We start from the raw sequence: 144,179 nt of genomic DNA on the forward strand, positions 1-144,179 counted from the left end.
AGAGGCTCCTCGTATGCTGAAGAACGTCCTGGATGCCACCATCACTTGTTGACAAGCTCTGCTAATCCACCTCATTTGCTTTTGCCGTTCCTCTTTAAATTTTGATCTGGCTGTGCAAGTAAAAAGATAGGAAAGTGTGATCTGGAACGCGGTTCTGGAACCTAGAATTTTGTCTCAGGTAGATACCAGGAGGTTTCCTGCAGAAACAGAACGTTTTGACATTTTGTCCATTTTGCCGAGGCGAGGCCTGGAGTGCTCTATATGTTGCTCTGGGCTCCATTGTGTCCTTCTGGATGACTTTTTGATTCCCTCTTGGAGTAATTTTGGTATGTCAGTCATTCTGGGAAGGTTTTGCACCACTTCATGTTTTATCCATATTTTGAAATTGCTCTTTCTGAGGTTTTGTTGGAACCCAAAATCCTTAGAAAAGGCTTTCCAAACCGATAGACATCAGGGACTTTGCTTCTCATCGGTTCTTGAATTTTTTTATGATCAAGAAATGACAGAGTATGTTGTTTCTTGGTATATTTTTAGTCTTTTTCTTGTTGTCAGGCAGGTTTTTTGAGTCAACAGGATAAGGGGACACAGCATGAGGCCTGAGTGTTGAAATTAGAACAAAAATGTGGTTATTTATGATTTAACTGGTTAAATCATAAATTAACCAGTAAATTTATGATTTAACAAGGTTTAAATCATAAACCCTGTTAATGATTTAACAGGGTTTATTATCGAAAAGGTGAAATCAAATTCAAGTCACAGCCGCTGCCAATTGAGTGACCTCTGGATCTACTTCCTGCTGTCTAATCTCAATCACACAGTCTTATCTTTGACCTCAGGAAACCTTGGTTTCACTGGGCAGGAAGAAAGCAGAACATCCCTCTCTGCTCTCAAAAAGGTCTAAATTAAGAGACTTGAAGCTCTTTTTGGGAGCCTTAAATCATCCTAAAAAGATTTAAATCCTACAGTGAGAACACAACAAATATTAAAAGCTGTCTACAAACAGAGCTAGCGAATTTCATCACAGCGTTTAAGACGTGGTTCTCTCTTTCTTTCCGACTGAAAAGCGTGGAGCTGTGTCTTGGACTGCTGAGAGCTGGTCCTCCAATTTAGAAATGTTAAACTTTGGAAGAGAAAGGGCAGGAAGCAGCTGCCAGCCGTGGATCTGTAAGCTTCCATCTTTCATCACAGAGACTGACTCAGACTGAACCCTTTTTCTTTGATTCTGTGGAGAGAGAAAGAGAGAAAAAAAAATCCTTTACTGCTTTTATACCTTTGGGTTATTTTCTGCTCTTTGTGACGGAGTCACTTTCATCTACATACTTCCTTCTCAGCAGAAACCGTGCAGTTTCGCTCTTAAAAGGCTCTTGGAAGCTTTCAGTTCTGGAGCACCTTAAAAAGTCAAGTTAGGGGGGGCAGCGCTTTTACGTTTTCACAGGTTTAATGCTGTGTTTACATTTCATTTCCCTCTCTTTCTTTGAATGTAAAATTGCCACGAGAGTTTAATAATTTGTCAGATATGTGAAGCTTTTTTTTACCTGCTGGGAAGATTGAGATCTGGGAGATCCACAGGAAAAGTACATTTGTACTTAATTTATAGATTAACATGCAAATTTCTTTCCTGAAACAAAAATTACTTTCTCATATGTGTCAAGCTACTTTCCCAGAATCTATTGACTGCATTCTCAGTATTTACATGTTCTTTAATATTATTGGTTACTTTTTAAGAAGATGAGAAAGATTGCTTTATGGGAATTCATAGACGGCCCAACTGGATCTTAGAGGTTACTATCTTGGGTATTACATACTTCATGCTCTTGTAATTTATAAATCACATTTATAGAATTTTTGGGATTGTATTCCCAGGACACATAGTGTTACTTTTCTGGAATTTATAGACTTCCTTGCCAAAGGTTGTTGATTTCTATAATATATGTTCCAAGTTTTCTACGCTTTATTACATTCCCAAAAGCTGTAGGTTACTTGAAATGTGCATGTTATTTTCCCAGTCCTCAATGATCAACAAGAACTAATTTATTCCATTTGCAGAATAAATCAATGAATTTAATTTGTTTTACAAATGACTTTTCTATAACGTTTTACAGGATTTGGTGGAATTTAAGAATTGTATGAAGTGGACTCCACTTTTTGTAGATTTCTTCCGTAGGTAATCACTTAAAAAATGCTAAAATCTCTTGTGATACGTTTTTATTTCTTGAAAATAAAAAAAATATTGGCTGAGGCAGGATGATTTATGATAAAGTTAGAAATACAAAGTTGGAGGTTTTTCACAGACATTGTCCACAAATACCTAATTGAAGTAAATTTTGTGTGCACATTCGCCTCCCCAGAAACCTAAGACGTTTTTTAGCCCCCGTGACTTTATGCGACAGATATTCATCCCCTGGTTTTTCTCATGCAGGACCTCATCAATAATCCCCCCCAGAGGAATTGCATGAAGAGAACACTTTCTGTGCGTACTCCACTTCTCCATCCACTGGTAAACACCATTTGAGAAGCTGAAAAGATGTTTACTGGTTTTGAAAGGATCATTCATTCCAAGCTATACATCCAATCCTCAGGGGATTTTAGAAGCCTCTGCAGCTGCCTCTTTTTTTTTTTTTTGTTCATATCTTTATTTAAAAAATAAATAAATAAAAACCTGTATCTTCTGGCAGATTTAGCTTTCATCATTCTGAACACATGCCTTAATGTGAGTATTTCTTATGTAGGCCGTGGATTCTCAAACGCTAGTTTGAAGGCAGATTGTCAGTATTTCTGCGACAGCTGGCAACAAACACATGAATGACCACTTGATCCGTTTGGAGGTCTGCCACTACAATTTGGAAGAAATAACACAGACGTGAACTGCGATTCGTCTTGCATGATAATGTGACAGCTTCGTTTGCTCTGGGTTCATGAGAAATTTATGTAACCAGAAAAGGCCGAGAAGCTGTGACGTAATAAATCAACGTCTAGGTCGTCTTTCTTTAGGGCGCCGAAACCGCAAAGGGTCGATTTCATTCCCTTGTTTTCACATGCGCCATTTGATTTCCAGGCCAGATTTTCTCTCTTCAGACAGTCATCACTCTTAACAAAGAAAAAAAAAAAGGGAATACACAATTTGTTTTGGTCAAACTCAGATGCAATCACTGGAACGCCATAGAAGGAAAAGTATGTCCATGAAACGCTGGGCCTTTGGGACCTTTTTGTGATTTATGAGGTTATTATGCTGCTAATGCTGTTTGTCAAGGACTCTTAGGGTCACATCTCTAAATTGTGATTTGAAGCGTTTAGTTTTTCAGGATTTGTCTTTATTTTTTTAAACCATAGTTATCAAATCATTTCAAGTAAAAAAAGCAAATGATCAAATAATTTGTAGGAGCAGCTATTTTACATATTAAAATATTTTATGTCACTGCCTGCTATAGCAACTCCACACACACTCAAATCTGTCTGTCCATGTTTTAGTAACAAATATTGTATGAATGTGTTATAAGGCTGAATTATTGTGATTCTTTATTTACAGGAGACCTATAAAAATCCAATAAAAGGCCTGCAGCTTATCCAAAGTACTGTGTTAAGACTTCTGGTGAAATTAACTGAGTGTTTCTTTTACAATAATATGGGTTTTTTTTGTATGATAACATAAAATTTCAAATTGCCCTCCTCACATTAAGTCCTCAATAATTGAGCTCCACTATATAGCCTAGAACAGTTTTGCTCCCAAAACTTTACACTCTACTCTTAGACTGCAAGTTTACAGGTAGATCTTTTATCACAAGCTCCTCTCCCGTGGAAGTGAGTCCCAGTTATTGTCTATGAAAGGCTGGCTATAACACTCGGCTTTGCACTTTTGTTAAAAATTTAAAAAGCTTGTAGTTACAGTGGCATGTTATCCTGAACTACATGCTTATGCTGCTTTTGGCTCCTGGAGTAAATACTGACCACTTTTCCATTTCTCTCCAGTTATGCATGATTTCCAGTACTTTCTAACATTCACTTTGTCATTTCTTTCTGTCCTTTTCATAGAAGTTACACTTAACCTAGTGATTCCATGTTTGACAGTTTTATCTTATTATTTTTTAACAAGCTTTATGGCCCCAATTTAGCTCCATATTTGACTTCCGTCGGCCCCAGACATTGTCGTTATTGACTTTTCAAGCACTGGATAAAAATGCCAAGTTGTGCTGCATTGAATCCGCTCCATCAGCGACATAGCATCTCACGCGTTCGTCCTTGAAGCAAATCTCATGACAGTCTTTTATTTTGTCGGAGTTTTAGGCGGAGCACCTGAACGCACCACGGCTTCGACGGCTCCACCGTGGTCAGGTGACCCGCAGCAGTAAAGCTGATCTCTGGCTTCTTCCTCGATGTCGGAGGGGAGTGCGTCTGGAGGAAATGGGTTCTGGCAATGCTCGAGTTTGATCACTCAGAGATCCGACCAGCTGAGTCTGTGAATGGCGCCAAAACAGGACCCTAAGCCGAAATTTCAAGAAGGTTGGTGTGTGTGTGTGTGGAGGGGGGATAACAGGAATGGAGGCTGTGAATGTCTGGAGGAAGGGGGCGGGTTTGTTATTGTTGTTTTTATTCTGCTGGAGCAGCTCCCCAGGAAGGGACAGAAAAAGGCTTCGTTACAGCTTTTAGTTGAAATAATCCGATTAAAATCTTCCTAAGGATGAATTTTTGTTGTTGTGAATCGTTTAAAAATGGAGGCATTTAAACGTAAATTCCCCGAGGAAAGAGAGAGAGGGTGGGGTGTATCTATAAATTGTCACACAGTGGATGATGATGCATCAATCAGCTGGCACGAAACCGCTGCATAGCATAATACGCTAAATAGAAAATGCAGGTTTTAAGCACACATGTTCGTTTATTTGTGTGTGTGTGTGTGATGATTTTCTCTCCTTTCCAGGTGAAAGAGTCCTGTGCTTTCATGGGCCACTGCTCTATGAGGCAAAGGTTTGTCTCCCTGAAGGGGTTCTGGATGTTATTTTCTGTTTTCTTCATGTAAAAAAAAAAAAAAAAAAGCAAATATCTGGCACCAACTTAACGGGAATGTGTTTGCATTTCTTGCTTTCCAGTGTGTCAAAATCAACGTAAAGGACAAGCAGATAAAATACTTCATTCACTACAGCGGCTGGAACAAAAAGTGAGCAGCCTGACGTTATCTTTTCTTCTAACTTGAGTTATTTTGTCTGTCAGAGAGCGCTTGTGTTGCATGTCTCATATTTTTTACACATTTTTTGCAGCTGGGATGAATGGGTTCCTGAAAGCAGAGTTCTCAAATATGTGGACAGCAACCTTGCAAAACAAAGAGAGCTTCAAAAGGCCAATCAGTGAGTTGATGCTTTCGTACACAGAAATGTGGGTTTTACCAGACGTCTCTCTCTGTCTCTCTCTGTTTTTGTATGAACAGAATTTCAACAGTGTTATACAGCATATCCACAACTATTTGTACACTGCTGACTTTGTACAAGTGCCTTTTACCTCTACGGTGGCCATTAGTCTTCCCCTGGAACATTTCACAAGGTTGCAGCAAACAGCGAGAGAGGGGGGAATCTTTGACCTTTCCTTTTGCACAGTCTCTCAAAATCCTTAGTCCTGGTTTATGCTCTCTTCTCTTCCACTCACTCCCACAAGTTTTCTATTGGATTAATGCTCAAGAGCTGAAATAGCATTTTAAGATTAGTTTGAGCTCTGTGAACAGTTTTCCTGTTTGCTCGACTGTACTGTACTGTATGTTGTGGAATATTATCCTGCTGGGAAACCCGTAATGACCATGATGCTGCATATATGTATACATGTCTGCAGTGCGGTACATTCCTGATAACTACTTCTGTCTTCCTTCTTTTTCAGGGATCATTATGTTGAGGGAAAGATGAGGGGTTTAGCACCAAGCAAGAAGATTGCTGCTGTGCAGCAAAAACATGTCGATCTGTAAGTTTACTTACTTAAGTTTGCTTAGTTTTTTGTTTCATGCTTTCCTGTACGTATGTTTGAGGACAATTGCCGTCATCCTAGATATGGAAGTTCTAAGTATATGTACTATAAAAGTACTATTTTCCTGTTCATGCATGTACATGCACATCCTCTTCCTCCTGTCAGAGTAATGTCATCGTCATAGTATTTCAATGTACTGCACATTCTACACAATCTTGTGCGTTTCATAATTTAATTTGGACTGTTTATTAAAATTGTATCTTTCGTTTTACTGACTCTGATTAGTTAGCGGTTTGTACAGAAAACTCAACAGTCACTTGAAAGAAGAGGAAACTATTAAAAAAATGTAGATAGGGCCTAACCAGCTTTTTCTCCTATTGTTTGTTGCTGTTGATATCAGATCTATCAAAAACTAAATTGTTCAAAGATGACATTTTTTAAAAGCTTTAACTCGAAATGAGATAATAAACGTCGATGTTATGCAGCTTTTGTTGAATCCTAAAAGATCCGTTTGTTTGTCACACTGAGTGTCGTTCATATTTATGTTTCATCCATTTTAGGAAAATTAAAAAGGCAAAACAGAAAAGTGAGTAAAATATTTTGACATATTTGTGATTAGCTTTTAACTGAGTTTGGTAGATTGTTGTAATCCGTGGATGTTTTTGCCAAAAGTGTAAATATAAAGTGATCGAGATGCATAAATGTTTTACGTCGTTTAGACACGTGCCATTAAGATGGTTTTAGGTAAAACTTACCAAAACCTTTTTTACATTTTTAATTTAAGCAAAAGGAAACAATGTCATGGTTTATTCCTTTGGAAGTGTGTGTTTCTGAAGACACTGTAACTGTGTGAAAATAACAGTAAATGTGTGTAAGCGATAGAAAATTAATACAGTAAATAGCCAAATGAGATGCTGCACACTCGACAAGCTGTATTTTACGATCAAAAGTGATTTAATAGTGATTGTACCTACGTTTAAACACACTTCATGTGTTGTCCAGTCCCCGGATCGGGCGAAGGCACCAGCAGTGGCGAAACACCCCAGGCACCACGGAAGAAACGAGCGCGGGTCGACCCAACCGTCGAGTGTGTACGTATCCTCACCTACTGGGGAATCTTCTTGGGTTTACGACTTTTTACTGTGATTACACAGACAAGTCATTTTGTCAGTCAACACTTGTTCTAGCATTTTTCTTCTGGTTCTTTGTAATCAATGGCAAAAAGCAAGCACATCTCTTCTTTTCTAAACCACAGTAATAACCATCTGTTGAATCACATATTTGCAGTAATAATTCAGCAGAACCTTCTATCGTCTTTAACTCCGTGTGCCTCTTTAGACGTTGACGATATAGCGTCAAAGCATTTCGCCCAGCATATGGCTGGGTTTTTGTTGGAGCCATTTTAGCATCTTTAGTATTTTTTTATTTTTTATTTTTTGCTAAATTTCTATTGTAGCTTTTCAGCAATGTTTGAGGCTGTTGTTTTATTGCGTTAAATCTTTTTAGTTGAGCTTCACTTGTTGAAGCGATGACCTCACGCAGTAGGGTTGTTGTGGGATTTTAAATTGAAGCAGAGAAACAAGTAGGGAGAGATATATAGTATTAGCAAAAAATATTACTAAAATAAAATATTAGTGGCCATAATAGCAATATTAATACCAGATATCCATATTGACCCACAAGTTCATATCCGTGCATCCCCAGTCCTGTGGATCAAAATTAAACCCAAAGCATTACCCTCCCAACACCATGCTTTACAGTTGGTATGAGAGCTTTATTCTTCTGTGATTTTTAAAAATTTTTTTTTAGGTAGGTTTCACCATCAGATTAACTTTCTCACAATTATTGCTGATGTCTTTCCATCTCGGCCCGGTGAAAACCCACTGAATTCTCCAGAGTAGAGTAGAGTAGCAGAGTTATTGATCAGTTAGTCAAATAAATGCTTTCGCAAATTTAAATTCAAGAAACAATTTTAGGCTTTTCTTACCCCGCCCTTACAATTTAATTGTGGTTTTTGTAAAGTAAATAATGATGCAAAGTAATAAGTTATTTTGTTTGTGTGGCTTTTTTTTCTCTACCCAGTGTTATGGACGAGTTTAAAAAAAAATAGATGATTTATTTTAAAGGTATTTTCAGTATGTTTTACCTCATCTTGTCTTGGTGATGTGACTAACGACCCTGACAACTATGTATAATCTGACCTTTTATCAGATGTGAGAAAAAGGGAAACATCCTAGTTTAACAGCTCAGTTGACTTTTTCCCCTTCATTAATGTAATTCATTGCCATGTCTTACTCTCTGCAAACAGAATACACTGAACTGTTTGTGAAATTGTCCTTTTGTGTAACTGATGCTAATTGCGGGGATCAATGGGTTGAATTGTGTGGCCTTTTGTTGCCATTTGCAGTCGGATGCCAGTATTTGACTCAGGTCAGGTGGAATATGTTTTTTTTTTGTTTGGTTTTTTTGCTCATAAGAAATCATGTCATCCTTCCTGGATGAAAAGTTGGTGAAAAGGAAGGACCTCCTCTGTCTCTTGCTGTTTTCAGCGTAAATTTAGTTGAAATCTTTAAATGTATTGCAACAGTATTCAATTAGAAGAGGCGTGTGTTTACCCAGGAGGAAATGTTTGCGAACCGTGTGGAGGTGAAGGTGAAGATTCCCGAGGAGCTGAAACCTTGGCTGGTGGATGACTGGGACCTCATCACACGACAGAAACAGGTGTGAAGAAAAAACACACACACACACACACACAAAACACCCTGTAACAAGCTTCCTGTCTTACACTTCAGCTCAGGAATTGCCTGGCTTCACAATGAGAAAAATATCAGAGCTGCACAAAAAATAACAACAATAATAGGTGTGCTGTCTTGCTGCTATAATCTTCCTGAGAGAAATGAAATGACATATTTGCCAACCTTTATCAAGTGAAGCAGACAGTGGATTATAGCTGAGACCTGCACAACTCTGCCGTTTCTAATACTGCATTTGATTGCAGAAAGTCCACAGGGCTCTAAGCTCATCCCACCAGTCGACTCACAAATGATGTTATGACGATGCAAAACAACAATATGGCTTCAATGTGAAAAGTACGAGAAATATGCTTTCTTAATGACAGATGGTGTTGGGTGTCAAAAAATATCTCACCAGCTCCCATCAGGTCTGAAAAAAGTTGCTTTTCTCAACCTAAAATAAACAACACGTTACCAAACAGTCTCTCTCATTTTTTTCTTTCCTTTTTGACCAAACAGAACCAGTTGAAAGCATGAAAAACAAAACCTGACTTCCATGATTTCATAAAAATTAAGAGCTTAAATTGCACCCAAGTGTAAACATCTCTATAAAGCAACATCTTTTGTCTGTATGTTGGTTTGCTTAAGCATATAGTCAAGAGCAAAAACTTGGACGGTCTTAGAGAATGCTGCTCATCAGACCAGGAAGGGTTACATCCCAACCCGTTTGTGCTCCGTCGTTCTGCTCTGAGAGTTCATTCAAGCGGAAATCATTAGAAACGGTTTCCAATCTCCCCAGGAGTACATGTTCCACCGGGTTCAGCTGGAGGTCAGACTGTGCAGTTTTCAGGAAGCTTCGTAACAACCTAAGAGCTCCATCCCGGATTCGATTGGCTTTTAAATGTTAAGGTTCGTGACCATGTGGTGGAGAAAAAAAAAAAAAAAAAGAGCCTGGAAGGAGAAGGTCTTGTCACACTGGACACAATACAGCAGCATGTCTTTGGTTTGCAAGTCATCAAACTAAAAACTTGGAACAATTTTCCGACATAAATCAGTGTTTTGAGAGAAAAAAAAAACAGCAAAGAAGATATGCTAATTCATCTGTCTGACTCGTTAAGTCGGCAATCGGCTGCCACTCTCTTTTTATCCATACCCTCTTTTTCGTCTTCTTTCCTCATTCTTCTTTCTCCGTAACAACAAGGAGATTTTGTGTCCTAAGTTATAAAGAAAATGGAAAACTAAAGCAATTAAGGTCCAACCTGAACAAATGAGATTCTCAGGAAATGTTATAATTACGCACCAAAATGAACCGTGAACACAGCTATGCATCATGACCTTCAGTTTTGAACAGAAAGCATTTATTGTTTTCTTCCTTCCAGTTATTTCATTTGCCTGCTAAGAAGAGCGTGGAGGTGATCTTGGAGGACTATGCAAACTACAAGAAATCAAAAGGAAACTCCGACAACAAGTAAGACGCTCCCCCCCCTGCCCACCTGATGTTTTCTGACTGTCAAAAGACAAGAGACATCAACATCCTGTCAGCCTTGCTTCATGTGTCCACCTCATTACACCGCCTGTCACATAATGTGTTTTCCACATTAGCGTCCTTACTTTCCTCCTCCGAACCCACTTTACGAGCAGTTTTATTGCTCTTTGTTGCACTTTACGCCAGGAGGAGGTTTGCTTGTGCTCATCGTGTTCAGTTGCCTCAACTATAATTGCACTTCACGTGGATTGAATTTAAAATGCCATAACAAAAATATTTTCTTCTCTTTAGCTTGTTTACAGGCATTGGTGTATTTTATTTTACTTTTTTCACGTCTTCTAGTCTTTCTCCTGGTTTCTTTAAGTGCATTAAAATGGGATAAGCCTAAACATGTGGAGGAGGTTTGAGCTCAAAAGCGATAACTTATTCTCTTGAAGGCTGCGTTTCATCCCCGGACTTTGACTGGACGCTTTTGAGGTGCCGTTTGGTGCAACGGATTCCCTCTTCTTGTCCTGCAGGGAGTACGCCGTGAACGAGGTGGTTGCCGGGATCCGGGAGTACTTCAACGTCATGCTGGGCACTCAGCTGCTTTACAAGTTTGAGAGGCCGCAGTACGCCGACATCCTGTCTGAGCGTCCGGACGTGCCGATGTCTCAGATGTACGGAGCTCCACACCTGCTGCGTCTGTTTGGTGCGTCCGAACGAAAAGCACCGAAGTGAACACGGTTAATATTATCACAGCGTGAACATTTCACTGAGAGACACGCGCGGGCGCACGCTAATGTTTGATTTTAGGTCACCTGACAAGTTTATTTTCTTTGTTATAAGCTGAACCGCCTTTCTAGTAGTAGCCTGTTTGTCTTTGCACAAACTTAATCAGAGATAAACCAAAATCATCACTATAAATCAAAACTCATAGAAAGAGTCATCTTGCAGCCCTGTAGCGTTACATAATAAAACAGCCATGTCGTATAAATGCTATTTAACTTTTTTTGAAATCTTGAACCCACATGTAAGATTTGAAACATCTGATTGGTTTCCTTTTGCAGCCAGGTTATTTCAGACCAATAAGCTTTACTTGATCAGTTGATTATGTTCACTGGCTTTGATGGGAAACGCTTTCTGATTTTAAAAATAATTATCATAATTTGCTGAAGCAATTTACTTTTGTAAATTAGGCAGAAATATTGATTCATCACTTGTCCAACTACGTGTATGAAATTATTTATGCACTTGTATCCAAATATTTCAAGCTACGTTTCACATTTAGCCAGTATAATAACCATGACAGTAATTTAGATTTCACAAGCGGATAAGCAAATAAATTAGGCTACATCAAACCTTAGGAATGAATTATTTGGGTTTATTTTTTTTTGTTTGATCTGTTCCTATTCCTGATTTCACACATGTAACGTGGTAGCTTTAACTTGCTTTACTTCTTAATATTGTTTATAGTAAGAATTAAAAGCATAAATTAAGAACAAATTTTCTGCTCCTCCTCTTATTCATCAACAGTTCGTATCGGAGCCATGTTGGCATACACTTTACTGGACGAGAAGAGTCTGGCCCTGCTGCTCAATTACCTGCAAGATTTCCTCAAGTAAGCTCTGCCTCCCGGCCGTGCACAACAGACTCCATGTCATGTTTGTCTCATTCTCAGATGACTAGTTTCTTCCTTCCACTTTCATATTAGTGCAGCCACGCTTGGCGGAAATGCTTTGAAACGAAGGCTATGAAATCGATTTTTCTGCTCAGGAAGCGGCTCTTTTTTTAAATTTTGTGTTTTGTTTTTTTTTTTAAATCAGAATGGCTTTTACAGTAGCTGCAACTTACTGCACATGAACCGCTGCGTGGAGATTTAAGACAGAATATGTAGATTGTTCATTGCAGATTATTTGTTTTTGCTAAATTCAGTAACCTGCATGAGTTCTGAATAAAAACGTCAATATGTCCAACACAAAAACACAAGCACAGTTTAAAAATGACGTTTTGCATGATGTGGATTTCGTTGATGTTCGTGAGCCAGTGCCTTTCTGCAAGCTGTCTGCCGCAGCAGATTCCACCCTGCTCCACTGTTGTGATCACTGTTTCTCCAGGTATCTGGTGAAGAACTCGGCCAGCCTCTTCAGCGCCAGCGACTACGAGGTCGCCCCCCCTGAGTACCACCGGAAAGCTGTGTGAGAGCTCTCAGCAACGCAGCGCTCTGAGCGAGACACATCTCCACCCTGTCAGGCCACAAGTAAAAATAACCATTAGTTCAGTTTGGATTGAAGATTCGGATTAACTTTTTCACTTCGGCTGACATGTTTCGTCTGAAAAGACCTTAGGCGCTCGTGACAGTTTGCAGGGGACGAAAATATAACCTGCTTTTGATATCACTTTGTTTAAAAAGAGACAAAATAAACTGTTTCACAGTCATTTCAACAGCCAACTTTATCCTATTTTTGTTCTTTTTTTTCAGCAGAGGTGCCTGTTACTATTGCATGCTTATCATTATTTATGCTTCTTTGGCCACGTGAGCTGTGAATCGATGCTGAACTGCAAGGTTAGCAGCCAAACAATAAAAATGTTTGTATGTTGTGCATTTACATAAATTTGTTAAAATGAAAAAAAAAAGAAGAAAAAGTTGTTTAAAAACTTCCAAATTGTTTACGGTGTCGGCAAAGGTTACGTCTTTAAATGATTTGATGTTGTTATTGTTCTTTAAAGATGCAATAAGTTAAAAGTCATCTTCTGAAAACAACAGAAACTCCTCTCTGCTTTAGTATATATCAAACCTCTAAGATTTGTTTTGTAAAAAATTGCTTTTATATTTATCTGAATCAACAATATGCTGATGAGGTTTTTTTTCTGATGCAAATGTGAGTTTATTTAAAAAAGCTAATTAAATTCACAGTGTGTAAATGTCATCTTTTCATGCCTTTTTAATTATGTTGCAATCATAAAACCTGTTTAATTTACCCATGTTTAACACTGTCACTCAGCGCACAATGGGCTACATTTATTCTCTAAATACCCTGTGATAAATCTAAATAAATAATGATGGATGAATTATTAAATAATAATTACAGTATTCAACAGCAGTCTGGTTGTTATAACCCAGCACAGCTGGAGTCAGAAGACTTACAATAAGCAACCAGCTGAACCCCTGATTCATTTGATTAATGAAAGCACAATGATTTACCAGTTAAAAAATGTCCAGGATATTAAAAAATAAAGTTAAACATATGATGTTGATTTTAAATTGGATAGGTGGAGTGAATTTTGTCTTGAAAGAGTTAAAGGTGGCTCAATTATAGTAAAAAAAAAATGCTTCCCTTATAGCGCGATATGTAACACAACACCAGGGGGCAGCATTTCTCTCTAGTTTTATCTGAATCCCTTAAAAATCGTTTTTGGTTTTAACCCACTACTTTGGAGGTTTCTGTTTGCATATAATTGATAAAGTAATTAAATGTTCCCAGAGTTTAAACAAAGCAAACAAGGCACAAGTGCGCAGTTGTTGCTAAAAAGAAGGAAACCTGGAGGAATGTGTTTTAAAAGCAAATAGCAGCAACTGACCCATACATTTTTAGAGCTGCAAAACACTAAAATTGTGTGAAAATTGTTTTTCACTCTAAATATTTGCCTTTTTCTTTTTATTGTTGGTTTGTAACTCAATGCATACACACACAAAAAAAAAACACAAAAAAAAGTTTGGAAACACCTAGTCAGTCATTTCCCTCATTTTATATTAATTAGTGGTACATTTTTTATTACTGGAAAGCCTGATCAGACACCTTTACTACAAGGTATAACGTGTAAACATGGTGCATCTGTGAAATGAGCGACACAGCAAAAATGTTTGCTGCTGTGCCACCTCCTCTCACCACCCAACATTCAAAAAGTGCTAAAAACCCTTATTGAAATTCTCCTGCTGCTACTCTTTCTCATTTAGAGCTTCAAGGGCTGTCAGGTTTGTGCCAGTCACAGGTATAATAGGTGCCTGATTTAGCAGTTGTCTCCACGGATCCTGCAACTTTGATGAGTTTGTGTGTGCTTCAAGCATCAGCATGCCACAACGTTGTCCCTTCAAGGCGAGGCCAGTGCAACAGGAAGACTAGAAGCTAGTGTTCTCCTGCAGAGTGGCCGTATTATTTCGTGACAGCCCTTGTTCCATTTCTAAACTTCTGACCAAGTTTTGTGAGAGTGGTGAAGATAAAGGCAAACCACAAGACGGTCCATCTTTTCGGAGTTGTTTTCCAGGAAAGCCTGAGGACACTTTGAGATTTGGAAAACCCTACCACAGACAAATCTTTTATCACACTGCACAAGGCCGCGAGGAAGCCTGCACGAGTGTCCTTTAGCGTCCGACTTGTTTATGCAGGTTTGTACGGCACTGACGGTGGAACTTAAGAGATAAATAAACGTTCTGCCTGCAGAAGCTGGACGGCAGAACACAGAGAAGAGAACGCTGCATGTCCTTTGCTGCACAGATTGCACTTGTGTTTGTACTTTCAATGGAGGCAGTGAAGAAGACAAAACAGAATTTGATGCATTGACAACAATCGCCACACTGATATATCGGAATGACAATGTTTTAATCCGTTGTGCAGGTTCTGGACCCTTGCACTGTCCTACAGTGTGAAAATGGGCAATGTATGTGTCATTACCCGGGGATGTGCAATCATCAAGGTCAGCCTGCATCTGAAAAAGATTGAATACTATCAGAATTACGTTGAAGGATATTTTAGCACAATTTTATCTACATATTTACTGTGTTGCTTATTCCAAGAGTATGAGAGTTTTATAAGTTGTACCCGATTGTGAAGGTGACTAATCGCTCTTTCAAGCTAAATAAAACACATCTAAAGGTATAAATGATGACCTGTAATAACATTTCTAGACATTTTTATGTTCAGTAATGGAAACCCAGCTATAATAGACTGATAAAATGTAAACACATATTGATCAATATTTTAAAATTACCTCATACCCTTAGTCAAAATTGTACACTACTATGAAAATGTTTGGAAAGAATCCTGTATAAAATACAATTGCCCACCTTTGAAATTATGCAGAAAGATGTTTTATTGTTTGTTTGTTTTTTTAAACATAGCCTTCATTTCTTCTTCATCTGTTGCAAAAGTAAAACATGAGATTTTGAAGGGTTTTAACACAGAGTTACTGCAAAAAGAAGAAATAAAACAACTTACAAAGCATTGCAAAAAAAATCTAAGTCAGTGGTACAAATAAAAATGATACATTGATGCAGAAGAAAAACCTTGAAGAAAGAAAGAAAAAAAACAAAACAAGAATAAACAACCTGGTCAAACTTTATGCCATTTGCATTAACACAGTCACAGTTATCAAAAACTAAAGAAAGTAGGCTATAGGAAAAGTATGCCATTGTCTAAAAATTAGCAGAATTATATGGCTTAGTTCACAAATCAGACGTTTGGACTATTTTACGTTATAAAACTTCTATTATACATGGTCTGTAAAACATTTAGTGAAAATCTTTTTTATACAGCTATCTTCCTGTCCAAGAATTGAAAAATAGTTGTATGTATGTGTTACATTTCATTTATATGGTCTTAAGAAGCCATATTTCATTAGCAAATGATAACGTGTTACGATTCAATCAAATATTTTTATCTGTTTAAGCTCTGTTGATAGATTCTTGCTTAAGTGATCATAAAACATGATTGTATATGCTTTATTTGGATAAAAGCCCTGAGAACAGTCACCTAGTTTAATATAATCCCAAATAAGTTATTTTGTATAGGTGGTGAAACGAAACACTTAAGATTTTTTTTTTTTTTTTTTTTGAGGATTATTATGTGCGGGTGATGACAGTAGTCGGGGTGTTCCTGTTTTAGGTAAACCTGCTAACATTTTTCCTTGTTCTGTCCCAGGACGTCTTCAACGTTTCCCAACTGCACAACACAGGGAAGTCCCGCCCCCTGAGAGCTCCTATTGGATGAGCTGCCAACTGCTGTGCTCATTCCCGTTTTGATTGGATGAGCAGGTTGTCACGCGAACTGCAACCAGCGTTTGCAGTTAAAAGCGTCAGGTGAAACTCGGGTTGTGAAGACGAGGGAACAGATACAAAAAAAAGAAACTTTACTGGTTCGAAACTTTTAGGTCAGTTTGCGTTATATTTATGAACTTTAGCGGTGGAGAATACTTTTAATATCACAGACAAGCACGTTACAAGATGAAGAGCTTCATAAATCGACGGAAAAAACACGAAGTTACCATCACAGTAAGTTGGATACTTTGGTTTTGCTAATACCCCCGGTTTTATCGCTGAACTCAGGCTAGTTTTGAGCTGAACAACGCTACTCTTGTCAGACGTTGTGTTTCTACACCGGGGGTTATTATCTGTAACTCTGGCCTCCCCCTTCCTAGCGACCACATTATCCACGGTCACGTTCCCACGGTGGTTGTGGTCTGTTTGGGAAAACTCTTTAAGCACCTGCAGCTCCGCACGAGATGCGGATGTGGAAAGGTACATTTTGAAATACCCTGCACGGATTTGGGTCAGCGTATCTTTGACCCGTTGACTCTTTCTTCACCGCTGGACCATGCTGTTGTTAATCACGGAGTGCAGTTTAAAAACAAAGTCGAGGTTTATTACAGGTCAAATCAATGCGCCTGTTGTTATCGTAGAAACTTTCAGAACTCACACGGTCCAATAGTTCGGGCAGATCTCTTGGTTCTTTTGACATTTTGCCCTTTATTGAACTCAGCATCAACTATAAGAAGTGACCCTGTTTAGTATGTAATATTTATATTTCTTTCTTGCTATCCATTTTTGCTATCTACTCAGACATAACATTTGTGAAGAAAACATGATGACATTAAACCCAATTTAGTTTTAATTTCACACAGACTGTCTTTATCATACTCTGCTGCATTTTTGAAATTATTTAGAGATGGCATACTGATAACTAAACGTGAAAAGAAGACAGCTGAATATTCAGTTTAATTTAGATTTGAATCACTAACAACACAACAACATATCTTCGGTTTAAATATGTGAAGATCTGAGTTTTCCTGGCCTACACTTATTTCCGTTTTTCTTCTATCTCCGTTTTCCTGATTCGGATGAATGTTTTCGAAGGACTATGACCTTCGAAAACATGGATGTATCCATGGGCTCCAAGGCACCATGGATACATCCAAGTCCTTCCAGGAATGTTATTCTTCTTGCCTGTCTAAAATATGTCCTTGTACAAAATGCTGACACCTATAGGTGCGCTACCGAATGTATAGTTTACTTGCGACCCGTAAAAACTGAATTAATGGAAAAAAGGTGCTCCAGTTTCTCTGAAAGAACTAATAGTTTTCATGCCAACTGAAAATGAAGGAAACACAAGATTAAGCAAGACAAACATAGTATGTCCCCAACTATAAGCTATCTATGTAATTTATAATCAAGCTTAAAGTAGGCAACTGTTTGATTTATAGACCAATACTGGCTTAGTTTCATACTTTGGATGTATTTAATGAACAGCAAAATAATATTCTGGTGGGTTTTTTTGTTTTGTAATGTCTGTCAGAGGAAACCAGTGGATTTAATCAAATCTTTAGACATCAGATTTTATTCCCTGTAGGGAAAATCTTTTTCCCCAGACCATCCCCTGTATTCACACCACCAAATACACAGCAACATATAGTGTGGGGCAAAACATAACACTTCCACACAAGGTAACATAAAAAAAATGCTCTTCCTCGTTCTGAACAAATACAAGGCAACAGTGGAGAGGAACAACTCTCTTTTACCAGGAAGAAACCTGCATTTTACTATGAACTGGAGGAAAAAACAGGTTAATATCTGCAATAAATGCAAATAATTTACAAGTAGAGAGCAAATATGGAGTATTAAGCCAAGTTCTTAACAGCATTTCAAAAGTATTTACTGGCAAATATCATCTGTTGGTGAAATAACAATATGCCAAAAAAAACCCCCCACACACAATTGACTCCAAATTCCACTGAACTGAAAACTGCGTTTCCGCACCAGTGAGTTCAAGAGTGCCACAAAATCCAGACATTTCAGCATTTCTAGTAAACGACTCTCGGGGCTCCAAGGCACCTTGGATACATTCAAGTCCTTCCAGGAATGTTATTCTTCTTGCCTGTCTAAAATATGTCCTTGTACAAAATGCTGACACCTATAGGTGCGCTACCAAATGTATAGTTTACTTGCGAGCCGTAAAAACTGAATTAATTCTTGATTGTTTAGCTTGGTCTCTAAACTTTATTTAACAGAGAGTCATTATAATTCTGCACAGTCTGACTTGGCGTGGGAGTTTTGGCACTACACACTGCTTCCTCTGACCAGGATTACCATGAAAAAGACATGGAGCCCATAAGATCTTTGTTTGGCAAACTGTCAGGCCTCATTCTGTTTAAAAGGGAAAAGCAGCCATTCATAATATATTTTTTTATTTCTTTTTACCTGCAATGATAGCCGTCTCGCTACCTCTGAGAAATGCAGAAGATACCATTTTAAAAATCAAGAGGTAAAAAGAAAACCAACTTATTTCCCAGCAGTGTTTTATAGGGACCACCAGAAAAAAAAAGTTCATGGTAAGCTGTGTTGTGGAAACAGATGTGACATTTTGCTCAGGTTTGTGCAGAGATTTCATAATGGCCGTTTTATTCCCCCGTGAAGGCGAGATACCCCCCCAAAAAAACCCAAACAAACAAAAAAAAAAAACCTCAAGCACACGGACAGAACTGAAGGCACTTTTAAATGTGAAGAAAGAGGTGCTGCTGTACCTTATTGAAAACTGATATGCTGCCAATTGTAAAGAGCATAGTTGTCATACAATGCATTGTGACTCATCACTTTTGATCTATTTCTATCAGAAAACCTTGGCTATTCCTGTGCATCACAGCCATAAATCAACCTTGAAGCTGGGAGAAATTAAGTTTCAGTGGAAATATGTTGGATGACAGTTGGGCCATTGTGATTGTAAGGCACATAACCTATTGCTGCTGGGAAAATTATGAAAACATCAGCATTTTTGGACTGGGAGTGGTTTGAGCAAATGGAAAAGAAACTTGGAGGAATTGCAAAGTGTTGTGTGAAAACATTCAACTTCACCAACTGTAGTTTGTGTTGAGTTCAGCCTAAAGTATTTGGTGATTAATTTACCGGTGTACCTATCCGTACTTTCAAGTCACATCTCTATCCTTCATTTAACTTGGGTTTTATTGTGTTCTTTATTGTTTTTGAATCACTGTGTGCAAGTAATGCTTTGTTAAAACCCTATTTTAGCAAAGGAATGCCAACTATGCCCTCATACGCCCTTTTAAAGGAGCTAAAAAACAAAGCTGAATATCTAGCAGTCTGAATACAAAATACCAAGGTATTCTTTTAATACCGGCTGCGGATTTGATAGAATGAGAGCTTGTTGGTTTCTGTTCACTCAGGTTTCTGTTTTTCCTTTTGTGTTTGAGGCCTTTTATTCTAGAAAGCCTCTCATGTGTATCGCCATTTGGATCTGCTCTTTTTTGTAAAGGAAACATTTCTCGCTTGAAAAAGTTGAAGATGACTGCAAATGCTGTTTTCATATTTTGAGTTTGTTCATGTTTTTAGATAAGCATTGACTGTAATTATTTTTAAAAAAAACAACGTGTTCAATACCTTCAGATAATGCAACAGAACATCTTAAAGTGTCTTGTTTCTCTTAGATTTTAGTTTTCTTCAACTTAACACGTGGCTCAGTTAAATTGGAATTGAAATGAAAATTGATTTGTTCAAAGGACTTATCGGCATCAAAGCAATATTTAAAAGACATCCAGAGAAGATGTAAAGACGGGGATTTTTGTATGTACATTCCAATCAAATTTCTGGCAATTGTGCAGCTGACATTCCTCAAAAATTATATCCTTCTAGAAAAGCAGTAAGAATTCCCACACATAGAGCAATGTAGTTCAAAAGCCTGCCCAGGTGTGTTTAGCAATCATTTCAGTTTATGAGGCTGTTTTTAACTGTCCAAAATGACAAATGGTTGATTTAATATCTACCCAGGCATTTTTTTCCTACATTGATTTTACTGCCCTATTGTACTAGAGGTAAAGCTTTATTGTCAACATGACAGGACAATAGAATATTGTAAACTAATGTGATTTCCCGCAGGTTGGCATTACATTGACAAGTGCAGCTCTGCTGTAAATATGAATCTAGATAATATGGAATGTGTAATTAAGGTTAACTAGTCTTTAAGGGATGAGTGATTTCTGTTAAGTTCTCTTCAGAAAACAGCTGGGAAGACTGACCGATCACGTGGACGTATGCACGAGAGGGAAAATGCTGAGTTTAAATGAGCTGTTTTGCTTCGAGAGAAGTCTACACCAGTTCACATGCCGCTTGTTGTTTCAGTCAACGTCTGCATTGTCGCTTCAGGAAATCCTCTGTTTTATATGTGCAGTCGAGCCAGAGAGACCTAAACCTCTCCGTTGTGCAAACCGGTTTGTTCAATTTCTTTGTGACGGAAATAATATGCTCGTCAGTCATCGGTTGTTCAGCTTTGATGAAATGTCAGTCAATGGGTGAGGTGTGGCTGCTGGTGTTTTGATTTCTTCTAGCACTGTAACCATCAAGAACTTTTTATTTGAATATTTTTACTGAATTTTCAGCAAAATAAATCCCCAACCAAAACATTAAAATCCACATATCTATTACATAGATATAGAAACAAAGCAAAACAAAAAAAATAATAATAAACCAAAAAAACAAATCTTAGTTGACTTTATGCTGAATTGACTGGGAGTCTCTCAATATGGCACAAGAATGATTGCCATATTTTGTAAAATGTGTTGGCAGAACGATGCACAACATGCCTCTATTGTTCAACTTTGAGATTTGAGAGCAAGTCCTCAATCCGTCGTTTATGGGAAGGGAGTGTCTCTTTTTTCCATGATAGGAGTATGAGTCAACGGGCAATCAATGTGGAAAAGGCTGCAGCTGAAGCTTGTCAGGTGGATACACTGCATATTTGAGGAACAACCCCAAATATTGCTGAGAGAGAGTTTGAGGGAATATTAATATTCCATGACTTAGACAGGGTCTTGAAGACAGTTCTCCAGAAGGCCTGCAGTTTTTGGCTTTCCCAGAACATATGTCCTAGTGTGCCTTTCTCTCTTTTACATCTTGGGCAAGCCTCATCTGATCCTGGAAAACACTTTGCAAGTTTACTGTTTGACAAATGGAGCCTATGAACCACCTTAAATTGTATTAAGCCATGTCTGATACATATTGATGATGTGTGGATAAGCCTAGTTGCCTGCTGCCACTGTGATTCAGTTATTCTCAATCCCATCTCCAGCTGCCACTGTTCTTTAATTTTGTCTAATGACGGCACTGCTGCTGTATGGATTAATGTGTACACTGCTGATCTGACCCCTTTCTGTATGGGATCCACTTCCATTCATTCTTCAATCCAACTGAGTCTGAAGCGTTGATGAGTAATATTTTTTAACAAAGCTCCGCAGCTGCAGATATCACTATCAAGGACTTTTGCCTTATTCTTCCAGTTGGAGTTTAACATTGAAAGTTTATCTTGCAGACTTGTAGACTCCAGCTTCCAGTGGTTGTGATGGTGATCTGGTTCTAATCATGTCAACACATGGCTTTACAAGACCTGAGGAAAACTGTGAGCAAAATTTTTCGCACAATTTTAGTGATGTGCATTGATCTTAGCTACTCTTGGCAGCCATGTAATAACAGAAACCTGTGTATGGACATTGTACATATTGTGGTACATGCAGAAAAACATGTATTAACACCAAAGTGTGTTACTTCTGCCAGAATAGATGACCAGAACATCACCCCACACTCCATGATCACCCTGCAGGAGGCTGCATTACACTATGTTTTGGGAATGTGTTGGACTCGGTGATGCCTGAAATAATGTGATAGGGATAGAAAGTTGCAGAATTACAGTTCTTGTGAAATATTGTGTTTAGATAAGAGAGAGAGAGAAAGAAAGAGAGTGGGCTGAAAAGAAATTTTTAAAAACCACACCCCATGTGGCTTGCTGACATTTGGGTTAATAATCTAAGACATATTTCAGCTCTGTACTGGTCTGAATGTGTGGTGGTGGAGATGATGATGATTAAATATTTTATGTCAGTCATTCTCATACTTTTTTTTTTTTACAAGTGTAGATGAGTTTATTGATGTTTTAACATCTTTAGAACTTATTTTGAGCAGTGTACCTTTAGTTAGGTCTGGTAGAACTGTGGTTTTCTAAGAGTATGGTTTAGAATTGGATTCATGATGCTTTATCGACATCTCTTGTCAATGTAAACGCATTAAGTATTAAATTAACATTGTTCTCTCTCTGTCTCCCAGTGACTTTAGCTGTATAACACATCATGTTTGCTCTGAAAATTTTGTGCCAACATTATAATATTTGGACTGGGTTGCAAACCGGCCAGCTGTACGCACCCACATGTTTTTGTATTATATTTTGCCATCAGTGGAGTTTCTCATTCTGCCACTCTGATCAGCTGATTCCTACTCCATGGAAACAGAACTGTCTGCAGGGGAAGATGAAGCAGATACGAGTCGAGAGCTAAAACACAATACATCAAGCAGCTGAATGTGGTTGGGTTGTGTGCTTTCATAGCAGAAACATACATGCATATACTTGTACAGATAAGTACATCATGTACAGGGAGTATTTTTGTCACAAGGGTAACTGTGAAATCACAATTAGATAAGCTCAGTTCTGCTCTAAAAACTCTCCTGTTCTCATCTGATTCACCTTTATAGTTCAGATCCAGCTGCCTATTTAGAAGAGCTGCAGAAAGATGTTCAGAAAGATACACATTTAAAAGACCACAGGCACTAAGTAGAGGTAATGATACAAAATAACAGTATTTTATGAAAAAGAAGATGCAAAAGGTTATTGCATTAACCTAAAATTCGGTTTATTCTATTTTACACCGCACCTTTTATTTGTAAGAGATGTAAAAAGTACTTTTATCTACCATATCTCAGGGACAATATAATGGACAAAATGTAGAGGTTCTGAAACAATAACTTTATAAAAAAATATTTTGAGACTGTAACCAGCTTGACTAGTTGTGGAAGGCTTTTTTTAAAGGATTGCTACTCTGGTCATCACAAATGGTGTTTTTGTTTTAGCCCCCATCAGCCTTCAGATGGCTCGAACGCTGAGCTAATGAGAAGCTTCTCTGAGGCAAAGATGCAGCAACGTAGTGTAATGAAGGAAGTAAATCAAGGATTAAGCAATCAATCCAGTATGTGCTGTTCTACCAGAACAGCCAGGCGTATTCTTCAACTTATTAAATAACTTGCCTCAGATTTAACTAGCAGTGGAGTATGTCATTGCAATCCTTTTAGGGTTTCCAAATCTTTCTGTGACCTGTAATCTGAAAGTCTCACCCTGTGACTCTCCACATTATTAAAAATAAAAATTCACACTCAGTATATAATGTTCACGAGAGATTGTATTTCTGAAATGTTTCTGGTTCCCTGGCTCTTTCTTTGTGCATTTTCTTTCTCTCTTCTTCCTCATTGATGTGAAATGTAAGAGTGTCCTTCACCACCCGAAGCACGATTTTACAGAATAAGTTGCTGGGCTGATTGTATTGTTGATAGCATAGTGTTTAGGACAAAGGACATGCTGGATATGTTGTCTGAGAGCTGAAGCTGCTCCAGCTCCAGCTTTAAAGCAGTTTTCATTTTGTTTAAGGAGGGCAGGGTTTGGAGAAGAAAACATTCTTTCTGGATGCCACCAAACGTTTTGCGTAACGAATTTGTGCTGAATGAAAACTGATTTCATTTTGAACCACAGCTGGCAGTTTATCAGAAAACCATTTCTTTTCCCCTGATTAGATGGTTGCTTCAGAGGAAAACATCAACTCTTGCAACTTTACTTCACTAGGGACCTTTGTGGACATTTACTGTTTTAAAAATGTTCAAATTATGCATTTTAGAATGCAGTTTGGTACGTGAACTAGATTTCACTCGTGCTATTACAATTTCTTACTGATTCACAACTACTTCACTCTACATTTGGCAAATTGCTGAATCAGCGATATTGTTTATTTTGGCACTTTTGCTAGTGCTATAACCACAAATCGTAGCCTAAAGTTTCTGCTTAATCTTCCTTAAACAAGTTCAGATTTCAAATCAATCCACAAGCATTTAGAAGTTTTATTTCTTAACAGTAGTACAAACGTATGGACTTACTATGTTCGTTAAAGGTGTCCAAATACAGTCATGCCTCCTAAGGTTAACAGTGGCATGCAATGCGTTTTAGCTCTTTGACCTGATGTGTCTTTAGTTATTTGAGAAGACATAAAAATCCATCAAACATCTAACTCTGTCATTGCGTTTTTGGCTTTTTGTGCCACTTTGTTCTGTCACCTTCTTCTTGTTGCACGTCGAGGCTTTTAGAACTGGCTACTCTTTGGAGACTTCAGTAATGTGTTCCTGCTGCTGCTGCAATTTTTACCCCAGAAATGTACATGGGTTGACTAGGATTTTAGAAAGCCTTTGGAAGCAGAACAGCAGTACTCCGACGGACACAACGCATCATTTCATAAGTGGATGGGATTGTTTTGTCTGGCTGTACAAAATGACTTATCTTGCAAAAGTGAATAAACATTCATGTCGGGGCTTGTTTTTTAGTGTATCAGTACTTTCTGATAATTTCGTTGTGCAAGAAGTACCATTTTAAGACAATTGCTTAATTTTCAAAGCTGCAATTGTAAAAGAAGAAAAGTGTGCTGATTCATAGTAATATAGTTTTTACATCCTCCTGTGAAGGGTTGTTTGTGTTGCAGTTTCTTAAATCTATAAGGGATCTCCCAAATTGCTAACCCTTAAAGACTTAAAGGCTGCAGTTGTGCATCACTTAACTGGTCGCCTTTAATCTTTGCCAGAAGGGGTGAGGCTTGATGAAATCCTCTTTTTTTTGCCCTCCTGCTTTTTAAACATATGTCTACTCTTTAGGGCTTGGATTATACAGATTTACTCCTTATTTGTGTTAATCTGTTCTCTGATTAGAGATCTGTTCAAGGTGACAAACTGAAACACCGGTGTTAAAAATAAAAAGATGGCATTGTTTAGCCTTGCTAGATGATAGAGAACATCATCTCTATCATTCTGTTCACCAACTCTTTGAACAGAATGCACTGTCTCGGTTTCTTTTGTTTGTGGTCTGAACCCTAAACAGCCAGGTATAGAAGATGGCCTGTAGGCAAAACATACCCACTACACTGTCAGGTCGTCTGATTTCTAACCCCCCCTTTTGTTTTTTGATTATAAAAAAAATAAAAAATTTTCTTAATGCTTGAGCCTACTGGGTAAACACGAAGGTCAATTCTTTAATACATAAGAAATGCTAGTGCATACATTTTAGTTCATCCAGTTTTGATCACATTTAGCTGCATTAAAATGCATCAACATGGGTCACATTAGTGAACTTCCTGAGTTCATACCACATCATCTGCAAGTTTTTTTTTTGTTTTGTTTTTTGTTTTTGCAAAATTTGACAAATATATTGAGTACCACCTTCAGTATGTTAATCAGACTCCCTGATCCCTCATCTGTGTGCTGTGTACCTACTTTCTTCTAGCACAGAAGAAGGTGCTTGGCATAAACAGAAACCAAAAGAATTTGTTTGAATCTTCTTTCCATGCAAGTTGCACGTTTTTTTCTTTTGTGTTAATATTCTTTGTCCGGTTTAAAGTTGAGGCATTTTAATGCTACTAAATGTGATCAAAACTGGATGAACTAAAATTTATTTGGTTGGCTGCAAAAAGTCTACATATAAACTATTAATATATTAACTTTCAAAACCATTATGCCCAGACCATTATGTTTTGAAGCTATTGCTTTAAAACCAATAAAATTTAATGTACATGACATGTTGCTCGTACGATATAAAATTTAAGAAAATTCTAAGGAAAGTTAGGGACTCTGTGGAGTTTGGTGTGGGTTTGCTCCCCACTCAATCCTGCCTTCCCTGCTCCGTCCTACACTTATTTGTGGACAATTATGGGTTTAAAACTAAAAGATATCACACATTTAAAATAATTTTGTCATGCTAAAAGCGGCTGTTATGCAACGTTCAGACTGACTGAACCCAGCTTTGAATAACATTCAAAGCTAATATAAGCTTTGAATGTTATTCAAAGCTAATATAAGCTTTGAATGTTATTCCATAAGGAGCAGATTATCAAGAAGTGATAATATTCTATACAGTAATCACTTTTACTTAAATACTATTCCTAAATTAATCAAATATTTATTCAATTTTTCTCTGGTGTTCCAAACTCTCTTAGTATGTTCTTTTGTTTAAGCTGCCCCAGAATATTTGTTTTATTTATTTGGTTTTGTTAATTTGGCTGAAGCTGCATTTAATTGATTTTCTTTCCTAAATGTTTTTACTTCCAAAAAAATATTTGTAATGTGTTGACTATGACAGCCAGAGTCTGCACACTGTATTCTCAGTAACAACAAATGAAAGTCATAGACTTTTCTGCAACATAATGTTATTTTAGCAGGGGGCATTCAATAAACATGTTTATTTTAAAAGCAAATTAGATAATGTTATACGTTTTTGCTTAATGGGTGTGTTTTTAAAGCGATATATTTATTCAGTGTTATCATACCATGAAATTTAACTAAATTCAATCTCTAAGAACTTCGAAAAACATTTCTAACCCGCCATACGATTGGACAGATAAAGCAAACTGACTCATGCAGCCCACGTTCATGGGGAGCTTCTCAGCACACACAATAATTTCTAGAAAAATAACTTCTACTTTTGCTGAGAGTTTAAGAAAGTAAAATAAATTCCTAAAAATGTTTTTGTAGACTGAAAATATTTATGTTGACCAATTATTACAGCCAACCTCATTGATTATTACATTAACAATTCCTGGTAGCTCTATTTTGAGTGCCAGGACAGATATGGACAATAGGGAGCAAACTGTAAGCGAGGATCTGCACAAGTATATAATTGGCAGAATGTTGTTTTGGCTGAGCATTAAGTGGCAGTCGAGCGACGTATGATTTTTAGGATTAAGGTCTGGCTCCATGGGAGCTGCCGTGAGGTCATCTCAGCAGAGCTGCCTGTCTGTGTTCCCATGCTGTGCCTGTCCTGGGCTAAATGGAGCTCAGAGCTCAGTCATGCCAGGGTCACCGGGGAACACAAATGTGCATGTTGTGATAAAGTTGCTCCGTGCGTTTCCGATTGTTATATTTGATTTTTACGGCATCATCAACCGAGACAGGCTGTGTGAGTGAATCGAGCCATCAGTGTTTGTTGTATCATTTAGAGAGAGATAACCGGTGTTGGAGGAAGGGGACGTCAGATAGGGGACTGAATTTACTGACTGAGTTTGGGTGGGCTTGGGCTGACATCAGCTGTTCCTCTCTCACACAAACTTGCACATACAACCAGTCATGCTGAGCAACAGGAGCACAAAGATTTTGCTGATGTGGAACAAACTGGCTCAGATAAAGCCTCTTTAAACCATTCTCTCTCTGTTTGCATGCTTTCTTCTCCCTCCAGATTGTTTTTTTAAGAGTCTCTAAGCTATGAAAAAATGTGATGTAAAACAAAACTAAATTCTGGATTAAATTGTCCAGAAGCTTAGTTCAAGTGACAGTGTTGCTTTTTTTTTTTTTGTCAGTAGGCTACAGTCAAACTGAAACAGCATTTTACAATTCGATGTATTTACTTCATTTTACATGCAAGGTAGCATTTTGTTTTGCCACCTCTGGTTTTCATGTAGAAGCCAGATGATGTAGAAAAATTCAAAACTGAACCTGGCATGCTTTTTAGAATGCCGTTTAGAGGGCGCAACCTTAGAATAACCTCACCAAAAATTAAAAACAGTGCTACCGAAATAACTATTGTTTTACATGGTGTTTTAACTCATACTGAATTATACCTGTTTGCTGAAAATACATGCCACATAGCAAAAGTTGATGAAGTGCTGCAAACATAAATCAAGAGGAAAATATGTGGGAATGAACAATAAAATGTAAAACTGTAATTGTTACATAGCCGTTACAGTCTATGCTACAGATAAATCAGACTCATAACACTGTCGAAATGTTTTAACATTAACAGATTTGGAGTGCATTCTGCTGAAGGGCACTTCCTCAATCACATAAAGGACTCCACGAGCCTGCTGAGGAGGGGAAATTGCAGCCGCTGTCATAACAATGAAAGGAATTAGCTCCATCAAACATTAATCTATGAAGGTTTTTACAGCAGTTATGTTCTAGGCACAAAGAAACTTGACCCTCCAAACCAATGTAAAACTTAACCAGGCTGCGAATTTGGACTTCCAGGTTCTGCTGCTTCCCTGCGACAGACTGGCGACCTGTCCAGAGTGTACCCCGCCTCTCGCCCGGAACGTAGCTGGAGATAGGCACCAGCAACCCTCCCGACCCCATTAGGGACAAGGGTGAACAGAAAATGGATGGATGGATGGATGGGTTCTGCTGCTTCAATGCTCCCTCTAAATGTTTTGGTGCATAGTATATTGAATCGCACTTATTACAATACCACTGCCTGAAGTTGCAAATGACTGCGAAGATGTGGTATTTGGTTGGATTATAGATTTTAAGTTTGATGCATGCAAATTTGACATTCTAATAATATCGCTGGTCTTTGAAGTATATTTGTTGTGGCAGAGGTGCTAAAGATTATTGTGGACATTGTGAAGAAAGAGAAAAGCATCAGGAAATTGTGGAGAAATCGTAATAAATATTGTCATATGTTCAGTAGTATAAAGGTTTTCCTGCTGTATAATAGACCTACTCTGTGCCTTTAGAGCAGTGGTCCCCAACCTTTTTATTACCGCGGACCGGTCAAGACAGAGGTTTGGAAAATCATCCGACAATCCTTAAATCGTGCCGTGTGAACCAGATCTAAAACTCACAAACTCTATTCGTCTTGTCTCGACCACTGCCCTAACGCTCTCTGACTCTGGTCGCTATGGTAACGTTTACATATACCTTCAAAATAAGATACAGATGCTCCACAAAAACGAACATTTTACTTTTGTGAAAATTTTAACTCACGACGACGACTAATGGAAGCCCTGAGCTTGTTTCTCTGCAACGAGACGGTCCCATCTGGGAGTGATGAGAGACAATGACACCCAAAGTGTTGCTTCTGCACAGGGTGCTTGGTCTCTATGTGGTGAAGCAATTTGAAGGCTTCATTGCCTCATTAGCGAGCCGGCCACCATATCATGCAGAGTGGGCTTTGAATGTGGGAATCACCTACCGGGATAAATCCATTCTCCTGTCTCTTTTTGGGGCTTTTTTCCCTTCGCAAAGAAACTTTCCAAAGACATCTGATCTGTTTCTTACTTATTTTGCTGCTTGTGGGCTCAATGTTGGTGCGCAAGACGTAACTGAGAGAATCCGGTTAAAAGATTTTCAAAATGAAAGATCCTCCAGACTCAAATAATACATAAAACTGAAATATTTAATTAGTTCTTGTGCGGCCCGGAACCAATTGGTCCACGGACTGGTACCGGTCCGTGGCCTGGGGAATAGGGACCACTTCTTTAGAGCATAGAGTTAATGCAAAGTATTTTATCTCCCAAGTTTCTGATGGTAAAATGCAAACTGTTTAAGTCCTAGGAACAGGTCGTACTACCCTCAAGTTGATAAGTAACTATTCTGCGTCTTGTCAGCATTGATGCTTAACAGTAAGCATACATTTCACAGATGCATGTCCAACATGTTATACCATGTTTGTGCCTCTTGGGGTGAAGGCAGTTCTGTTTCAAAATTCAGTGAACCATTTTAGGGTGTTGGCTGCAATGCTGTGTTTTTAATCCATTAAAATGACATGTGCCAAAATGATTCAAGTTCACATCATCTCCATAAACAAAACAGGGTTTAGAAATATTTCTAAGTAACCTTTTTGAAACACCGTCACTAAATGAGATAAGTGAGATGACACTACTTTGTTCAAAGTTAGACATCTTTCTTTGATATTTGTTATAGAAAAAAAGTAAAATGAGAGGAAAGTTTTTTATAAATAGCAAGAAATGGTGTAGAGAAACAATGTTGCATTTAAAGTTAATCTTGTCTAAAGACATGTTGAGATTTGGAAAGAGATTTTCATTAGAAAATGGTCAGAAGTAAGAAAGCAAGTATTTTTCAGGCAAGTCCAGACCTGCTTTATAAATTCCAGGATATTCAAGAACCTCTGATTTCTAAGAATATTCACCCTGAACATTTTATTTTATTTTTTAAAAGAATGTCATTGTTCTTCTTTTCTCTCAAGAAGCTTTTTTCTATATATACTTTTTTAGCTGACTACATTAGTCTATGAATTTTGTGCTACATACTTGGAACAAGCAGTTTACCAAGGCAGAGAAAGAGGGAAAATATCCAATAGTAGAACACCACCTTTGAGCTAATCTCAATAAAAACAGTACCAGTTTAACCTACCCCCCCTCTCAGTCACATACCTCTATGTCCGTCTGCATCTGATGACTTGTGAATGCTGGCTGTAGAAGTGTCAAGCACCAGCATGCCCAAATATTTGCTTGTGTAACCAAACACGGGCAAAGTATTGTTTTTCTTTTACCCCTCTATAGTCTCATCATTTTCTTGAGATGAGCTCACAACAGCCCTCATTCTTCAGAATATTTATATTAGCCAAATAACACTTTCACATGTGTAAACATGAATGGTAGATATGCCCATATTTATTGTCCTCTTGCCTTACAAACCCGTCCTGAAAATAGAAATTCAAATCGTGTTTTGTATTTTACATCTTTAAGGTAATTGTTATATTATTAACTTCCTACAGGTTTTTTTTTCCTCCATTTGTGTCAGGATGTTTTTCTTGTCTGGTTTTTATTGCCTCCAGCTCTGTCTACTTCATCATTGTTTTATTATTATTATTATTATTATTATTTATTTTGTACATCACCAAACCCAGCTGGGACAAAATCAACAAAAGCAGCAGCCAAGCCAACCAAAACCCATTATGCTGCAAGTTTATTTCTTCTGGAGGGGAAAATTGTTGTTCAATTATAATAATAAGAAAGTGTGACCTAAAAATATTACCTAAACTGGTACTATAATCTCATTCATAAGTTTGCGAAGCAGTGTTCTCCTCATCATACAACATAACACATACCTTGGTTATTATTAAAGCGTCTTTTATTTCCAACTGTTAGAAATTAATTATGTAATTTTATATACTCTAATTTTGGATCTACATTGAAATGTGCCCATAAGGTGGCCACATAAACATTATCATTGCAATTCATACCAGTTGTATGTGTTGTAAAAACTAAAACATCGTATTGGAAGAAGATATTTTTTACACAGATGTCATAAAGCATAACAATTAATACAAGTTTTGAAAAACTGTGCAATGCCTCCAGGAAGTATGCACAGTGCTTCATTTATTCCACATTTTGTTATATTTCATCATATTCCAAAAGAATTTACCACCTCAACATTGTTTAATGACAATGTGAAACATTTATGTAGTTTGAAGCTGCAGCTTGAAGTTTAGGTGAGGTACCTTCTGTTTTCATTGATCATCCTGGAGATGTTTCTACAGCTTAATTGGAGTCCGCATGTGGCAAACTCAGGTGATTAGATCAGATTTGTAAAAGGCACACAAAAATTTTGCCTTTTTAATTTCTCAGTCTTTCTAGACTTACGGTTAGCATACAACAGCCTTCTTGTTTTTATGATTATGCTGAGGCTATCTCGACTGGCAAACTGGCAGGGCATAGTTCATGGTGTTTGGGCAACTGGAGAGCTGATCTCCTGCCTTGCTCTCGGAAGCAAAGAGAAAATAGCTCGGAAAAGCTTTGCCCTCTGGGTCACAAGTCATCCAAAAGTGTGTGACCTGGCAGATGGATTGATGAATAGTCTCCATTTATGGTCTGTGGGCAACCCAAGTTAGAATGTCTACAGGGATTCACCAGGAATCACCCAGTTGGGCAAATGAAATAGAACCTGGCAATCATAAGACTTCCATCTGTCCATCCATCCTCGTACAGTCGATTTGATGGACTAAACTTGTTGTTTTTCTGTCCACCACCAGAGGGTGTGGCAGTCTCTTCTTCTACTTTCAGTCCAGGTAAATGGGTCTGTCATAGCTGCCTATGGCCACTACTTGATGTGCATACCAAAAACCTGACACCTGGTCTGGGACATCAGTTTGCACCTGACCTAATCCAAAAAGAGACTTTCTCTCTGTAGCATCGACTTACCTGTCCCTTACTGACAGATCGAATGCAAGCCTGCTAGATCTAGTCACTTTCACACCTATCCTTTGCACTCCTCTCCACATTGTTTATCTCACACACACTCCCAGTCTTTCCCTCCTCCGCCCTTTTTGTTTTTACTCCAGGGGGTTTTCAGTTACACACAACATGCCCAGACAGTTGCGCACAGTTCACAGGTCTTCAGTCATAGATCAGAGGGATGTGCGTAAAGGGGCAGGGTCTAAAACTGCAAACGGCAGTCAGAGAAAATCCCAGTTGAATGAAAAAGGCTCGCAGTGTGGCACAAAAGGGGAAGTATGTCATATCGATTACGTATTTAAAGGCACACTTACCATTTTCCCCAATTCACACGCAATGTGTTGCAACATATTCAACAAAGTGTTTTCTGCGTGCCATCACCATAATCTTGGATGTTAAATGTCCTCCTGTTTCTCAGGATTGCTTTTAAAAAAAATTTTTTTTGTATTTTTAATTGTTTGCATGTTTTGTATGTTCACTCACCTTTCTTTGGCAACAGCTGCGATTCACATAATGTGTGGAGATTTCTGAGGCACAGTTTATGCTATTTGAGGATCTCTGTAACTCTGAACTCTGCTGGAGTATTAGCCATTAACTTCCATGGTGGTATATTGCACCAATAAATCAAATTGTCACTGAGGTATTCACACAGCATGCAGCTATGTGTAATGTCACAAGCAGGTATCTCTGTGGAGATAAATGATAAAATTAGAAAGCAGTGACTGGAGTCATTTCTGAGCATGTCTTTAAAGTCACAAAGACTCTGTCCTAGTAATACTAGTTTTAGTTTTTTTTACACAATATATGGTACCTGGAGTTTAAATTGTTTTCATTGAAATAATAATTATTTTTACTTAAATCAACAAAATCCACAGCTTTGGTCAAATAAACTACTTGGTCAAAACTTTAAGAATATTGTCTGTCGGAAAAGTAACATTTCAGTTTTCAAACAAAACTGAGATTAGCTTTGCAAGAAATATGGTGTTTTATGACCATAACACCATTTTCTGATACGTTATTAGTCATAAAAAATAAAGCATACATTCTCGTTCAAAAATAAGTCAAATGAACTCAAGGTAAATATTTTAAAGCAAAACTACTCCGGCATCTTTTAGAGATGACCAGTTAGATATAGAGGTTTTATGTAGTCCTATGTTAATGATAAGCATTTTCCAAGATACAGGTGGTTTATGTTTTATAATAGCATGTACAGTAGTTCTTCTGCTATGCCAGTTTCTTGACCTGTCTACATAAAACAGCACCCTCTAGTGTACTGGAAGGGAACATCAGATCACACTAACTAAATAGAACTTTTGTTTATGCATATTACTGATTTCCCTGTTTTCTTCAGCATACTTGTTTTTCGTCTTATGCACGTCCAACAGATGCATACAAAATTATTTTGAAGCGTTATTATATATATTTTTCACAATAATAATTCATCAAACTTCAGCTGTCCAAACAAAGTGCTGTTGTGCTCAAACAGCACTTTGTACAAGCAAAGTGCTTCTATGCTTCATCTTTTGCATAGAAATTTCAAACCGTGACTAGCACAATCCACAAGCTCAATGGTCACTTGGGGTTTTTCCACAGGTCAGAGTCCCTTGTAAAAAATAAAAAATAAGGAAATGAATTGATAAAGACCCAAACTGACCTGGAGCCACCCGAGCTTATCTCTAGTTTTGCAAATAGGATTTAGCTCATGTTGGTTAGAGAGTGACATAGCCTGTATTTTACCAGCGCACCATCATTTGGACGTATTGATCAATCTTTCCAACTAAATTTCCTATAAGAACTTTACAGGCATTTCAGTTGATGCCAGATTAGTAATTTAAATCTAAATAATTTCTGATTTGGTGATAATTTTGACTTTGTATTAGCTTGGGGCATGACTTGTTGCAAATCTTATTTTTAGTAATTTTTATGAAACCCAGTGACTTTTAGTTTCGTATTATTTTTCCTTAGTGGATTTTGTACCTTCTTAATAGCTTTGTGGTGAAATTGCACAAGTTCAAAAACTATTAAATCATCATAAATGAGTATTTATTTTAAAGTATTTTCATTTGATCCTGGCTGTGCATGACTTTCTTGTCATTGGACAGTGCTCAACAATAGGCACTAATTTCTGGAGGAAAAAATTACACCAGTGACAACCTTCATAACCTAAGTATCTTGGAAGACTTCAAAACAAAGCCTTCTGCTAGTTAGTTGTAGCTGAGTTAACACTAACCTGAGAAAGACAGGTTTGCCAGCTGAAGAGCTAGATAATTAACAACCCAAGTGTTCACAGGTTTGGTGTTACCAATGTTTGAAAGGGTTAATTGTGCAGAGTGGGATTTCAACTCGTAAATTTCATAGCAGCCAACGTTTCCACACTTTGCTTCTTTCTTTGTGTCTAATTGGTGTGGAGTAAATGTAGGCCCAACACCTTTATTTTTGGTGACACATATTGGTGTTAAATAATCATTGTAAACACTTAGGAATCCTACTGATCTCTGGTGTAAATTGGTTAATTCATTTTTTTTTTAAATAAAATATTTCTTAAAAATGTTGATTCATTCTTGATGGAATGTGGGTATTCCCTTTTTGCCATTGTTGTGAAGTATTAATATAATTTTTGTATTTTTCAACAAAAAAAAAACTTAGTGCCTAAGTACTTTGCTTATACATGTCAAAGGGTTTAGATTATATGACTTAATGTCTCTTTGCAGATGTCTCCCGTGATAACTATCATCCTCTCACTCATAATTTAAGACCGTATCAGTCATTTCATTTTGCTGAACACAACTATCATCTAACACATTTGCGTGTAGTTTTTATGTTTTGGATTTGGCTTCGGTCTGTTGTCATGACCAGTTAGATATTTTCTGCTGGTGATTTCATCTGTAAGGATATTAGACACCCATTAGGGCGTCTGGTAGCTGGGAGGGGGAGGAAAAAGAGGTGTTGGAAAAGATGTACAGCCTGTCAAGTGGGGGCAAATCTGAAGTGAGGTTGACAAGGAATTCTAAGTGAAGTATTAACAGACACCAGAATAATCAGTGAAGACAGGTAGGGACCTAAGCTACCTTATGCAGTGTCAGGTGATGTTATGTCTCAAAGGTCATTCTGTTTAAAATAGAAGCTTTAGGTAATGTTTTTGTGTCATTTGTATAGGATGAATACCATTACAGTATCTGTACTAAGCAGTTTTTTCCCCCAAGAGAAAAAATAAAATTCTCAAAATGAAACGAGTCTTATGCACATTTTTTGGCAAAATAAGTTGAAACTAAAATCCATTTGTTGGAATGAGGTGATAAGTAATTTGTGGGACACCCTTTTAAATGAAAACAAATCAAAAATGAGAATACATGTACAATAAAACAAGGGATTAAACGTGGACTTTGGTAAAACCAGTACAGGGCTCTATTCTATCTATAATGGGAACAAGCAGGTAATGTTTGTTTAAGAAGGGTTACAAACTACATCTGCTACACAAAGCACCAGGACTTTTAAGATTTAATTCCAGATTCACTGATCAAAGAAGAAGCTCACAGTTGGATAAATAATGTTAATAAATGCAGACGGCTATTAATTTAACAGGTTATAAAAAGAAACTTGATTCTGTGGGATTATTGTCACAAGTTGCTATCCTGCTATAGGGCAATTGGTAAAAATCTGTTTTTAGTTAGATATACAATTATGGAATATTTTAAATTAGTTTTTAAGAAAACATTAGCCAACCTCAAAATTGACCAATTGCTCTATTAGACAAACCACCCTCAAATCATCTCCCCTATAACCACAGAGAATAATAACTGGTGTATGGATCCTATGTTCAGATCCTGTTTTTGTGTTTTGTCATGCGTATTGCGGTGTCATTTCGCTGAAGTTCGTTTTGCCAAATTTAGTTCTTACCGTACTTACACATACTTTAAAAGACACCAAGATAAATATTTGCTAATCTTTCTTAATTATGCACTTACAGTATGTCAGAATACATATTTCTCAGGACTAATTCTAATCATTAGATTTGTGAAAAGTGCAATCTCTTCTGCTGTTATCTATTAGGTTAACTCTAGTAGCCTCATGAACTGTAGGATGATTCACTGAAGGATTAATGTAACAATCTTCACAAGATAGTAATTCAAAAACAAACTGGTCTTCAGTCAGAGGCTTACTGATATTGCTGCAACACAGACTCTACAGGAGATCATTCCTGCCCACACCTGTAGCCATTTCAAATGATTCTTGAAAGGCAATTAAAGAAAGAATCCCTACATCTTTTTCTCTTTGGAATTAAGAAATTGTTTTTGAATTGAACTGAATTGAATGTGCTGCTGAACTTTTTGTTGTTTCAGTAAAACTTCAGAAAACCTGTCATAATGCCTAGCTATATCACATTTTTTGCCTCTATTAGAACCTTTTAAGTTCTCCGTGTCCAAAAAAAAAGAATCCTGATCATAATCCAAAACCCTTTATTCAGAAGATGAGTTCATGACGGTTTATTTTTTCCACAGGACATTAAAAATGATACCTAAGCATTGAGGTATCTAGACTCCTCTTTTGTGCAACAAGTATTGTTCCAGCCCTTGTTGCTATCATCCCTATTATTAACTAGTACATAAACGGATTCCCAAGCAAATCCACACACAAGTGCACCCGTGTGAGATATTTACGTGACCGGCGTTTGCAATGGCGACGTGCCATTTTGGCGTCTTTGTCTCCATGCGAGGGTGAGCAGCTTTCGTAAGTTGACACCTACTTCTTCATATGACATGTCATGTGGAGGAGGTCTTTTTGCATGTTTGTGAATATCACTGTTGCTCTGTAAACGCCAGTCTGGCAGCAGGCGGTAACCAGAGCCCACAGGGAGCTGATGCCGTGCGTAAATTAAACGGGCCCTCCATGCATTCTCCTTTCCTTGGGGTTGCTGTGTCTGTGCATTTTTCCCACCGAGAAGTTTTGCCTCATAAAAGTGAAAGTTCTGCTTTTAATTTGTGTCGCAGTAAGTTGGTGGAAGTTGAGCTGTGGATGTGGGGTTGAAGTTTCGTGCGACTATGTGTAAAACGCCTGATTGAGCTTTGCTACTTTACAGAATGGATTGCGGTGCTTCTGTCTTCAACAGTGTGTCCCTGCATCCTTAAAATTCATATTAAAAAAAGTAATATGGCCTTTAACATGTTGTCACAGATCCTAAATTTTGTCTTGACATAACTATTTAATCTTGTAGATTCTGTGTACTTGTTTTTCTCGTGGGACTGTTCTGTCAGGCAAAATTTTTGTCACTCAGACCTCTTCATTGCATGTAACTTGTGACAGTTAAGGCTAAAATACCCTGGCTAAGTAGCTACCTCACATTTTTGTGTCCGTCATGTGTAAGTGCAAATTTGTCATCAGTGGGCTGGACAACATTTGTACATTTCTGAGGAGATACAGGTATTAAATTCCATTCTTTATGGTCTTTTAAAAGCCTTAAATTTGAGTTGGGGAGATCTACAGAGACCCCTGTTCAAGATGAGCGGGTTATCTAGAGGTTATTATGATTCTGTCGTGTCCTATGAGGGTCTTTGCCAAGACTACGTCAAATGATCTCCCCTGACATTAATATTTTCACTTGGAGGCAGTAGGGGAGCAAGGTGGGGGGGCAATGTAAGCAAGATTTTTTTGGCTGGCCTTGTTTTATGTTGGCAGTGATGAAAGACACCAAAGCCATTACTCATTGTTCTGGCATGCCCAGAATGTATTATTAGCTCCCGTCTTCCTATTAGTCTCTACAGAAAGGTTGGAGGGTCAAAAAATAAAGAGGTAACCAGTCTGCAGGGCTGTCTGCACTGCTGCTGTTTACCAGGGAGGGGGGGATATTTTAGACCTCCGAGAGCTTGCATATTTACCCCACTGAGCCTGACTGACCTTGCCATTTGGTGGTGTGAGGAAGCTGGAACCACGAACAGCGGAGAGACGAGGCAAAGGGAGAAACTGTCTGGTTTGATAAGCAAGTAGCGTTTGAAGATAAGACTCCAGAAAGCAGGATTATTTAAACAGAAGAAGACTGAGCTAAGCAGAAGGTTTCAGGAGAGAAGCAAGGAGGGGGTGGGGGACTTAGTAGGAGCAGCGGCCATCGGTGGTGAGAGGCAGCCAGGCTGAGCTGACTCTTCCCCAGAGGAGGAGTTGCAGTTGCCGGCCAGGGCAGGTCCCGGTGCTGGCAGGGCTGGCCCTACTGCTTCTCCACCTCCATTCCTTCCTCCCCTCTCACTCCTCCTCCATTTAACTATCACCCAAACTGCTGAGCAGTGATGGAATTGCGAGCTGAGCTCCTAAGCAACTAAGGAATGCTTAGAAAATCTTAACAATTAAACTTTTCTGCCTCTAGTAAGGGGGCGGGGGGAACTAGTGGGTCACCGCTGGAAAGACTTCTTATCCTTTTATCTTATCTGTGTTATTGCACTCACTGGTTGAGTGCACTGAGAAGACAAAGGAAGTTCTTTTTTTTTTGTGTAGATATTTTTTTCTTCATTTTTGTTTTTATTTTGTAAACCGGAACAGTGGCAACGTTTTCAGTAGCACGGTGCAAGGACCAGCTCCACTCACCCAAGATGAGCCGCTGGCTGAAATGCACCTCCATGCACTTTGTATGTATTCTTTTGTTGTTGCTTTTAAGTCATTTTCTTTTTACAGGCGATTCATCTGGGTTTGTGATTTTCTAGATATGGTTACGTAAAGTCAGACAGAGTTGAAATAAAATGAAGGAATACCTAATCATGCATATAGATTAGTGGTTATTGGTTAACTGGCTAAATTTAATCTATTTACTCTTAGAAGTTTGGTTTGTTTGTTCTGAGATTGGATGTTCAGTATAAAGGTCATGTTTTTTTTCCTTGAGAAGGACTCTGTTCCCATGTTTTGTATCTTTCACTCATGTGTTGATGGGATTCAGTGCTGATTGAGTGGTATTGCTGTACAGCGCATTCTTTGCATATTCCTGCTATAACTTGTGTTCCAAGCAGTTGCTGTGGAAAAGCATCAAAATGACTCAAACATCGTGTTGTTCTTTTCAAGTTTCCAAATGTCCTTTTTTTTTTTTTTAATCTTAAAAGAATTGGAAACCAAAATCCCATTCTTACTTTTACCCATTAAGCCATGAGGGACTTCTTCCTTATATGGCAGCAGTTTTCCTTACATGTTGAATCAAGTCTCTGCGGAGAGTACACATTCGGTTCTGCATGTCTGATGGTGTTTCTTGTTGTTTGTGACAGAACACAGACTGGAACAAGTACGATGATCGGTTGATGAAGGCGGTGGAACGTGGCGAGGTGGACAAGGTTGCCACTGTTCTTGGCAAGAAGGGCATCATTCCCACCAAACTCGACGTGGAGGGACGCTCTGCGTGAGTAAACAAACGCACACAAACACCGGTATGCTGATGTAATAAGCAAAATGGATGAAATTTGTGCTAAGCAACTTTATATGTTCCAATCAAACTCCTAAATTTAGTTAAGACTCCCCATTAAGAACCCCAAACATTACCATTCTCTCCACACCACGTGACATTCCAAATCCTGTCCCTCAGATAAGGAATCTAGCGTGGAATTTCCTTAATGATTACCTAACCACTTGATCTCTTTATTTATGTTCAAGGTTTGAATAATAAACTTTTCATCCAGCTGCCCTGCAAAGGACATATGTTCCAGTTTTATGTTTTTGTGCCTATTTTTTATATTTAGAATTTCCCCTTTTTCTGTCCAACTTACTTGAGGTCAATGTGGGAGTTGGCATAAGGAATGTTTGTGGACACAGAGAGCTTGACCACGCTGACCAGAGGCTGTTTATGTAGTCCTTGCAGGAAATGACTCCCTTCCAAGTCACATCAGATCCACTACGTTGTTCCCGACAATAGCTAATCCATTTAGGCCCAGCTGCAGAAAATGATCAGCTGATATGTTGAAGAACCAGGTTAGAGCTGTTTAGTGGGAACCAGAGTTTCTTTTTTTCCCATCCAGAATATCTTGATTATTGGTCCAGCATGTGGAATTAGAGTTAATTAATGGACCAATCAGCATCTGTTGTTTGGATAAACATCTTTATGCATCCAATAATTGCCTGCTGTTGTAATCAAGTTTGAATCTATTTCTGACCACTTTCATCAACTAACCGTATCTGGCGGTATCGCAGATCGTACTAGAACCGGCTGTACCCAAACAAAGTTATTCTCAATATCTGGTGTTTAGACTGATCTGAACTATTCTACTGTAAATCTACTCAAATGAACTCAGTATTTTTGGAAAAGAGGTCAAGCTTTTACCAAAGTCTGTCCAAAACGTAAAAAAAAAAAAAAAAAAAAGCTGAACCATAATCACAGCTCTTGACGGTCTGTATATAGTTTCAGTAGGGCCACACACAGACCGCACATGTCCGTGGCATCCCAGCCTTCGCAAAAACAGACATGGGAAGGTTGAACGGTGATTCCCTGTAATCACGAACCTCTGAGGAGGAACTAATTACAAACAGTTAGCCCCTGTACATGATCGACTGCGCCTTGGATTAGCCTCGCTGTGTCCAGCTAATGAATTCAGCCCAAGCCTTTCTGTCTCAGCCTCCAGCTGAGTAAACAGTTCACATCTTTCCTCTGGCATCAGCCACCCGGCAAGGCAGACCCACCCATAACCCGTACTTATTCTGTGCCACCGTGTCAACGAGGGGTCGAGCAGCAAAGCAGTCTACATAATAGCACACTGTCTGAGGCAGGTGCTGGCTGCGGCCTCTTGAGTAGAAGGAAATGATTTTTGACAGAATTTCTCCAAACATGCACAATTGATGTCCTTCATAATAATAATTTTTATGTCTACTATCACAGATTACAGAGCTTTTAACTTGCAGAGATTTGCTGGTGGGAATCGTGCAGTTTAGGTATTAAAAGTGCATTGCTGCAGTGTTGCAGCTGCTAATTTCACCAAATTTACGTGGGATCATCATATGGTTTAGCTACATGCATATACTTTATGGATCACTGTTCCAGCTCCTTTAAAAATAGCAGGCATCTTTACCCTGTGGAGGGTAAAGATGAAATGACACCTCCACTCTCTGAAAGGCCAATTTCAAAGCTTGCTCATAAGCTCCTATGTAGGGAAAATGTACATTTGTCTATGCCAGTAACGGTAACAAAGCTGTTACTGTTAATTTGCTTTGGAGTGACCTGCTGCTAAGATCTGATGGAGCAATGGTGGAAAAGTCTTTTACTCTGGGCATCCTCTAAATGACTTCCTGCTCTTTTCTGGATCTAAACTGATCTTGATTTAACATCAGATAATTCATTAATGACATTTATAGAAAAAGTAGCTCACAGTTGCACTCACTTCCTCTCTGACGTATCATAATTTTATCATAACTACAGAAAGTGCACCTCTTCACTTTGTCATTCTGTTAAATGTGTTCAGAATGATTTATTTAGTTGTTATATGGAAAATGCTCCGGCTCCTGAACTTGTCACTTTTGTCCACCAAACATGATTTGCTCTGGTCTGCTTCCTGTCTGCTTTGTTGCCCCTCCGAGGTCACGACCCTCCTCTGCTCCCGAGAGGACCAGCATCTCCTCGCCATCAACACGGCTTTTAATATCCACGCCAGTGTTGAGGTGACAGCCTAGCTGTCTCCTTGGCAGATACTTCGGGGCCTGGTGTATAAACGGTTCATGTAGTTTGAAGGCTGACAGACTGAGATTAGTTTACATACAGCGGCTTTGCAGCCCTTCATGGCTGGTGGCAGCAGAGCGACCGCGGATTACATCAATGAATTTCAGCTGGAATGTTTCAGGTTGGGATTGATTATGGAAGACATGGCGCGAAATTGATCAACGAAGGATGTTCTTATCAAGGCAAACTTGCTCTTGTTGAACTATTTAAAAAATTTATCAATTTGAAGCTTAAGACTGATGAAGTTCTAACATTTTTAGCCCACGTCCAGTATCCATATTTTATGCATATAAAAATGTATGATTCCAAATATAGAACAGTGTGTTTTCTATTTAATTTAAAAGTACTCACATAAAGTAGAAACGCCATATTATCTTCCTACTTGTTGTCATGGAGGGTTCTTGTTGTGTACCTCAAGAATGCTGATCTTGCTGTCAGTATGGAGCCAAGTCTCCATTTTCAGTTTGTCAGTTTGTCCTTAAGTTTCACCCTCCCCCTCCTCTCCATCAGGTCACTTCTTCATTTGCCTGTCCTAAATCTCTGCCGTCTCCTCGCTGGTCTATCCACCTCATATTTATTTTTCATGTCATATCTTTTTGCCATTTATTTAAACTCCCAGGTTTCATCTGGCAGCCACGCAAGGACAGCTTGAATGTCTCAATCTCATGCTGGGACACAATGTCGACATCACTGCAAAAGATGCCTCTGGTGAGTTTGGGTTCAGCACAAGATGTAACCTTTGAAGTGTAACATAATATTCAGCCCGTGTGTAGTTGAAGTCCAAATGTTTTTACGCTACCACAGATAATTAGTATTGAACTTGGGTTGAATATTGAGCCTAATTTAGCCTAAGTTATTTTTAGTTTTGCAAATATTCTTTTAAAAGAGAGACAAATGTATGCAGAAGAAACTTTGGTTTCACGAATAAAAAAAAAGATTCTATAACGCATGGCTAATGTGTCATTGAATTCAAAATATTAAAACTGCAACACGTAACTTTCATAAAAATGTTTTTTACATATTTGTTTAAACTGTTACTATGCCATGACATTGTGGTACGAGAGATAATCTGTGGAAAAATCCAGCTCCTTGTGGTTCCTACTGAATAGGAGGAAGGTCTTAGTGTTGTCAGTAATGATCGTGTGTGCGAGGCTCAATGTGCTGATGGAGAAACAACTCACTGTTATAGAATAACTTATCGCTGTCATTGGTGGCTACGCTAACTAGCCTGAGCATTGGTAGCAATCTTCCTAATTAGGGATGGAGCTGTAGCGTAAGCAAGGGGGAGAGTGCGAGTAGTGCACACATGAGAGTGATTGACAACGCTAAGACTTTTCTTGCTTTGATTGGTTGTTTCGTAGTGAATTGTGTATTTCTGACGGCAGTAAGACCACAAGGAGGAGCAAAACTTTTTGTCACAGTTTATCTGTCTCATCTTATACATAGTGACAGTACTAAAGTTATAAAAACTCAGAATAAATATCCTACCCTAAACTAAAATATTTCTTGTCAGTTACTACAAATGTTTTATACCTACTTGTTATCTTACAGTAAACTGGTTAAGATCAAAAACTTCTGCGAACTGGGTCACAGTGGTACATTTACTACTTGATATTTCAATAAAATCGATACAAAAAAGGGAGTTATTTCAAGAATACACATTTGCATCAGTATCGATGCAAAAACTGGCATTTTCCTCCCTCCCAAGTTTATGCATAGCTTTCCATAGCAGTGTTGCAGAAACAAACACTCATCCCTCCTCTTCCTGCATCCGCTCATCTAAACCAATGGAAATTGGCAAAAAAAAAAGGTTCAATCATAGATATTATTAAATGATTAATTGGAAAAATGACCAGTGCACCCCCCTGCATAGAGGAATTAGTAGTAGGTGATGTTACTGATAATAAAACTAGGTCAGCAAATGTTGGCCTTGTACCAAAGTTGACAATTTTAGCATTAACAGTACACAGTAAAAAAAAAAAAAAGAAAGACTGGCGACCTGTCCAGGGTGTACCCCGTCTCTCGCCCGGAACGTTAGCTGGAGATAGACACCAGCATCTCCTGTTTTGCTTTACAGAAAAGCAACATTTATGTTTTTAAATGGCTGCTGAATTGCCTGCTGCTAATTGATTCTGCCTTAATTAAGATCGTAAAGATACTGTCATACAATTATTGGTTATACTTCCCTGATCTTAGAGAGAAAACATTATGCCTTCAATGAAGCTTTTCATAGTATTGTATTAATCATTAAGTACTTAGTGTTGGAATAGAGTTTGCATTTTAATTAACCCAAAATTGTCCCATTTGTCTGCATTAGGAAAAAGCGCTCTTCATATGGCTTCAAAGTACGGAAATTCTCTGTGTGTGCAGAAACTCCTGCAGGTAAAGTGCATTTCATTATTTACCTATAAGAGAGAAGAAGAAAAAGCACAGTGCTATTTATTATTCATGTGTTTTCTTCTTCATTAGTGTTCACACACAGCATGTCTACACGCCATTGTATTTTGGTTCCAGTCGCCCCGTCGGTCAGAGCAGTTGTCCCTTCGGCCCCCTTAAATAATTATTGCCGACCAGCCCTCACCGCAGAGCCCTCTCCATATCAGGGCGCTGTTGAGTCACCAGGGCCCCTCTGGGGGCTTACGTGTTTACAATGAGAGGGATTTCTCTCCAGCATTGTGCTCTCATTGTTGGAGACCATTCCCCTGCCCCCATCTCTCGCATGGCGGTGATCTAATGGAGGTTGTGGTTGTTGGCAGGGGATTGTCAGCAGTGTTGACAAGCTCACCCTCCTACACTCCCCACACCTCCCATAGCAGCTTGATGCCAACAGCCACAGCCTTCCCTATCTCTCTCAGTCAGGCTGAACCCTCCAGGTATAGGATATCCCCCCTCTGCTCCTACCCTCGCTGCCAGGTCATTTGAGCATGTAGATAATTTTTGCCACTTGTTGCTAGAGAGAGCTGGGGTTTAGCTGGCAGGGCTTACCCAGCAACATCAGGCCCCTATTAGAGTCCTCAAGGTTTTCATCACGGCCCCTCGCCGGCACAGTAGTACGGTGTCCGACCAGCTGAGTGCGAGATATCACGAGCATTTCAGCACAGCGCCGTCCGGTGTGACGCAAGGCGCCTGCTGCTGTTGCTCAGATTGCACGGCCCAGCCAGCCACTTGGGGAGAAGTTATGTTGATGATGAAATTCTACCCTTATTCACAGTGGGAGCATTTTACTAAACCATTCCTGAAATACATCTTTGTAACATTTAGACCAAAGAGTTTATGTTTTACATATGGGCCAAATTCTAAGACACTAAGGCTATGTTCACACTTCAGGCGAATGCGACCATGTGCGACCCATATCATACTTTTTCACAACATTCAGATCTTTTTGCCCTAAAAAAAAAATCCGATTTGAGCCACTGCTATATGTGGTACTAAATCACAAATGTATCTGATTTTTTTCAAACAGTCATTTTGCATTTAATGCTAATTTTACGCAATATTTCTTTACCAGAAGAAACAATAACAGATGGAAAAACAATGGCTGAATTATGAAATTCCGATTGAAATTAGGATTTTAGCTTTCTGGATATATAACCTGGTTTTTCTGTGAAAGAAAGGAAAACATTGAAATGAAAATAATAAATTGTGTGTCAAGCTGAACTTCTGCTTCGTTCTAGCACAACTGTCCAGTCGGAAACATGGACCTACAAGGACGCACTGCTCTACATGATGCCGGTAAGACTCCACTTTACTCTGCTGGTGGCTGAACTCGGCTTTAATGTAGCGCTGCTGCTAACATGACTATTTCTACTCGGAGAAAGTCAGCAATGACTCAACTCTTCTAGACCAGACTTGACTTCACACTACTCTTGTGGTGGCTTGACTCTATGGCAGTTCTGTATTGTATAAAAATCACACCTGCTTCCTACATAAACATCACAAGAACTGATCACGTTCTAGCATCATAAATAGTCTTTTTTTCTAGAGCTGCTGTCTTACTGGGACAATTAAAATTCTTTAACAAGGGATTGATTTCAGGAAGGGGAAAGATATTTTCTCATAGTTTAATATCCTGAAGCTTTTACTGTTATTCTAACTATAGTTATCTCTCTCCTTTGTAGAGATAATAATACCCTCAAAGGCCAGGCTTTCTTTATGTATTCCTACATCACAAGCTATTTGCATTTAATATATGCCACATTAAATGAGTTGATTTTAGACGTCTGTGCTGACATTTAAATACTAGCCTCTTCGGGCTTTAAATCCACAGACTGCAGCTGGAGCGAAGTGGAACTGCATGTACCTCTTCCTGTTAAATGGAGTGAAATAATTGTAGGAGTGTCGCTTCTTGTTTTTTTTCTCTCCTCAGTGATGGCGGGCTGCACCTCCAGCGTGAAGCTTCTTTGTGACAACGGGGCTTCTGTGAACATCTCTGATTTTGTAAGAAACACAATGAACCTTTTATTTCATGCGTAATAGATCCGTTTTTTTTTTTAATTATAGAATGTGCTTTTTATTAGTTTTTTTGTTTTTCTGGAAAGACAAATTTTTCTGCTCTGCTGATAAATCCTTTTGCTTTGTAAATGCAAGTAAAGTTTAAAGCAGTTTGTCTTCGTCTCCGTTAATTAATTATCTGGATTAGTCTTTATATGCTTGTATAGATTTCTGTACGTCCTTTTCTGCAGGATGGCAGGACTCCTCTGATTCTGGCCACACAGATGTGTCACCCCCACATATGTCAGCTGCTGCTGGAGCGAGGAGCCGATTTCAATGTCCGAGACAAACAAAACAAGTAAGTTCCTGCACCCCTCGGGCTGTTTCTCTTCGATAAGCCTGTTGCATGTCAGCTTTGATTATTTTCAATCCAAGCTGCAGACAGAAAGCTGCTTTGGACAGATTATGCAGGGTTGATGAGTTGGATCTCACACGGAAGCGGTTTCCGTGACATTACAATATCTTGTTCCAGGTTTTTTGAGTTGCCACACAGTAGCTTGTGTCAGAAACGTAACACTACTAGTTGTCGATATTGTAAATTAGAAAGCAAAAAAATTGCTGCTTTTCATGTTTACGATTAGTTTTTTTTACCCGTAATTCAAATTTTCTACAAATGACTTGGCCCAACATAACTAAACGTTAATTCTTCATTGTTCAGCATTTGAAACAGGACACATTTCTTTGAAAGGCTTGGGGGGATGTTTGGACTTGTTCTCGCCCTGAACCTGTTTCTGTTGCCTCCCTAAGGACAGCTCTGATTTTGGGCTGCGAGTTCGGCTGCAAGGATGCCGTGGAGGTGTTATTGAAGACCGGCACTGATGTGAAAGCAGTCGACAACATGGGTCACGATGCATTTCACTACGCTCGCCTCAGCAACAAGCCAGAGCTCACTGCAATGATCAAAAGTCACCTTGAGAAGGCCAACAGAGGTCAGACTGGGAGAAACCTGCATGGCTTTATTTGTGATGAACACAAGAGAGAGTGCCATCATTCTCTATATTGGCTTAAGAAATGTTTAATTTAATCTCAATCTAATGTGTTGAATAACTGCATGATGCCGACATTTATCTCAGTGTGATTGCAAATGGAAGGAAACAGGAAATGAGAACATGTGTTTGATTTTTATTTATTTTTTCAGAAAAAGAAGCTGCAAAGATTGAACAGTGGAAGCGGCAGGTAACCCAGTGGGATTTGGTTTACTCTCGCATCATCGCTCACAGTGTGCTTGTAGAGAAAAAGACACATTAGTCTACATTACACTTATATACAGATATACAACTATGCTTTTATTTCTATAATTTTGAAAGTGTGTGTCTGTATGCGTACATTTCTGGATTGTCATTGTTGTAGTAGGATATACTCAGGAGTTGATCATGACTGCCCCCTAGTGATAAAATGTCAAAATGTTACAAATGAACTTTTTTATTTATTTATTTTTTTTAAAAAACACCATAACTCTGGAAAAATAATGTCCTTTTTCTCAGCTTTCAGTGGACAGATCGGATGCGGTGGAATCTAACAGAAAGGATCAGATCATATTTGTAAGTTAACTTCTTTGATGTAACTTCTTTATGCTTTTTGACGTAATGTATTTAAAACAACAGTAATCCAAGTTATTTGTTTCCCATAAAATACCAATGATAAATAGGTAAAATTTTGTGTTTTTATATTTGTTATGTATTTATTTCCCCGTTTAGGATCTGGAGAGGCAGAACGAGGCTCTTCAGGAAGGCCTCAGAAAGTACCACCTGGAGCAGAAACTTATGACAGATAAGGTCAACATGCTGCAACATCAACTCATGCAGGTATTTGGTCATCTTTCATGAGGTTTTGGTGAAAATTAGCATCGGCATGAGGGGGCCATAAGGTTTATCCAATATGATCTAGTCTAGTCACCAGGGACTTTAAAATGCTTCATTCACCAAACCCAGTTGTTGTATACAGAAAATTACTTGACACAGATTATGAATTTATTAATCTACTGCTACGTAATATATATATATATTTTTATCTGCAGGGGAAAAAAGCAGTGGAAGATTCTCAAAAAGAGGTAAGAGTTTGATTTTAATTTCTTTAACTATAAAAGATGTTTAAAGTGTGTTCGTCCACTAAGCTCCATTTTCCTAAAGTGATAGGTTAGGATCTCTGCAGTAAACTCTTGGATTACAAACCTCTATTCTAAAACTTAGATGAGAAACTTGAACTTTGTTTTCCCTGTGGTTCACCATGCCATCCAGTTTCTCAACTTAAAGCAGAAAATGTCATCCTTTGCTGAAATCTAGAGCTTTATCTTAAAACTACCACAAATTAGCTGTTGAGTAAAATACACAATAAAACCTTCAGTGATCAACTTTATGTTGCCTTTTGCCTCTGCTTGAAGAACCATCAATGGATCCATTTTTTCCACATGATTTAGAACCTTGGAAATGCATACTGCCCTGATTTCTAAGGTGTGCAATCTCCTCCTTCAGCAGGCTTTGTAGGATTGTCCAAACCTCCTTTAGACGGAAAAACCCATCCCTAATGTCAAATTGGATACAATTCTGCTGGAAGTAGGTTTTAGCTCTTTGAAGACATCTGTTTAGGTATTTTTTTACAGCCTTAGAAAGGTCCTTTACTTGGTATCATTTATGTTTCATAGTTAAATAAAAACATCTGATTACTGCCCCATCACCCACCTCTGCCTTTTCTTATTAATGCATCAGAAAGAGCAGTTGAAGGCGTTATTCAGTGGCAAAGACAAAGAGGAAGGAGGTCGCAGTCCGGAGACTGTCAGAGTTCAGCTCCGGAGTGCTTTGGTCAGTGATTTTATGCACCTCTGACTTTTGATCCATAACATAATTTATTTTTTTTTGTATTATCTTTATCATGGACGTTTGTTTGCCCCCGGTAAAAAATGTTAAATAATACTACAAAAAAAAAAAATAACTACAAAGCATGTAATGGGTTTGTTGTTGTTTTGTTTTTACACACATATATTTTTAAACATCTACAGTGCTTTCATTAATGTTCACTTTGTGTATTCACAGGGGGAGTATCCAGGCCAGTCTACTATCAAAGGTCAAACCCTTTTTTCCCTTATAAATGAAATAATATACTGCCAGATTATCAACTTTGCCAAACTCAGCTTGCGAAGTTCCAAGTGTTTTAGTTGTGTGCTGTCATCCTGCAGGAAAAGAAAGCATTTTAGTCAAGCAAAGTCTGGATTTCGACCAGGTAGGTTTTCATTTTCAACCTGGATATGAAGTGAACATCCTTTAAAATAATTTGTTTGCCAAAACATTTTTAACTAAGACTTATTAACAGACTTCAAACTTGATATACTTTGCAGGTTCTGATCCGCTTCATAATGTTCATTTACAGTATTGGTTGCCTACAATAATTCTACAGATTTGTGCAAAAGCCTTGAGCTCTTACATTTTGGTCAGTATAATTAACAACACACATATTAGTGTATTTTTGTACCAATATGTGAATTTATGAATCTGATCTTTTAAAGATTGGTGAGGCGTTCAGCCTTCACATATAAATAATTTAGGCATAAGTCAAGTTTATTTGTATCGCACATTTCAGCAACAAAGTTCTTTTCACCATACAAATATAGTCCAGTAATCAAGAAACAAGCAATAAACATTACATTTTGTCAAATGCCATCATCAAGCAAATGTTCATCAAATCTATTAATCAGCGTTTCACTTGCTACTAATCAAAGGCAACTCTAAACAGGTGAGTTTTAACCTGGGAAATCCGTGTTTCTGCAGTTTAGCAGTTCTCTGGAAGTTTGTATCAGATTAGTGGAGCATTAAAACTGAATGCTGCTTCTCCATGTTTGTGTCTGGATCTGGGGATGCCGAGTAGACTAGAACCAGAAGACAACATAGGACACCACATACTTAAAGTGTGACTTGTATCACTAAATTGCACATCGAGACTTAATTTTGTTATATTTTCAAATTTATTAATGATCTGATGGAATAAAACAGGAGAAAATAGTAAATTTAGTCAGATTCCTTTTAACATTGACTGAAATTTTATTGTGATGACGATAAATCAGAATTCTCATGAGAAGAAACAATACAATAAAAGCTCATCCCAGCTTAACAATATTTAATACTTAAAAGAAAGCACTTAAAAACTATACTTTTATACTATAAAAATGTGCTAATTGTGTGTGTTTTTTTCTTTTCTCTTCAGATGCCACAGAACCGTCCTGCTTCCAGACAACTCCAGAGGAGCCAAACTGCAGGAGGCTGGGACCTCCCCGAAGTGGAATCCCTTCGACTCGAACTCGACACGTTGCAGAGAAAACTGCAGACCGCAGAAGAAGAGAAGAGTCCGCTTCAGACAGCGCTGAACCAGAAGAGCCGCGAGTGCCAAGAGCTCGCTCAGAGCCGAGACGCCATCCAGAAGCGGGCCGACCAACAGGTCCAGGAGCTGGAGGACGCTTTGGGCGACGTCCAGAAGCGGATGCTAGACTCCGAGTGTAAAGTCAAGCAGCTGCAGGCTCACGTTGTCGCCGTGAAGGGACACTTAGGGGGCCAGGCGACAGAAGAACTGCGCGCACAGCTGCAGGACATGAAGGCCAAATACGAAGGCGCTTCGGCTGAAGTTGGTCGGGTTCGCAACCGCCTGAAGCAGAGTGAGAAAGCCTTGGAGGAATACAAGAGCAGCGAGAGCCAGCTGGCCGCTGAGATGGAGCAGCTCAACCAGGAGCTGGCAGCGCAGGCAGCGGAGAGAGACGAGCTGAGCAAAACCCTCTTAACGATGGAAAGCCTCCTGAACAACACCGTCGCGGCCGAGAAGTTTGACAACATGAAGAACCTGCTGACCAACGCGGTGGACGAGAAGGAGCGGCAGCTCGCCGAGCTGAGAGAGGACTACGACCGCGTGTTGGAGGAAATGGCTGAGCTCCACCGGAAACTGGATTCCCCGTCGTCCGCAGAGGAGCATCAGAGGATCGTTTCCGCCCTGGAAGAACAGAACGCAACTCTGAAACAGAAGCTGATGGATGTGACGGCAAAAAGCCAAATCCTTATCAAAGAGGTGGAGAAGAGCGGAGAGGAGCGAGATCTGCTGAGAAAGCAGCTGAACCAGCTCAACAGCAGGATGGAGAATGAATTCATAGCCATAAAGGATCACGAGGCAATTCGGAACGACATGGCTGCGGCTCTAGAGGAGCTGAAGGACAAACTTGTGGAGGCCGGCGAACGATACGGAAAAGCAGAGGGTCAGCTGCAACAGGTTCAGGCCGAGAAGGCCGCGTTGCAGGAGACCATGCAGGGCGGCAGCAAGATGAATCAGAGGGAGCTGAACGCGCTGAAGGCTCATAACGGCGAACTGATAAAGAAACTCCAACTTGTGCAGAAGAGATGCGAAGACGGGGAGAAAGAACGGGAAGAGCTGACGGAGCAGAAGCAGGCTCTGAAACGGAGCGTGGAGGAGCAGTTTGTTTCCAGGGAACAGCTTGAGAAGGTGAAGATGGAGTTGAACTCCACCTTGGAAAGTGTTAAAGCTGACAAGTTGAAGTTGGAGGCCAAGCTAAAAGAAAGTACGGAAGAGCTGAAGAATGTGAAAGAAGGAAATGAAAAGTTGAAAGAGCAGTTGGAAAAAGTGACGTCGGAGATGAAGAGAGAGTGCATAAGTATGAAAGAGCACAGAGGTGTCACAGACAAACTGAACGCTGCCGTCGTTGAGGCCGAAAACCGAGCAAACCAAGCTTCGGCGCAGCATGCTCTGGCTCAGGAGGAAGTGGCAAAGCTCAGTCAGGAGCTGGAGGCCCAGAAGACAGAACTAGATACCATACAGGAAGCTATTCAGTCCAAGTTTATCCCACTGACGGCAGCCGAGGAGAAGGAAACCACCTACAGCTCTCGGGTGAAGGAGCTGGAGCAGAAACTGGCAGAAACAGAGGAAAAGTATCACAGAGAGAGATCTGTCTGGGAAAGCATGAAACAGGAGAAACTTAAACTTGAAACGGAATTCGTCCAGCAGAGACTGGACTCTGCTATGGTTAGCACCAAAAAACACAAACAAGTTGAGGAAGAGTTCAAGGCTAAACTCGAGGCGCTGGCGCAGAAGTCGGCCAGCTTGGAGGAGCAACTCCAGGAGGCGACGCTGCAGAAAACTGAACTGCAAGACCAGAACGCCCTCTGCAACACTCAGATCCAGAACCTGCAGGAGCAGCTGAAGTCCAAGCTGACGCGGATAGCGACCTATGACACGGAGCAGACGGCGCTCCACGACGCCGCGCAGCAAGCTCAGGTCGACTGCAAGAAGGCGAGAGAGGCTCAGCAGGAGGAAGCGCAAAGAGTCGCCGTCCTCCAGAAGGAACTTCAGGAGCAGCGCAGGGAACAAACGTCACTGCTGCAACGGCACGAGGCCGAGGTCGCCAAACTCCAAGCGACACTCCGCGAAGAGGAGGAGAGCAACGCCCAGAGGGCTGAAGACGTGCGCACCCTGCAGTCGGAGCTGCTGCGAGCCACGCAGGCGCTGGAGGACGTCCGCCACAAGGATGAGCAGGTGAACGAGCTGAAGAAGGTGAAGCTGCAGCTGGAGGACGACGTTGTCGGCCTGGGCGACAAGCTGCTGAGTTTGACGCAGGAGTTTCAGAAGGCCCACCTGGAGGAGCGGCAAGCCAGAGAGGGCGAGAGCAGGGCCAGGGCCGAAATGGCGGCCGTCGAGATGGCGAGCCGGGGTGTCGAGAGGGAAATCGGGGAACTGAGGGAGCGGTACGATGATTCGCTCAGCACCATCTCCAATCTGCAGAAGAGGATTCAGGCATCGGCTCAACAAACTGAAGCCAAAGACAAGAAGGTACCAAACACGCCAGGGCTGTAACTAACGGATGTTTTAGTAATTAATTATTCTGACAATTAATCAGTCGATGATTGATCACCGTTTTTGATTTGATTTATCAATTATCCTGATGACTAATTGATTATTCTCAAAAATGTATCAGTTTAATGTGTAGAATGTCTCATTCTACATATTTTTCATTTATCCACTTAACCCTTTTTTTTTTTTTTACACAAAATGAGAAATACATTAAAACATGCAAATAAGCAAATAATTAAATTCACTTAAAATTACAAAATAAATATTTTATTGCCTAAACTGAAATTACAGCATTTCTTTAGTGAATATGAGCTGAGTGAATCTAAAAGGTTGCTGCTTGAGGAGGTGTTGGGAAAAACATTTTTACAAACTAAAGTGTTTTTATTTTAAATGCAAAATGTATGTACGTTTATATTTTGTGCATCTGTGACGTAGTTACTGCTCTGAGTATGTTGGGGGTTTTTTCAGCAAATGACCTTTTTGAATCTGTTTACTCTAGTTGATGATTAATCAATTACTAAATTGACAATTATTTCAATAACGGTCAACTATTATTTTTGTTATCAGTTATTCTATCGATTATTCTGATGTTTAATCGATTAATCAAATAACAAAATTATGCTAGTAATCAGATCAGTTGACGATTATTTGATAACCAAATTAGTATACGATTATGTCAATAATTGATTCATTGCGATTAACCCGATTAATCGTTTCAGCCCTAAAACATGCTTTACAATTCAACCAGTCAGCAAAACGTGCTTCATTTGAGGTAAATGAAGAGAAGCTTTATGACATGCATTGTGTTTGTAGATCACAGAGTTACTGACTGACGTGGAGCGACTGAAGCAGGCGCTCAACGGTTTATCTCAGCTGACGTACACAAGCAACACACCAAACAAGAGACAGACACAGCAAGTGGACGCCCTGCAGGCCCAGATCATGAGTCTACAGCAGCAGCTGGCTGTGAGTGGATCCTGCATGCAGTCGGTGTTTACTTTGAAGTACTGTGTAGTATCGTGTAAAAGTAGACATTTAATTTACTTATATTTGCAGTTGCACACAAAATTTCCGGTGGGATTATTCAAATGGCCTCTGCACAGGCATGACAATTACAGAGTTTCATTTTTAAGACTTTCCAGGTTCTGATAAGATCGGAAAGGAAAGGAATCAAGTATGGGGTTCCAAATTGCATATCCTATTCTGGTGTCAAAAAATAGAAAACATAATTTCTGGAAATCACAGGGTTTTTCACATTCATTTATAAATAGATGATGACCTTTATTTTACGTTGGACACAACATATCTGGCTTCTGTCTAAGTAATTGATCATTTGGCACATTTTTTTTATTTAAAAAAAAATCAAAGCATAACTGTTCACAAGCTGTGATTTTAAAGAGTTGATGTTATCTAGAATGGTCCAGTAGGGATTCTTCTGGTATATGAATATATATTAATTGATCCAGATGCCAAAAAGATCTAAAATGACTCGTTGGCCGACTGCTGAATCAGAAGCAAACTTCAGATTTTGTTTCATGATTTTTGGATGTAAAAATCAACAATTAAACCCACTAATAGGGATTTTTGTTTTAGTCAAATATAAATACTGTGGGGGGAAAAAAAAAAAAAAAAAAAAAAAGGATTCTGGATTAGTATGGAATATTAAATGGAAATATGTAAAACTTAAAAAATCTGATGTGCTCAGTGTTGTGCAGTTGGGTTTTGTCAGTGATTGGTATGTAGGGTCGTCTAGTATCCTGATATTCGCTGGACCCTTTGCAGTGATGTGATGCTGCGGTTCAGTACCGAGGATGTGTGCTGCCGCTAAAGGCATCAAAGCAACACCGTGTCTTTCATGTCTTGTGCTTTTCTCCCTGATAAGGATGCTGAGAGGAAGCACAGAGAGGTGGTTTCCATTTATCGGATTCATCTTCTCAGGGCAGCACAGGTGAGTTCCTCGCTCTCAAAACGCTGCAGACTTTACGCTACACCAGTTTTTCACATTTTAGAAATGTAAAATTCAATTCATAAGCGTGGTTATTGATACCATTTGGCTTTAAGGGAGTTGTGGAAGATCTTTTTCTGACTGTGTGTCTTTCAGGGTCACATGGATGAGGACGTCCAGGCCGTTTTACTACAGATCCTCCGTATGAGAGAGGAATTCGTCTGTTGAAGTTTCCAAAACAAAAACCGACAAAAAACTGCCTTCTCCAATTTACTAATCTATCTTTTTCTAATATATCTATTAAGAGAAACAAGCAATGATTTCCAATTGGTTTTCTTCTGAAATCTGTTTGTCTGTAGTATCTCTGCACCTTGATTCTTGGATATTTAAATCTGAAAACTGTCGCTGCAGATTAGGAGCAAACAACTTTTGCAGGTACAAACGTGTGTTGCTGTCGAACTCAAGATGTGTTTTCTTTGAATTACCTAAAGAAACATCTCAGTTCCAGCTTTAAATTCAGTTTTCTTTTTTGCCATGGTTCACTTTTGTAAAATCTTTTGGAATAGAACCAGTAGCTTTACCCCATTTAGTTCGGTAATGTGGAAGTTATTTGAAATGTGGGTTTGTTTAGTTGTTTTCTTCTCTCTTTTTTCTTCTTCATGACACACTCCTAAATGCTCAGCTGAAATGAAAACTGGACATGAACACAAGACCACTTTCACATTCCCACCTGACAGTCGACACTGCAGAAAGTTTTCATTGTTTATTGAAGTGTTGCTACAAAAACAATTTAAGGACAGGTTCATATTTTAATTATCTTCTAATGTTGCTGTAATTATTCCTTCTGATTGTAAGCCACTCAGAAAATATTAAGATATGCAAACTTTGTTCTACAGTGAAACCTTAAACTGTGTCTCACATGAACGAAGTCGGAAACTCTGGATTTAAAATAGGTATGAATTTCAGTTTTGGCTATTTGTGCAACGACAGAAAATGTTTAAAATGTTGGAGTTATTTTTAAAACCTTGAATGAAATGTTTTGATGTAATATTTCAATTTTAACCTCCTGATTGTTTCTTTTCAGAAAAGATGCATATATTTATTGCTCTCAGTGTAACTTCTGGGTTCATATGGTGAAATCCTCAAATTTTTGGATAAGTGTGGAATCTGCTTTAATTGTAAGGTGTGGATAAGTAAATCACGAGAAAGGAAATGAGTGTGGCAAAATTTCTTAATTTCAAGACTTCACTCCTGATTAAGCTGATACAAGATAAATGTGAATCAAAAAAGCCCCTGTGTGTTAGATTCATATTAAAAATTAAAGGCTTTTTAAATTTCCTTTATTACGTTCAACATTTTAGTTATCAGTAGTTTGGTATTCAACACGCTGAGCAATAAATACACACTCATACAAAATAAAAAATGATGTAATTTCAACACTTTAATACTCCCAAATAACCTTAAATAAGCTCTTTAAACTTGTTTAGTTGCTTAAAGCATTAACAGTACTTTTGTTAATCCAGGTCAAATTTAAAAGTGCTGGAGACTAGAACTGGAAGCACTAAACTGAACTAAAAGAACTACCTGGAAATATCAGAAATTGAAGTCTGCAACATTAGAGTTCTTATATGATCCTTGTAATGGTGGAAAATGTCTTAATTCGAAGCCACTTCTTAGTTATCACAGAGAATACAAAATTTTTTATCAGCATGAAATTCTGCATCTTCCATGGATCCAGAAGGAATAGCAACTTGTTTCAAATCAGAACTCACAGGCCTGTGACATTTTAAAAGTGTGAATCTGTCCTTTAACCTGTTTAACGTCTGTCGCTACATTTAATCGACTTCCTGTGAATCAGACTCAATTTTATGACGCCGCTTAACCAGTTCTGAAGGTCCAAACTCAAAAGACTACAGTCAGTCAGAGGTCGATTTGCAGCCGTTTGTGTCCATCAGTCGGATTACATGAGGCTGTGCGCCGATGATGCCGGGTTGGAGTCTGTGCAGATCTGCTGTTTCCGAAGGTTTGCAGTGAAAAGTTCACTTTTTTTGTTGAAACCAGAGCTCCCTCTAGTGGTACGACTTGGCAGGCCAAGTCGATAGACGACGTAACCATTGTATCTCAGGGGTATTCAGTTGTTTTTCAAAGCTCCCAAGTTCTGCATGCTTAAATTTAAGTAGAATGAGAATAATTTTAATATTTAAAATGAAAATGTAAAACTAATGCATAACCACATTAATCCTATTTCTTGGAAAAAAAAAGGAAAAAAACTAAATCTTGTCTTTTATCTAACTCCTGCTGCAGTGAACTCAGAAGCTGCCTTAAAGCAACAGGTACCCCTGAGCCAGCTTTGTGTGACTACTGATGCCGCTGTGTTGTGCTGTTTGATTTTGGAGCAAGTCTCTTTTTGCCTTTACACTGATATGTTTTTCATGGCTTTGTACTACTTTAATTACTTTACGACAGTCTGACGAATCGGATAATTCAGCAGGTCTGGAAGTAGAGCGGCACAAACATGTTCAGAGGAAAATCTGACCATTTAAGAAGCAAAATAGTGCATTTATTTATGTAGAGAAACCCTCCTATTAGCAGTAACTTGAAACACTCCTGTCTTCAGTTTGGAAAGTGATGGTAGGTGTGTGGTGTTCTGCAGGTTTGAAGGTCTAACGCTAATATTTTGGGATATGTTTCGACTACAAACTGAACCCATGTCTGCAGAACTCTACTGTCCAACCGTTGTGGTAAAACTGGATGATGTTTATCTTCAATAACACTTTCTGTTTGTTGAACATTCATACGTCAATAAAAGTGCCTAACATAGAAAACTACATGCTTGTCAGCGCCTGATGTTCCTGTGATTCTGTCACCAAACCTCACAGAATCACTGATGTTGGTACAGAGGTGGTAGTACAACGTGTACGAGTAGAAATCACGGTCATTTCAAACCTTTGCAAAGCTTTTCTTTGGCTTTATACTTTCAGTTTTGACCTTGACGTGTCGACGTTTTTCAGGTATGAAAAGAAGCCGTCTGCCTCAAAATGTTTTGTAGCTGCTTCCAGGACTTTTTCTAACCTTTTTGAACTCTGATTATTTAAAGTAATTTTCTGTTAACTGCCCAGACTACTGTAAAAAATAAACATTTAAACCTGCAGGAATGTAATCGTTATTTCGGGCCAAGCTGGAGTCATGATCTTGCTGAGGCTAATTTATTTAATTTAACTCACCTGAATGGTTCTCTGATGCACAAACTACTTTTGCCAGGAATAATCTGTAGAAAATATTTGTAGACACGATTAAAGCTACTCGAGTTTTTCTTTACAATCTCAACTACATTGTATAAAGTGTCTACAAAAGGTATCCCCCTCCTATATTTAATAATATATATTATTTTACACGTTTATTTATTGCTTTTACAAATCAATCATAAAAAAACAATACTATGCTTTTTTTTTTTTTTTTTTTTTTTTACAAAAACAATCTCACAAAAAAGTTGATTTCTACAAAAATTATAATAAAACTTTATAACAAAATGAACATGAATGTTCATCCCCTTTATGGTGACGGATGTAATTCAATAGAGATCCAGATGATTGATTTGGTCTGAGTGGAATGGAGATGACCTGAACATAGTGACTGGACTGATTGTGGCTTAAAGACAGTTTTCCTTTTGGGATCAATAAAGTATTTTTGAATTGAAGTAAGGAATAAAATCACAGAATCCAGATGCGAGACCTATCCACAGAGATACCGTGCTGCGATTGCGGCCAAGGGTACGTCTATAAACTACTGGCTTGAAAGTGGTGATTAATTAAGCAATCACTTATTTATGTTACATATTTGTATCTAATTCTTTATATGTTGTCAAAATCAGCTTTCACTTTGACAGTGGTTTATTTTTTTTGTCAAAAGAGCCTCATTTTATTGATTTTGTAAATGTAATAAAAGCTAAAACATCCAAGTATTATTGTTTTTTTTCCCCCTCACCGTTTAGTCAGATTTTTCAAACAAAATTGTCATTTTAACGTGTTAATTTAACAGAACACTGCAGAGATTTCAGGAAAGATGGGGACAATAAAAGATGGACAATACAATACCCAACATGGCCTCCAGTGTTCATACCTGATCAGCCTGACTGAACTTGAGACGGTCTACAGAGAAATTAGACCAGAAAAAGGTGAGTGAAGCTTCATTTTGGTTTGTTTTTGGTTTTTAAAGAGAAATGTACCTCTAAATGTGGATGACGTGACGCGGTTTGAAAATCGTGAATGTTAATGCAACCTGCAGTGGTTTGAGGGTTGGTGAGCGCTGACGCCGGTTTGCTTTGCGTTCCTCGCTCTCCTACGTTCCCTGGCGGCGGCTGTGGCGGCTCCGTTCATGTGGTTCCACTTTAAGTCCAATCAGCCCAGGAATGAGATTGAGGATCTCTCTGGCACACAGCGCCCACTTTTATCCTGGAGCTTGCCCCTATATTGATTTGTCTTTCTCTTTCTGACTTCAATAGATTTATTTTTCATCAAAGCCGTTTTTTTAAGGGGCAGCCTGAGGGCAGAGGTCAGGACTGAATGTCAGATAAAACTCGTGGTGCGCGCACTCACTCCGCAGGTGGGAGATTTTTCGTTTTCGGGAGCAAAATGTGGCTAAATAAACCCAAGTGACTGATTATTGAAAGTAGTTCAACTAAGAGCTAATCCATCTGTTGTTTCACCTTCTGTTCAGGCATACACACACCCTCTAATCTCTGCAAGGTTTGTCCTGAGTTTCTTTCAGCAAATCTCTCTGGTCCTCCTCCTTCCTCTGTTTTATGATGCTCTATTTTTGCGGTCTGGCCTGAATAAGCTGTTCTCAGCAATCATGGCAAATACATTTCAATCTGTTGCTAGAAATCTCTTTAATCTTATTTCCAGCGTCCTAATCAGTCCCATGCATCCACTTGCGGCAGTTTGGTTAACCATTATAACCCCCTTTTCCTCACCGCAGAAGGAAAGAAAGGGGAAAATGAAAAGAAAAAAAAAAAAAGAATCCCATCCTTATGAAATTTGTCGCCCCGAAAAGGATCAGACAGTATTTATGTTGGATTGGGCCCCGGCCGTCCGCTGCGCGCCTGCTGAGTGGTGAGCTGGCCGGGGAGCCAGGCGGGTGGTTATATACACATCAAACACACGCCCACGTGTTTCCTCGCAGCCCCCTGAGCTGTCATGAACATTTGTTATCTAACGCAGCAGTCTTCCACCTCAGTGGCTGCTCATTTCTCTCCCCCACGCTTGGTCTCTCCGGAGGAGCGGCTGCGGTTCACCAGTCATACACGGGGCCACGGGGGCCTTTCTGCATGTCTGGGATTGAGATAACTTTTTGATGTGACTGTGCCGCGTGTTAAATGCAGCACTTGCACTCTGATCAGCTTGGATAAAAGCGCTGTTGTTCCCCTGAGTGTTGCAAGGAAAGACCAACTGATTAGATTTTCAGTAGTTGACACTTTCAGGTCCCAGTTAAAGGAACTCTCTTTGTTTTGTTTTGTCTCACGTTGTTGGAGCCAAACAGTTTTACTGACCAAACCTGAAATGTTTACTCAGAATGAGAAGCGAACCCTGTACAAGGTAGCGTTGGTGTGTTTGAGCTGAAGGCTTCATTTGAAAATGAAAAGCAGACTTTGGACTCTGATAACCTTTGCTTCATCACCAGATGGTTTTTATTTTCAAACTTGGGAGTCTTCATCGGTCGAAGCAGATTAGCGTCTCTGCAGCTTTCTTCTTAACCAAAAAAAAACCCTCGTATAACTCCTCACAAGTGATTATTTGCTCCCTAAGACGAGGAAACACACTTTAATGTTCAAGATTGACTGGGTTTTTTTTAAACCAGATATTCTGTATGTCACAGAGGTATTATAGCCTTGTATGTCCGTCTTCTTCCTGTTGATTCCTTTAGGTTTTTGTAAATGTTCCCATGTTTGTCTTGGTAAATGCAACACATTTTAAAGGTGTCAGCGTCAGGATGATGAAGCTGATGGGTGATTCGCAGCTCTGATGGACAAAACGTTTCCTGGAACATCCTCCGTTGTAATCGGCGAAGAAGTTGCAAAACATCTCCGGGTGTCGCCAGTCAAGTTAAAAACACAGCTTTCCAAAAATGAGTTTAATTCATTATTTAACAAGTGGAGAAATCACTTTTACACATTTAGTCTGAAAACTACATGTTTCTTTTATTTTTCTGGTTGTTTTTGTCTCATATCAAAGTTTCCCTGATTCTAAAACTTCTTAGTTTGACTGAAAAAGCAGAAACAGAATAAATCTCTGTAGGGGTCAAGTACTTTTTCGCAGCACTTTGCTGACCTTTCTCCTTCCTCTCCGTTCCTGTCGCCTCTCATCCTTCCTTCCTGGTTACCCTCACGGGGTCAGGTGGTTCAGGGGGCCTGCGCCATATTTGTCTGCTCTGTGTAATTGCAAACTATTTCTCTGTCACTAATAGGCTATTACTCAGACATACCCCGCGGTCTGAGGGCAGCAAACATGAGGCCAGGGGCCCCGCTTTTCTTTTTTTTCATGCATCCCCTGAGGAACAGGACTCCTCTTGGCCCCAGGCCGAGACAGGCGGGGGCCCCTTTAATGTTTTCGCAGAGCTCCAAAGCACTTTGTTGCCTCAATAAAGTTCATTTATGGGATAATAAGACTCTGAAGGACACATGGTGCTGATTTGAGCCGAATGGTTTCATCATGGCTCACATTCCCAAACCGGGCTCTCCTGTCTCCTGCCTGTTCTCCATCACTTTATTTAATTTTCATCTCGTTTCTGTTTCTTCGCCCCCAAAGCCCCCCGCTTCTCACCTTTCCCTTGCCGTTCGCCTCACATCCCTCTGTACTTGTCATCTGCCGCCGTGCGTTACCCCTCTATGTAACACATTGGCGGTGTTGCAGCGTGATCCTGGGCTGACCCGGGATTTGCACACCTGGGAATGAGTTTCGGCGTGGGGGCAGGAGGCCCGCTCTTTTCCCAAGATTTATTCCAGGGCTTGGCGAGGTAGATGAGGGACGAGAGCGGGGATCAGAGAAATGAAAACCAGCAAACCCCAAACGCTGGCAGAAGGCTCTGCGTTTACACGCCAAGACCAGAACCCAGAGCCCGGGACGTTTTGCTGAATCCAACGTGTGGAAGTGTGTGTATAGGATACATGTGTGAAAACAGCTTTCTTTATTCCAAGGATGGGATAACACACACAGAGATTAGAAACAGAGCTGATCGTCTCTCATTGTTATCCCCTTGGTTATTACAGATGAGGCTTACGTGAGTGTTTGGCCATCCTTCCCTGAAACCCAGTAAGGACATCATACACTCCCGCATGCTAAACAGTTTCATCTGACTTCAATGTTTTTCTTTTCCCCTCATTAGTAGTTGGTTAACCGCTAATGCTTAGCGTATCTGTTGGGCTTTTCTTCCTCCCTCCAGTGACTTAGCGAGAAACAGATGGGTCCCAACCGCCGCATATCCCGCTCCAAAATGCCTTCCCATCACTCCTTCCACAACAGCCTCTCGCTTTGAAACGGAAAATTCAGCAGTTTGGTTCAGATAAGATTTTCGGATTTGGTCCGTGCTTGGGAACACGGCGGAGGTCGCCTGTGTCGTCTCGGAGATGTTACATTACGCCTGGGGGTGTTAGCTAGAAGTTGTTGGAGCGGCTGAGGAAGCCTGGGTTTGAGTCCTTGAAGAAATGCTGTAAGTTTGTAGGAATGACACCAATTTTGTGGGAGACAATCCAGTTTGATGGTTGCGGGATAGTTAGCAAGAACATTTAGGCAGTTTGGGTGAACCTCGTTGCTTCATGCAAGAAATTACCATGTGGATATTCAAGTTTTACCCTTTGTGGTATTTAAACTTTCACAAAGATTTTTACGCATCTCATTATTTCTTCCCTTTAATAGAACTGATGACTGAACTACTTTTATTATTCAATACTATATCAAACCTTTCTGACGCAGAAATTCAAAAGGTGCTTTCAATCTGACAAAAGAGTGTCATTGAAACACTTATTTAATTTATTCCAGTAACTTTTTGAGAAAACTCAATCACCACTATCAACCAGGATGAATGTGCTACTAATTAACAAAGGTTAACATGAATGCTGGAAATGCCTCATTCGACCATAACCATTGGTAGGACACTAAATAAACAAAGACTTTCTGGATAACAAAAGAAATCTTTCTCTAATTTCTTGGCAAAATACATCTAGACTTGAAAAGGTGACTTCCTGGGAGTCCATTTTAGAAAAGAACAAACAATAGAGCGTTAAAAAAAAAAAAAATCCCCAGCTCTTGATCTGGCTGAGTAACAGTCGGTGATTGTTTTCATTCGAGGGGACCGGCGCGCTGAGACTAATTCAGAGCATTCAGCTCTTTCCCTAATTTGCTGCCTCTTGCCCAACATGAATTACATTTGCTTTGTAGTGAACTGATGATGATGAAGTGGCTCGGAGGGTTCATTTCCTCCACCGAGCTGGGATTTCAGTAGCGTGTAGGCCAAAAGGTCAAACAGTCAAAACGGCCTTCCTGTTTGACTGGCGGTTTCGGTGGCTGAGTTATCGTCGGCTGATCTCGGAGCCGTTTTGCAGGACGGAGGTAGAGGTTAAGATCTGAGTTTTTATTAGGTCGTATTGTCACACCGTCCAACTGGACACACAGGAGGAGAGTGCAGGAGTTTAAGATGCAACCGGTTATAAATCTGACATCTGTTTCTGTTACTTTCTTTTCATCAGAGCTTTTCTTTCTTTTTTTTCTTTTTCAAATCTTCACAGCTAATTTTCATCCAGTTAACGACGTTTTTCCAATTTGCACGCGAAGACTGAAGGATTGTAAAAAAGGAAAATAAATAAATAAATTACGTGAGGCGAATTGTTTGTTGTGGCATTTCCAAACCGTGAATATCGCAACCTTTTTGAAGTTCTCTTCCCCACTGTGAAGACACCGGCTTAATTGCACTCATTTTTTCCTCACTGACAACAAGTTATTACCGTCATTAAACTGTGTTCAGCGCTTTTATTTCCATGGGAGCCTCTTGATCTCTCCTCTGCGAACCCGACCTGATGGTGACTGCTTTGAGTCAAATTCGGAGTGACTGGAGGTTTCCGGCCTGAGTGCCTTATAATCTACTCAAGTGTTCACATGATCATAGCTATTCTGCTGCTGAGGTGTGTGTGCGTGTGTGTGTGTCTGGCAGAGATGAGAGGGTATGGCGCTGCAGGTTGTGTGTGTTGAGGCACGCAGAATTTACTTTTATGGCTTCACTTCAGAGAGAGCTTTCGCCCTGGCGAGATGCTCTGCCCTTGGTGAGACCAAAGGGAAATATTTATAAATCATCCGTACAACAAATATTGAAGATGACCTGCAGGGCAAAGCTATTCCGCAGACACCCTTGCCAGAAATGTGCAAATACACCTCTGAGTCTGCCCGCTGACCCGCACCGGGTCCCTGAATCCGTGTCTCTGACCCACTTAGCTGACTTGTATTTTTTGCACACACACCATTCTGACCTATTAATACCAACATGCTCCCTCTGGAGTGTGAAACTGCCGCTTGTGCCGTTATGATCAACTTGCAAACATGTGGTGCTTGAGCGCTGGAACGACCCCCAGCATCCAGACTCTGCGGTGTCTGCTCTCCGCTTATCGTGCTGCTGTCGTCGAATCTGGTTGACTCGTTCTTGTAAAATTGATACGGGCGTCACAGCAAGCAACTTCATCATGCTGGCTGCGGTTTTATTTGACCCTGAATCTATTGTTTTGGGACTGAACAGACGTCCTGCAGTGTGAACCGACTCTTGGATTTTGAACCTTTACCTCTAAAGACTCTCTGCTCTCATGCCGATTTCATCTTATCAGCTGAATTTTATAGTTCAGAGATCGTAAACGCTCGATGTCGTCAAGGTAAAGCATATTTCATAGGGCAGAAGCTGTTTTTGTTGCTGCTGTGCCATTCTGCTGATATGAAAGCCAGCTGCAGTCAACGCTTTTACATGAGGCAATGAGGGTTGCTCATGTTATTTCATTTTAATAATAATTAAAGAAGCTCATTAGCCATTATTAAATTCGATTTTAAATATCCATGAAAAGTTTGGGATGTCAAAACTGCATGTGTTGACATTAATTTAATGCACAAACAACTTGTAGTTTTAAGTTAGTTTTTAAAATAGTTTTAAAACAAAAAGTACCAATCCAGAAAGCTGTCGGATGTCACAGGGAGGAAGAACTCTTGTGATTGGCTAATTTCACCTTCCTTTTAAATCCCCTATTTGTCCAAAAGTCGCATTTTTATTTTTGGTTGAAAGTCAGTCTTGCTTTGAAATTAGCTTTCAAAACAAAACCTTTTACTTGATAACTTTTAAGGTTTTTATCAGAAAAATGGCTTCGCTTTCTCAGTCAAGAAGTAGTGTGTCATTAGTTATTTGTTACTTAGCATGACTAGGTTTTACTATGCACAGAGAGCAGCTGCACTGTCCTGAGTTAATCATGGTTATCTTTGTGGATCAAGTCAAAATCTATTGATTCATCAGGCTGTAGTTTCAGCTGCAATATCATTCTTAATCAGACGAGGGCAGCATGTGACCATCTCATTATTCCAGACATGCCTAAAAACTGTTTGAAATACAACAAAAAATACTGAGCAGTTTGTTTCTCCTCCGTAAAACCTAAACTGTGACATGAAAGCCAAAATATCTATGTTGCATAAAAGCCTTTAAAGATTTCCCTCCGGGTTTGCTTTCATCTTTATTGTCCTCCATAAACTTCTTTTCTGGGATCGCTTATTTTGCAAAATCTAACACTGACCGTACAACCGAAAAATATTTCCAGACAAGCCTGTTTTCGAGCTTTATGCTCAGGGAACAGCTCATTGTACAATGATAAAACTTCCATGCTGCAGGGTTGTAAATACCGCGGCCCCACAGAAACAAATTGACTGCAAAAATGTGTCTTGCTGCAGGAAGGAAAGCAAGGAGGGTGGGAGTAGCGGGTGAGGGGGGGGGTCAGTAGCTGTGGAGAGAAAATGAAAGAGCGTTCTTGTTTCCAGCACTCTTGTTATTGCAGCCTGTTCTGGCTGTCAGAGGACCTGACTGAACCCTGACCTCGCTGCCTGCAGCATGAGGAAGTGGTTAGACAGACTCACAACAAGAAGTGGTGCAGCTGAGTACTGAGAAGCCCTGGCTGTTCCCTCTGAGTGTGCTGTTGGCACGGCACCTCGGGCCACCGCCGCGGCTCCCCGGCCTCCCAAGCCCCTCCCCGAGGCCGTCTGTCCGCCGTCAGGCCCTCGTGTTCGTGTGTCGAATTAAACCGCACCTCTCCTCCCCGAAAAGGGCCCGTGACCTCATTCTCAGCCGGAGAGCCGTGCTCTCATGGGAAAAAAATCGTCCCGAATGCCATTAATGCGACTCTTTGCTCTGACCGCGTGGGTGCTCCATGCTGCCAGCCTCCCTGCTCATAAACACAGTCAGGGCTCAGTTAAAGCCCAGTCCTTGTTGAACTCCCACTCTCCAAATCCCTCCATATTGTCGCAGCAAAACTCTCCCTCTCACTCTACCCCGCACATATATACGTGTGTGTTCGTAAACACTCTGCCAGCAGTCTGGAGGGGACATGCCAGATGTCAGCGCTCTGTCTTGGAGTAATTAAACCGGTTGTTATGATGGAAGAATTTACTTGCCATTTGTTTCTCCTACTCAGATCTAATTGAGTGATTGAAATCTTAATTAGATTAGCTCCTCTTCTCACCTCCATTGTTCCTCAGCCTCTTTAATCCCTCATTTATATTTTAATCTTCGCTGCTGTAGTCGGAACCCGGTGTTGAAATTCAGCTAAGCAGATAATTGCAGCAAAGCATTTTCTAATATAGTTAGCAGTTCTATTTTGAAACGGACTCAGACTTTTAAAGGGTTTTTTTTTTCACTATCCAGACTGCCTGTAAGTTTGCTTTCTGTCTTGTCAGCAGCAGTCATTGTTTATATGTTCATTTAAAACAAAAAAAAAAAAAATCCCATGATCAGGTTGTTTTGGGAACTCTCTTGTAAAGACAAACCCACAGAGAGCCGTCTCCGGAGTTTGACTTCCTGTCAAAACTGTGGATCAGTCTCTTTTTTTTTTTTTTTCTCCTGCATTGGTTTTGTTTCCACAGCTTCACTTTTCTGGGTTTAGTTTCACTTCTTTATCATTTTTTCCCAACAAACCAACAGCAGGAACTAAACTTTGACCTCTGAAGGTACTGATCAGTTCTGAACTGCTTTTAATTTGATCTTGAAATGAAATGGAAACACCTTCATCTACAGAACACTGTCACGCGATACCTCATGTATTCAAAAACCAGAAATATAGAAAAGTTTGTTTGTTTTGTCTTTTTTTTTTTCAGATTGCGGACTTGTCCAGATTAAGAGCTGGTTTGAGCAGGATAAGGCTTTTAGATCATGTTTTATTTTTGATTTTTACTGTAATTTGAAAATTTAGGTTACTATGAGTAACTGTTTCAAGCTAAAGATTGAAAGGGTTAAAGACCTTTAGAATGAAATCCTAAACAGCTAAATTAAACCTATTGGACGCCGTTGTTCTGACGCTTTTCTTTTGTGAGATCTTTTCGTCTGAAGGTGTTTCTGCTGAAGCCGTTCAGTCGGAGGTCTGATGGGTTTTTGTCTTTGGTCTGATGTGTGAGGATGTTTACCTGAGGATGTCCTAAAATGTACACCGTATATGAGGCTTTGTGAGGATTTAACTTGGCTTATGCCAACATCTGTTTATCACAATGGATCAATGGAGCCCAAAACTTTATCTCTGGACTCTATAAAACTAGTATCTACCTTGTAAACATCGCTATTTCAGAGCCTTTTAGACATTTGAGTATTTTTCTTTTTTGTATCCATGTTCAAAACAGGCCAGCTGTTTGGTGAAAGCTATAAATTATGTATCTGATGGTTGTTATCCAAGATGCTCTGGATACTAATAAACTCCCGAGATGTTTGATCTCTTCTGCACTTTGCTCTGAAAATAGCTGGTTGTGGCTGGGTTGTATTTCAAACGAACTCCCCCATTTGCTGTTGGCGGTTGGTTTATTTGTGGGTCAAGTCAATAAAAACTGTTCAGATCGTTGCAGTGACTGAGTGAAGCTTCACGACACTTTAATACTGTATGACAACTTGTGTGCATTTGTAAATCTCCCCTCTGATGTTATTGTGCTCAACAGTACTTTATTATGACTGAACTAGATCTTTGTGAATTACTGTCATGCCAAACTTGAACCCTTTTCACATTTTGTCCCAGAACAACAACATACTGCAATACATTTTACTGGGATTTTAATTGAAAGACCAACACAAAGTGGTGCATATACTAAGTGGAATTAAAAGAGTGGTTTTGGTTTTTAACATGGTTTTGTCTGAATGTTATTGTGTTTGATGACCAAATGAATTGTCGCCCTCCATATTTGATTGCTGTCAAATGTGGAGCTAAAACCGACAAGTCCCCCTCTTTTTGCTGCAGAACAATATCCCCACTGCAATGCATATAGTGGGGATGAAACCAAAGTAGAGAAAACCTCTGCTTTGGTTTCACTTTGGTGTCTTTCTTCTGCTGACGATCTCTAAGGTGTATTTTGGTCAAATTAAGGGTTAAACACCAAAAAGTTAAATGTTTGAAAAATACTCATTTTTAAAAATACCTTTACAAAAACGTCTACTTCCTTTGTGTCACTGTAGCTGCACCTGTTTGACTTGTGAAGAGTCACAAGAAGATATTAACTGGTTTATGGCTAAACTGAACTAGACTGAGCTGAATAAATAAATAAGGTTCGCACTTTACACACTTTAACAATTAAGATTAATGTGCAAGCGAAAAAGGAAAAAGGTGAGAAAAAGTTGAAAACACAGTTAAATGTAGTATATTCTCATTCGTATTTGAATGTGCACTTCATGTGTTCTGTATTAATTATTTTCAGTTTTTATTCGTCATTTTAATTACACGTCTTGATGGCGAAACAGCGCCCCCATTGAGGTTCAACAATTTCTATACTATCTGTGTGGTGGCATATGGTATTGCACTGACAACGAAGACGGGGAAAAATACTGAAACCCTCTTGTTGAGGTCTACCGACGTCATATCCGAGTGAGTTGTTTTACTTAAAGAAATGTTTGCATTAGTTTTTATGTTTAAAACCGTAGTTAATGCTGTTGGAAAAAAGAGCGTAAAGCTGCTAAGAGCTTAAGTTTGTTCTGCTCGTTTGGTTTCAGCCCACATTTGTTCAGCCTCCGTAAATCACGTCAGATGCGATAATTGGACCCCAATTCTCAGACGCACCAACACGGCGACGAAGAAAAATAGTTTCACCATGTGTGAAAAACAAGAAATCCTGAGGGAAACATTAAGACATCTATCCACCGTAAAGACCGGCCCTCCAGATACAGGTGCGATGTATTTTCTGAAGAAATACCAGTTTTTTTTTTTATTATTTCCCTCTGCTGCCCTCTAATTCAACATTTTTCTAAACAGTTTTAACTGTATTTCATATGTAAATACGAACTTTTGTAGTCATGACTTATCTGACTTCGGATTCGCAGCTCAGTTTCTATATTGGTAAACTCATAAGTTTAACATAAATAAGTGGGAAAAGTTGGTCTGCTCCTCAACTGAACGTGACAACAAGCGGAAGAGAGGAGATTTCCTCCTAAATGGAGTGCGACGTTTCTGTCAGAGCTACATAAATGCAGCTGAAGTCATGCATACCTTTGTATAAAAAAACGCACCAAACATTTTATCTCCATTTATAGAGTTATGGTTGCCTAGAGTCTAGCGTTATTATGATTACATATTTTCTGTTTGCTAAATATCAGAATAATGGGCGAGAGATGGATAAGTGTTTAGCTCTGAGATCAGGGCTTTGGTATGGCTACTCAATAACACTTGACTTTGTGTAAACTACCCTCTAACTAATTTGGCAATTTTTAATAAGGGCATTGTCCATTTGGAAGACCTTTTCGTAGCCAAACTTGAGTGTCCTGGCTTATGTCTTAATATGATCCAATATTTTTACATAATACTCTTTACTCAGGCTGCCAACTATTATGCGAAGTACTCTCCCTCCTGCAGCAAAACGCTAACAGGATGCTGCCAAACCTGCACCTTACAGTTGGGATAATGTACTCAGGCTTGGAAGCTGCTCTTTTTTTTGTTCCCCTCCAAATGTAATAATGTCATTAAGGTCAAACATTACGGTCTGAGTCTCTCCTGGATGACCAAACTTCTTAGGCCCAAACACCCTGCAGTGGAAACCCATTCTGAAAAAATACCAGAATGACCAAACGCGATCTCTTTTGGTCGGCCACTACCCAGAACTCCTGACCATTGACGGAGGTACGAACGTAGATCGTCCGGTAAATCAAGAGCTTTGCCTTTTGACTCAACTCTCTCCAATAGGACAGACCAGGTTTTACCCCCTACTTTCTCTAAATTTGCCTGTACTTATTAAATTGTGATTAGATTTGCATTTAATACCAGTTTGTGTATGTGTTATGGTGCTGGACCGTTTTATTTTCCTTTGATATAATCAATTGACTTGTTATTTTTGACCTGATGAAACGTATTTAAATCAATGTAGTGACGTGACAAACAACCGATGTTGTGTATAACATGATTTTTTTATTAACACAAAAAAAGGTAAATTACTTCCAGCTTCTGTGGCCAAATGTCTTGACTTAACTTCTCTTTGTCCGCTTGAGTTAGAGATGGATTGGTTGTGTGTTTTAGCAGATAGTACCTGCTACTTTAGAAAGACAGGCAGCAGGTCCGGAAACATGAGTGGCACAACAAGGTACCGACTGAGATAAGTGATAAGAGGATGTTAAAGAACACAATAGGTGTGTTCAATCATCCAGACTGCTGTAAAGCCAAAACCTGGAGGAAAGTATGTACGGAAGATTCAGAGAAGTTATTACTGCCTCTGGCTGATCTCTGCTGTGCCGGGCCTCATGTTATCTTACTATAGGTGAAGAGGTTAGACGGCGAACATCTGCCCTTCATAATCTGCATTCACGCACAACCTTTTTTTTTTTCCCCACTGGAGGTTTTTGGTTGGAATTTTCTGTCAACATTTAATTAAGATGTTTTTCTAAGCCTTGGAAAAACATTGTACCACTCCCTGTTAAAATGATTTCCTTCTGTGGTTGTCAGCTCTGTCACTCCGAGCCTGATGGATACCACCACAGGCGCTTGTAATGGACAATCAGACCTTTCACGCTCGGTGAACTTTGATGTTAGTGTTACAAGCTTAACGCCAAGGCGGGCCAGGATTCAAAAATAGCAGCTCTCTGCAGGCTGTGAATGGATTTGTCAGTGGAAACCACACGCTTAGTGAAGCAGGTCCTCATAATTGCCCACTGACACACAGCCTGTTGGTGAACTCTCCGCTCCTTACCACAGGGTTTGAAAACCGAGCTGGAAAAAGTAAAAAAGAAGAGGGAAAAAAAAAAATGCAGTTCTAGAGCCGTCACTCAACACTCTGTTGCATAAGAGAGGAAAAACAGCATTATATTGGGTGGGAATGTTAAGTATCATCAACGTATGATTGATTGGTATTGTAATCACGTCAACAAATTAACACTTGCACGTATGTGCTCTCTCCATCTGCTTCCACCAGCACCCTCTTAGACTCTAACAAACATTAATTTTCAGCAACGTCAGACTGGCTTATTAATCCTCCTGCTCCAGAGGGAAATTACCTGCAAGTTTTTTTTTCTTCTTCTAATGGGGACCGGCAGATCTCTATGAATAGTGTTCCTCCTAAATATGCATTACTTGACTTAAAGGGGGGCAAATTATGGTTATTAGATGGAGTGAGGGTTATTAGAAAATCTACGAGTGAAACATTATTGCTGTGAAAGGGAGCTAAGGGACTCATAAAACTTTTTTAAAATCTTTTTCACCAAACTCTGAGGTTTTTAACAGTATGCTGTGCCCCTTCTGTTCTGCTTTTTTATATTAACAAAGAGCTTCGTGAGGTGAGGCAAGGCTTCCTGCTGTGAAAATTATTAAAAGAACTACAGGACTTAGAGCGTTCTGCAAACATCGTCCTCCCCCTGCATTTGTGTTGAAAGTAGAAACTCTTGAATTGAAGCCATAGGATGTGATGGCTTATTCATAAAGCAATACTGACTGTCATATAAAAAGCTTTATAAACCAAGATTATGCGCACAAACAAGGAATCTGACTTTGGTTTTCAATCGTTCACAGTGTACAGGCAGAAGTATAACCATATAATCTTCAGGGGAAATAAAATAAGAACAAAGGGGCAATATGTCCATAAATTTATATTATTTTTTATCATGGCAAGCTTTTAACATATATAATGGTTCAAAAATCCAAGGCTCATTTAGAGGAGCCATGTTTATTATTTTGGGGTTTGATGGAAGAATAGGGCAAAGTGACTCATTCATTCATCCTTCCACAAAACTGATTATGGAAGGGTCATCAAATAACATATTTAAAAATATGGATACATTTCAGTGACAGATTTTCTATCTTTTACCCAAACCGCCAAGTATATTACCTCTTAGACTAAACATGTGAATGCAGAATACTGAATAATCAAATGCCATTGTCAGACATTGACCTTCTAATGGCCTGTTAGCTAGATTTATTGTTTGACTGAACTGGGAGTGTGAGGTATGCACTGAACTGGGACTGGGAGGGACAGGTGTCCCGCCACTGGACATCGGTCTTGTGCGCATTGGCCTTGTGTGTGCTTTCGCAACGCCTGGTCCTGCACTTCCAAATTTTGGTAAGCTGGTATGGATCGTTCGTGCGTCGCCTCTCAACCAAACAGGACGATTTGGAAGGTGTTCTTGCAGAGCAGATTTGCCTGTACCAGCATTTATATAATCCGTCAGAGGACTAATTTTCGGAGAACACTGCGCTAAACAAGTGTCACATCACTTGCTTACAGTTCTATTAACATTTTTGTCTTGTTGCATCAGAAGGCAAAGTTAAGCCCCTTTTAAGTTTGCCAGAAGTTTTCTATTACTATTACAATATATTTTTCTGCGATTGTGCATGTTAATAGTTTAAGACAAGCACAAAAGACTGACATTAGCAGGTTAAATGTGTGTCTGCTTGGTCAGCTGGCCAGATATGTTGCTCTTAGCCTTTCACTGTTTTTATAGCAATGCTGTCGATTATGGTTGGTGCTTCACTGATTTCCACCTCGTGGTTTTCAGATGGCTGAATTTGTCTTTCTTTTAAATAAGAGAAAAGAAAAGTGATCTTGCAGGTGGTGCTCAGCACCGACTGGTGGAGGAACAGCACTGATGTTTTTGTGAGCCACGCAGAGTATCTCTCTCCTCCCCGTTCCTGTCCAGCTAGTGTACAATAAAAGGCACTAGAGCAGGGGTGTCCAAACTTTTTGCAAAGCGGGCCAGATTTGATAAAGTGAAGATGCCCGGGGGCCAATAGTTTGTTCGGACATTTTTTAACTACAAAAGTTTCATGCAAATACACACTGTTATAAAACAATTTTCATTGTCACAATTATCTCAATTTTTCAAATGACAAAATAACAAAATAATAATAATAAGGCAGATGAGAACAACTCTAAAAACCCAAATTCTGCCTTTCATTCATATCTGGAGAGTCAGATAACATTGAACAAACTGTATGAAATACCTTAAATTTACATGAGTTTAAAAATATCTTTGCCTCAAGAACATTTTAAACAGGAGTTATAAGTAATGCAAAGTTGTCTGTTATTAAATCTTAAAACAAGTGAATTTTGCTCTTGTCATTTACAATATCTTTGAGAAAGTAATAGTTTGTGTCACATCTACAGGTTCATAACATCAACAGTAATAACCAAATCTCACTCAAGAGTTTAATAAAAATAAGTGCCATAAATCCAGGTGCATAAATGTTCTTTTGGCTCTTCACTGTTGATAGTGACAGATGTTACCGTTCAAAATACTCAATTTCATGTCTTCAACTCTCCGTGCCACACTGTTACGTGCCAGGCAAACATTCGCAAATTCTTGCTTCTTCTCAGGGCAAAATGTTCTCCACCATTTTCATAACACAGTCTTTGATAAATGTACCTTCAGTAAAAGGTTTGCCATGTTTAGCTATTAACATGGCCACTTCGTAGCTTGCTTTGGTGGTATTTTCTTTTGACTCACAGGCCCGCGTAAAGAATCGCTGTTGTGATGCCAGTGCAGCTTGGAGCTGCTTCACTTTTTCAGCACGGTCACTCCCTGTTAGCTTGTTGTATGTAGCATGTTAGGTAGTGTCTCTTTACGTTGAAATCCTTAAACAAGGCAACCGTCTCATTACAAATTAGACAAGCCTAAGATTGATTTTCAGTGAAAATCAAGGCAATTGAAAATCAATTGTCAAGAGAGCGGCGGCTCTCTTGAAAGCGGCGGCTCTCACTGTCAACTTGTTTTCTTTGCAGTGGCAGAAATGAGCGGAGAGGGGTTCGCTGCACGAAGGCAGACTGATAGTATTAAAGTGGTGCTGCCACCATTTGGTGAAAGGAGGAATTACAGTTTCAAGTTTTATGATTTATTTATTCTGTTTGACAGTGCAGGCGGGCTATAAATAATACATTATAAGACCGAAGCTGCGGGCCATATGAAATCTGACCGCGGGCCGTGATTGGCCCTCGGGCCGGACTTTGGACATGCCTGCACTAGACCCTAAAACTCAGACCTTTCAAACACATTGAACTTTAATTATAGAAATTCTACCAGTCTCTACCTCAGCTCTAAATGTTATGCTCAGGCGAAGTGTTGTCCTAAGGTCTTGATGCATGCCAAAACATTACCTATGTGAATGGTGTCATTTTGCGTCCTTAGAAATTCAGAAAGTTTTCTTTAAAAAAAAAAAAAAAATCTATGATAACTTTAAAAGTCTGTATTTTTATTCAGTAGAATGGCATGTTTGGAAGCCACGAGAAAAAGCACAAGATAGTTTTGTTTACAATCATAGTTGTTTACATTGTTCCATCTCTCTTGAGTTTAACAATGTGGCAGAAATATTGCACTCGAAGAGGAGCTGAGCGGTTTGCCGACTTCAAAAAAGAAGGCAGAGAAAAATACACAGAACTAACAAAACTCTTATTCCCAATCGATTTAGACCAAGCTTGATTTCTGTTGTTAAATGTTTTTTTATTTATTTTTTTAGATATGTGTTTTAGTTTTGTTTATTTTACATTTGAAGCCCCTGCCAAGTCTTCATGTGCCCACTCTTCTTCAGTGACTTTCCGTAAGAGTAGTTTTCTTTTGTATTCAGTTCGGTTTCAAAGGGCTTGAAAGTGAGTGGGACCCAACAAACAGAACCAGAATCTTAGTGTCTTTGCTTGCTAAAATGGTAGCTGCTATTATGAGATTCCTCTCTGGGCTCAGTGACGAGACTTTTATTAAGCATAGTTTGAACCTTTGTCCCCAGAAGGACTATGGTATGTTAGTTGAATAGACGTAAACATAACCTTTGTCTTTTAGACTGCTAATTTAAAACATTGTTTGTATTTCATGTTGTCACATGGGAAAGTTTTTCTTTATTAAGGTACAAATTCTATTTACATCTAGATTAAAAGTCAGTGGTCAGGAATTCACATTGTGAAAAATTAGCAGTTTTTATTGTGCTCTTGTTTCTTTTAAAAACATGTCACATAACATCTGGATGGGGTTTAGATCAGGGAAACGTGGTCTAAAAGAGGAATATTACTGTCTGCAAGAAGTCCTCAGACTAAGGACTAAGGCTTTTCTTATTGAAAGACTTAGTCCTTACCTCACCGTTGAGAGAGATGCCCCTTGCAACTTCTCCACATAGTTCACGGTTCATAGTTCCAGAACCTGAGCCTCTGTCGATCCATTGAAGAAAAATTCTCTCAGATCATTGGAGACTGCTGAGGCCACCTCCAATGTGTCATGCCAATAGTGTTGGAAGACATCAAGACCATAAATATATGGTTTTTCTCATCAGACTTTGAAACTGATTTAACTCCCCCCCCCCCCAGATATCTAAGCTCTCTCAACATATTTGATGCAGACTTTGCAGTGAATACGGTTTTGTTCTTTTGGCCTTTCTCTCAAAAATGGTTATGTTGTTATTGAACTGCGGTCAGCATCAGTAATAGGCCTTAGTTTATTTTGAGGATGTTCCTGTTTTCTAATGGCAGAAATGTCTCTTGCTCTTGTTTTGCGTTTTGAAGCCCTACTTACAGCCACCTGCACAAAAGGCAAATGCCTTCATTTTCCAGTCTTAAGATTTCCATCCGGACTCTACACCAGACCTTTTAGCCTTCTTGCTGTGAGGTTAAGTGCTGTGGTCAAGCTGACGTGCAAAAAGCTGGAACAGATTAAAGATAATTGACAGCTTTGACTGCCAGGTTTAACCACAAACCAGATACAATTCAGAATTTCACCATTTTAAGTCACTGCATTGCTATCTGTTTTGTTGCTTGACCAAGTTCAGAGAACTTGTAGCCTGAAGTCATTTTCACCGACTAATTAGCAGACGGATCAAATTCAGGAAGTTTTTAAATGGTCTGAGCGAACTCGGAGTTGCACACTTGCGTAAACTCTTGCTGTTTTAATTCTTTTGACCACAGAGGACCATGTTGTTTATAGCCCAAGCCGAACAGACCACCGCATTTGTATTTGGAAGTTCTGTTCGCCATGAGAGCTGTAACAACCCAGAGCGGCTCCACAGAAGTTTCTGTTCGACGAGGTGCTCCAGACAGGAAACGACACTCTGGGGAACCACAGGCATCTATAAATATTCAAGCCTGGAGAAGTTTATAGAGTTTGTCGTTAAGGATTTATGGCAAACTGCAGAAGTGGGTCTGAACATTGTTTCAGTCTTAACTACAGACTCTTCAGAGGGCAGGTGCTAATGTTGAAAAGCTGGACTGGTGCAAACATCATGGAGTTAAAATGAGCAGGGTCTGTGCTGCCTACAGGCTTTGAGCTTAATGAATCCTGTGGTTGGCTGCCTTCACAGAGCAGCATTAGTTTCTCTTCTGGGAGGATTTCCATCTGTCCTGTGGTTTGAAGAACTATGTCAGGGCAATACAGGTGAAGCTATACTGTTGCTTTATTGCATCATAATTTTAAGATAAGCTAATGTGTCAACTTCTCATTTAAAACCACGTATGAACTCAGTTTCAACATGATGCTGTCTGAGTATCTTCATGTTGAGGTTGTTGATTTTTTTTTTTGCAATGCATTAAAAGAGGAACATGACATGTCTCAGATAGTTGGCTTGCATTTTCACTGCTTGTTTTTGGCTGTTTTCTCTCTAAGCAAAAAAAGAAACCAATCTTTTGCAGAACATTGGGGTTTTGGGTCAGCATATTTTGTGTTTCACAACCTGTTTTCTCCTCGGCTGGACGATGCCCATGTGTGCTCACCACAACCGCATGATGCTTCAACCAACACCCAGAATAAGCACTACTATGTCTTGCATTTCACACCTACTTTTTTCTCATTTCTACAGTTCTGCTTGTTTATCTGTCATGTTGGTGCATCTCTAGACTACTTGACTTCATTGCAACTGTGCCATTTTCCTTCAAAACACAAGTCAGTGGTGCTTCTGCTTTGCACCAGGATATCATAATAGCAATTTGAAACTAAAGGTCACTGCGGCTGCATTCTTAATACTAGTTTTGAAGCCTATTAGTGGCCGACTGAGCAGTGCTACTTATTTATCTATTTCACTTATAATGCTGAGAAGGGTCCTTCGCATTGATTACCACAGCAACCAGCTGGTGATTAAATATGCATGCAGCAAAAGATGACTTAGCAGCATCCTATCAAGCCATTTCTAATGTGCCTAAGCTTCTGTAGATGGAACGTAACAGAGTGAGCGAAGTTACTGTGTGGGCAAATTGATAACTGCTTCAAGATGTCTACCATCCAGATGTTTACCATTCAGTGTGCTTTGTTGACGGCAGGTTTTGTGATTATTTTTATTGCTTGTTTTCCAGGGGGGAGAATTTAGTTAGCCAGACCTGAATATTGGATACAACAGAAGAGACTTTGTGGGTATTTTTAGCTGATTTAAAGACACTGATGTCGTCTGCATACGTCTTAATGTGCACATTGTGACAGGAGTCTGGTAGGGCAGGAATGAACTAAAGCCACCTAACAAACGACCCAGGAGGGAAACATTAAGGAAATCACACTCCACTTATGGTGACATTTTGTTTTATGCTGGATAAACAACTCAGTTTAGAGCATTTGTAGAAAAGTTTAGTCAGTTAGCCTGAATAGAAGGATTTGATGACTTTATGGCTTTATGATGATTTAAAGTCCCCTTCAAATCCAAATATACAGTGGCTACCAAACCATTCTTTCCATTTTTTTTAGATGTAGACTTATAGGGTTGTTTTAGTTGAGGGACGGGCGCATAAAATGAACTGCATAAAATTCAGATGGGAGGGGTCATAATGTAAAGACTCTACAAGGTGTTAGGTATTTTTGGCTTAAAAAAAAATTATATATATATATATATAACCAAAAGTTTGGACACACCTTCTAATTCAATGGGTTTTCTTTATTTTCAATGCTATTTATAAGGCAATAAATCCTACTTATTAACCTGACAGGGCACACCTATGAAGTGAAAACCATTTCAGGTGACTACCTCTTGAAGCTCATCAAGAAAATGCAGAGTGTGTGCAAAGCAGTAATCACAGCAAAAGGTTGCTACTTTGAAGAAACTAGAATATAAGGGGTATTTTCAGTTGTTTTACACTTTTTTGTTTAGTGCATATTTCCACGTGTGTTATTCATAGTTTTGATGCCTTCAGTGTGAATCTACAATGTCAATAGTCCTGAAAATAAAGGAAACTCATTGAATTAAAAGGTGTGTCCAAACTTTTGGTCTGTACTATATATATATACACTGCTCAAAAAAATAAAGGGAACACTCAAATAACACATCCTAGATCTGAATGAAAGAAATATTCTCATTGAATACTTTGTTCTGTACAAAGTTGAATGTGCTGACAACAAAATCACACAAAAATAATCAATGGAAATCAAATTTATTAACCAATGGAGGCCTGGATTTGGAGCCACACACAAAATTAAAGTGAAATAACACTACACGCTGATCCAACTTTAATGTAATGTCCTTAAAACAAGTCAAAATGAGGCTCAGTATTGTGTGTGGCCTCCACGTGCCTGTATGACCTCCCTACAACGCCTGGGCATGCTCCTGATGAGGTGGCGGATGGTCTCCTGAGGGATCTCCTCCCAGACCTGGACTAAAGCATCCGCCAACTCCTGGACAGTCTGTGGTGCAACGTGACGTTGGTGGATGGAGCGAGACATGATGTCCCAGATGTGCTCAATTGGATTCAGGTCTGGGGAACGGGCTGGCCAGTCCATAGCTTCAATGCCTTCATCTTGCAGGAACTGCTGACACACTCCAGCCACATGAGGTCTAGCATTGTCCTGCATTAGGAGGAACCCAGGGCCAACCGCACCAGCATATGGTCTCACAAGGGGTCTGAGGATCTCATCTCGGTACCTAATGGCAGTCAGGCTACCTCTGGTGAGCACATGGAGGGCTGTGCGGCCCTCCAAAGAAATGCCACCCCACACCATTACTGACCAACTGCCAAACCGGTCATGCTGAAGGATGTTGCAGGCAGCAGACCGCTCTCCACGGCATCTCCAGACTCTGTCACGTCTGTCACATGTGCTCAGTGTGAACCTGCTTTCATCTGTGAAGAGCACAAGGCGCCAGTGGCGAATTTGCAAATCCTGGTGTTCTCTGGCAAATGCCAAGCGTCCTGCACGGTGTTGGGCTGTGAGCACAACCCCCATCTGTGGACATCAGGCCCTCATACCATCCTCATGGAGTCGGTTTCTAACCGTTTGTGCAGACACATGCACATTTGTGGCCTGCTGGATGTCATTTTGCAGGGCTCTGGCAGTGCTCCTCCTGTTCCTTCTTGCACAAAGGCGGAGGTAGCGGTCCTGCTGCTGGGTTGTTGCCCTCCTACGGCCTCCTCCACGTCTCCTGGTGTACTGGCCTGTCTCCTGGTAGCGCCTCCAGCCTCTGGACACTACGCTGACAGACACAGCAAACCTTCTTGCCACAGCTCGCATTGATGTGCCATCCTGGATGAGCTGCACTACCTGAGCCACTTGTGTGGGTTGTGGAGTCCGTCTCATGCTACCACGAGTGTGAAAGCACCACCAACATTCAAAACTGACCAAAACATCAGCCAGACAGCATAGGTACTGAGAAGTGGTCTGTGGTCCCAACTGCAGAACCACTCCTTTATTGAGTGTGTCTTGCTAATTGCCAATAATTTCCACCTGTTGCCTATTCCATTTGCACAACAGCAGGTGAAATTGATTGTCAATCAGTGTTGCTTCCTAAGTGGACAGTTTGATTTCACAGAAGTTTGATTTACTTGGAGTTATATTGTGTTGTTTAAGTGTTCCCTTTATTTTTTTGAGCAGTGTATATATATATATATATATATATATATATATATATATATATATATAATGCGTAGCATACAAGTTGCTTTATAGTTAGACATGTAATGTTTATGTTTTCAGATTTAATGAGTGTTACCACTGCCACTTTCCAGGCATTAAAAACACTTAAGCGCTGCTTGCTTAAAAATAATTTTACCGGATGCATAATTGGTTTAACCAACTAGTCCTTATTGTCTGATTTTTGGTGCTGTAGTGAGCAGGAAGAGCGAGGTTTTTATCCAAGCATTTATGTATGACACACGCACACACACAGGTCACCAATTAATTGTTTTATGGACAGTGATGATAAAATTATTTACCACAATGTTGATATGGTTTGTTGATCTCTTAGATTATTTAGTTGTGCAGTAATATATGTTAAACTGTCAGGCTTCATGATTACATTTCTTAAGTAAACATGTTTGTAACAGAGCCATAGAAAGAAATCATTGTGGTTTACTTGTTCTTGCAATAAGCCACACATCTCCTGCAGAGTCATGTGTTCCCACTAGCAAGCCAATAAAAAGCAGGAAGCTTCATTTCCTATCCTGTCGACAACATTGCTTATCCATCCTCCCACAACTTCACAAGACCTCAGATTTAATGACAAAAAGGGAAAAAAAACTGAAAACACATGTTACAAAAGAGAAAACAAGGGTGGCATAAGGTATTTATTTACAATTTTGTACTGTAAGAAAAGTGAAATGTTTTCTACTATAACTGAGACATAATTTTGTAACTACCAGAGGTGACGAGGTGATTTGAAATCCAGAAATATATAAATAATTCAATACTCAATGTGGAGTGTGGATGCAGTGGTGTTTGGGTTAAACCAGTGGTTCCCAAAGTGTGGGGCGCGCCCCCCAGCGGGGTCGCAGTGCCAATGCAGGGGGAAGCAGTATGAATGAATGGGAAAAAAAACAAACAGTTACACAAAAGTGTTTCACTGTAAAGATGGTTTGTAGTGTGTTTTGTTGCAACCTGAAGTGTGAAATAAACTTTAGTGGAGTTTGAAAACAAAATATGTGTATAGGTTGAACGATGTGTGTGCCCAGTTGATTTTGTTTTTATTTTTGAGGGGGTTATTGTAATCTATGGGGGACCCAGAAAATCTTTGGGAACCACTGAGTTGAACACTCCCGTGGTCCAGAGTATCACATTCATTTGGGTCTATTTTAATTTGGTTGAACTGTTGTTTTTTTTAAAGGGGCATTGATGGTATGAACGTATCTTCCATGAATTTTAAAAAGAAGAATTGAACACAAAAAGTTTTAAATTTTTATGCGTGTATATAAATTAAATCTCTCCGTCATCAGTAGGTTTGTCTTCAGAGCCTGTTTTGACATTGATAATCGCTTCTGGTAGATGAAGCTTAATTTCTATCGGTTCAATTCTTTGTACTATTTTGTCAAACTCCTCTGTGTTGATCAGAAGCATCCTGGTCTGGTTCAGCTTGGAAGTAGAAAAATAGTTTAAAATGTAAAAATCCCACTGTCCTTAAATCAGAAATAATCTAGTTAAGAGGGTAGACTATTAAATAACTTTAACAGACAGAAACCATCAAGTGAGGATTTCCTGCTATTCCTGACAGCACTGATCTGGATCGTATTAGGAGTTCGTCATGCAATAGGAAGGTTGCCGGTTCAATTCCCACTCGCACTACTGCCTGAATGTGGTGTGAAGCTCTTTGGGGTCCTCTGGAAGTCAAGTTCTCAAATTAAATTTATGATTATATTGATTTGCTATTTGCCAGTTTAGGAGACAAGCGAATCAGCCTTGTATAATTCGGCGCATTAAAGAAGATTTAGCTAATTTAAGGAGAACTGTAGAACTATAATGGGTTAGTATGATGCACAGCAAATGGCCTCTAGCAACTGGAGCTAGAGACTATAGATCACTATATGAGAGGTTTCAAAGGTTGTCATTAGTAAAGCTAATGGGACTAACTGCAGGGCTATTTTCTCATCTGTTTCATTACTTCCTCTTCAAACTGACGTCTGCACATGAGTAGTGAAAACGGGCCTGCTAGTATTTTTAGTCTTTTGGTAGGAAAAACCCCAATGTTTTACTCTTTGCCTTTGTCTTAAACTGTACAGTTTCAGCTATGCACGTATACAAATTCATCCTATCTGTTGTAAACCTGTATACAGGAAGGAAAAATCAGGCAACCCTCTCCGGTCTCCTCGCCTCTTGATTATTATTTTCTTTTAAAGCAATGGCAGCCGCTCCCTTTTGGTGTCAATCACTGCACATTATGCCAGCGGCGATTAAAAACCGTTTATTTTCCCATCTGGCTCATGGTATAATCACAGTTTATGCCTCGTTGAAATTCAGGTTTTGGGACCAATCCGGTCAACAGCATGTTGTGCTGTCCATCAGGATTTGATTAGGACCCTCAGGAGTTTGACAGGCATTTCAGGTTGATAAGGCTGCTACATTTGGATCCCTTTTAGGCCTTGATGGATGAACTAATCTTTTAAACAGCAGCTTCAAATTTCTCCCTATACTTACATGCCCTGCAACATTTTCCAAATTAACTGGACTCCTCCATTTCTAATCTTCGTTTTAGGTCCTAATTAAGTCCTCATGTGTTTCAATGATCAATGTAACTTTATTTTAATATTTAGAGCATACATGCATGAACAAAAAAGAAATATGAACAGACACTTACATGTCCTAATAATAAAGACATTAATGAGTAGTTGGCCTAATTTGAGGAGATGATCAACTTTCTTTCTGTTTCTACATTTATCTTTATTGCTTTGCTATTCAATTTGAAATAAATTGTTGTTGCTCAAGTTGTAGACTAAATATTTACATTTAAAACCATTGGTTAATGTCATGTGTACCTAAAAAAATCGTCTAAATTAGTAAAAAGTAAAATTTTGGTCGGGTTCTGTCTAAACATCTATGTTGGTCAGTGCGTCTGTTGCCATATTTGTAGGCGTTTCCTGAGGCTCTCTCTGCATGTTAGATGTTTCCTGTTTCATGCAGAGCGCCATCAGGTGCTGCTAACTGCTCCTCTGTGACGTCTGACTGGGCCTAATACTATGTCTGAGTTATGTGTTGTGACTCTGCACTGTCTGATGACATTTGTCTGAATTTACTGTTGTAGGTGAACAAAAGTCTCTTTTTTTTTTTTCCCCCTCCCTTTTTCTTTCTCGGTGTGACTTGTTGTTGACAAGGTCACACAAAGTTCACCTTGTGTTTGTTGGGAGCACAACCAGCCAGACATGTACAGGCTGTGGCAGGTTGTCTTTGTTAGGGTTCGGCTGATGCAGACATTTCCCCGCGGATGTCAAAAGACGACTCCAGGTGAAAGCCGAATATTTCCGTCCTTCCTCTCTGTGTGGCTCATCCCTGTCCTCGTATTACATGATCATGTTTTTTTTTTTTCTTTCCTGCTTTTGCTTAATGTTCAGTGTGCAGTGGATCTGACTTCAGGAAGTTTGTCCTTTGATAGAAATCCAGAGACCAAACTCATCCCTGCACTGCAACGCCTTTCAAGGCTATTGCTAAGCATGGAGGTGTTTCAGAGTCTTGTATTACAGCCATAGTTTGCAATCTATTTTATTGGGATTTTATCTGAAAGACCAACACAAATTAGTGAATAATTGTGAAGTTTAAGAAAAAGGTGAAATGCTCTTCACATATCACATATACCAGTTTTAAATGCTTGATTTGCGTACGTCTACAGCTTCCTTATCCTGTGATGCCCATAAATACAATACAAACTGCCCTACGACTCAATCTTTAAAGTCCACATTGTAAACATAATCTCAATATATAAACAGCTGTTCTGTGACCACATTGTCAAGAGAACCTTATGACAAACGGCGTCATGGAGGCCAAGGAACATGGCCGACATGTCTGGATCAAAAGCTGTGAAGAAGTATAAGGGAGGGTCGGGATATAAAATGATATTCCAAGTTAGTACCACCTCGCAAGACTCAGTTTAAAATTTCATTTAAGGACAACTTGTTGCAAACCTACCAACACATCGCCGTCCACTGAAACTGGCAGGTCAAAAAACTAGAAAAATAATCAGAAAAAACATCTAGGAGGCCCATAGTAACTCGAATTGCCAAAATATGCAGCTGAAGTGGAAAAATCTGTTGACAGGATATTTGGTCTGCACTTCCCTTATTTGGCCTTTATGGAAGAATAACAATTCAAAGGAAACCATGTTTGTAGTCTGGTTCAAACAATGTAGACGACAGAAAAAATGTTGGTGTTGCAGTCGGATGAAGGCAAATTGAACTTTGTAAACACTGTCGGTGAAAAGACTTCTGCACATCACCCTGAAAACCCCCAGTTTATTGGTGATGAAGGGTGTAAAATTTACAGCATGTCACGGTTGTTACTTTAGTTGTGTAAGTGGTCAAATGATTATGAGCTGAATTACTCAGAAAGTAGGGTAGAAAATATCAGACATCACTAGAAAAATTCAGCATCCTGAGCCAGTTAAATCTTCATCAGCATAGACTGAACTTATGCATAGCATAGCATGAGCATAAATAAAATTAGTATCTGTCCTGTAAAAGTACCAGGTATGTACCTTTTTTTTTTTTTTAAAGGTGCATTTTTTGAGTTCCTTGATGCGTTATTCAGCCTAAATTTCATTGTCACCACATAGGTCAAAGGTCAAATTGTCCCATCAAGGTTTTGCCTAGTTATCCACACCCATCAGCGATGTTGAAAAGTCCCTCAGCTCTGGGATTTTTCTGACCACCCTAATGCACCATGTTCCCTGCAAGCTCTCATTATTCTTTCATTACAACATTTACCTGACAAGAGCAGACAGGCGGTATCCAGGCCATCTTTAAAGATTAATAAAATGTTGTAAAAAAAACAGGAAGGAAACACACAGAGAGAGCTCCAAACTAGCAATTGGGTTTAATGTGATGCTGCTGACAGAATTATTAATCAGAAACTAAAGGATATTCAGACTTTTACTCTCAGCAGCCTCGCTTAAAGTCTTTTAGTTACCACCATTACATAGCAACTGAAGGTCGGGAGGTCTGGCACTAATTGGTTCTACAGGGCTTTGAATAACAATGAGCACAGCCCAATTATAAAATCACTATGAGCCACCACAGAGGAGTAAGATGGAGCGAGTGTAAGAAACAGAGGGAGGGACCATGAAAGAGTAACGAGGGACCAGCGATAGAAAAGAGAAACAGGAAAAGGAGAGACAGAAGAACTGAAGCAGTTTCATCTCGTTTGCTTCACTTTCCCTAGCAGCTATTAATAAATTTTATAAATCAGCAGTGGCATAAATTTTAAAAAAGCGGGCTGTGGAAAAACTGTCAAGGCCTCTGAAGATGGCTCCACCTCATTGGCAATTCCATTTGCATAAAAGATTCACGTAACACCAGCGGATTTGAAGGGAATATTTTCTGTTTTATCGCCGGTTCATTTATTAGTTATAGAAGCCGCTTTACATGGCGGGATCTGACGAGAGTGGTTTGGAATATAAATCAGTGTCTCTCTAAAACAAGTCTCCCCTCTCTTTATTATTATTTAGTCACCAGTTTTTTTTTTTTTCCTGTTTGTACATACAACAGTTCAACATGTTGCCATAGTGTGTTTCAGCAGACTCTCCTGTCATGCTGTGTTGAGCGTTGTTTGATGAGACTTCAGCAGCCACCTGGTGGCTCTGTTCCTCTGGGAAATGTGGGGAAAAAAAACCCACTCACATATTAATGCCGTGTCATGTGGGTGGAGAAACTGTGTCAGGTGGAACAACATCCTCTCCCCTTAGCTGACTTCCACAGTCACTAGTTGGTACGAAGCGACAAACTGCCTGTTTATCTGGCAGGTCGCCCTTTATGACTGCAGTTTATGTAATCCTGTGTAGCGCAGGTTCACTCTGAACACAAAACTAGTTCCAAAGTTTGTCTGCACAGATAAAAACTGAATTGATTCATGTTTATTCATCATCTAAACCAGTAATCTGAAACCTATACAACCCCAAAAAGAAATGTTTCCCTTTTGTCCAGAAAAGCAAAATTAGTTTTGAGCCACAAATGCAACATGACTCTTTGAAACAAAATAGCTTGTTTTTTTTATAATGCTTACTCTAAGGTATTAGTTTAGATATTTAAATAATAATAATAAAGCAATATTTTATTTTAGTTTTTAGGCGTGAAACTGCAAACCCCTGATTTAAACGTTTTAGGATTTTTGTTAACTTTTTTTTTTTTTAAAGAATTGGAGAAAGTCTTTATATAGACCATGTTGACCATGTTGTAATGCTCCACAGTAAACGTATTTAATTGTGCCATTACAACTTGCTTGCTTCTGTTTATTTGTCTTTTCTCTTGTATTTTAGTTTCTGATTTTCTGACGAAGCTGTCTTCATAATTATGATTATTCTGAAACCTTTAGGAAAGGCTTTTATTTGGATCCCGTCAGTGGTCCACAGTAACGATGTCCAGAGGTAATCATAGGCAGCTGTGCTGCTATTTTAGCTGCTCTGACCTGCATGATTTTGAGAGAGCAAAGTTAAAAGCAACTCAATGCATTAAGCTAATAAGAGAACAATTCAGTTTATATTATGTTTAAGGTGAAGAGAAAGGCATATGTATAATCAATATCGGTTCCCCACAGATATCTAGAAATGCTCATAGCCTTAAAATAATTACATTTGAGTACATTTATTCCTTGGGGGGGAAAATGTATCTCCAAAAATAATTGTTTTTAGCAAACTCGCTGGTGGTTGTTGGTGCCTCTGACTATAATTTGGTACTAGTCCTTTTTACCAATTGGACATCATTTCCCTGTCCTTTTTACATAATCTCCTTGGTTCCTGTATTTAGGGAATTAGCTGTGGAAGGACGACGATTCTGTCTGGGAAACATCTATGTGTTGATTTGATCATCTGTTTTGGACCAAATAAAACTGTTTATAATGGGATTCCTATGGGAGTTTAGCCATTGATAATTTATTTGAAAACTTGTACTTGTGTGAAAAGGATGTAAAAATAGCCAAGAGGTGTCTTAACATTCTACAGCATGGGAAAACAAAAGTTTTTATTCCCATGCTAGAAATAATCTAAAATGTAAGACCTTTAAAATAAAACATTTAGTGAACAGGCACATTTTGTGCATTAACGGGTGAAGATAATCACTGGACATAAGTCGAGTCCTAGAGGCTTATTCTCTCTGATCATTGTTTGATTGATCACTGTAAAGTATTCACATAATAAAAGTGTTGATCATTAACCGGGGTCTGTCCTCTGAGACCCTCACAGTCTGCTTGGGATTATAATCGGCCTCTAATCAATCAGGAGTCGAAGCCGTGGCTCACCTCAGACTCCTCACCCATCACTGTATTGGCTCAAGTTTATCAAACAAGAGTTTTCACTGTCTTAAGACATTATTTATTTTTTGGTAGACCTCCTATAAATTTAATGATTCTGTTTAGCCTGGACCATTTGAGTAATATTCCAAAGAAATGGATGAAACTTGCTATGTCTTCATGATGCTGTGGACGTTTAGAAGCAAAATATCCTTGACTGAAATTATTTGCCAAGTAAAGGGTAAAGAAAACCTGAACCTGTTGGATGAACCTGACAATGTTTCTCCTCTCTCACCGCTCCTCTCCTATTTGTTGTGTGTCCTAATTAAGCAATTAATGTCTGGCATTTCTCCTGTTTTCTGTTTACCTTAGTGTGGCCATGATAGTGCAGTGTTTGTCTGTTTGCAGGCAGAAGGGATTGTGCTGAATAATGCATGGCACATCACAGCATCAGACAGTGTTGCCATTTGAATTATGAACACACTGGTGGAGAGACGCTAACTTGTTCTGACTAGCCTGAGGTAAAAAAGAGAGAAGAAAGGCAGAAAAATGAGTCTCATCCCGAGTTTCTGCTGCTTTACATTCATTGAATGTGATGGATGAGAGGAACACTGGACATTTTAGAAACTTTGATGTGTCTTGTTAAAACCCTGTGAAATCTGAGATGCGGGGACGTGCAGCTGTCACCACACTTCATTAGGCACATAAATATTTCTGATTTGTGGGTGAATTTAACATTTCTCCCCTGACATTCCAGGGGATGTGTTCACTTATACATGCATGCAAGTGGAAATGATATAAGAGGGGCCACGACAGGCTCCCTTTATCTTTTTATCTTCCTCCTTTTCTCAGTACCGTTTTACTTCTCTAATGCATTTAACATGGTGTTTTTAACAAACTTGCTTTAGCCACATTTGTACGTAACTTGGCAGTAAAATAAAAATATATACTAAATAATCCTTGGATAGCTGTCAAACAAGTATACCTCTTGATAGTTTTTAAAAATCCTCACGTTTAGTAAAAGAAGCTGATATTTTTCAAGACATCAGCTTCTCTGACTAAAAACTCCTATTTGCATGTAGACAGTGAGGTGCAAAGAGCCAGCCTGCACCTCCTGGCCAGAATACTACAATTTTTAAAAAATTCATAGACATTTACCTAAATGCTTAAATTAGTTGTTTTTCTAAGTAAAAGCTTAACTCCTTCATTTCAGGCTGAGTGGCAGTGCACAGCAAGAGGGGAGGCAGCACCAGAGAAAACTCTCACTCCGGTGCTTTCTCTGGCGCTCCGATTAAGTTACGCTAAAGTTGTAGAAATGACACAACATTTTAGCGGTTTCCAAACCATGACTTTCTAAAACTTTTCTAAGTCTGGATTCTGGTGACCGGTCCATGCTACGTACAAAAAGTGTCAGTAATACTAATAAAGATTTTTTTTTTTTCAAAAATCTGGAAGGCTGGAGTAAAAAAAAAGTCACAAATTGCTATTTACGTCTTTATTTTTCTAACTTTCTTAGATCAGTGATTGGCGGGAATACGATGCCTTCAGGTGTGTTGGATTTCTAACCTGCTCCAGATCAGCTTATTCTCCCAGCATCAGTTACCAGAGGCTGACAGACCCAGGTAAGAAGAACCAGAACCAGAACCAGTGATGAGAAACCAAATATCCTGAAGCTGTTTCAATAAGCCACTAATGCTGCTTCATATTACAAGACACAGAAGCCACAACATTGAACAGTCCCCATACATTCACACACACATTGGTCATTCTTCTTGCACAAATATTGTTGGCTTTGGTTTTAAAGTTTAATCTCTTTATATTTAATTATGAATCCACACTTTATTTTTTTCTTTGTAACCTTGAATTTAGTAGCCTTGTTGCCAGAGAAGGGAAGCTGATACTAGTTTGTTTTTTATTACAGTGTAGTGTTGCATGCTATTATTGATGGATGATTAAATCATAAATTAAATGCAAGATTTTCGTCTTAGGAAACCCATAATCTGAAAACTGTTGGCCTATTCCATGTTTCTACATCTGCCTGTAAAACACAGGGCAAAATAAATACTTGATTTCGTTGAATGTTGCTTTCAGATCATCAGTAAATAAACCACCAGGAGAGTTTCACTCAGCAATTTTTTTCAGTCAGCAATTCTTTCATTGGCTCATGTAAGAAAAGTGTTTTTTCCCCTGACATTTCTTTTTATATTTGACCAGCAAATACACATTTACATACTCACTTGCTAATTTATGCAGCGCTGTAATGCAGGGATGTACAGGCGTTTCTGTTGTAGCTTTGCTAAGCTTTTCTTTGGTGAAGCTTTTCAGGATGAAATGACGTCTGATCTGGAGGTAAAGGTGGGCTCTTTGTACCAGAGACAGAGAGTGTAAGACACTGGGGCGTGTTTTAGGGGCAAATTGGGTTCAAGCGCAGCCGACAATAGTCTGTCACCTCCAAGTGAGGCAGGATGTGTAAGCTCAGATCTGCAGGGAGCAGATCTGTCATGAAAACAACCTGGGCATCCTTCCCCTGGGAGGCAGAGAGGAGACAAGAGGAGCTGTGAGTGAGAGACAAGTCAGGATGGCACTGTGAAAAAGCTGTACTGATAAAGGAATAATGACAAAGTGTGTGTGTGTGTGTGGGTGTGCGCGTGTGTGTACCTGTGCCAAAATCCAGAGCCACCTCTGACAGCTTATTAGCACATTAAAGTAGAGAGACGGGAAAACTACAGCAAAACAAAAACTCACTAAAGCTGCTTTGTCTTTTCTCCCCACCCTATTTCTGCAGTGATAAACATTTTAAGCAATGCAGATTAGGCTCACTATTTGCATACTTAAAAAAACCCAGTTTTTTTTATATTAACAGCAAAAGAAAAGAAAAAAAATGCTGGCTGGGGGTTATTTTACCTCTCCCAGCGGGAAGTCTGCAAATTAACAAAAAGAAAATTAAATGCAACATTTGGCGCCTCTGTTATTTCTGCATTTTCCATCTCCCTCTCCCCACATGAGAGTGCAGCATGCTCTAAATTAATTAGCTGCGGATATGTTTTAATGATATTTATACTTTTTCTGTGTAATTGTCTAAATGTGCTTTCCTAGAGAAACACATACAGTGGGTTTTAGACGACAAGCGTAGTGCAGCAGGAAGGGAGAGAAAACTAGCTTATTAAGAATTGTTTTATGTTCAGCACATCATTAAGTCTGCTCCCAGTGTGATTGTGCCTAACCAGCCTCCTCTCTCCTCCTCTCTGCTGTTGCTCAGGGGGTACAATCTACACCAAGATGGTGGTCAATTAGCTGCTGTGTGCAACTCCAGGGCTGAGAAGAGAGCAAAGTGAGAGGAGATTATGTACGTGGTGCTCTGCTTGTTTCAAGGAGACTGTTGGTGTCCTAGTTCACAAAATGGGAAATTGATTTTTCGATGTTCTCCCCTAAGAACAAAACGAATAGATGCACAACAGAATGTACCCAGTAACCTCATGTGTTGCGTTACAGCTCGGTCAAATGTGCACCAAAGTCATAGTTTTGATGGCCAGAAGCCAGAGGCAGTTAACCTGCATTAAGGTATAATGTGATTTTCAAAAGTGTTTTCCTTCCACATGGTTTAAAGTTCATCTGATAAAATTAGGTGCTGCACAGAGGAGAACATTTGGGCCGATAATAGTCCCACAAGCTTTTATCCCTGGTTTCACCCACAAAAAAAATGTTTTAGGGTATTTAATTATTTTAATCATCTAAAGTGTTCTTTGAATTTAACGATGTATAATGTAATATGAAAGGGCTTACAATTTCTACCATTGTACCAAAATCATATATTATTCTGATTAATACTAATATTACTTATTTGCATTCCATTAAAGCCTGTTATCAATAAAAACACTGATCAACAGCCAAAACAGTGTCTGGGGTTTTTCAGCTGTTTTAGGGTAATTTTGATGTGCTGAATCCAGAAATCACAATGAGGTCAACTTTGTGCTCTATGGAGCAACGTGAGCATCAAAATGCATGACTTGTTCTCACATCTGGATCCGTTTCCTGATAATCTGGGATCAATGAGTGATGAGCATGAGGAGAGACTCCGTCAGGGCAGAAAAGACATGGAGACGTGTTCAATTTACATGAACTTACCTTTCAGTGTTTAGTCAATTTACAGAAATCCAAGTTTGTAACATTTCATTAATACACTCTTTAAGAAAACTTTTTTTTTTCTCCTAAAACCTTTAATGAGAAATATTAACAGAAACGAACTGACAATGTCACAAAAATGGAATAAATTTAATCAGAAGATCAGATTTCACCAAATCAAATTAGAATAAAAATCTGACCTGATTGAGAAAAATGGATGTCATTTTTGGATTCAGCGGTGCGCAACAATCCTGATTCAGTTGAAAAACCACAGACAACTTCCAAAAAATATTTTTTTGTAACCCAGTGAAATCTTCCAATTCCAAATTAGAAATAACTTTTGAAATTTCCATCACCAGCTGTAGAAAACATTAGTAAAACTGTACTGGACTACACAACAAATACACTACATATTTAATTTATCAACCAAAGTCCATGATGTCTGCCCAGTGCTCATGAACAAGTTGTATTTTGACTACTTTATGATCAAAGCACTTCTAATAGTATCCTTAACATGAGGCTTATGCATCAACCAACAATTTGGACTTCAAAAGCAACCCAGAACGGCTATGGTGCTGATTAGCGTCGCTCGTCCATAATAGATAGTAATTATACAGTACATATGTAAAGAGAGAGAGGACACAGTTCAACTGGAAAATATAAGGTTTCTATTTTATTAGATTAAAGGTAAAAATCCTTACAAAGTGGCCATTTTTAAAAACCGTTTTTACATGTTTTGTATGCATTTGCAGCAATTGGCACGGTTAATGTTCTTAGCAATACTAACTGTAAGGGCGAGCTCCGTTTGCGTCGCCTAGATTTTCAACAAACCTTGGCTCAAAATAGTTGCAGCCATTTTCTGATCCAGTGGGTTCCACGATAGAGGTTGAGAGCTCAATAAGATGAAACAGAACTATTTTTGAATTATGCAATTCTTTCAGACTTTCTCTGTTCCTCGCAAAGTATGCTGGACAGCTCACTCTGGAACAGAAACCCTCTGGCTATAGCCGTAGCAGACAGATCCCTGTTTAAAATAAAGTTTTCTTTCAAGTCAGATTTTCACCCTTTGTGCCCTTTCTGATTTGAAAACCTTTACTGATATTGAAATGAGCTAGCTTTGAGTCTTTCTCTCTCAGTAAAAATGCTCAAAATGTGGGAATTGGATGATGCACCATGGCTCGTTCACTGACTAGGAAGAAAAGGATATAGTGGCCAACATGGTCAAAACCGATCAATGTTTTGCTTTCGATTGATTTGATTCACTGATTTACTGGCTCGTGCCTGTTAGTTTTCAAGATGCCCACACTTCAGAAGAAAACTTCACGAATCCGAAAAATGATAAATGCAAAGCTAAGAAAAAGGGCAACAAGACAACCAGAGTATTTAGTTGCATTTCATCCACAATTAGAGCAGCTCAAGAAATTTTGTTCGAATAATCCGATTTACAAATTTTATGAACTCTGTTTGTAGTCAGTGGAAATACTTTACTGATCAATAAAGTAAGATTTTCTCCACTCTGTTTTCTGTGTTGGAGATCAGTGCAGCGTAAATGCAATCTGTCAGACAAACATTAGTTGCTCACAACCAAAGCAGAGTATTTTAATCCCCCACAGTCTGCTTGATTATGGGGGGGGAAAATAATCATCACAATTACTTTGGCCAATACTGAAATCCTGATTACTTAAAACAATTATTCACTGAGTTTGGAAACAGCACATTCATTGCACTTGGAGAATAGTGGAAAAAGAAATATAAAAACAACTGCATGACACAGCAAAAACAAAACAAAGAAAATAATAATTGTCACTACTAATTTATTTCAACAAAAGAAAAAAAACGTCATTTTAGTTCTGCTACTAAAAGATCCACTACATGTGTTTACATCTGGCCAGTCGTTCTACTGAGAGTATTTGGGATTTTCATATTGAACAGATGCAGCAGTTTGTCAGCTGGTGCTTTTCCTGATAGGGTAGACGGCTCTGTTTTTTGATGAATTATGTGTAATCTTGTCAGAATAATGCATTCAAAGAAAAATCAGATTCAGAACTTTTCACATGATTCTTTTTTTTTTTTTTTTCCTTTAGAGGGCCCAACATGTGATTACATCTCTGTGTTATAAGCTCTGCCTCTGGCCTGCTTGGGGATTTGCTGAAGGAGGCACATGAAAGTTATGAAAAGTTCTGTCTTGGTTCAAACATGGCAGCTCTGTCAGTAATGTACCCTACATTCACTCTCAACCAAAGGAAATCCTGCTTTCTCATGCAGTCTTCCACCTGTTCTTTTCATCTCTGCGCCACAGATTAATATTGCAGAGCGTGCAGCCCCTACCCTCATCTTCTCCCTTCTACCTCTTGTTGTTTCTGCATCCCACCGTTCTCGGGCACTTTCACTTCTTCACCTCCCCCACTGCCTCCTCTACCTCCATTCTCTTACTTGTGGATATTGCATTTTCTTCCCATCCATCCCCCCCATTGTCTTCTGCCTCTCCGTCTCAATCAAGAATACATATGAATACATCAAAAACGATCATGGACGATCCGGGGAGGCATGTAGGGAGGCAACAAGGCGAGACGATTGCAGCTGGAACACGCGGAAGAGAAAGAGAAAGAGAAAGGTGGAAGAAAGAAGAGCAAAGAGAGGGAGTGATGCAGCACTGTAGAATTTTAATGAGTACCAGGGGGAATATCTTTTTCACTTTTTTTGTCTTGCTCATTTTCCATATTTTTCCTTTTCGGGAGGCACCCTTACATGGCCTCATAAATTTGACTGATAAATGACCATAAGGAGAATGTTTTTTTATTTTTTATGGAGCTCTTAAAAGCACGCAGCGTCAGATAAATCTTAGAAAAATTTAAGTCAACATTCTTCTTCTTTTCTTCTTTTCCCAATTTTGTCAAACAAAGCATCGGTTACTATTAGTTATTGAGTGGATTTAGACTTTTTAAAATTATTGTCATATTTGACTTGCACGGTTTTTGTTTCTTTACTAAGAGTAAAAATAAAAGATTCAAACCATTAAATCGACCAGTGATCAAAATTGGCCGGTTTTCCTTTGATCAGTGATCTGTTTTATTTCCTGTTCAATATATGCGTCATAACTAAGCAGAGTATCATTTTATATTTACACACGCATCAACCAACAACTTTTTTTTTTTTAGGATTTTTAACATGAAGAAAATATTCTTAATAAGTAGAACTTAATTATAAAATAATCCTGCAATTCTGTAATTTTCTGAATTCAAAACTGCTTCTATCAAGGAACCTGATGCATATATCTTATGTTCAATGTAGCAAAGTTCTAAGAAACAAATATCCGAAACCAGGACGAATGGGTCACGTGTTGAGTGGGAAATTTTAGCCCAGTTGGTGCAACTCTCTTGAAATTGCCTTTTGTTAGGAATCAGGAGGATATGTTCAACTATTTTATGTAAAAGTTAGTCAAATTGTGAAGGGATAATTCCTCCATTCTGGACTCCAGCGTACTTTCTGCTGGTTGAACTCCACCATGACTCCCCAAAGTACGATTGCACTGACTGCTCATAAATACTCCATACTACACCACTTGAAGGAAAAATAAATGATATCTTCAGATAAAGTATTTTCTTGATCTGGACATGTTGGGGAACTGATATGTTGGGTTCACATCAAGGGACAACCCTCGTAAATCTTGTAATCGGTCAGATAGCATCAGAAGCTTTCAGCCCTCATTATTTTTTCTTGTATTTATGTTTTTCCCCCCTTCCTCACTGTTTTTCTGTTCTATCTTCCAAAGTTATGCCCTTACGGCCTACTTCTTCTTTACACTATCCATGTTTTCTCTTTTCTTCCTGTCTCCCTTTTTCCTCCTGGGAAGAGTTTATTATGCTTTGCTCCGACAGCAAAGTACACAGATAAAAGATAATTGCTTGGCTTGACTCCTCCATTGATATGAAAATAGGATTTAAATTATTCACAGTGGTTTAAAGGTTAGATGAAGGTTATTACTGGCAGATAGGAGTGGATGGGAGCAGGGTGAGGCAAATGGGAAGAAAAAAAAGAAAAAAAAAAGGTCTGTTGCAAGCTGTGGCCGGAAGGTGAGGTGCTTTTTTGAAAGGCTAATTTGCAGCGCAGGCAGCGGAGACATCTAGCGAACTAACCACAAAAGCCTCTCAGGGGGGATTTGAACATGGTGGTGGAAGTCAGTTATTAAGCAGCAAATTAAGGGTAGCTTCTCTGCAGAAGAAAAAAGAAAAAGAAACGTTGTCAGCTGTAAATAGAACCGCATGCGATCCTTGCCTGCTCTCTAATCCATTTACTTTGTCTCCTGTCTAGCCTTGCAAAGAATTTCCTTCTTCGTGCAAAGTTAGCAGTGCTTGGAAGGTAATAACCAGTGGCTTTTTCAGAAGGGATAAAAGGTGCAAGTGTAGGGTTTAAATAAGAGCCATCTCTGTTTGGAGATTGACTTGTTTTGAACTGGACATGATGGAGTCTGGAGGGGGTGAGGCAGGATTACCTGCTCTGCGGTTGCCAGAGTCCCTGAGGACACGTTCTGTGATCACAGCAGGGTTTTTGTGGGATGACTAGAATGTGGAGAGGTTATGAGAAGTCCTCTCTTTTTTCTACTGTATTACACTGGCCTGTGTGTCTAAAGAGCTTTGTTATCCTTGCAGACATGGCTCAGGTATTTCTTTACTCAGGAAGGATCTCTCAGGGGGTCTATAAACAATCCACTGACAATCATTCACTGGATCAGATGCAGCAGCTGTGTACCTGCAGTCATCAGGCCATCTCCATAGTTGATTGTAGTTTTAAATAAGGGTGTTTTCCCACCTGATAGTGCAGTAGATCTCTGTTTAACTGGGGGCCAAAAAGGCAACATTGGTTACATTTTCAGCTGGTGCGGTTGGTTTTCTCACTGCACTGTCAAATGATCCAAACTCCTTGAAAAACCTGTTCGCCTCCTCGCCTGTGGTGGCGCTGCACCAAGAACCACTGAAGGAAACAACACAAAAACCTCCAAAGACTTTCGCAGAAGACCACGAACCATTAGACTCTTACGATTGCTCACTTTTCTGCGGACCAAGCTTACTTGTTAAACAAAGTAGAGTTTGATTAAATCGGACCAAACAGGGCTGGTGTGGATGCACCCCAATACTTAATCAGGCGGCACAGAGACACAGTTGGTTGCAATGTTGCCTTTCAGCAAGAAGGTCCTGAGTTTGATGAGCTAGAGCTTCAAAACTGACATGGCAGAAAAATCCCCCCCTCACTGCCAAATGGAGCTGGCAGTGAATAAAAGTTTGTTCAAGATTCAAGAACTTAAAGGTCTAAACTGTGAAAAACTTCATGCTAGGTGACAACAGAGATGTAGACGTGTTGTGAGTTTAATGAAAAGCAGCAGCAGCGCCACCCATGACCAGCTGAAGAGACAGACCCCAGGGCCGCTGATTCACATTTAATCGCATTCAGTTGTGTTGATAACATGAATATTAACATGAATCTGTGTAAATCAGACAACAGATACAAATTAATTATTTAAAGTGTAATTTTAACACGATTCTCTTTTTTTTTTTTTGGTTTTAAACCAAAAGTTGTCATAGAAACTTCTCGACTGAACTGATCTTTATTTCACATTCTGAATACTTCTGCTTCTTTTTATTTCTAAAAACTTGAACAGTCGGGGCTTAATTTTTATTTGCTTGTTGTGTTAATAAATTCTACTCTTTGTTTACATTTTGTTCTGTGGCATGTATCCAATGAAAGTTTATTGTAAATCCATAAAATGGCTTTAGTGGGAGGAAAAAATCTAACTTTTAAAAGATTCATGGAAAGAAAAGAAAAAAAGTTGGCGGGAGCCCTAGCAGAGACTGACACAGAACAAAAGTTTATGTTCCAACTTCTCATATTTTCTAAGCACTGCTGCAGCTCAGTGTGTCCTTCATTTCTTTATGGATTATACATTTCTCTTCCCCTGCTTTGACCAAGTAAAACAAGTAACTCGGTTTATTCATCCTCTTGTTTTGATTCAAAATTCAGAAACAAAGGTTTGATTCCGCGCCGCCCCTGCAGCTGATTGATTACCTGGAGCCAATCACTTGACAGCGGCATGTCCTTCGAGAACAGCCAAGTGCCGTTTTTCCCTCTTATTCGTTAATTAGCGATACAACCCGTGGGCACTAATCTATGCGTTGCCTCTTTGATATTTCTCAGATGTGCACCGCTTTGATTTCTCTGACCCAACAACGAGGGCTGGGATTGGTGTGCGCCGCAGGAATGCTAATATGTTCCTGGAAAAGCCGACGCTGTCAGCCCGTTGGCAGACAAGAGATCAAGCAAGACTTTCTTCTCCTACGTCTTCACCCCTGTACACATCATTCCTTTAAAAAAAAAAAATAAAAAATTCAATATATTGCCACCCTCTACAAATTCTGGTTGTAATGCTCAAATCTGCCAGTTGAGGAGACTGCAAAGAGGCGGTAGGCAGAGGCTCATCCAAGCCCCATGTCCTTGAAAGTCCTTTTGGAATATTTTAACGGGGTGACGGATAGAAGCTTCAAAAAGCCGCATGAATTGGAACCGTGTAGCTCCTTTGTTTTGTGTTTTGTTGCGTCTTCCTGGGGATGCTCACCATATAAAAAATTTTCTCAAAGATTTGCTCCTGGAAGCTGCGCCAAAGCGATCAAAGATTTTTGCCTCTCTTTAAGCTGGCAGCTTTTGTTCATGAACTAGCAATTCTCCTTCCTCACCCAGATTTCTTCCCTGCAATCTTGCTGCCTGGTTGGGAAGCCTCAGTAATCAAGTGAAGAGCAGGATGTGAATGAATCAGTGGATGTATGACTAAAGCGTAAGGTTAGGCTGCCTGGGCATCCCTTTGATGAGCCTAGATTTGTGAATCAGTCATAAGCCAGAGCAGCTACGTAGCACTTCAAACAGGCTTAGTGCTAAGCCATTTAGCATGACTTTGCATGAAGTTGATTCGGCTGCAACATGGAGCAGATTGGGTTTAATTGCCAAACTGGTTGATGGTAATTTCTAGCAGGACATGGAGCTGAGCTGTGAGGTAAACAAGACAACAGGTTTGATGTGTTGGTGTAGCAGGATATGGACACTGCCTGAGCAAAATGCTTTTCGGCCAAATAAAAAGAGTAACTGAGCTTCAGGCTAAGCATGAATTTTTACTCTTCAGCTATATTGGCATTTAAATCCTAATCACCAGAAGTATGTTGGTGCTCTTTAGTGGATGCAGTGATGAAAATGGAAAGACAAATGAGGACGTGTTCTTGGTTTAGGAGGGATAAATTAGAATATTTTTATGCTAATGTCATTTAGCATGAAAAAAAATCTGAATTTTTCTCACATCTCAACTGAAAAAATATTCACAGCCGGGAATTGGCTTTCATTTCACGTATTAAAACTCTAATTAAATTGCATCACAAGGCTTTATTAGCCAGATTAAATTCTGTTCAAAGTTAATTTTAAGCAAGTGTAACATTGGGGTAACAAGGTTGTGTTTTTAACTAAAATATAAGGCGCAGACATATTTCTGGAGACAGATAAATTGTTGTAAAACCTTAGCTCACATGGACATCTAATACCTGTTGCCTAAAGACTGCGTTCAGAGGTTAGAAGTGGGTTAAATAAATAGAGCTGTCACTTAGTTCCTCTTCTGCTTGTTAGTTTGTTCCAGGATGTAAGACACAGATTTACAACCAAACTCTGAGTAAGGCTTTGGATGAGAAGCAAATACAAGAAGCTGTCATTTCCTAAAGCCCTGTCAGGTGGCTGGTTTGTGATTTTTCTCTACCAAGAAAAATTTAAACTATGTGGTCAGACTGTGATTGATCAAATGCGCTTCGTGGCTGTATTTGGTTGTGACAAATATGCAAGGAGCTTTGATGACTCAACATTTAAGTGCTTAAATTTGTCAGATTGTGTATGCTTCAAATTGGTTGAAGTGTTTTTTCCAGTGTTTCCTCCTTCCTGGTTGTTCTGAGGTTTTGGATCTGTCTTCTGGAACGTGATTTGTTCATGTTTACCTGGCAACCTGGGGATGAACTTAAAAATTTATCACAATATTGTCTGATATTTATAGCAACGATGATTTAAAGGGTAGTAAAATGATTCAACAGTCTTTCGACTATAAATCGCAAACACAAACATTGATCTAGAATGAAGTATGCCCTTTATCAAACAACACTGAGATTCCACTCAGTCGTATATTTAAACATAAACGCAGCGTTAATTTATTCCTCCATGGCACTAAGAGTGGAGAAATGGTTGCAACCACACCGGCACTTTTTGAGGTTTCAAAGTTTTGAGAGGATTATTACTTGGAGTACATTGTTATTATCGTTGGGTGACTTGTAATTGTAATTATTGGCATTTTTTCCAGCTTTATTTTAAGCAGTATATTTTCAATGCTTAATGTTGAGCAGTGTAGTTTTGAGTAGGCATTTAAACAGTCCTAATGTACATACATTTGTCCCATAATCTATCAAAACTCAGTCTGAATAAATAAATAAATATTTAGTTCTTGCTGAACCAACAGTGACAAACTTATAAGGACAAGAAAATTTCTGTATGTTTAAAATTAAAATTTGAATGGGAATTAAGATGACTCTTCGAATAAAATCAAAAGATAAGAAATTAACAGGAACTTGTAATAATGGAATTATAAATTAATGCTTTGTTTCTAAAGATTAATTAAATTTAAAGGAACAAAAAGGGAGGAAAAATATTCTACTCTACAAACTACTACAAGAACTAAACAGAGATCTACGAATAGGAAATTGAAAGTTTAAAATATTATGAGCTGGTGTAATATTTACCAAGTTTACCAGTCTCATTTGCTAATTCTGATTTGAAATACCCGACAGTAATCTGACGCTTCCAGCATCTGATTTTCCCACCAGAGAAGAAAAATGCTTTCTCCAGAAAGGAAATTGTTGCAGCCTTATTGTGAAATTTTTGTTATTGTCATAAGAATTGTGATTCGTTGACAATGATAAACTCTAAATGTTGATTTTTTTTTTTCCACAGCCTAAAACTTATTGTCAAGGTTGTTACTTTTGCTGTTTTTGGCTCTATGATAGCAGCAATAAATAAAATATTTAATCAAATTTGATACAGTGTGTTGTGCACCGCTGGAACTGCATTCTTTAATGAAACTGGGGTCCTGAAGTAACCTTTTTGATAATCTGTAAATTGTTTGTACTGATTTTCTTTTTTGTTTTGATTTTGTTTTATGAGCACACGCAGTCCTAGCCATTCATTCTGTTGCCAAAAAGAGTGCAATTTGTTTCTAAATACATTTTATCACCACAGAATATTGTCAAACCTTTTCAGTCCAGATTTCCAATCAATCCCTAGTGCCTACTCTGGTCTGATATGGTGCTGCTGAGAACTGATTGTGCACGTCCAGCAATCCTCTCCCTCTCATGGCTGAGATCCATTGTTTGACTGGAAAGTCACCAAGACTGGGAGGTTCTGGCTGGATGTTTTGGTGGTCGATCGCTTTGGACCTGGAGTTGGGCTGGATGCAAAGTAAAACTTGTATAAAACCCAAACTTAACTTATATATTTTTTAAAAAGTGATAAAAGGTAAAGTTGGGCCCGCATGGAGGTAAAACAAAACAAAAACTTGGGAGGAAACAAAATTTGCCAAACATAGCAAAGTGTGTGATGCAAATAAAAACATTTATTGCAACCGAATCTGAAGGAGTAGTCCCATCTTGCTCTGACCCGTTTGGGATTCTTGGTTTATTGCTGGGTTTTCTTAGTTCAGGGTTTCTGTGTCTCTCTGAGTACAGAGCAGTTCCTGCGCTGCCAGGACTTCTGGGGGGTGGAGAGGTAAAGACAGATGAAGTAAGCTGAATCGAAATCAGCCAGCAAGAAATGAACATTGTGAAACATGTAGGCTGTTTATAGAGCCAAGGAAAATGTATTATATTGTTTTTCTTTCTTTCTAAAAATCTCACTCTTTTGACTAGGAAGAGACCAAAACTATCAGAGTATCATTTTGCCACCTTACTAAAATAACAGGTAACTAATATTTTGCCAAAAGTTAGTTTGGGGGAAAGAAAAATCTTTTTGCAAAAAAATGACTTAAGCCATTATTTTAGGAAAGTGGCGGTTTCAACTGTCATCTAAAGGATTCGGCGCGCGTGTGTGCGTTTGTTTGTAATACCTTGTGGGGACCATTTTCCTGACACGTACTATTATGTAGGGACCGAAGCCTGGTCCCCACATGGGGAAACACTGTTTTTAGATGAGGAGTTAGATTTAGGACTAAGGTGTGAATTGAGTTTTGGTTAGGGATGAGGTTAGGTTGAAATGGTTAGGGATTAGGATAGGGGCAAGGGTAAGGTTTAGGCTGTAGAAATGAATGGAAGTCAGTGGAAAGTCCCCACAAAGATAGCCACGCAAACGTGTGTGTGTGTGTGTGTGTGTGTGTGTGTATAGTGGGTGCAGTGAGTGCAGCCCAGGCTCAGATCTGAGAAGGCCTGCAGGAATGTTCGCTGCCTTTGAAGAGTCTGCTGCCTGTGCTCAACAAATATCAGTTCCAGAATGAAGGGAATGCAGCTTCACAAGGTTTCATCCAGACCTGTTTTATTAAGGGATCCCACTCGTTTTTTCATCCTGTTGCCTCTGTTGTTGCAGGGGATGAAGAAGGTACATACATACTGATGAGGTGAGCTCGACTCCAGGCAGAGTCTCATAAAAAAAAAAAAAGATACACAGGCTGGTTAAGTGCAGGATGAGGGAGGCACAGTGCAATAGGTCAGAGGGTGGATTGTGTTTGGTTTGTTTGCCTGTATGATGAACTTGGTAGTCCAAGAGAAAAATTTGAAAAAAAAAAAAAAAATCAGCAGAAACAGGAAAAGAAGTTGTTTTATATACTGTAAGTTCATGTTTTCGACTTATTACCCCTATTCCTAAACCAACAAAATGCATCGGTGTCATTTGTTGACTTTTGGTCACATGAAAAATCCACTGGTTCAGTGGAGACATGGGGTTGTATGGAGGCCTTTCCAGTAGTCAGTACGTCACCCATTGTTTACGTTCGGTTCATGCTCACATCTTTGTATCTGTCTTCATCATAACTTACATAGTTAACTTTTTCCCTTTTTACTTCATTTAATTTCCATGACCCCGCTTATATTTTCATCGGAAGACATAAAAACAGAACATTTTCTGAACCTGGAGTCTTAATCTCCACTGCAACAAAACCCTTTGTGCCCAAATAACTAATTAAAAAACATCAAAAGGAAGCAGTTTGTCTGAAACATATGTCTGATTTTGAACTAATTGTTTTGCTCAGTTTGCACAGGGAGGAATAAATCAAACTAAAATCTCACCGTTTGCAAAAAAAAAAAAAATCATAGACATGATCATTGTTGCAAATGAGACTTGTGGCGTCTATATCCAAAAAATAAATGCAGAATAAGGAATGACCTCCTAAGCGGTACAACAGACCTAAACTGTGGACTTCACTTAACAAAGAAAACAGAAACATTTTTGTCTCAGAACATGTTTTTAAACACATACAATAGAATAGAGGGTTAGTGAAAATACATGTGATGCATAGACAATTTCAGAATGTATAGCAATATATACTGTGTATTTTGTATCTGTATGATTCTCTGGACTTTAAAGCTGGGATATTACTAGCTTTATTGGCTAATCTACTAAAATATTCCTATTGGAGTCATGACAGAAATTAAAGATGAACCTCTGTGCTGTTTGTAAGCAGATCAGTTTACTGACCTTCAAATAGATGGAGCTTGCCCATGTTGTTCATCCCTTCACACCTCCACCTCTCCTCCATCTTTCCCTCCAGCACTGCATTACTTACTCCTGACTCAGCGTCTCACCAGCCCAGACAACAATATTGAGTCCTTTTTATCATGGCCGCACTTTTTCCTCATTTGAAACAATATAGCCTGACCGTTGGTATTGATTCCAGTGGATTGTGCTCTGGTAAGCACTCCTTCCAGCCTCTGCTGCTATGTTAAGAAATCATTTCCCACAATAGATGACACTGTTTCTCTGTTTCTCTGACAGCGATTCAGTTGGCTCTAATGGGCCCAGCGTTACTCAAACCAGGCATTGATTGCACAGCGGAGGACTTTGACAGGAGTCGTCGAAGTCTCCGTCGATGCGGTTGCCGCAAATTGGCCTCCTTTTTAGAATTCAAGATTGGTGTACCATAAAATTTCATTCAGAGATGTGGGTGATGCAGGCGTAAGGCATGTGCTAAACGAAACTCAATAGCCAACTTTGAAGGGTCTTGCATTGGGAATGAAATCTCAAAACAGTGATGCGCTTGGTTTGATTCCATTGGCCCTCCGTTTATTTGCATTTCTTTGGTTTTAATGTAATGTGACCACATTTCTCTGCCAGGCGTCTTTAAATCACCGGGGGCCCCGGGAGTGCAACTGCAAATGGTTTTAGACGCCGGGCTGCTTTTCACATCAGTTGTGGTGCATTGGATTCCTGCTACGCTATCTCCTGTCTCCTCCCTATGTCATGAGCGTCAATAAATCAGTACACTCTACAGGCAGGCGAGGGAACTCGTGGGGGGATAACATGCCCTGTAGTCACGCATATTTAAATATACAAGGGCTGTGTGCTGCTGACGACTGGGCCAAACATCACAGACTGGCTGACTCAAGACAGTGGGGAAAAAAATGGCTGCCATTTGGGAACACTTAAGTGGTAAAGCCATCCAGCATGTGACTTGCCAGGGCACAATCAGGTTAATGTGAGAGTGTCTTTTATTCCTCATATGTGAAGCAGTAGGCGTTGGAGGCTTGAACGCACCGTGTCTTTGTGAACTAGTGCAGAAAATTTAGCTTAAATACTTTAGCTGGCTAGTAAAATGTTCCTCTGCAGCGTCTTCATTTTGTGACATTTTCTTAACTAAATAAGTATTGCAGATAATTCATCAATCATGAGTAGATTGTGAAAAGAGGTTATTTACATAAGACTACCTCAAACAGTAATATATGTTTTGATATATTTTCACAACTTTGATTAGTTTTGTCTCAACTTCATCTACAAAGTGTTGGATATTTGTATAATTGAAGAGAGATGAGACATGTTCTCTTTCATTTTCTGAATAATAATCTAAAAAACATGGTGTGCAGAAATATTCAGCCTTCCTCCACCCTGTAGGCCATTTCAATAAGCTGCTCTATGAAGACTTTGGAGGGTTTTTTAGAGAACAACTGAATAAGAAAGACTAAGAAACCCATCGGACAAGTCAGGGAGAAAGTTGTGGAGTTAAAAGCAGGTCATAAAACAATATCCCAAGAGTAAGTCTCCTGGTCACTCTAGAGGACCTGCAGAGATCCACAGCTCAGGTGGGAGGATCTGTTGACTGGACACTATTAGTCAAGTGAGACCAAAATGGACGATTTTTGCCTACTCACAAATTGAAAAGTAGCACTGCACATCACTGAGTATAAAACATGGTGGTGATGGCATTATGCTAGGGGATGGATATCTTTTGCAGGAAGAGGGAAGCTGGTTAATGGATGAAGGGAGCTAAGCAAATGTTAATGCAAGGAGAAAACTCAGGTTGCAAATGGCTTTAGCTTCAGCTAACCGGGTTTAGCTTTCTGCAGGATGACCGTAAACAGACAGGCAGAGTAAGAAAGGAAAGATTCATAACAAATATATTCACGTATCCAAGTCCAAGTCTCTGTCAAATTTAAAAAAAACATTGCTAAAGATTTAAAATTGATGTTCACATATTCTCTCCATCCTGTCTGAGGTTGAGCTACTTTGTAAAGATTAAGGGGAAAACATTTGATTTGAAACGTGTAAAGCTGAGTGAGACGTAACCCAAGAAACGTAAAGCCGTAATTGCAGGAAAATGTGGTATTAATTCATGTGGTTTTTATATAAATGCACTCTTCATTTTTAAGATTTTGATTAGGAAAAACATTTGAAAACAATATACTGTTTCTACTTCACAATTATGCCGTTTTTAATGGTCTGTACCATTAAAAAAAACCCAGTTGAAGTGGTTGTGACATGACAAAACGTGAAAAATGTATAAAATATGAATACTTCTTCAAGCCACTTTCTGCGAGGCTTGAAAAGGCTCAGGTTTATTTATTTTATGTCAAAGGAAACTTGCATGCTGAGCCCAGTGAGCCCCCTACTGATGCTGTCTTGCTGTGCAGACAGAAAACTTAACCAAAGGAAGCGGGTGGGTGGTGTGACTATTGCAGTCTGGACTATGTGGCATGCGTCCATGTGAAAGGCGGCGGTAACCCGCCCAGCTGTCTGTCAGCTTCTCTGAGGGGACAACTGTCAGATTAAGAGCCCTAGCCTAATGTCAGTAGATCACAATCTGCCTCCTGGCCTCAATTATATTGCCTCTCGTTCTGAAATGTCCCCCCGGTGTGGAGAGAAGTATTAGTTTTGAGGCTCATCTTGTATTCAGAGCTGTAATGGTTTCTCTGTGCCTGCACTGCATAGATTAGCGCCGAGGGCCGAAGGGAAGCTACATGTTGGCAAAGGCTTTATGAACATTGCCGTGATGGATGTCAGGCCCGAGTGTCATTAGTGTTGTTGTGCTGTGAATTCAGCAGTAGATTGCCAGAAAATCTTCTCAGCATGGCTTGATATCCTGTTAGTATCACCATGGCATTGGACATGTCCTGTGAGAACTCATTTATAATAGAGGATACAAAAAAGGGAGATATTTCCCTGGGTTGGCATGGTTTGTATTTTTTTTGCCAGTTTTTACTATTTATCCAGAGCTCTTCTGGGTGTTATGCTGCTGTTTTTTTTTTGTTTGTTTCTGTTGTATGTCTGTTTGGCACATATGGGGTCTAGAAATACATAGTTTTTTTTTTTTCTTCTTCTTCTTCCACTTATTGCTTTTACTCCCCCACTCTTTCACACATGGCCAGTCCCTCTGGGCTCACCTCTGCCAGCCAAGGTTTATTATCTATTTGACAGAAGGGCTGGCGAAAGGCATTTGAACAGCCCATAAATTGTCATGCAGGCTGCAGTGTGATGCCTACCAGTTTCATTTCCTCAGCAACCTGGCACATAACCCGAGTGCCAAGCCATCGCACCGCCACGTGCAGATCCAAGCTGAACCACTGCAGAGCAATTAACGGCATAGAGCATTTACATAGAGACGGAGCTCATATTCATAATGTTTCTTTTATTATCTGAGGAAGAAATTAACCCAAGAATATATTTGCATACCAGCCACCAATGATAACAGCTTGCTAATTGCCTGTTAGATGATTAATACGCTTATAACAGATGCTAATGAATTGAGCACTCATTGTTTCAAAGGTGCTCCTTGTGGCAGTTCTCATGTGTGCGCGTTTGTGTGTGTGTGTCCGTTTGCAGCTTAATTATAGCCATAATTATCTACTTGTTGCATTGGTTTTATAGCAAATACAATCAAATAGTGGAGATGATACATATATACAATATCAGAGTGTATAGGTGAGTGATTAGGGTTTACTGTTGTCTCTCGTCAACAGGACATAGTCTCTGGGATGAGCTCTGATTGATACACAATTGTTTTCTGAAGAGCAAGAGTCATGGAAATTATGATGGCCTCTTTAAAAATGTTAGTTTCACTTCCTGATTTTTTGGGGGTGTAATGTTTAGTTTGTGTCTTATGAGCCCATGTAAATGCAGGATAAAAAATTTTTATAATGTTAAACGCACACAGTGATTGATCCACAGATAATGTAAAGTATCTGTTTTTGATGTGTGTACATTTCACAACTTACTCCCATTTTCCAGGCATTTTGCCTAATACCGCTTAAAATACGTGTTGAAAACATCAACTTTTTATTTTTCTGCTTAAATAGGAACAATGAGACCATAAATAAGGATTTCACAACAGATTGCAGTAATACGTAAAGTAATCTACACAATGGAAAGAAATCCACAAACTTACAAATAACACAGGGAAACAGAATTAATCACTTAGAGAAATGTATTAAATAGTTTGTGGAAAAGCTGTTGATTACTTTAGGACATGTACAGTAGAGAGTGTGTTCAAATGTGTAAAGCTGAGGTGTGTTATGGTTTTGCTTCTTCGCCTAGATTTTTAATTGGATTGAAGTGAAATGATTGACTTGGCCATTCTGCCAGTTTTATTTTCTTTCTTTGAAACCAGTTGATGACTTTGGGACTATTGTCTTGCTTGGAAATCCAAATCCGTTCCATCTTCAGATTCTTATCCCAAATGTTCCGGTGCATTTCTCCAATCATCCCGCTTTTAGTAATAGTAAGTTTTGCCATTATAATATGCTATAAACCATCTCACACCATGACGTTTCCAACCTGTAAGCCTTTCACTTCTGGCTTGTTCTTTTTGGGCTGGGGTGTTCTGGTGCCCTGCACAGTGGATGTGCAGAAAGGCTGCTGTGGTTGAGTGCATTACCTCATGTTTTCATAGGATAAACTTCTATTTTCCACGTTGTTTTTTTTTTAAAGATCTATACAATCGCTCCTTGGTTCTTGCTTCTGATGACTCTTTTGACTCTCCTGTCAGAGATCTTTTAAAGAGGCGCCTGTCCATGGCTGGTTTAAGGTGAAGCCAGCCGTGAACAGGTTCTTCCCACCCCTGAATTATGGCTCCAGTGTCACTCACTGGAACATCTACAAGTTCAGCTGCAACCATTGCTGATTTTAGGTTTTTGCAATGTACGACTGTTTTTGTGAAGCTCTCTTTGCTTTTACCAGTGCCTTGGCAATGAGAAATCTTTTTATAATCTATCACGTTAGATTGAACCTTCTGAGGTTTTCTTTTTAAATCCTGACAGTTTGTTGTCTTTTTGAAACGTAACTAAATTGATGGACTGATTTATTTTGTTTTCTTTGTATGTGTAGATTATTTGGGTTGGTGCATTTCAAGTCAGTAGAAATATTTTAAATATTATATACTTGTTTTACTTTCCCTACTTCTATGCTTGTTCCTCATTGAGAATATGTAAACAAATACTCAGAATAAGCTCCAATCAAACACTTGATTCTTTGGCTTGCCTTCATTAGTTTATATCTTATAATTTTGCTGATATTGGGTAAATCTCGCTGGTTTTGGCCACTTCTTTGAAAGTCTTCCCCACATGGTTTTCATATTCAGAACCTTTTTTCTTCTGCAAAGATGCCTTTTATGCATCGTTTGCTGTTATTGCTGCTATTAACTTTGTGTTTTTGTCAGTTTTCTTTGTTTATGAGATCCTTTTGGCTCATTGATTCTGTTTTCAGCTGTCAATCTTTCGCAGACAATCATGTGGGGAGCGAGTGCTGCATTTACCCATGTGCAATGTCTGTTTTCCTTTCCCATAAAAAGTACTTTAGGCTAATTGCCTCCATGTTTAGCTGTGTCTTTTTCTTGGATAGACCGATTGATGACTTATTGCTGCCTTTAGCGATGTGTAATATCTGGGTTTTTCTATGCCAGTGAATGTATTTCTGATTCAGGGTTTTAGTGCTGCTATTTTTTACCCGAGTAGAGTAATTTACAGAGTCGCTGTGGCCAAAACTTTGAGTGCTTTTTGTTTTTATTTCCCATAGGAAGCTCACCGTGTCTCTTCCCTCATTGAAGTGTTTACAGATCTATTGCTGCCATTATCTTTAGGCATATTTTGTTTTTCTCATTGAAACTTTTCCTGGTAAAGTCATTCATTTTTTTATTGTTAGTATCATAGCGCATTTGTGGCCATTATGCTCTGTTTTCTATATATATATTAAAAGGTTCTGGTCCAGGGTAAGTGTTTGTTAGTGTTTCTTTCTTGGACAGAGTTAACTTTTATCATCTGGCTCTAAATGGTCAACTGACTTTGAGCTGGATTGGTGCAATTTAGATAAGAGAAAGCTCTGTTCACTCTAACCCAGACACTTTGCTAGCCAGACATCATTTTAGATTATGTTGTGCTCTGCACCTCCCCATCGCACAAAGAGTTTTAGATGAGGAAAAACCTAAAGGCTGTTTTCAAATAGATGTGTGAGGTGTACTGGTGGACTGGATACTCAGAACATCTAATAAATGTTTAAAAATCAGCAAAATTCAGTTTGTGAAATTACTCAGGCCAGCCCGTCTGGCACAAACAACCGCATCACATTCAGAGACACTTAAAATCCCACTTGACGGGTTATTCATAAGCTAACGGTTGTGACTTTTACCCATCTCGCCATGTGTCAGATACAGTTTTGAAGCTTAGTGCGAACCAGTCACCTGTTTGAAGCACTGCCATCACAAATAATACGGCATGTTTGTTTTGGAGGTGGTATGATATCTATGCGAGTGCAGGCAAACTCTTAAACGTGACATATTGACCCACACAGCCGTGATCTCAGCTACTCCTGGGTTTTGTCATCCAGATCTTAACAGACAAATTATTTCTAGTTTCTGGAATGAAATTTGACTGTCTGGTGGCGATCCAGGGCCAAATAAATCAAATCTTCTGTATTGCATCAGTTGCTATTTCAGATTTTTTAAATGCTTATTTTAAAAAAATTTTCTGCTGCACAGAAATTTTTTCTGTTTTACAGGGAAGCATGTTCAATGCCCATGTTGCACATCTGCATACACTGATTCCCCCCCCCCCCACTCCCATCTTCATGCTTCCATTTAAACAAATGGCTGTGATTTAATTGGACCGCAGAACAGCGCTCTCAGAGCAGGAAGTGATTAGCACGACAATGTCTCCTAAAACCCCGCGCTGCTGTTTATTTAATTGTGCCTGTGATCCTGCGGCTATGCTCTATTTATTTTGTCGCTTAGCTAAAACAAAAGGCAAGGTTCAACTTTAGTGGAGACTCATGCAATATTGAGCAGAGTGGAAGACTGCACTGCGCTCCAGAGATGAGCCTCCCAAACTCTGTGCAAAAAGCAAAGCAGCTGTGTACTAGCTTGCGTGTCTGTGAGTGTTCGGTTGTGTTCGTTCAGTGTTTTTGCCAGGACAGCGAATAACATAACATAACATAACATTCACTCTATGAATAATTTCCTGTGTTTATGCTTTCTTTGCCCCCCTGAGCTGCTATTTTTCCCTCCTGGCTTTCCTACATTCCTAATGCAGATTTTTTTTTTCCTCCTCCATGTCACACAGTTGCCTCTCTATTCCAGCACTATTACGTATAATCATTATATGAATACATTTTAGAAAATACTCTATTTTTCATTGTTTGCAACGTCCCTAAGTCAGCCGTGCAATACACAAACTTTGAAAGCAATTCTACCTTAAAAAAAAAAATAAAATCTGAATATTAATAATAAAGAGAAAAACACCTACATTTGGGTAAGTTAGCACTAAATGTCCCAGTATGAATCTACCAACACAGTTTAGACTGCAGGCAGAATATTGATGGAGCTCTTGCAGTGTGTAACTGGATTTTATGTTGCACTGGTATAAATGTGGTTTCTGCCTGTAGGGTAGAGCTGCAGTTGTGACTCAGATCCAGTTTCTGCAGGAGATTTGACTTCTTGTACATTTAAAGAATATCACTCACTGTTTAAAGACGACGTCTTAATGTTGTCTCTTTTCAGCTACATGCAGTTGTGACCACAGTTGAAGCGCAGCTTGAATTTAATTCAAGAAATGATAGCACATATTTTACTTTTGGAAAATAGTTACAGAAATTATTGGAAAACTATAGAGGTAGTTTCATACAAAATGGTGGCAAAACAAGGTGCTTTATATAGCATAAAAATAAGCAAAACTAATGAAGATATAATGAGCAAAATGAGGCTAAGCATAAAAATACCCAAAATATGCAACTAACAGAAGTAATGATGGCTGCAGGACTGATGAATCGCAGTTAATTTGAAGAAGAAACACTTGAGGTAAACGTGAAACATGGTAAGCGTAGTGTCCAAACTTTGATAAAAGTTTGAAAGCTGAGGCAAATGTAATAAAAGAGGAAAAAATTGAGCTTCCAGAGTGTTTTACGCCTTCACTGCTGATCAAGCGGTCCGCTTTTGATTACTCACAAGCTGATACAAATATTTAAAGTTTAGTTCAAGTTTGAGTAACTTAAGAGTGTGTTCATGTTTTGTTTTCGCAACAATCTGTTCACAGTTTGGACAGATGTTCTGTTAATTTATCCCGGACTCCCTCCGCATGTCTAAATCTCACCTTAAAACGTCGTACAAATATGATCAAATGTGATGTAACGCTTCATGAACTGATACGACGGAGGAAATTAGAATAAACCAAGAAGATGATGATTTACAACTAAATAGGAATAATTCTCATTTTGATTTTTTATATTTCCACATGAACTCAAAGCCAAAAAGAATGACCAGTAGTTCTCCTTCCAAACACTTGGAGGCACTACTGAAAAAAAAAAAGTATTTACTACCAGAATTGGGCCCTGGAGTGATTATTGCTGCTTTTGTCTTAGAAATGGACGCTCGGATATGTTTGTGACGTCACACTTGAGTAGAGCATTTTGTTGGAAGTTGTTGTAAATTGGAAAGCCAGAGGGATTTGCTCATTGTCTGCTAGTTGTGCTAATTGGTTCAGGCTGAGTGGCTACAAGCTGACAACATTTTTGTCTTTGCCTTTGAATAGGAACTTCTGTGTGAGCCTTTAGTTTAATGGGAAATAACCTGTCAGAGGTACAAATAAGTTTACTCCAGCTGTTGTACAGTGTTTTTATTTGTTTGTTTTTTATGGGCAGCAGCCATATTTAATCATTTCTATTGTATATTCCCAGAAAGAAAATTAATTAATTGTATCTCAAGTGTAAGTTTCCTTTTCCTTCTAAATTGATTACATTTTATTGATATGGCAATGTAAAAATATTGCCTGTAGATTTCCATTCAATAATTGTATGTAATCACCTCTGGTTATAAACTTGGGTTGACAACTCTGTTAATTTTCACGTATCGGGCAAACTGGAAAAATGTTCTTTATTTTGAAATGTTGATTACAAAAAAAAATAAAGCTGGGTTGTAAAAACAAAAACAACAACAAAAAAACAAAAAGAAACCAAATGTAATACACAAGAAAACCAAACATATTTTGTCTCCGATGTTTCCAGTAAATTCTTACTTTGATGTTTGAGCGCTCCTTCGTGGCGTTGATGCACAATAACAAGATATTATTCAAGACTAATAGCGGGGTCTGTTGCGGTTTTATTTTTGCATCATGACCTTGTTGCATATTCAACAGTCTGCTTGCTTTATTCATATATGCTATGATCCGTACATACTAAAGCAGATTTGATGTTGAATAACCTCTGTGAAGATAACCCCCAGTGAACGACTCTCCGAATATCATCATTTGGTTTCGTTTGACCTTCCTGGACAAATCACCTCAAACTCAAATCACCTTTTATTGTCAGCTGTTTGTCTTGATCTGCACGGACACAAATAAACAGCCTTTGTGTTTTTTTTTTTGGTCTTTTCTCTGAAGGTTTGCTTTGCATGTCAGGAAACTGATAATTGCCCCACGATGTCTGTAATTTTAGAAGTAGCCCTAAACCTCTTTTATTGTAACCAGAAGTGTTCTGAGTTGAGCTCACCACATTTCTGATGAGATCAGTATGTGCCAGCAGGCACAGCTTCACCTTTATAATCCATCATGCTGTTGATCAAAGAAGTGGTGATACAGAGGCTATAAGACCTGGAACAACGAGCAGCCTCGCTTTGTGACTGCGGAAATTCCTTCAGTAAGAATCAGTGACTTCAATTTAAAACTACTGATCACACTGAAGTCTGGAGAACCATAAATGTGACCCCGATTGAAGTTGTGAACATAATGAACTAAGACTTAGAAATAATTACAATAGGGAAAAGTTTTTGGCTTTGATTATTATAATTTTTTTGTGCACAAAATCAGTTTCTAAAGTCTCAGAAAAGCACCAGATGTACGTCTACAACATTTTGAATGTTTGGAGTGAATTTATATCATAAAGATATAAAAACTAGGGATGCATATACAGTACAGACCAAAAGTTTGGACACATTGAATTGAATGAGAAGGTGTGTCCAAACTTTTGGTCTATACTGTATATATCACAAATATATTATAATCACAATATCTTTTTACATGATGTACATCTTTCTAGGAATTGCTTCATCTACAATAAATAACTTTTTACGTTGCGTCTAGGCTCTTTATGGTGTAATATATTTCAGGACGAATCTGCAAAATAAGTTTAAGACAAAGAGAATACAAGGTGGAAAAGTCAAGAAAAACCTGCAGCTATGTTGTTTCAATACCAAAACAGGCACCAAACAGGTGCAACTTTTTCAATAAAACCTTATTGAGATTGAAATAAAGATAAATTTTCTTTCTCGTCGCTGGAAGAACTGCTCCTCCGGAGTCTGTAAACCAAAAGCAGAACGACATTAACGCTGCTTATTTATTAGATTTTTCAATGTAAGTCGTCCCATTATTGGAACATTCACAAACATTACTGCAAATTGCACAGTTTTTCCTAATATTGCACATTTCAAACTGAGTTGTTTTAATTTTAATAACACCAAAAAGTTGGACGTTGACCTTGCATGCAGTAGAAATTACAGTGAGATTCAGGAGAGGCTCCATCTTAAAAAACTTACAGTAGATTTACATTGGGGTGACAAAATTATCTCGATCAGGACAGACATCAGTCTGCGTGGATTTTTTTTAAAAACACATTTTGCTCCAGGAGTTTGAGAGAAAAAGCTCAGTGTATGTAATGTTAATCTCTAATCTCTGTCATTTGGGAGCATGAACTTGCTTTTTTTTATTCAAAACGTATCTCCTCTGCTTATGAAATGGGAATTCAGAGTGAGGAAAATATGTGGTTTTCTATTTACTTCCTGGGAGGACCATGAAGATGGATGCACATATGGAAGGCAGATTTAAAATAAAAAGATGCTGGCATGCGAGTCTGGACACCCCAATCTCAGCTAATTAATCTAGAAAAGATGTCCAGATTCTGCAAAACCCTCTTCATAAAATATTAACATGAACAAATCTTCAAGGGATGTGTAAGAAAATATCATATAGGGACTAATTAGGCAGAATGCCCAATTAAAGATTTCTACAGTTCTGCAGCGAGGTTTATTTATACTAACATGTTTAACACTCACAGAGGAAATGGGAAGCAGCAGTTTGTGAGGGTAGATGTATGCCCTCCATTTGAAATGTAAATTCCTTATTAAATTTAATGTCTCTTGTTAGTTATTAATATTAAAATGCACAATGCTTCACATTGGGCTTATGTGTGTATCCTTTAGAAGCACACTTGGTATCTATTTGTATCGGTGTGCCTTTTAACTTTTGCACAATTGTTTTTCAAGAAACCTCTTATTCCTTATTCGTTAAAGGAAAGGAATCGGATTACTATGCTAATGAGATTATCGTCATGCAATTTATTGAATTATTTTCAATAATAATAATAATAATAATTTATATTTGAATTGATTATAAGAAATCTTTGAGTGCAGTTGTCTTAACTCTGCTTTTTCTTTCAAATAAATGTTCTAATTTTATGACCTTTTTCTACAGAGGATATATTTAAAGTGCAGCTGTTGGTAGATAAATGGTTGAAGTCTGTGTTCAACACTGAACACAGCCAGCTCAGATTCAAGGCTCTGCCGTATTTATTAGCAGGCATTTGTTTCTCTGTGAAGCAGTCAGCAGACTCTCTGCATCGCACAGCGTCTCCAAATCTGAGAACCACCTGTTTGTTTCAGCTTCCATCTTTAACCATAAACAGCAGGAAGGAAGACCACCGGTGGAGACGCCCGTCAGCTGAATCTTTTTTCCAGACCTCCCAAACAAACCTCCAGCTTGGTTTATTTGTTGTCAAACAAAGTTGAGTTTAAAAGATGCACAGTGTTCTCAGTATAAAGTCAGACACTCTTCTTTTTTTTTTTTTGACACTGTACAGTGTTTTATTAATAGGCCTGTTGTTGCCTTGATCACAGAGAACAGTGAGTGTTTGCACTTTAGTGTGTTTTGCTCTGGTTTAAATCTGCACTCACGCCTCAAACTATAGCTGAGTTTCTGCACACGCCCACAGGTGTTTTCAGTAACTCCGACTGCAGTTGACATGTAGCAGGACTTGCTGTAAATGAGTCACTGAAGTCAGTGTAAACAGGCAGTCGACGTAGCACGGACCTTTTATTAATATGCAACATATTCTTCTTGCAGAAGTCTTTTATTTCACTTTTCTCTTGATTTTTACTCGTCACTGCACACAATAAAAGATAAAGCTCAGCTCTTATTAAAGGCTCGGCTTCATAAGGTGTCCCTGTGAGTCCTGATAGTGCTCCAGCATGCAGCATTAAGGCAGGAAGTGTAATGAAAGCTTTTTGATTTATGGCCTGTGGGATTGTGAAGCAAAACTTTGAGGAAGTTTGATGATTAAAATTCTACTGAAGGACTGCATGAACTACAGTGATCAAACGGAGATCTTCTTTTGTTGAATTTGACAAATGTCTAGAGTTGCAAGAGCTGAAAAATAAAATCTGTCTTCGTCTCCAGATTTCTAGCAGACACTTGATGGTTTTGGATCAGAAGGTACTATCATACATACCATTTATAAGGTGTGTACACCTATTCATTTGTTTGTCCTAGTTGAAACAAAATAACTGCAGATCATGATGCTGTCGCCACTGTATTTCACTGAGGGCATGGATTTCTTTTGGTGGTGTGTGTGTGTGGTGATGTTTTTGTGTTAAATATTTTTTTTGGAAGTTAAAGGTTGTCTTCGTCAGATCATAACAGTTTTTTGGATGTTTTCTTTGGAAGAATTAGTTTCTGTCTTTCTGCCTCTGTCTGTTAAAGGGGCAGTCATATTTAAAATTGGCTTTTTTTGAGCTTTACATCATGTTGTAATGTTATTCCCTCAGACATTTTTCACATGTATGACAAAACCAGTACTACCCAGAAATCCCTGCCGTTCCTTCAGTGATGCTGTTGGCCTTTTTCCAGCCCCTTTGACCAGCTTCTATCCTGTTTGTCCATCAGGTGTGGAACATCCACATTTTCTCAAAGTATTGATCAGTGTCTTTACTGTCATGGTGTATACATAGCGTTGTAAAGAGATGCTTCAACTTACTATTTAAAAAGGGTGTACACCAGGGGTCTCAAACTCAATTTACCCGGGGGCCGCTGGAGGTAGAGTCTGGGTGAGGCTGGGCTGCATTCACACACAAGGTCTCCTCAGCCGAACCTTTCTGATTGCCTATTACCATATTTGGCCGTAGTCAGGCGCTGTAACAGCCGTAATTGTGTAGTGTCTCTTTAAGATACTCTAGTATTGCTAATCATGTCAGAAGTATGCACCACGGCTTCTCTGTAGAGAGCCTGGGAGAAACGTGCTAGACGGACATGTTAGCTCCCTAACTTTTTAGTAATGTTACGGGTTGTTTGGACGCTGCTCAATTTTCATGTCTGATAATATAGCAGCCTTTCAACAGGGCTTTGTAAGGTTGGTGAAGAGCGTATTAAAGGACAACACTGTGGAATTCCCAGTACCAGTGTGGTTGTGAGTTTTTGACCGTCCTGACAAATCTGCCGCCTCCTCTCCTCCCTTAAACACAACCCAAGCGTTACAGCGCCCAACCTTAATTACGTTACACTGATCAGCAACTTCCGGGTCTAGACTGGATGCTGAAGCACGTGAAGCGGGAGCGGCCACGGAAATTGCGCATGTACCGCATGCAAATAATGACAAATAGAAAATGCAAAGAGGCCCGGCCGATGTCCCGCCCCCGAGAGCAATATACTCCACCGTGATTGGTAAGTTCGTTCAGCTCCGCACACAACACTGAAAAGTGCCAATTATATCAAACTCGCGGGCCGCACTAACATTAAACTTTCATATTAAGGCAGGGGCCACAAACTATCGTCCCGAGGGCCGCAGTTGGCCCGCGGGCCGCGAGTTTGAGACCCCTGGTGTACACTTATGCAACCTGATCACACAACCTGGCTTTATTTCTTATGATCCTTCCAACAGATTAGTTTGTTTTTAAGTGAAATTATACAGCATGGACATCACTTTAGGCATGGGTAAAACATTCTGAGAGGATCTACATTGGGCCCTGCCTATTTGCGGTTCAGTATTTGCAGGTTCACATATTTTCTGCAAAACGTGACCACAAGTTATTTATTCTTTTTTGCACGGATCTAAAATATTCAAAACAAAATGCATCTTTGGAAGCAGAAATATCAAGACATAATGCTACTATTGACTATTGGCTATTGGCATTTGCAAACCAGCCAATCCTGGAGCTGCACCTACTTTCCCTGTTGCTGATTGGCTGCACCCTTAAGAGCTAGGATAAGAAAAGGCGTAGGTGTTCATTTCTGCGATAGTGCCATTAATGCAAATTAAGGTATATTTAGAATTTGAATTGTTAAAATGGGCAACTCTAGGTGTTTTTATAAGAAGCCTCAAGCATTTATGGATTTTAGCTTTTCACAGAAAACCAAGGATCCACTGCAAAAACCTGGAATCACAGCAGGGTGCAAACAGGTTTAATATCCACTGCATGCACTAATGCTGCTGCAGGCTTTTACTGCCGCCTGCTTCCAGCTTTGTGGCGTAAACAATCGGTCATACACCACTGCACAGTACTGGCGTCTCAGTATGCACTTCTGCGAAATAGGTTGACTTTTTTTTTTTTTTTTTTCCACTTGCAGAGTCAACAGTAAAGGTTTAAGGAGCATGGCTTTACAAGATGCACAAAGCTATTTCAGCTGCAGCTCGTCTGTTAAGTTTATATGCCTGCCTGGGTCGGCCTTCAGGCCATAGGTTCTCTGCTAATGACGTTACAGTCTTTGCAAGTAGTTTGACCTGCTGATTTAAATTAAAACACACTTTTATTTTAAAGGGAATGATTTGATCTCGCACAATATAAGCTGGCTCACGTGCTCAGTTTATTTAGTTTTTCCAGCAAGCTGAGAGGAGAATGCACAGAGTGACCAGAGAGTCGGTTTGTTGAATGAACTAAACGCCTTTTCGACATCCATTTTCCACATCTAATTTCCTGGCTTATGGCTGCTAATGACTTCATTGCACATAAATTTGCCGCCTAATCACAAACATCTGCCATTGGAGCGTGTCAAGTGATACTAAGTGGCAAAATCTATAAAACAAACAAAAGTGGCTGATAAAACTATTTTGTCAGCGGAGTTAAAGGCGCTGAGCCTGAAAGCCACAATGTCAACAGCTGTGCTTTTGGCCCGCTCCTCAATCAAACCTCTGACACAGTGATTTGTCTGCCTCGGCTTTAATTGCTCCCAGATAGGAGACACGCTCGCAGAGCGTTCTCCACTGGTACCGTGCCCTAATTATAGATTTTGGTTTGGCAACATTGTTAATTCATTCATTCTTTTTTTTTTCTGTTTTTTTTCCCCCTCGCTCTCTTATTAGATGAGCGCTTGTTTGATAGCAATAAGTTGGATTCCTGTGGAATTTGCTTCACTTAGAGCGCATAGTTCAGTTTGTGTGCTCGCAGGCGTCAACTAGGCATGAACATAAACGAGGATTCAAATAGGCTGATATTTATGTGTTTAATTGAAATGTGCAATCACTTAAATATCAGGGAGTAGAGACTAGAAAGGCTGCAAGTTTTTAATAAGGGAGGATAGAAAAACAACAAGCAGTCCATTTTCGGACTCCCAGGTTACGATTAGACTCTCCACGGATGCTCCAGGTTTTTAAATTTTTTTTAATTTTTTTATTGTAATGACGTATTGCAACAATGGAACTACTATATTTCATGGGTGACGCAAAATACCCAGTGACAACAGACAGCAGGTCAGAAGAGGAAATAAATAAATGGAGGAGAAACCTGCTGTTTCCCAGTGAGGATCATTTATCCCTCAGGAATCACAGGTACACAGAACTGCATTGATCGTCTGATAATAAATCACTTTATGTTCTTCCTTCTTCTAAGTAAAGCTATGAATATGAACAGGTTTAGTTTGGCACGATCTGATCGACTCGTTCGTGGATGCATGCTTGCGTCGTTTTAAAAAGCATAAAATGATGTAAGCAGTTGCATCATATTCATTAATGGAAATGCTTTATTGTAACGGCGTTTATGATTTCCTTTTTAAAGTGTGTTGACGTATTAGCATTTCAGTTCTTAACAATGAAAATGAGAAAAAATGATTTAGTTGATGCGTTTGGTTTCACATTGTTTGTCCTCCGTCATCTTCTGTGCTCACATCTTCTGCAGCGTTGTTTGCAGCTGACATGTACAGACAAGAGAGTAAGTTTTTATTGCGTCTTTATCAACTCCCACACTGGGAGGATCCCATTTTATAGCAAATTAACTACGTTGGTGAAACAGGCATCGACTTTCAGTATGCTTAGGCAATATGGGAAACATTTCATACCTTTTTTTTTTCTACAGTAAAATCACAATCGTGATTTTATTTCAGTTTTGCTATGATTTTTTAAAGTCCCTGGTAGATTTGGTCTATTTATGCCGAATAATACTTTTGATTAGAATTTTTTTTATTTCATTAAATTGTTCCTATACAACCTGACATGCTGTACTTTAGGCCTGCTTTGGTCTTCAGCTGGTATTCCTGTTCAAGGATGTTTTCACACCTGCAGTTTGTTTACTGTGGTCTGAATCAGCTAAGGAGTTCACGTCTTCCTCAGATTCAGTTTCTTTTCAAAAAGAAACCAATTTATCCTGTCACTACTAACCACTCAAGAACGTTGAGTGTGTTTATTGGTCAACTGTGTCCACAGCAGGAGTATCAAACGTAAACAAAGTAAGTAGAGAATTTAATCTTCTTACTATTATTTCAACTGGTGCTTTTTCTGGCAGAGTTATCTGAGGACATCTTGGAAGTTGTGTGTGACTTTATGCTTTATGGAAACGATGATTGTCATTTGTTTTGTTGCGAGACGTTTACTCAGCCGTGTCTCACAACGCAACGCATACCAGGTGTGAAAACACCCAAAGTGTTAGACGTCAACACCGACGAGGCAAAGATCACTGTTTTGAAAGCCAGTTTATTGGATCAATGGAAAAAATTAAAAACAAAACTGATGCATCTGCAGAAGAGCAGAACTACAGACAATCTCTCTCTCAACCTGCCTTGGCAGATTGTCAACATCTTCTAATCCTTCATGACCTGAATTGGTCACTGTCCTTTAGCAAACAGATTACGCCAGGAAATTAGATTCCTCAGATTCCAACGTATTAATGAATTGTACATTTTTCTCATAGTTTTTGTTGTGCTACAGTCGAGGTATTTTCTGTAAAAAGATCTGAATCATATCAGCCTGTCAGACTTGTTACCAACAACAGTCTAGAGTGACTCATAGAGTAACCTCTTACTTACTTAAGATTAAGTTGTTGACTAAACTGTGTGGTCCTGCGTTGCTTTCCTAACCCACATAACCGGATTTTAAACTCAGGTTGAACTAAGAAACAAAAACCAAGATTGAGTCATTTTGAAATTTGAGCAGTTGTGTCTTTTTAAGTTTTACAGGCAGTATTATGAAACCCTTCAGCGTCATTGTGTTTTCTTTTCTGTGGTATAATCCAAGACTGCTATTCTTGGTAATTGAAATATTTTAAAAGTTTGCTCGTTCTCAGGATGATCCGACATTAACAAGTTGAGGCTGGTTCTGGTTTTCACGCTGGCTCTCATTACTTATTTTTTTCACTGCCTTTCAGATTTTGAAATCCTCTTTTTTTCTCAAATTTGAAGCACATCATCTTTTTCTGTCGCACTAACTATCCCTTTCAAACTCTACGTCTTTTTAAATTCAGCATTTCTTTTACCATATTTTTTTTAAGATCGCATCTTTCTCCAGTATGATTATTATTCTCTTCTAAGCTGCGGCGCCCTTTCCGACATGTTGTTTCCTCTTAGAGTCAGACTTTCGTACGGGTTAGTTTATGTAACGCAGTCATCTGTAAACTGCGGCTCAATTAACCATAAATGTTAAAATTTTCATCGTTCTCTCAGAGTCGTAAACACAGTCGGGCCACGTCTGGAATTAGTGCACTTCAGCAGATGTCGGATGTGCACACCGTCTCCATTAAGCAGCAGAGGGACGGGCAATTATATCAGCTATCCAACAAAGGACACAGGCTGCAGCTGTACGCCCATTACTTTGATTTGCTCTCGGAAGAAGGAGTGAGCAGGAGAGGAGAGGTAAAGGAGCAGAGTGAGGTTATATCAGATGCCTATCAAAGTGTCAGTAAGGTAGGAGGCAACTTCTGGCTCCAGCGTGAGTGTGTGTGCGTGTGTTGGTAGGTGTGCTTGGCATCCCTCCAGACCCCTTCTGCCCTTGGCCAACGTTAGACCTTAGAGGGTGGGAAGGTAATAGCTTTCCAGTGCCTGCTTATTCATCCAAAATCCTTCACTCAGAGGACGAAGAAGATTAAGTCCCGCTCAGGTGTCCTTACTTCCCCCTAAACCCGCTGACCTCTGCTGATTGGCTCGTCAATACTCGGCCAACTTCAAAACTCTGCTCTTCAGGTCAGACGAATGCATTTCAGAGGGAGCGGGGTTGTTGGAAATGTACTTGTTTTACCCTTCTGTTCACGACTGCAAACAACAAATATTTCACTGCGTTTATGTGGCTATCGAGTGCCAAGTGGGAGCAAATGTGCTGTGACAACAGCTTTTAAGAGAACAAATGGAGAGAGTGTCTTTTCTGCTAAAAGTGTGAAAGTCACTTTTTTTTTTTTCTCTCTGTCGGAGTTTCTGCTTGTTGACTATTTGCCGCATCTTGCTGGTGCAGAATGTTTGCCAGGATTGACTGATTTTGCTACAGCTGGAGGGTCACTTTTGCAATCTTTTAGCCAAACAGAGAATTAAAGGGACAAAGACATGACACCCAGCATTGAAGTAAGCTGCTGTTGCTTGTGTGTGCACTCTGGCTGTAATCATATCTTGTCCTTGGGAGCCCATGATAACATGAACAATGTTGGACCAGCTCTCTCTCTCTCTGTCTCTCTCTGCAGTACCTTGACAGCAGCTGAGCTAAACATGCTCTCTGCAAGGCGGTGAGAGAAAGAGACATCATCCTCATTGCAAAGTCTGGGCACAAGCAAACAAGGAAATGGCTTTGCGGTGGTCGAACCTGAAAATAATGGAAAATCCGCGCTTTCAATTTAGTCATTCCTGTCCTTTCTGTGGGCGTGGGGGTGTGTTTGTGTGTGTGTGTGTTTCAGGCTGGTGGGGGTGCAGAAGGAGAGGTATATATGGCTCAAGGCAAATCAAGGTGGATAGGTTGGAAAGCTATCCACTGACAAAACACCACTGAAAATGGAATGGAGCTATAAATAAACAAGCAGCAATATCTTGTGTTATGAATATATAATTTCTGTCTTTAATAAGTATTGAGGCCTGAGGGATAGTCTTCAAACGGCTCAGCGAGCACTGATATTGTGATTGCAAATAAAACTCGTGTTGAATTATTAAGGCGCCCAGAGATGGGTTTCCCTTTAGTCGGGCGATCGGGCCTCTGCTGTCCGGTGACGCCCGCTACAGAGCCCGGGGTGGCAGCGAAACTCCAAAGTGGTACATGGAAACGAACAAGCTCAAGGTCCTCCAGCCAATTTACTCATAAAGCCAAAATGTGAGACTAATTTGTGAGGAAATGGAGCTCAGGCGAACTATTGTTATTCATATGGCTGAGTGCGGCAGTATTTCTGTGCCTTTGTGCTTTTAGCCTAATCAAACAGGCAGGGCAAACAGAACAGCCGAGAAGGTGGTAGCCCTGGAGGAGCTGTGGAAATTCATAGCTCAGGTGGGAGAATCTGACAAGACAAGCATCAGTGATGCACTTCATGAATGTTGATCTTTGGAGCCTTGGGAGGAAGAACGGCATTAAAATCTTGTTAGCCAAACAGAGGGAACACAGCTAACATGTGGAGGAAGGAGCTTTGATTAGATTGGGCATAACTTAAACTTTTGACCTTTTACATGCAGAACTTTATGCAGCCAAAAGTGGACACTGCAGCTCCCTATGTTGAAACATGGAGGTGGCAGCATCATCCTGAGGGGTTGCTTTTCTTCATCAGGGCCAGTGAAAACCGTCAGGGCTGATTAGATGATGGGTGAGATTATAAAGAGGTCAATCCAGGAGGGATGCCTGGATTGACTTGAGACTGGGGTGAAAGGTCACCAGACGGAGTCCAGACCTGAATCCGTCTGACAAACCGGTGGCGAGAATTAAAAACTGCAGCTCACATTTCCATCCGTTCTGACTGAGCCTGAACTGTTCAGGAAAGGAGAGTGGGGAAAAATGTAAGACGCTGATGAAGACGTACTAATTCTCTTTTTTAAAAAAAACATAAAATCCGAGTTTCCATTTCCTTCCCCTTCTGTTGTTATCCACTACCTCGTTTTGAATTTAGTGTGAGAAAAGTGGAAGCGGTGTGAATGCTTCGTCAAGGCACTTCATGTTAAAGATGAGGAAAAAAATCTCCGGAGTTCAAAGTGTCGCCAACACCTCTCAGCATCTTTAGCATAAAAACGTGACGGCAACAACATACAGTCCTCTCTGTGTGGCGCGTCGAAAACAAAGGTGATTGTTCTGCGATGTGTGAGTGCTCGTCTTCACAGGAAATGTTTGTGTGCAGCTTATCAGTGAAAATCAGCACTGTTGCTTGCTTTATGGTGACAGACCAATGACAAGTCGTGCACGTCTTGTCTTTTCCACTTCCTGCCTCCGTCTTGCGGTCGCTAATATGAGAAGTGTGTTTTTTTCTCTCCCCCCAAACAATGAAAGGCAAATCAGTAGATGAAGTGCTTTTCTTTTAAAAGCAGTGTTGGTGTGAGGAAACTGCCACACATGAGGCCGTAAACCGTCGATGAGAACTGTAAAAATGGTTAGCTTCCACAAAATTATCTTAAAGATTTCAAGAGAATAGCCAACATAAAATAGTTCATATGTTGAGAAAATTCTGAGTCTATATTTCTCTCTATTAGTCGTTCTGTTTTGCCGCTTCATTTCCTCCGTTTTCCAGTCGGTTCCAGTTTGTCTGGAGTCCTCGAGTTCTTCCTCCTTGTCGTTCTACTTCATCAGGAACAGCCCTTCTTTCGCTTTATGCATAAAACTGTTTAATGAAACAGAACCGAATTCTTGCTAGTATTCATTAGTGACCTCACATTAGCTCATAATGCCGTCCAATAGAACAGTGGTGCTTATTTTGTAATGAAAGTTGCTGCTCGACTGCTGGAGCTGCCAGAGGAGCCTGATGGGAGGCAGCAGCCTCAGACTCTCAGCAGAGCAGCGTATCGATCCTCTCTGCTGCTCTATTGATCCAAAATGTTTTCTCTCCAATGCAGGATGCTAATCACTGGCTTATTAGGGAGATATGTTCGGGCGCGCTGCTGCTACATGGATGGGAGGCTAGACTCAAATGATAATCGTCTCCAATTTTATAATCCTAAATCTTTTATAAATTTTATAAATGTTTTTGTGTTTTAGTGTCGTGTTGGGAGGATAACCTGTAAGCTGTCCGTTGTCAGTCTGGTGGTAAAGTTGTACCTTTGGATCCGTTTTCAGATTAAGTTAAAAACGGTAAGAATTTGCATCAGCCAACTTCGTCGGGATAAGCCCCAGACGTCTTCCTTTACATGTAAATATACAATTGTATAAAATAAAAAGCAGACATGACATTATGGCTTCGCTTCCCTCTTCTACCTGTTTAATCCCACAGCTTTATTCATTTCCTGCTGCTGGCAGGGAAGGAATCTATTTGTTTTGATAGTTAAGAGTGCAGGACCTGAGTTTAAATTGAGTTTAAAGTAATGGCCATAGCTATTGCTATTGGATGCTCACAGATATACTGTATGTATATACAGTGGGAAGAATAAGTACTTGATTTTACCTCTGATCTTTCCCTTTTATAAAGAAGGGAAAGATCTGTAATTTACATGTGAGATGGTATCGACAAAATATCCAGAAAATCTCATGTAATGTATGATTTATTTCCTAATCTGTCTAACAGGCTGAACTCCATCCCAGCATAGACACAGTCAGCACTCGCCAAGCTTTTGCTCTTCGCGAGAGGAAATGTTATGATTTTATTTGCAGAAAGCAGTTGAAGTTTTGCTCTGAGAGTTTCAGAGTTTGTAGACTCTAGACGAAAAGAGCAAAGTTTAAAGTCACCAGAGGAGAGCTGTGTGCTCAATCCAGGATTGTCTGCTCATTGGCCCTCATTTGAACATGTTCTTGGACAACAGTAGGAAATTTTCAGGGAGAACTTGAAGAGCCCAACAGTAACTGATATAATTGAACATCCTTGAGATGTAGACGTCTCTCTGGATGAGGATACTGATGCTCGTTATCATTGCTGAGCGGCATGAGACATTAAACTAAATTACTCGAAGTATAAGAAATGAAAATAATCTGTTCATAAAGTGGGTAATAAAGCTGTAGTTTAAGTGTTTGGTGTTTTAGTAATCATGAATTACAGGTAAAATAATCGAAATTTAAAAACTAAACTTCAGCATAAAAAAAAACATGAAAAAATAATCCTCGTAGCTGACACAAATCTTAATTTTCTAAGGACATTTGATCTGTGAACGCAGTCCAGATTCACCAGTGGACCATTAAAATCCCACCGCATCCATTAGCGCTTCGGTTCACACTGGGTCATTATTTATCATAAGTTGTCAGGAGTGATTCCTTGTCTGAGAGAAAATCGTAATGATGAAGACAAAAGAACAGCAGCAGGATAAAACAAGTTGTATCTTCCCCCGCAGCCAACAGTAGAGCGCTTTTTGGATCCCTTGTAAACACAGATGCACTTCCAAAGCTTATAATCAGGCATTTACTCCATAAAGAACACTAGAACTGACTTGGGATTTGCCTAACAATGTCTCATTACTAGTGTATGAGCTGCTTTTTTTTTTTTCTCTCCTTGAGCTAATGCAATTCGTCAAGGAGAGCGGATGAGGGAGGGGGTGAGGTTGCTAGAGAACGGGGGGTGGGAGGGTGGAGCAGTGGGAGGAGGACAAAAACACTTATTAATTTGCACGAAATGGAATTAGCAGCGGGGAGTTAGAAGCGGCAGAGTTTCTAATTTTACCCCTGCCCCTGTGTGCTGATGGTAAATGGAGATTTGTCACACTCCACTTGGCTGGTTCCCCAGCTTGATGAGCTGTCTCACTTGCGAGAGCTCTGCTCAATCTCCAGCTTTAGCCACTACGCCAGGCAGCGCTCACATCCCTGCCACAACCCCACAGAGTTGTCAGGAGTGGGTGGAAGTGTCATCAGATGCCACATCGCACTGTTGACACTGAATAAAAAGGAGGATGTAAGAAGCAAGGATGACTAAAGGTTTTTATTTCATTCCTTCCCTCTCTTTTCTTCTTTTTTTGTAGAATTAGATGTCACATTTGAAAATAATGACGTGAAACGAACACAAAGTCATCTTCTAAGCAGATGGCTTTTATGTAGAGCAGCACAATATATCAAATAATTGTCATCGTAATATCCATATGTACAATATTGCACTTATAGGACTGCTTAGGACTCTGTGCGCTGGTGCTTTATATTTGACTTGTTGCATAGACACTTCCTTCCTGCTCTTGATGTTCACTACATAGAGCTTAGTGACCTAGAGGCTGATGCTGGTGGAGGAAAATGAGAGCAAATGTTAAATTTTGAGCACTTTTAAAATCATAATCCCCAATATTTAACATGATATTTCCCTGTTGCATGATTTTGATGTCGCAGATATATCGATTCATTACGTTGTGCAGTTGTAGACATGCTGTACTAAACCAAGCTAAAATGTCATTGAAGATGTTTGCAACACTTCAGGAGTTTGACTCCTCATTAATTTAATTACACAAGGAAATATAATGATGACAAACTTTCAAAACAAGATTGTAAAAATGATCACCTCTGTTTCATCCCAGAGCATGAAGCAAGTGTTGGTCATTCTCTGAAAGCTGTGTAAAAGTGAAGATGGTTTTAAAATGGGCTTATCTCAAAGGAGGTTTGTAATCTATACTTTTAATTCTGCAGAGAGCTTGTCCTGACAAACTAAACTAAAGTTGCTGAGCTCAGATATTGTTACAGCGCTCGCATCTAGAATAAAAAGGTCTCTAAGTTGAACCCGAAGAGAAAAATGTAGGAAATCTCATAACAGTAAACACTGTGCACGATTTAAAATACGATTTAAAATTCAAAATGTATCCCGATATTTAAAAAATAAAGCTAATCTATTGTGTTCCTGTTGTGTTGGTGCTAAATCAATCCTCTGGGTTTCACTGCAGTTCTGACTCGTCTCACCGGGACCACAGATCTGGCGCCTGGTTTTTTACTGGTCACTCAGGTTTTTGTGATTTTCAGTTCAGAGCCTCAAATTAAACTTGACTTTGAGGAAGCTTTAGGTTTAATGACCTCATATGAATAGAGAAATCCTCAATGTTGGACGGCTAACACATAGACAGACAGATCAACTCTGTAGCTGTTTTTTTTTTCTTTACTATTTAAAACATCCGAAACTGTGGATTTTCAGAGCTGTGCCAATTGGTGGATGTTAACCCTCTACATCTTTGTACCGGGGCTTTGTTGAGGTGTTTTCTCAGCTGATGAACCTACATTATTAGAAAAAACAGACCGCTTAAATCAGTCTGGCTGCCTGAGAGTGAAGTACAGTGGATCCCCTGTATGTGCAGGAGGCTACAGACCACGGCTGCCTGCAAACAGCTAAAAATCTGCGAATACTAGAGACTCTCTCTAAAAATGCTTGGAGCTATTTTAACAGTTCAACCACCAAATATAGTTTAATATGAATTAATTAACACATCTACAGTCTTATTCTTGTAGATAAGACTGTAGCAATCAGCTGCACAAGAAAAGCAGCTGACTGGCTGCCTTTCTTGTGCAGCTAATCAGCCCCCCAGAAAAACAAATGACGCTCCTGGATTGGCTGCTTCGCAAACTTCCTAGAGTTGCATTGCGCTTAGGTATTTCATCTTTCCAAGCTACATTTTTCTTTTTCTTTCAAAAAATGTCAGCTCTACGAAAAAATACGGAAATGGGTGAAATTTCTGTGAATATTTCCGCAGAAAATCCCCAAATTTGGGAATTATTTGCTTATACAACGTCAAAGCCCTGTACTTCTCCAGGTTTTGTAATCTATCAATCTTTGGAAATGATCCAGTCTCAATTTTCAAAAAAAATGTGAATCTAAGGTTTCCTCCTGAACCGGGTTGTTGCACATGGAGCAATATTATTCCAGTCATCTGTCAGTAGTTTTGACCAAGCAGTTGGTAAAGTGCGTATTTATGCAGGTTTTACCTCTTAATGGCCGTTTTAAAGTTTCTCAATGTAGTGTTGCTCATAATTTTATCTTGACATCAAATAATATCCTTCATAATAACATGTCTTGGCTCCATAACAGATGCTGGCACAGACTGACAGGAATGCACCGGTGTAAATTCAGTCAGTGCAATGCACTGGCAGCTGCAGACATATTAAAGTGTAGTGTTGATCAATAGCACACACTCACACAATCACACACAGTCCGCCCCACTAAGAGCTGGAGCTGCAAGAATAAAATAAGCTGCTGACCCCTGGTTTTGACCAGATTCTGAAGGGCGCGCTCAGCGATGATGTTGATAATCGCAGCTGGAGAAACCCACAGTTCTGCTGTTTTTTTTTTTCAGGGTTTTCTTTACAACAAACAACAAGAGCCGAAGCATCCCAGCTGTGTGAAGGTGAAGAACCGCTTCTTGCGCTCCCAGTCCTTTGATACTTCAATCAATATATATGTGATGATGTGATCAACTCCTGGCAATACACGAGGCAGCTGTGGAGCGGTCATGGCCGTCCAAATCCCTCCTTCCACCGCCAGCGAATCTGTGTGTGAAATGTGTTTTATCGATTGAGCTACTTGCGGATACTCGGCTCTTTGTTGCTGCACTCCAGCGCATCTGCACCCATTCTTCGCTGGGAAAGAAAAGAAAGACAGAGCGGAGGAGGACAGGGAGGATTGTGGGAGGATAACACTGTCATACAGCACTTTAATTGGAAGCATCAAGAGCACAAAGCGAGGGGCGTTTATCTCCCGTCTTCCTCGTTTTTGCATGGATAAGGTTTGTTTGTTCATTTGCCAGAGTTCATGGAACGCTCAGGTCAGGTCAGCGCGGCTACGAGGCCTCAGACATCCTCCGCTGATTAAAAAGGAAGCGGCAGAGACCTAAACGCACACACGCAAACATAAACGCACACTACGCCTGCAGCTTTCGCCTGGCGATAAGGATCCCGATGTGTCTGACAGCGAGGCTGACTGCAGAGTGTGAGGGAATTAGAGGGATTAGGGGGTTATAGAGTAGCGTGATAGCCTCTGGGATGACGGGGGGGATTAGCCCGATTATCTCACTCTCTTTCTCCCAGCCAGCCAGGCCGAGTCTGGAGCTGAAAGCTGCCAGATGTGAAACCTACAGATAGAAAGGAGAGAGAGAGAAAGAGAGAGGAAGCAACCTGAGGGAAGGAGGGCTGAGGAGGGAAAATAGGCAGAAGGGGATGTGAAAAAAATGAGAAAAAGTTCTAAAAATAGTGAGTGAAGGGAGGAAAAGCAAAAAAAAAAAAAAGTGGGGAGAGAAATGGGAGGAAATTGCGCGGGGAGTGACAGGCGAGGTAATGATAGTGGTGCAAAAGAGAGACGAGATAGGAGGCAGAACTCCCTGTTGGCTTGGCTTCACTCTCATTCCCTCCAGCGCGCGCCGACTCCCCGCTCGGCTTAATATGGGATTTCATCAAGGTGCTGCTTAGATCGGCTTTACATTTTAATTTGCAGATTTTGCTGGCAGTTACAGGGAGCTTGTGTACAGTTTGTCATCCTCTGTTTGTGTGTTTCTTATCGGGAGGAATGCGATTCTGGGCCACACTTTGTCCTCCTGTCAACTGTTGTGCAGATAGTGATTGTTTGTCAGCATGCATGTGCAAAGCTTTTAAATCTCCAGTGATTGCATATGCTTTAAGAGGAAGATTTGACCCAAGTGTGAAATAAAGCAGCTAGATTGCGTCAACAAAACCAAACCTCAGTGTACAGAAAGTATAAAAAATAAGGTATGATAATGCAGTATGTCCACGCACTTTGGGAGATTTTAGTATTTTGTGTGTCTTTTGTCAGAGTAATTTAGAGTTGGCCAATTATGAGCTGTTTGAGTGTGAAAGCTTCGTTTTGTTTAATCATATGAGGCACTGCAGTCGCAGGATCTGCACCAAACTACTTGGAGGTCTTCAGTTTGTTACTAATCTTTGGGGTAGAAATTGCAGAAATCTAATCATAATCAAAGAAATAATGTGTGTTGCATTATTTCTTTATGTACATATAAGTTTGATGATAAATAAATATTTTATTACAGAAGCATAATCTTCAGAAAGAAAACCTGACATTGAAAAATAATTTAGAAAACCACCAGTGGACAATATCTCACAATCCCTGTAAACTAAATGTAACTGAACTAATTTATGTTTTTAAGTTTAATCAGCGTTACTGGAAACTTTTAATCCGTGATATGCAGCTTTTCACAAGTCACTGCTCAAGTCCCAAGTCTGAAACAAACATTTTCTCATCAACGTCACAACGTCTGAGTTACCTTTGACCTATCAACTCTGTAGGTTAGAATACCAGACCTCTACTGTCTTTAGGTCTAATTAATCACATGAATATTTGATAATTATATTAATGGACCTCTATCTTTTAATAATTTAAAATATTGTTTTTCATCCAAAAATTGTTCAAATGTAATATTTACCCATTTGATAAGAAGATAAAATCTGTTGTTGGTGGATTTCTGAATGAATTAGGATTAGTAAAGACTCAGGTAACACCTGTTCCTGTCTCTCTTCACATTGTCCATGCTTTCATTATATATTGCAGAATTTAGGCTCCCACCCCCCAATATTGGGAAACTATTTTCTAAATCCATGTTTAAAACCTTTGTTTTCAATTTTATATCGTAAAAATGTAAAATACAACACACATGTTACAACATATTGGACATGGGTAAGTTTAACAAGAGTATTAAACTTTCGAATATATGTTTACTGCTGGTAGTGTCCTTGTAATGATGCAGCTAGCTTAGCGCGAGAGGATTGGGGGAAAGTTACAACTTAAAGGGAAAGGGTAAACATAAATACGTGTCATTTTCTACACTTGACAGTTTGGTAAAATGAGACTAAGCTTGAGCTTTTCAGCAATAAATGCTCAGCTGGATTTGATGTCAAACAAAGAATATGCGCAAAAGCACATAATGACCACTGTTAAGTGCCGTCTGAGTCTTTCAGCAGGCTTTAATGATCCAAACCAGTCTGGACTCTTGCTAAAACAGACTTTTTTTCTCTATAAAAGGGAATTTTGTTCACAACCTAAGGAATGTCCACAAAATACATTTTAGACTATTCTAAATTGTCCCACATCAGATAATGCTAATCCAGAACCATTTTACACATCTTTACCAGGATCTCCAACAAATTTGTTCAGGTCTGTAAGTTTGAGAACCTCTTGAAATAGCTCTGAATTTTGAAGGTGAAATTGGATGTGAATGCGAAACCTCCCTTAAAGAGCAGCAATCCATCAAATCTGACACACAAAAGGAGAATGCTACTGCTCAAAGCGGTAGAAAAAGTGACAAAGCATTCTCAAAGACCCCAACAATCTGCAGTGAGACAGATTGGTACGGAGGGAGAATATTTAAAATCATTTTATGCTCTAGTGGGGGTTGGATGTCTTTACGCATCTTGACAGTGACCGTTTCATTCTGCATCTGTAGCGAGGCCTGGATAACAACATTGAGGCTCCTGCTGCATTATCTGTGTTTTAAATATCCCTTTTTAAGAAAGAAACGAGACAGAACTCCTGCTGGTGAACAGAATTAGATTATTAGCTCTACTCAGAGAATGTCTTCCCATCCTGCTGTCTTGTTGTTTTGCATAAAACGGATCAAATCGGATTGATTCGATCTTTTGGAAATTGTATTTGTTCCTGTGAGTGAAAAACTTTTTTTTTTTTTAATTACATCTGACTGAAACGTTGCCACAGTCTGCAAGTGTGGCAGCGCTGTTCGCACTGAGTTAACGTCTGACACAGCAACCTAAGAGAGTTGCTAATTTATGCGGTAGCAGCTAAACTGTCGCTATGCCACTTTAAGAGATGCACAGTATTGTAATTCACAGTGAATCTAAACACAAAACTAAATAACAAGAAATAACAATAAGAACATTTTTGTGCAGTAACATAGACCCAAATGGTTTCCCATTTCTTGGCAAGCTTAGATCCAGTAGCTTACCACCATTAGCGTGTGAATGAGAGTGTGAAGCATTTTGAGGTCTTCTAGACTTGATAAAGTGCTATACACTTTATCAGGTGTATAGCCATTCAAACCATTTAACTTTCACCATTTATTTTAGCCTAAAGGTTATTTAGTATTAACCCCAACATGCTTGTTTTAAAGACTAGAGTATTCTCAGGGAAACGACACCCCTTCCCACAATGAGGCCATTGTTTTGAGCTAGCATCATCTTGCTGTGTGACAATGGAAACGCCGCCCTTACCTGATAGCTTGAATATTAGGAGTTTAACCCCCTAGTGTCAGTGCTTTCAAGCAAAATATTAACACCCCTACCCCTCTGTTTCCACTGCTGTAACTTACTCACCTTGCACAAGTAATACTTTTTAACCCGTTACCACTAACAATGCTCCTTTTATATCCTCATTAAAGATTTATAACGTGCAGCATAGTTTAATTCTACTTTCTGTGGCATAGAAGAGAATATGAAAGTATTATTTTTATGTAAAAGCAGTGAAAACCGGCCCATTTTTTAGTGTTTTTTTTTTTTTTCCTCCGTGTGTCTGCTGTCACAAACCCCAGTAGTGGCTTACATGGCCTAAATTTGCTGACAAGGAAACTGAACCGTTATATCTTATACAAAAGCCCACAAACCCAAAAACCACAAGTAGCAGCCCTTCTTAACCCAACGCTCTCCTTTCACCTCCTCCTCCTCCTGCTTTTGCACCAGAACAATTTGTGCTGCAAACACAGATCTCCCGGAACAATCTCAAAGAGGGAGCGCGCACTTTGCAGCCTCTTGTGTGCAACTGTTAAATGAGGTGTTCTTATCGGCCCCGTTTTCTTCTCTCTCTCTTTTTTTTTTTTTAAAGTTTCTCATTGCATTACAGAGCTTGTTTCAGTCCGGATATGTGACGTAGAAACTGTAACACCGCATGCAGTTGTGGGTTACTGTAGTCTCCAGTGGCTCACATCTACACAGGATGTGCCGACAGAGCTGCTTGAAGGTTCTCTTGTGGTGAAGTGGATAGATTGTTTCCGTGCAGATTGTCAGTTTCTGTGTGTGTCTCAGCGAGTCTCTGCTCTGTAAACAAGATTTGCCTGTGCCCTCAAACCATGGCCGACAGAGTGCTTCTCTCTGTGCGATTTTCTTTTCTTTTTTTTTTTCCATGGGTTACTGGGTATGATGGGTTGTCATGGCAACTGGTGAACCGATTTTCACTGTGGTTCTTTTTTTTTTTCTTTCTTTCTTTTTTTTTTTTTTACTTTCCTCTCACCACAATTCAGAAAGAAGCAGGATACAAATTAACTCCCTGAGCTAGACCAGATCAAATTGATGCAAGGAGAACTAGTTGCAGATGTGGAGAAAGTAGGGTTGTATTTATTCCTGTAAACACACACTTTCCTTTCAGACAGAGACTGTGACCCTAACCTGCACAGAAACACCAAATGTTTCATTATATTCTCCTCTGTTTTAGTGAAAGAAGAAGAAAAAAACGGACTGAAATTGCTTCTTACAAAAACAATATTTTGGGCCTCAAGGTTGCTCTCTTTAACCACACACATTCGTCAATACCGGCTAGTCTAAGCAAAAGTGCTCGACACGTATCTATCTTCTGGTTTCCCAACGTCTGAACACGTTTCTCAGACATGTGCTACGAACAGGTTTGCCCTCCTTTGACCTATAAGCTGTCCTTATCTTTCATCTGTACATAGCACAGCACTGTCAGGGTAATCTCACTGATAAGTCAAAATGGAGGCAAATGACTCGGGCCTTATCTCCCCACTGCTAAGTGCTGCAGGTTTGCCTCGGTGCAAAGTGTCACACGCCTTTCACACATAGACACATGCTTAGAAAAGCGTACAAATCGGTTCGCACACTACTTCCATCTGATATGTCAATCATGCGCATGTGGGTGGAGGCATGTCTGCATGTGGTCAGTGATGTGTGCCGACAGCAGACTGGCTTTTCTTGTCTGGCTGACGTGGGCGGAAGCTGTTCTTGACCACAGATAAGAGCTGCGAGCAAAAGCTGAAAACCAACAAGGCAGAATCGGTAAAAACGGTCATTGATCATGTGAGGATTTGACCAGAAAGATGGACGCGTTGAGATACGTACTTTGCATTTTGTCTGGACTGACCTCTCTGTCTGAGAAATGTTGGTGATTAATAGGAGCTTACGGCTTTAAATTAAGATCAAATATGCCACTCAAAGAAGAGATGGAAGCAACTGTTTAGTTTTTTTTAATTCCACAGTCAAATCTAATAAAACACGAAGGTTTCCAGCTGTAAAATGTAAAAGGTGAATCGTGCTTTAAGGCTGTTTCGGGTAAATTCAGCGATTCTCCATTTAAAGTAAAAGGAAGAGTTCAAATAATAAGGTGTAAATAAGATGTCAAGAGGGGAGGGGAAAAAGAGCAAAGTATGTGAAAGAAAATAGGCTACCCCTACACAATTGCATAACTGTGACCTACAATACGCTTCTATCAAGACGGAGAACAAAAGTGGGTTGGAAACTGTGTGTTTAGCGCTCTCTCTCTCTCTCTCTCACACACCAGCATGCACGCCCACACACACGCACATCTGTGGGTGTGTAAATGTGCATCAATGTGCAAAGATGACACACTATGTGAAATGTGTAAAACGGAGCCGGCGAGGGCGAGTGTGAACCGTGTGCGTGTGAAGAGCGTGTGCACGAACAAGATTAAGAGGTATTGGTTTCCGTCTTTTTGCAAACGGCGCTTCATAGAATGCGTAGATAGCACATTGTTTTTGCTGCGCTGCTTCGCCCACAAACCCACAATGACAATCTCATGGCTAAGTTGTCAACATCGATACATTAGAGGGATTGTTCATTGCATTGTTTTCTGATGAAGACGGATTACTCGTCATCACCGGCTCGCTCGGCTTTAAGTTGGGAAGATATGAAATCACAGTGATGCATTTGATAGAATAGTGGAGCTGAGAGATTTTAGATTGAGATCTCTATGCCTTTATTGAATTTCTCTGGGGGTGGATCAAATTACTGTTTTTGTCAATGCACTGAGCAGGCTGCAGGCTCCCGGTGTCTCATTTCTGTGGTCGTGTTATTTGTCTTGTTACACTCTCAGTTTTTGTATCGATAAAGCATAAACATCCCCAAAGCCAAGCCCTGCTCATCTGGTTTCAATTCGAGAGAGCTGTTTTTTACATTTAGACTTCTTTCCCTCCTCCCTCCCCCTCTGTGCCCGTGGATCCTTTTCACGTATCTTTTACTCGTTGCAGCACACAGAGCAAATTGAGCTTTAAATCTAAACATGTGACATCAGAAGACAAAATGGCAGCGCGGAGGCCCCGGACCACCCACAAGCACTGCGGCTTCCCTCTAACTGAATGTGGACTGAATTAGACGCTGCCTCAAACCGTTACCCCGAAGCTTTTATTAACCACACTGGAACCTAATGCATCTGCGGCTTGCTCCGACTTCTTCTTTTTGACTCTCTGCACATGTTGCACCTCTGATACCGAGACAGCTTTTTTTTTTTTTTTTTGGAAGAAATCTTTAAATGGAGGCTAAACTGAGCGCAACTGTCTGCATGGGGTGCATGGGTGTGTGTGAGCGCACGGCACACTTACACAACTTCCTTTTTGCTGGGGTGTGTGCGCGTGTGTGTGAGTATATACTGTAGGATATTTTAAGAATGAATTTGTCAAAACCAGCTGATGCATGTGGAGGATAAATGGAAGTACCTCGCTAAGATCTTCCCCCTTAAATCAATCATGTGTCTGCAGGGCTCATCTGTATCACAGAAATTCAGCTCAATCTGCTTAAAAAAACATATCTGCAAATGTTTTGCTAAAAAAAAGAAGCACAGCACATTTAAAGACCTTATATATATATATATATATATATATATATATATATATATATATATATATATATATATATAACCTTTAAATGAGAGTTTTGGTTATTGTGGGCATGACCACGTATAAACCAAACAAACAACCCACTTTTTGAGGTGTAGTAGAAAATTACCAGACTCACGGACGTGCTGGTCTGCTTCTGAGGGCCATGGAGAAAGGGACTGGGCTGTTTGTGGTGTCCTGCTGACTGGACCGAAGGAGAGCAGACGAGTGCTGCGCAGTGGCTTAAAAGAGGAAACAATGTTGTTAGACTCGGGGGGCCAAAGACCTCATTTTACTCTCAGTTGTGCGTCTCTGTGTGTAGCAGAGTCACACAGCAGGTGGTATCTGTGCAGGACACACTCTGCTCAGCAGCCTAACCTCAGATCACATGGTTTAAACCCAGAAGTGGTTAAAAATTGTTCAAGAGTTGAAAAGCGGGAGGAGCGTCAGGTTCCTGCGATTGACTGAAAGCTTTTATTTTACTTTGAAACAATAATTTTTCTGCTGGATTTTGGATCAGACTTAGTGTGCACTCAACAGACACACTGACTGACCTGCTTCTAAAGGCAAACCGAGAATCAGACAGTCCTGTAGCACCAAACCAATGCATTTTGGCCACTAAATGTGCTGGAGACTCTTTGCTAAAGGTCAAACTGAACATCAACATGCAGCAGAAGGTGCTCAAAGTGGCCTCCATATTTACAGACAAACTGATCCGAGTATTTCAGAAACTGTTGATCTTCTGGGATTTTCACCTAGCCATCTCTCAGAATTACACGTTTGATCGTAAAAAAAGAGAAAATTTTCAGTTTTCCACAGTATTATGACAGAAAATGCCTAATTGATCTTTAGGGAGAATGTGCAGACTGGTTCTACATGTTAGAAAGGCAATAGTTTAAATGAAAGCTTGTTACAAACAAGGTGTGCAGAATTATTTCTGAACATATTAGACCTTTGTTGTGGAACAATGGGTTTAATGAGTAATTATTAAAAAAAGTTCCTAAGGCAGTTATTAACAAAATGAGTGATTTCGATCAAAATTGCCAAGTCTGGGCATCACCTCACTATCAGGTCAGTGTGAACTGTGAATTTAGAAAGAAAAACAGGTTTATGTTTAGAAATTTGGAATGAATCCAAATTAACCTTTGACTAATTAAGATTAGTTTGCACTAATATATGTAAATCACCCACACAGTGTAACCAAAACATGTAAGACTAAAACAAAATAACAGAATATGTATCCAGTTTTTCATACGCTGCCAATTCACAACATGCCATCTTAAAGCACTTTACTGTGTAGTAATATCACAGTTCATATGAATTAGTATGTTTAAAAACCAATGTTGCAAAGCAAAAGGGAAGATGAAAACATTATGTTAATAAAGTAAAGTTTTATTGGATCATTTGTTAACTGATCTAATAAGACAAATCAATACTCTTTCAGAAAATTGATTATTAATGTATTAACTTGTCACCAGTAGCATTTTGAATGTGGTTACAAAAATGGCTTAAAACGTCTATAAAGAAGTAGCGTTGCGGCACTGTGTAGCAATTCCCACGTGTAACTTTAAGCACCATTAATACCAGAATCAATTATTTATGCAAACACAGCAGAATCAATAGTCACTACATTCAGCTTAGGATGAGGTTAGGATTATTATTAGCAGCTAACATGATGGGCACAATTTAGCCTGTTTATTAGGACTATGCTGACATATTTTATACAATTAATGAGGAGAGAGGAAAAGAAAAATACCAATAAAAATAACAAGTTCAAGTTGCCAGACTTATCAGTTTTCAAACCACATGTTGAAATAAAGTTAAAATCACTGGGAGTCTTGGCACTGGCTGTTCTGACATTTCAAAAAACAGTGAAATACAATAAAGGAATCAAATGCATTTTTGTGCCCTTAACTAATTTATTTCTGCCCAGACATGAGCCTAACTTGAGCCGTTTTTAGCCAGGGATGAGTTCACTGTCCTTCCATCCAATCCAGAACCTTTGAGATTTGGTGGAACAAGAGATTCACGTCAAGAATGTGCAGCTGAGCCGACAGATATAATTTCAGGTGAATTGAGGCGGTTGAGTGAAGGTTGCTAGTTGTTCCCGCTAAAAGCCAAACCTAATTTGAACATGAGTTTTCATGCATCATTAAAGATGACCCTCGAGGGAAATCATCCTTTCTGTTTTAGGTCATAGAGTATCTGAAGCATCGTCGTCTATGGCTGAGGTCCAGCGTTTTGTTAGCAGTGACCATTTAAGAGTGAGGACTGAAGCAGGAAGTAAGGAAGGACGTTTACATGGTGTAGAAACTGCTGCTCAGTCACTCAGTCTTGGAGAATGATTTTGTTTGTTTGGTGTTTGTTTCCAGAATCTGACCTTCACGTCTGCCACTTAGAAGATGTCAAAGACCTGTGCAGTGTTTCTTTTTGCTTTGCTCTTGTTGATTAACGTAACTCTCAATATTTTCTAATTTAATCTTAAGAAAAGACTAAATTAGAAAAAATCTCTGGCATCCTGAAAGGTGATTAAAACATATCAAAGGAGACTTTCTTTTTTGTCCCCGTCTGTGAGGACCATGTGTTCAAATTTAGGTTTTTAATGATGAATGATGGCTTCACTCAGACTACCTTCAGATGTGATCTGGTGTACTTTGTGACTCCTCTCAAACTGCAGAGATAAATATACACATTCTGGTTAAAACACAGATTTTGTAAAAAGGTGTTAAATCAGGCACTGCCTCTAGTTGACTCAAAAATGTTGAACTCCAGGATTATCAGTAAGAAATTTTTGTCTTTTTGCATTTTGTGGGTTTGTGAAGTTAAAAACTATTTTGTTCTCTATCATGTCACATTGGTTGGGCCATATTATTAACCTCATTAATGTTTGTATTCAATAACCGCAAAAGGAGGCAACTTGAGTTGATCCAGTTTAATACTGTAGATCAGATGACTGGTGTATTGATTTTACTGAAATATTGACTTGTTGAAGTTTATTGTTCAGCTAACATCTTCAGGTGTGAGAGGGCTTTGTTATCGTTAGCATGGTGGAGCGCTCGTTAGCGCTGTTGCCTTGAGGTGAGAAGGTTTTGGGTTCAAATTGTAAATGAAATGATGGATTTTATTGTCAGGTACGAGGACCGCACTTAAAACTGTCCATTTATAACATTCAAAACGCATGTTAATTCAAGATCTGTACAAACTCTGAAATAATGTGCTCTGTTTTTATTTACATGTGCTAAAATCTGCCTGAGGTAGAGCTAACAAGTTAGATTGGTTCAGATAATATTGTATGAATCTGTCATAGAGATTAGATTAGCTGCAATCACTGTCAGGTGGTAGTTATTCTACATCTATGCATGTTTATTAGACACACATTAGAGTCTCATCGAAATGGACTTTGGCTCAATTTGTTCCACAGACTGGGCTTCAGATATTAGAACCCAAATTCAAATAAAATAAACTGGATTCAAAATTTCTCTAATTTGTGTTGCTGATTTCCATCTTAAAGCCGCCCTCCTCATATAACAAACGAGCGGCAGCAGAAGCTGCAATAATCCTGGAGCAGTATTGATTTTAATCACAGCAACTGTTGGGCTGCTTGGCCTGTTTTTATGAGCAGCCATAAAACTGTGAGGAGATGGCCTGGAAGCTTTCCATGTATTACAATCAGAATGTATAAATTGCCCCATTACCCGCCTCTCCACTGGTTACTCTTGGAACATTAGCAATTATTTTCACATAGATCACACTCATAAAACCCAATAATTTTGTGATTTAAAGCCGTATTGTTGAAACCAGGCTGCGGCTTTCCGAGGCAAGAGGGGCCGTCGGCTTTTAGACATTGATTTCAGGCTGCCGTTAGATGTGCTTTACAAGGACAAATTGTATGTGGGCTTTTCTGAGGGAGACGGAGAGAGTGACTCTGAAAAAAGAAGAGGAGATCATCCCCGGTTCAAGTGTGGGTGTCTGCTGAGGTGAAGTGGTTACAAAGGTTTGGACTGTGAGCTGATGTGGGAGTAGTTAGATGCTCGGTGTGCCTTTCGGTCTATTTCTGCTCGTGTTGTTTTGTTGCAGCTGGCTGCAAATTAAAATAAGGCAGCCAATAATGATGAATTATATGAACCATGCAGCGTATCCTTGCCGATTGTTTCTCGGGTCCGTGTCCTCGCTGCATTCTGTGCTCCTGCTTAGGCTGCTTTGGGTGTGCATTTTTCTAAGCGCATTGTTTATGTTGATGGATGTTGGTCTAGGAAACGCTGAGGAGGGCTGCGGTCTCCCACTCTGTACTTATGGAGATGGATTGCTTCGGTAGGTGGTGGGAGGTGAGAGAGGCCGCCGCCGCCGCTGGATGGTAGAAGTCCTGTTGACTGCCCACCCACCCATCATCCCATTACTTCTCCCCTGGGAAACCTAGAGGGAGGACTCAGGGATGGAAGAAATATAGATAAATGATTCCAGTTTTGAGGAATACAACAATGAAGACGGCAACAGTCAGTAGAAAAGTGTTTGGAACACTTAAGCGACTCAGATCAGCAGACTAACTTTAGAGGAGTAGAAATGCTAATTTTCCAATTCAGGTTTTTAGCAATTAAAAGTAAAAGGATATCCAAGTCAACCTGGCCCTATGTGGGAAAACAATTGCCCTTCTTGTTAAATTAACTGTAATTAACCATAGTTAGGAAGCTTAGTTTAATTTCCCCAGCAACACCCAGGCCTGATTGGCTTGTAAAAATAAAGAAAATTACTACATGACAACATAAAATGGGCTAAAAGATCTCAAAAAGCAACACATCATCTTCAGATCTAGAGAAAGGCTTTGGGACTCCAGTGAACCACATTACGTACAAATGGAGGAAACATGGAGGGACCTTCCCACTCTTGCTCACCAAAATTACTCAGAGGTCATCGCCGACTCATCCGAGAGTGTCATGGTGGGTGATAGCCGGGTTACCCACATGCAAGAACACACCAAGAGGAGCGATATGAAACAACAATAATATTTATTTTGGTGAAAGGAATAGGGGTCAGGGGAAATAGTTCTGGAACCTGGGACTGGAGGAAACTGGTCGTCAGACTGTATATGAGAAAAAGCGGAGTGAGACACGGGATGGGTCAAATGGAATAATACTGAGAATCTTTCGTAGAACGCTTACTTGAATGCGGAGGTTAGTATTGTCGATGGTGGCGGCTGGAGAAGTGAGTTACCGTCGGAGAGCGAGCAGGTAAGCCTTGCAGCTGGAGAGCAGGGTGAGCTGGCTTCCGAGCGGAGTTTCGACAGTTAGCCCCCGGAACATGAAAGGCTGGCAGGCTCAGCCGGTGGCGAGGCACAGAGGATCCACGGAGAGGGACCAGGGAGGTAAGTGCACGGAGGAAGGCAACCGATTGGTAATACCAATGGCGTCGTGAGGAACACAAGGAAATCCAGGAGGAAGCGCTTGTCCACATCCAGGAGTCACAGGGCGGTCACAAGGAAATCTGACGGGGAGAACACAAGGAGCGATCAGAACACAGGGAGCGATCATAGAAGGCTTCTTCCTAAGAAAAACGTCTACCAGTGAAGGCAAACACTCAGGCACTGGAGTGTCAGCTAGGCTGTCCTTATGAAGCACCTCCGCAGCTCTCGACAATAAGACACAGGTCCGCTCACTGGTGACATCTGATGGCTGTTAAAGGAAACGCAGCTTCCCAGAAAAAACCCAGGACAGAAGAGGAAAAGAAAACAAAATAAAACAGGAAAAGGAACCCCAACCTAACAGAGAGGTCACAGAAGAACCCAAAACAGCATCTGCAGCGCTGCAGGCCTCGTTTACTCAGTGAGGGTCAGTGTTTGTTATCCAAGATCAGAAAGTATTGGACAGAAATTACATGTGAGAGCTCCAAGGTGAAAAGCAGCTGATAAAAAGAATCCCAAAGCTTGTCTGACGTCTATGACGTCTATAAGGAAAATATTCCTTGGCCTAATTAAGGAAAAGTCTGTTGCATGTTGTGTAAAATTAACCCATGAATGCTGCTCTCTTCCAGAATACCCTAAAAGATCAAATCTGGTCATCGGTTCATGACCTCAGCTACAGAATGGCTTCAAATTAAATAAAAAGATTTTTCTAGTCATCTAGTCAAAGTCTGCCCTGGCTGTAAGACAAAGTTTATGCTTAAGATCTCTCCAGTGTGGCTGAATAAAAACAGCTCTACAGAAAATAGTTTGCCCACAGCAATATGAAAGACTTAGTGCCTGGTTTTACTAACCCTTGATGGCAGTTGTTGTCGCCAAAGGCGGCACAAAAATTATTAGGTTTAGCAAGCAATCAATGTTTCACACAGGGTTCAAAGTTGTTTTGGAAAACTTTTTTTCCTCTCAATAAATGTAATCATCATTTGAAAACTACTTCTGCATTTGGTCGTATCTGTATTAAAAAGTTTCATGAGCTAAAAAGTGCAAATATGACCAACAAGCAAAAACAGTGGACGCTTCGAAGGGAGTAGAAAGTGGAAACAAAGGAGAAACAAATATGGGAAGTAAAGAAAGATTTAAATTTTTAACTGGGTCATGTTTTGGGTTGCCACTGTGTGTCTGGATATTTTTAATCTACAAAGTTTGCAGTAATTACACATTTAATCAACAGTTTATTTTATCTGTACACTACAACAAATTCAAAAGTTATGTTGTAAATCCTACAAGAGGCAATGAACATCTTTAAAATAACATCTTTTCAATTATTTCAAATGCCCAGACAGCTAGTCGCAGCATCTC

General features: G+C 39.5%; 2 protein-coding genes and 1 long non-coding RNA gene across 6 annotated transcripts; 2 read left to right on the top strand and 1 right to left on the bottom strand.

The window, feature by feature from the left end:
• Nucleotides 1-4,304: 4,304 nt before the first annotated feature.
• On the top strand, nucleotides 4,305-13,067 carry LOC116718427 (mortality factor 4-like protein 1). Of its 2 annotated transcripts, XM_032560333.1 has the most exons (12): nucleotides 4,307-4,497; nucleotides 4,913-4,959; nucleotides 5,082-5,149; nucleotides 5,250-5,336; nucleotides 5,857-5,937; nucleotides 6,501-6,526; nucleotides 6,943-7,031; nucleotides 8,560-8,661; nucleotides 10,052-10,140; nucleotides 10,677-10,849; nucleotides 11,674-11,758; nucleotides 12,255-13,067. In XM_032560333.1, exons 1-12 carry the CDS (start codon nucleotides 4,458-4,460, stop codon nucleotides 12,337-12,339), a joined length of 972 nt encoding a protein of 323 aa, XP_032416224.1. In that variant the 5' UTR covers nucleotides 4,307-4,457; the 3' UTR covers nucleotides 12,340-13,067. The 2 variants fall into 2 exon arrangements, with proteins under 2 accessions (XP_032416225.1, XP_032416224.1); XM_032560334.1 differs by lacking the exon at nucleotides 12,255-13,067 and having other exon boundaries at nucleotides 4,305-4,497; nucleotides 10,677-10,883.
• Nucleotides 13,068-16,182: 3,115 nt separating this feature from the next.
• Nucleotides 16,183-58,216, top strand: uacab (uveal autoantigen with coiled-coil domains and ankyrin repeats b). 3 transcript variants are annotated; one of them, XM_032560343.1, is made up of 19 exons: nucleotides 16,183-16,405; nucleotides 39,687-39,817; nucleotides 42,738-42,826; nucleotides 44,436-44,500; nucleotides 45,793-45,850; nucleotides 46,485-46,555; nucleotides 46,801-46,907; nucleotides 47,357-47,538; nucleotides 47,748-47,785; nucleotides 48,094-48,150; nucleotides 48,307-48,414; nucleotides 48,627-48,659; nucleotides 49,315-49,407; nucleotides 49,639-49,669; nucleotides 49,782-49,825; nucleotides 50,804-53,422; nucleotides 54,257-54,409; nucleotides 55,326-55,391; nucleotides 55,545-58,216. In XM_032560343.1, exons 1-19 carry the CDS (start codon nucleotides 16,358-16,360, stop codon nucleotides 55,614-55,616), a joined length of 4,065 nt encoding a protein of 1,354 aa, XP_032416234.1. In that variant the 5' UTR covers nucleotides 16,183-16,357; the 3' UTR covers nucleotides 55,617-58,216. The 3 variants fall into 3 exon arrangements, with proteins under 3 accessions (XP_032416234.1, XP_032416236.1, XP_032416235.1); XM_032560344.1 differs by lacking the exon at nucleotides 16,183-16,405 and adding an exon at nucleotides 38,294-39,062; XM_032560345.1 differs by lacking the exon at nucleotides 49,315-49,407.
• An 84,198-nt stretch (nucleotides 58,217-142,414) lies between these two features.
• On the bottom strand, nucleotides 142,415-143,053 carry LOC116718838 (uncharacterized). Its single transcript, XR_004339004.1, has 2 exons — nucleotides 142,585-143,053; nucleotides 142,415-142,505 (listed from the first exon to the last, which is right to left on the bottom strand). It is a non-coding gene; the product is annotated as an uncharacterized LOC116718838 (long non-coding RNA).
• Nucleotides 143,054-144,179: the final 1,126 nt, after the last annotated feature.

The sequence above is a fragment of the Xiphophorus hellerii genome, chromosome 4 (genome assembly GCF_003331165.1).
Source record: "Xiphophorus hellerii strain 12219 chromosome 4, Xiphophorus_hellerii-4.1, whole genome shotgun sequence".
Classification (NCBI taxonomy): Eukaryota; Metazoa; Chordata; class Actinopteri; order Cyprinodontiformes; family Poeciliidae; genus Xiphophorus; species Xiphophorus hellerii.

Coding starts and splice junctions, on each gene's coding strand:
- LOC116718427 (XM_032560333.1), top strand. CDS start 4,458: ATGGCGCCAAAACAGGACCCTAAGCCGAAATTTCAAGAAG. Junction 5,938..6,500: donor CAGCAAAAACATGTCGATCT/GTAAGTTTACTT, acceptor CATCCATTTTAG/GAAAATTAAAAAGGCAAAAC. Junction 8,662..10,051: donor TCATCACACGACAGAAACAG/GTGTGAAGAAAA, acceptor TCTTCCTTCCAG/TTATTTCATTTGCCTGCTAA.
- uacab (XM_032560343.1), top strand. CDS start 16,358: ATGAAGAGCTTCATAAATCGACGGAAAAAACACGAAGTTACCATCACA. Junction 47,786..48,093: donor TTGAACAGTGGAAGCGGCAG/GTAACCCAGTGG, acceptor CCTTTTTCTCAG/CTTTCAGTGGACAGATCGGA. Junction 49,826..50,803: donor AAAGTCTGGATTTCGACCAG/GTAGGTTTTCAT, acceptor TTTTCTCTTCAG/ATGCCACAGAACCGTCCTGC.